This window comes from Hemiscyllium ocellatum, chromosome 39 (assembly GCF_020745735.1).
Source record: "Hemiscyllium ocellatum isolate sHemOce1 chromosome 39, sHemOce1.pat.X.cur, whole genome shotgun sequence".
In the NCBI taxonomy this organism is placed as follows: domain Eukaryota; kingdom Metazoa; phylum Chordata; class Chondrichthyes; order Orectolobiformes; family Hemiscylliidae; genus Hemiscyllium; species Hemiscyllium ocellatum.
In genome coordinates this window covers 9,022,461-9,148,137 of record NC_083439.1, presented here as the reverse complement: position 1 = coordinate 9,148,137, position 125,677 = coordinate 9,022,461, and the positions used below count along the sequence as shown (strand labels likewise).

The window sequence follows — 125,677 nt, the reverse complement described above, 5'->3', positions numbered from 1 at the left end:
TTGATTGAGACTGAACTGACAATGTTGGTGTAGAGCAGTCTGATCCAATTGCAGATTCCCTCCCCAAAGCCCATTTTGGAGAGAACACCTCTCATATACATGTGTGATATTCTGTCAAAGGCTTTCTCCTGGTCCAGGCTGATGAGGCAGGTGTCCAACCCTCTGTCCTGCACAGGAATCCCTTCAGTAATACCCACTATGATGATATCACACTGACCTGGTTAGAGCATAGCTCAGAATCTCGAATGAGTAACGTGTACCATTCGGGTTCTCCTCCTGGTCGCTGCAACAATGTCTGTCACATCAGAGTGACTGGCCCATGCAACAAACTATATCTTGTTGAAGACAAGCGCTTCTCCTCATTAGACCAGTGCCTCAACCTCACTCCGAGTCCTACCCTGAAAGAGGATGGTGGTAGCAAACCTTCCCCACGGTGAGCAATAGTACAGCGACCCTTAGGCAACCTGTGGATTAGCACTGATGATTATTCACTGACCAGAGTGAGGGATGGGGAGTACAGATGGGGAAGAGGGCGGAGGAGAAAATCTACTGAGAAAGAAGAGGAATTTAAAAATTCTATGAACTTATGAGTCTATTTAAATGGAAGAAACTCTACAGGATTCCTGTTCTGGTACACTTATAATTCATTCTCAAGATAATTGGCATCAATGGTAAAGCTAATATTTATTGCACATTCTTAGTTGGGCCTGGATAAAGTGATTGTGACCCATTTCTTTGAACTGCTCCAATCTGTCTTATCGAGGTGGTCCCACAGCACTGGGTTTAACAGACGTACAGTTGTCATTGGTTCCCTCATGACAAGTGACTGCTCTTCACATGAGAGAAGGACCATAAGACTGTCCTAATCAGCTAAAGCTGATCCTGTCCTCAGCTTGTATTCAAAGGTGAGTAAGTAAAATATTTGAATTTTATTAATAGCAGTTTGTTACAGATGTCAAACAATTAAATTGAGAGTCCACTCACAACACTCTATACTTTAATGATTTTTAATGTAGATTGTGACCTTTGAGGTCAGTTTTTTGGCCTGTAAATGGTTCCTTCAGGGGAAAACCCACCTAGTTGAGTGGTGGAAAGTCCATTGTTGATGAGCTGTAGGAATTTCCTGGGCTGTGCATCACTATAGTTTGGAGGCTAAATGACTTGCATGAACTCCATTTCTCGGCTGATTTAAACTTGTGTTATCATTGTAAGCATTTTAAAACAGCTTAACGTCACCATTAAGCTAAGTACAAGAGAATATAACAATATATATGAACCTAGTTTGTCCACTCATGCCTGCATTTTGTGAAATTGTGCTTTAATCATTTGAAGTTTTTATTAGACTGTTTTATTTCAATGTTGAAGAAAGCCTCAGAGTTGAGCTGTGATTGTATCAGCAGCCTGAGTCAGATCCTGCTCCTTATCTGGACCCAGATTTGGCAGAAAGATGCAAGGTAAACATGCATTGCAATCCCAATTGCTCTTAATTCTCCAAACCTTACAGAGTTGGCATGTGCTCTGAGGATATTGGATGTGAGGCAGCGGGGAAGGGACACTGAGAATTGTCCTCTCCAGTCCCTGACGGTGCAGTAAGGTCAAAGTGGTTGAAGCCACTATTGACTCTGACCTTTGCAGACAGCTTGATGTTTCAGTGAGTGACTGACAAAAGACAGGAGCTCAATGTTAAGTCACAATGAGTTCAAATGCATGGCGCACACCTTGAATACATCTAGTGTGCGCCCCACATGAAAATCACATCCAGAGCACAAAGACCATTTGACTGACTTGCTCATACCGTGTCTATGTTCTGCACAAGCCCTGTCCCACCTTCTTCATCTAACCCCATCAACATATCTTCCTATTCTTTTCTGCCCCATTCCCTTGCCAAGATTCCTTTTAAAAAATCCATGCGATTCACTTCATTTCATAATGAGTTCCACATTTTCACCTCTCTCATTGTTAAGATGATTCTCCTCAATGCCCTATTGGATTTATTAGTGATTCTCTTATAACCATAGCCCTTCATCTTTCAATCTCCCAGACCTGGAAACATCTTCTCTCTGTCCTACCTACCCCTTCATTGTTATCTCTCAACCTTCAACTTTCTAGAGAAAAAAATCTCAGTCTGTTCACTTTCTTGATTGTTGTACCCTCTCAGTTCTGATGTTATCCTCGTAAATCTCTTCTGCACTTTCTTCAATATTTTCATATCTTTATTAAAATGAATGCCTCAGCCAATCACAGCTGACATGACAACCATCCCCAGCCCCACACCTTTTCCAAGTGGTATACATTATACAGGAATGCAGGAGAAGCTCAGCAAATGTTGAGCATTCTGACCCAGTGCTAATCTCCTGCATTGGGTAAATGCCCAATTGTTCAACCTTTCTTCATAAGGTAACCCTTCATCAATAATAACTTCCTTGAAAGTTCTTCTCGCGTAATTATGTCCTTTTTCAGAAGTCACGTAGAGTCATAGAGATGTACAGCACAGAAACAGACCCTTCAGTCCAACTTGTCCATGCCGAACAGATATCCCAGCCCAATCTAGTCCCACCTGCCAGCACCCAGCCATGTCCCTCTAAATCCTTCCTATTCATATACCCAGATGCCTTCTAAATGTTGCAATTGTACTAGCCTCCACCACTTCCTCTGGCAGCTCGTTCCATACACGTACCACCCTCTGCACAAAAACGTTGCCCCTTCGGTCTCTTTTATATCTTTCCCTTCTCACCCTAAACCTATGCTCTCTAGTTCTGGACTCCCCCACCCCAGGGAAAAGACCTTGTCTATTTAGCCTATCCATGCCCCGATGATTTTGTAAACCTCTATAAGGTCACCCCTCAGCCATTGACACTCCAAGAAAAACAGCCCTTGCCTATTCAACCACTCCCTATAGCTCAAATCCTCCAACCCTGGCAACATTGTAAATCTTTTGTGAATCCTTTTAAGTTTCACAACATCTTTCATATAGGAAGGAGACCAGAATTGCATGCAAAATTCCAAAAATGGCCTTACCAATGTCCTGTACAGCTGCAACATGACCTCCCAACTCCTGTACTCAATACTCTGACCAGTAAAGGAAATAAATGACACCAGGTTATAGTCCAACAGATTTATTTAAAATCACAAGCTTTTGGAGCGCTTCCCCTTCATTACCTGACTGTAAATATAAGGTTTTGTTGTAGTTGTTAGGGCCTGTCTCTTCAATATGAAAGGGCCAATGTCCTCTTGAAGGCATAGAGAGAGAGAGAGAGTTAGTATCCATTGCATCAGCCAGTAATTCTTTCAGAGTCTCTAGGCTTTTCAGAAAAGGAATTGTTCCTATCAATCCAATGCTTCGTCTTGCAGAGTTCCACTAGCATCCCCTCGTCCACTATAATAACTTCTCAACGGTATCCAGGCCTTTCATTATTCCAAAAACCTTTACCTGATTAGCTATTAGTCCACACTGCTGTAGACTGAAGAGATTGAAGTCTGTGAACCCATCTATCTGAGTAGCTGATGTTGTTTAGTCGAGGAATCATTTTTATGTCTGTGTCCTGGGCCTTTTCTAGGGGTCACTATTTCACTAATAGTGTGGGATGTGGGTCTGTATGCTCAATATCCCCACATTCTGATGTGGTTTGAGTCAGTGTCTTGCTATGGAGTCCTTGATGTTAAGTTGGTTCCTCTTGGCCAATATAAGTGGGCACACATTTCATTGTGATGTTCTATTATGCGATGCGGACATTGCTGGCAAAGTCAGTATTCATTGCCCATCCCAAATTGCTCTTGAACCAAATGATTTGTCAGGCCTTGTCAGAGGGCAGCTATAGATATGGGTCTGGAGTTACATGTAGGTCTGATTGGGACAGCAGATCTCTTTCCCTAAAGAAGGTTTGTCAATGAGGACAAAATCAACACAACTGAGACTCGCGTTATATTCTCAGTTTATTAAATTTAAGTACCATGAGGAGTTCTGGTTGGACCGTAACCCATGTCCTCAGGGCCGTCTGGCTTAATAACTCAGTCACAACTCCAACACCATCTTTCCACTAAGGTTAGAGAGGGTGAGTATAGGATTAGTTGTGTTTGCAACACCAAGTAACTTTGCCAGAGATGACTTCCATATAGCAGCTTCTGGGTAAGATGCCAACAACATTTGCTCCCTTTCGGGGTGAAGGCAAAAGTCCATAAAAAAATTAAAATATGAAACAGATTGAAACATATCGAGATCAGAGTTCCACATGAGGGCAGTACAGCACTGGAAATGTGCTGACTAAATGAGTTCAAAGTGAAATGTTTCCTCCATATGAATAGGATCAGCAGATAAAATTAGATTAAGGGGTTCTTAAGGCAAAGTCTTAAAGGTAAAAAAGAATATTTGATCTCGAAGAGCGTCTTACTTATATTAATGAGAGCTCTGAGTATTTTCCTTCATTCTTAATACTTGTGTTCATAAAATCTAGATAATTACATTTTAATCCAGATTCTCTACTGAAATCCATGCCAAACTAATTCAAGGAGATAAGGCAAGAGCATTAACACAAAGAATTGTTTCCAAGTTGATAAATGCCTTTCTCTCAGCTTCTTTCTCAATCTTTGTGATGCCTGCGATGAGACTGATTGAGACCTCAGTTTCAATTTTACAATACTCTGAATGAACTGTTCTCAACCAATGGGCCATGGGGAATGATGCAGTTAACCTCAACTTCCCCTAATCAGTGAGGGGTAAAAGTTAGTTGAGGTCCCTATCCCTGATTAAATATTACTGAGTGACTGTATTGGGAAAGCGACACATTGGAATAGCAGGTGAGAATGGTGTTGTTCTCAATTGTAAATCACCTAGTCCCCTTAGTAAGACAACTTACTATTGAGGCTTAATCAATGAGAACGTGTAGTGAAAATCAACATCTTATTGAGAGCTGTTTTCAGGACAGACCCATACTACAAGGGATGTCACTTCGGGCAATATGTGTCCGTACTGGTAGATGGTGGCATAGAGATGATATCTGGACTGTACTTCACTAATCCAGATGGGTACAAATCGCACCATAGCTGCTGTTGAAATTTAGGTTTGATGATTAAATCTGAAATTGAAAGCCAGTCCCTAGAACTATTGATTGTTATAAAATTTCATTTCATCCTTAATGTTCTTTCGTGGAAGGGAATTGGCTGTCTTGACATGGTCGGGCCTACATAAAACTCCAGGTTTACCAGACTGTCCTCCCTCTGAAATAGCTGAGCAAGACCAGCTCATGAGGAATGAAGGCATAGGCAGCTATACCCATATTCCATGAAAGAATAAAGAAAAATATTGTAATAGCAGTGAAATTGGATAGGTTTATGGTTTTAAGGAGATAATGATGGTCATTAAGTCATAATTAAATTGGCTTCATTATTAGACAAATGCTCCTTGCATGTTTAAATTTTTTATGCACTGTCTGTTGTGGAACATTACATCTAAGGTGATTAAAAATTTGCCATTTTGAACAGTGTACATTGGGCATTGCTGGGTGAAGGGGAAAATCTCCCTTTCAGTCCCTCCATTTACATTCTGACTTTGGTTCCAATGCCTGCACTGGCTGTCTCATGGTCAATTTGTGAGAATTTATTTTAATTAAAAAGCTGATTTTCCTACCATCCTTGTTACATGCATCTGGTAGAATCTTACAGGGGCCTGAACAATGCGGGCTATGGTGACAATGTTACAGAATTGTGCTCATCATCGAATGGGAGGCATGTGGGCTTGTGGGGGTGGCGGTGGTACCTTGTCTCACTGCGTGACACTCAGAAAAGTCAGTCTGACTCCTAACTGCGGCAAACACATGGCACATTTATTCATCCAAATCACAAACTGGGTGGGAGCTTGTTCTCAATCCAGCCAAGAGGGAACTGCTGTCAGTCAGAGGCACAGTCCACATGTTGTCCAGGGCCTTTGTCACGGTCAGTCATCTGCTCCAGCCGCTCACAGGCTGGTCTGGCTACAGCCTGGGGAGTGGACAAGGATCAGTCCTGTCAACGAGTGGGCAGTGGTCAATCCTGGCGGAGTAGGAACTGTGGGGTCAGAGAGTTGCAAGGACAGTGGTCAGTCAAGGCCAGTGAAGATGTAGTTCCACTGCAGATTTCCAGGGGACAGGGGATCAGTAATGGAGAGAGGGACTTTAAGAGGGGGATGTTACACGCTATTAAACTCAGGAGGGAGGAATCCTAAATGGGGTACAAAACCCACTGTTTCCTCATCCAGTCAAAAAGAGGGTTAAGTGAATTCAATTGCCAAAATAACCAGGGCCAACACTGCACACAAGCCCAAATTCTGTTTTCACTCACCATTCACACACACACACACACACACACAGACATTGCCAATAGGGATGGTTGTACTGACACCGAGTGAGACCCCTGAATATTGCCTTCACTCACAGTGGGCACAAGAGGGACATCTGCTGATTTGACCTGGGTGGATTTAAACCTATGCCTTAAGCATATTCAAGGCCGATTATCGTATGAAAACTTAATGTGCTTATACTAAATCTTTTTTGCTTTTAAATGCTCATCAGTATATTTGGAAGACATAGACACTCAAGGTAAGTGTTTATGATAACGTGAAATGGTTTAATTTTACATAGAATTGCACACTATGTTCAGCAGTAAAATCAGCCTCAGGTCCAAGTCAATGTTTAACTCCCACATGGGCCTCCTTCCTTCATCAATGTATTCTTCGTTTCCTTTGTCCAAACACAGTTGCATATATATATATATATATATATATACACCTATATACTTCTCATGAATTCCCTTTTGATTTATTAGTGACTATCTTACATTTGTATTATATATATCTTCATTTCTGGCAAGTGGAAATATCCTTAATTCCTTACATATCTTAAAGACCTTGATCAGATTAACCCTCAACCTAATCCATTTTAGACAAAAAAAAGGTGCAGCCTGTTCAATCTTTCCTGATGGCTATCATCTCTCAGTTCTGCTACTGCTTTTGCAAGTTTTCGAATTACAACTTTTGTTTTTGCAACTAAGTGCTTTCCTTATATAAAAAAAGCACTCACCCTTTTGGCAGTAAAATAAATCCATAATTTGTTTTGACATGGTTTGCAGCTGATGAGATTACATATAACATGCCTCTTGTGCACATTGACTACTTATCCACTCTTGTGTCCTGTCCTGAGTGTTGAGGCTGTTTCTGTTTGACTTATCCCTGCAGCAACACTAGGTTGAAAGGAAAGTTGAAAGTGCAGGCAGCTGGAAGGTATACCCAGGCTCCTATTGCAGTGGGTAATGTCTTATTTATCTGGCAAGTGTGAGCAGGCTTCTATCCAGCTGCTTTTAGACTCAGCTGCATTCATTTTCAAAGAGCACTGAGGTTTGCTAGCCAGAGGACAAGAATTCCTTTCTCTTACATCTGTTCAGCTATTAGAGTAATTGAGGCAGCCTGCACATATTTGACATATTCTTTGAAAATGTATCTGATGGAAACTCCACTTTATTGTATTGCTGCACATATCCTATGTAATTGGAGATGTTTCTGCAATAGATATATAATTGGAAGTCCATTATTATGTTGTTGAATATATCGTGAATGTGCAAACAGCATGGAGGCTCCAAAACAGAGGTAAACCTTTATTGAAATCTTCATTTTGTTAGTTAAATAAAAAGGAATTTGTTTGTTAACACAGTGCATAATTAACAACCTCACAGATTCCAACATCCCCAATAAAATGCGAATTCACTGTGTGAGGTGAAAGAGAGTTAAGCATTGGAGGTGCGGTACAGTGGAAACTATAAGTCATGAAATAGTGTCACATACAAACTGTTCATTTGCCTCATCAACGATCAGCAATTTTACATTACCCATCTAGTCAAATCCTACTTCCTGTTTACTCTCAGAGTGAGAGTGACCGCTTTTCATATCAAGGCCGTTTTCGACCACGTGTGGCATCACAGAGCCCTAGCAAACTGGAATCACTGGGTGTCAGGGGGAAACTTTCCACTGGCTGGAGTCATACCTGACACATCGAGAGATGGTTGTGGTTGTTGGAGGTCAGTCATCTCAGCACCAGGACATCTCTGCAGGAGTTCCTCAGGGCAATGTCCTAGGGCCATCCATCTTCAGCTGCTTCATCAACCACTTTCCTTGCATCAAAGGTCAGAAGTGGGGAAGTTTGCAGATGATTGTGCAATGTTCAGCACCATTCGCGACTCCTCAGCTACTGAAGCAGTCCATGTTCGAATCTAACAAGATCTGGATAATATCCAGGCTTGGGCTGACAAGTAGCAAGGAACATTCAGGCCACACAAATGCCAAGCAATGACCATCTCCAGTAAGAGACTATCTAACCAGTGCCTCTTGACATTCAGTGGTTTTACCATGATGAGTCCATCACTGTAACCTTGGGGTTACCATTGATCAGGAACACAATTGCAGGTCACAACATAGAAATACCATGGTGAGTAACTCACCTGACTTCCTGAAGCCTATCCATCACCTACAAGGCACTAATCAGGAGTGTAATGGAATACTCCCCACTTGCCTGGATGGATGTAGCTCCAACAACACTCAAGAAGCCCAACACCATCCAGGACAAAGCAACAGCAACCCGCTTGAATGACTTCACATCCACAAATATCCCCTCCCTCCACCACCAATGCCCATTGGCAGCAGGATGTACCATCTCCAATTTACAGAAATTCATCCAAAGTCCTTAGACAGTACTTTCTAAAACCATGACCCCTTCCAACTAGAAGGACAATGGCAGCAGATACATTAGAATACCACTACCTGCAAGTTCCCTCCCAATCACTCACCATCCTGACTTGGAACTCTATTAGCATTCCTTCAATGTCACTGTGGCAAAATCCTGCAATTCCCTCCCCAAGGGCATTGTGGGTCTACCTACAGCACACGGACTGCAGCAGTTCAAGACGGCAGTTCAACACCATCTTCTCAAGGCCAACGAGGGACAGGCAATAAATGCTGGCCCAGCCAGTGACACCGATGTCTCACAAGTGAATAATAAAAAAAATACACTTTAGTATTCCCCTTCTTTCAGGATCCTATCTTATTTTGTTTGAAGCAAATGTTTTGCCTTTGCTTCAATGACAGTTTTTGTCACTGGCATTTTCCACAGTCGAGAAGAATATAATAAAGTTCTAGATAAACATATAAACGCCTTCCATCACCTCACAATGTCATAAAGGTGCTTTGAAGCCAAAAATCACACTTTTGCAGCACAGTAACTGTTGCTCTGTGGGAAATGTGGCCAGCAATTTACACACCAGCTCCCACAAAGAGCAATGTGAAAATGGCTGGATGATCTGATTTAATAGTGCAAATGGCAGGGATAGATATTGGTCCAGGCCTAGAGAGAACTCTTTGCTTCTCTTTGAGATGGTGCAGTGGAATCATTTTATATATCTACAGTAGGGGGCAGGCAAGTCTTCATTTGAAAGAAACAGCATATCGTCACAACTGCAATGCAGTGTCCACTTCAATGTTGCGGAGGTGCCGGTGTTGGACAGGGGTAGTCAAAGTTAAAAATATACTCCTCATCTATAACCTGCTGTTGTGTGATTTTTAACTTTGCAAAAGTGAGTACTGCAGATGCGGGAGATCAGAGTCAAGATTAGAGTGGTGCTGGAAAAGCACAGCAGGTCAGGCAGCATCCAAGGAGTAGGAAAATCGACGTTTCAGGCAAAAGCCCTTCACCAGAAATGACATTCCTGATGAAGGATTTTTGCCTGAGACGTCAATTTTCCTGCTCCTTGGATGCTCCCTGACCTGCTGAGCTTTTCCAGTACCACTCTAATCTTGATTTTTAACTTTGTCCACTTCAATGTTGTCCTCCACTTTCTCAAATGGACCTTATGCATATGACCTTTTGACTCCTTGCGATCCACTGAGCCATGGCTGAACACCGAAATGAAGACTCGAGAAACAAGCTCACTCCCCAAGAAGAACCTTCCTGTGATCAGGGAGCATTGATTCACACAGTATAGGAACTGCCAGTTCCTGCGGAGCTGTACCTCAGCATGAGCTAAACACCTCCAGGATGGCAAGCAAACAAGCGAGAAAGGAATCAGCTTGGGTTTTAAAAACTATAAGAAATTTAACACTTGGCTGGAGCACCAGAGCTTAGGAATCAATTTTCATGAATTCCTCCCACGCAAAAGCTTATCTTGATTATTGTTAACGTGAAGGATTTTGTTGGCTGATTTTTTATTAACACATTTGAAGATAGGGCCGAGACACGTAGAATGCTAGGATTGCAAATTTCTTCTCAATTTCTGCCATTGTTGCTCCTTCAAAAGTCATGAAATGAATTACCAATGAGCGCTCTCCCTGAAAGAGCAATGTTGACCTCTCAATGAAACATCATGAGAACAGATTATTTGGTCATTAACAGATGATGGTGGGAGCCTGTTGTGTCCAAATTGGCTGCTACATTTCCCGTGTTACAACAGTGGCTAGACTTCAACAGGTACTTCCCTGACTGTGAAGGATGTTTTTGGATATCCTGAGATTGCAGGAGGTGCTAGAGAAATGTAAGTTCCTGAAAGAAATTTCAATTCAAATTTTAATTTTAAAAAAAGGAGAAAGAATCACACAGGCTGAAAGAGAAACAGAAGCTGTTGTGAACATACAGTTTGTACCTGGAACTGGAAAGACAAAGCTTCCTGTTTTCAGAACTCAATTGTAATGCACAAGATTAAGGCCAAACCAGGGCTGCTTATCAAAACTGCTCTGTGTGAAAAACAAGTCAACAGAACAAACACAAATAAAATCTATGGGATGGTATTTGAGTCCTGAGGGGTGATTTTGAGTTTGTAGGGAGTGCTGTGTGGAACATGCTAAATATTTTGCATCATTATCCTACAAGAAAGGACAATGCATCTTTACTGAAGATACAGAGTAAAAGTTTGTTGGGGGGGTGGGAGGGGAGGTTTGCACTGGCAAAGAGTAAACTGGTTGAGGGATGTCAGCACCTAGGCTACAAAGATGAGCTCAGAATAGAATGAATTGCACAGCACAGATTTCCATAAGATATTGATATAGACAGATAACCTTAATGTTCATTGTTTTAGCTTCCACCATCTGTCAAATGCAGATACTTCTGTTTTATTATCAGCTTATACTAAACACATTAACACTGGAGAGTGTGATTAAAATATGCCCTTGACTGATGGTTAATTATATGAAAATATGATACAATTTAGCTTTAATGTTCTCATCACTTTAGATGCCTTTTCTTAATTAAACTAATTGAAAACACCTCAACCTCCAGCTGCACTTCACTCCCATGTTCCTGATCTTTAGTCATTGAGAGAGTGCGGGGAGTTTGAGAATCAGCTAATGGCTTTGCTCCTCGGCTTGATCATGGAGCCTATTCACAGGTTCATTGGGGATGAGCTTATTTAGCCCAAATATAGTATTTGCCTCTTCTCTGATACCACAGGCATGTTACTTTCACTCCCACACTTACAGCTTCTGTGATGGTTGGGCTCCACACGCACTAGAAGTGTTAGACAACAGGACCAACAAATGAAAACAAAATAGTATGGATGCCAAGAGTCAAGTGAAAATAGAAAACGTTGGAGAAACTCAGCAGGTCTGGCAGCACCTGTCGAGAGAGAAAGAGTCAGTTTTGAGTCCTGTATGACTTAGAGTTGAGAACATTTTCCTCAGAATTAGAGAAAAAATTAAGGGCACATTTTGCTTCAATTGAATAAGTTTCCACTTGTTTTCTGACCTGTGTTGTCATCCCTTTAAAAGAGACATTTTGTTCACTTATTTTGATGCCAATTATGTCAATCTAATTGTGATTTTATGAAAGATTTAGTTACACATCTGGATTACCAGAGATGCAAAACACTCATGTACAGAGATCCAGAAGAGGTCACAGATATTTAGCTGCTTGGCAATTAGCACTGTGGAGTTGAACATAACTCAATCCTTCATCAGTGATGCATAATAAAGTTGAACACAGCTGGTAAAGCAGATATTAAACATCAGCCTGCAAGCATGCTTACTTTTCCCATCACAAAGGATGGTCTGTTTTATTAAATTTAAATAAGTTTATTCTCCTTTCCCACAAACATTATACATTTGGTGTTAGTTGTCAACAATATAACAAAAATAGAAAATCTTAAACCTGTTACAGTCGCACATGTAGAATTCTCAACATTTAACGGCATTTGATAGCCGAGGGAACCACGAGAGTTCAATTTTAGTGCAGTTATCTTGATTGCAGCTTTAAGTAAAAACAGAATCAACTCTAAGAACACAAAATACATTCCACATAAATCCTAAATTACATATTTCAGACAATACCAAAAATACAAAATAGCTTTAAAGCTGGGCTGAATTGCTTTATAGAAATTTCTGACTAATCAAGATACTTGAAACACAGAAGTTACTTAATTCCATTTTTCTAAACTATTTAAAAGCCTAAGACTGTACTTAATCACAAGACAGCTTTGCACCTACAGTACATTTGTGGTGTGAAGCTCGATCTGACTTTTAAATGACCCAAGATAAAATGATTACAAATCATTCCACTATAATCCTAGATCCATACTCCAAATTCGTAGTGCAAGGCAAAACTGTTTCACTCCAACAGTATGGGTTTCATCTCACTACAATCTCCATGAACCAGGGTATTGTGTCACAGTGTGTGACAGTCCACAGCAATTCTTCTTTTCAAATTTACTTAATTTATTTCACTTAGCGCTAATTGAGATCTGGGCTGTTAGTGTTGCAGAGTGGAAGCCTGTTCATGTTAAAGCCATATTACCAGCATGCATCAATCCCAAGTCAAGCATCACCCAGGGAAAGATATGAAACGAAGCTCTTCTGCCCAACTGTTTCCAATATTAGAAGGTCACAGCAACCTTCATCAATGTAATTGGTTTCCATTCATGACATCACTGTGTCTTTTAACCCAAGTGAGATTGCCAAATTGGCATGGACCCTCTGGTTTCATGGTTCTGTCCTTCACTGTAACTGTGTTGGAGGTAGTTATCATATTTCACGTCACATTCTCCTTGCTCCACACCTTTAAGGCACAATTTCTCAAAACCAAAGGCCACAGAGGTGTTGAAATGACCTGCAACATTGGGTGGGTGTGCCTTTGTGCATACATTTTCTGATCACATTGATTTAGTTTTAATTACAAACCCCCAAATGAAAATATAAACATTTTAAAAAGATTTTGAACATCAACATTTTGCAAACGTAGATTGAAAAAAAAATTACTTCAGATAAAGGTTATGGCTTTAAATATAGACTGTCCATTTTCACAGCCCAGAATCCCCTTTGGATCCTCAGGCAGCTTTTTAATATTTGCTGGTGTACTGCCTCCAATTTCCATTGCCTGTAGCCCAAACTAATTACTTTGCACATCGTTATTAAATTAAAATATCTTAAATCTTCATGCACTCATGGATAGTGCTTTTACTTCTGAATCTGACCATGGGTTCAAGATACTAAACATGAATGCTTTACCATAGTACTGAGGGAGTGCTGCATAGTTAAACGAACTGTCTTACAGATCAAGCATTTCCTGAGGATAAATGTATAAGATCCCACTACACTACTGAAATGAAATTCAAGGGCATTCTCCCCACTGTCTGGTCAAAATATATCCCTCAATAACTATCAATAAAATGCCTGAGAACTTGCTGTGTATAATCTAGTGACTGCCTCTCCTACATTACAATATGCCATTTCAAAGTACTTCATTGGCTCTAAGGCATGTTAGGACATCCTGAGATTACAAAAGGCACTGAATAAATGCCACCTTTCTTTTCCTTCAATGCATCTATGCTATTCACATTAACTTCTCGAGACATTCCTCACCCTCATCCTGTCACGTGCATAGCGGGCTTCCCCTTAAATGGACATGTATGACTCCCCTCAATCAGTCCTCATGAAAATGAGTTCCACATTCCCACTACTCTGGGCAAAGACATTTCTCCTCAATTCCTCAACAGATTTATTGGCTACTCTCTTATATTTATGGACCTGAATTTTGAAGGCACAAAAAAAACTATATGTGAACCATTAAAAGTACACACATTGTATATTTTACAACAATCTATGTTACAGCTGTGCTTACACTAGTAATCTGGATCTTTTCAAAACAACTTTGAAAACCTCAGATTTACTCCAAGAACCTGTTTTACAACAAACAAAGGAACAATTTCTGGATTTAATAATTTGTTCTGTATCAGATTGGAGCACATACACAGATCTGTACTTCTGATATTGCTACACAAAGGGTGCTCCATTTGCAGTGTGGCACCTGTAAGGGTGTTTTGCACAGCTAGCTGACCCGATTTCAGTTGCTAGTTCAATGTGAACTTTCCCTAGCATGTACAAATCAGTGGCAAACTTATCTCAGTTGGGTTGATAACTTTCTAGGATTGTCTTGCAGCATTCAGAAATGAAGTGTTAATCTCATGGATTATGAGCAACACCCCTGAAAAAAATACAGATGGTCCAAAACTATTGTGTGGCTTTTATTTATGTTTTCTTTGAACACTTTTGCTTATTAGAAAAGGGAGAGAAAGGTCCTTTGACTGGTTGAGGGGGAAAGGCTATAATGTCAGGATCTAGCAAATCCAGATGCTGAGGCTAATGGTCTGTGGCAAGTGTTCAAATCTCACCAAGGCAACTGGTGGTATTTCAGTTCAGTTAATAGTGTTTAATGCCACAACAATAGGGTTTGCCACAGAGATAGTGTTTGTTCCCACTTTAGTCTGTAAGGTCCAGGCTACGTTCCCATCATGATCTGATAGGCATAGACATATATCATAAAAACCCAAATCTTCAGGAACAATTTCAGAGACAATGGAACCTGGCGAGATGACTGCCAATGCTTACCATCACATCTTTCGAGGCATAGGTATATAGATAATCAAGCCAATGGAATTTATTCCTATTAGTGGAAAGGTTAGTGACCAGGGGCATAAATTTAAGGTTAAGGGGCAGGAGGGTTAGAGACTATGTGAAAAAGACCTTTTTCACCCAGAGGGAGGTAAGAATCTGAAACTTGCTGCCTGTGAAGGTGGTGGAGGTAAAAAGCCTCTTAACATTTAAGAAGTATTTAGATGTACACAAGGCATACAAAACCATGAGCTAAGTGCTGGAAAATGGGATTAAAATAGTAAGGTGATTGCTTCTTACCTGCAGAGATTGATGGGCTAAAGGGCCTTCTTCTGTGTAGTAGAACTCTATGGCTATTTTAAAACCATCAGATATGTTTTCACATTGAATGATAACTCTATTTGGTAGTGCTCATGAGTCAGCAATTGTAATTTCCAAGCAATGGAGCATTGATGTACCAATGCAGTACCCAAGAACTCATCCTAAAGATGGGATTTTAAACCAATTCCTTATCAACTGGTTCTGAACTGCATTAAAGATCTCATGTAAGCGAGTCCTCCCAATGATCTGATCAACCTTCATCCTCAGCCAATACAGTAAAAACAGATCTGCCCCACGTTATTGATGATTGCTGGGTTTTGCTGTATGCTAAATTGATTCTGCATCTGTTTAAATGAGAGAGGATAAAGTACAAAATAAATCGCAGGCTACACATGAATGGTGTCAGCACGTTGCTTTGATTTCACCATTTTACAGAGCAGCTGGAAAAGGTGTGGCTTCCTGTGGGCCAGGCCACAAAATATCCCATATTTTGTGCCAAACTCAAAAGGCTCTGAGACCAATCTGTGTGTTCTACCTTCAGCTTTACTTTACAAAGTAGTGTAAAAAGATGCTAAAACATTTCCTGCCCAATCTTCTGACTTCCCACTCTGCCTCCCCACAAAAAAATTACTCCAGTTACTACTTCAATGACTTTTTAAACAATAAAACACTCTCTCCAATATTGTTGGGTGAAGGCTTTGGGCTTTCGTTTCTGTTTGTTCAGCAGAGTAATGGTTAATTAACTAAAAGCGACTGACTCAGGAGGTTTTAGAATCAAGCAAACTGAAATATCTACAGGCACTTCTCCCGAGATTACAGAACTGAGAAAGCACTCAAAAGCATTTTAATCTATTTGCTGTGTTTCTAATGAAAAAAAAACAGCTGCTTCAGAAGCCATTAATAGCGGCTGGTAAACCAGCTCTAGTTCTCATGATTAATCAATAATGTTTTAACCATAATTACATTTAAAACACCCCTTTATAATTGTATCCAATTGCTCTGACAAAACAGCACCAGGTCCTTTAGACCAGGCAACATATTAATAGCTGCAAAGTATTCTTTTCATAATATTTTGCAACCAAATGTGCTTTTTGTTGTTTTACTTTGTGCACACTGAATTGACTGTGAACATAATTTATGATTCTAGGACCAAGGGGCCAAAGATGTAGTTCTCATTCGAAGGGTTGGAGGTAGGTTGAGCAGAATGATTTTTCACCCAGAGAGTGATGGGTTCTGGAACTCTCTGCCTGAGAATGGTGGTCTCACATTTTAAGTAGCCCTGGACATGCACTTGAAGAGCTGCAAGGACAATAGACTTTGAGTTCGAAAGTGGGATTAAATTGGATAGCATTTACTTTTCAGGCACGGACAGGATGGGCTGAATGGCTGTGGAAATCTATGAAGTTGTCCCAGGGATACAACATTTTCTATTTAAGGCACCCAGGATAGAAACCTGACCAGAAAATGAGTGAAATCCAGATGTGACCAACCCTGGTATAAACACTGCCCGCAAAGCATCACAGTCAATGGAATCGTTATTGGATAGAGCCATATAACAGACAGCGAATCCAAAACTGCACAAAACAAATTCCTACTGCATTGTGTTCACTTCAGATACAGCACAGTGTAAGGGAGTTCACTGTCCCATTTTAACATGCCTCAAATCTCAAACACTGTCATGTGTGAGTGTAATAAACCTTACAAGGCCCGGGGGAACCCCTAAATAATCTCCCCATGGAGCTTGTAGAGTTCTCCTTGGTAACAGGCAATGGCAACTGGAACTAATCACATGAGCCCTTCAGAAAGCAGACGGAGGTTGAAAAGGGGTATTGTCCATCCTTCTGTGCCAGGAGACTCAGGTTCAATGTCCCACCTGCTCCAGAATCATAAAATCCCTACACCGTATGGAAGCAGGCTATTTTGTCCTTTAATTCCCCACACCAACCCTCCAAAGAGCATCCCAAGTACTACCCAAACCCTGCTTTTCCCATGGCCAATCCACCAAACATGCATGTATTTGCACAGTGGGAGGAAACTGAAGCACACAGAGGAAAACCATGCAGACTCTACTCAGACAGTTGCCCACAAATGGAATTGAACCAGTGTTCCTGGCATGGTTAGGCAGCAGTGCTAACCACTGAGCCATCAAGCCGCCCTGTGTGTAACAACATTGCTAAACAGGTTGAGTAGAAAATATCTCAGATTGATATCTGAGGATGGATCTACAGGGATGGATCTATAACAATGTCTGTCCTGGGCTGGGACAATGTGAATCATGTGTAGCGGCTCTATTTTGTTGTTTAGCAATAAATGATGTTCTTTTTCCGTTAGGCTTCCTGAGTTAATGCAGTAATTGTAACATTTCTCCTCTCATTTTTTGCACCAGCTATTGGATAGCTGATGGGAAGAAATCAGAGTTTTCGTGAGGTCAGGTACCAATTTAAATTAGGGGTGAAATGTTCCACAGTATATGGATTGCCCAACCTCAATTCAGGTCGAGCTCTTTAATTAAGGCGACTTTAATTACAATATTCTCAATAGAATTTGAATTCAAATTCAAGGTTAGCATCTAAAAACCTTTATAATAGATATATTCAAAACTTCCATTTTTTTACTGATGGGCAATCAGATATATATTACCATCACCATTCATACCTATATATTTCACCATTCATCTCATGGAGTTTCATACACCACTGATTCTGAAATTGTGCTCCTTGTGGGAAAATTATCTAATTTTCAATATAATCAATCATTGTACTAGACGTGTATTGTCTTTCAATTAATTGACTGTTCCAAGTATAATCAAATACTTCATTCTGTGAAAGTAAAGCATGACCTAAAAAAATTGCTTCTGGTTGTTTTAAAGACTTTTTTCTCACCTGTTAGCTAAGATCTGCGCTAATATTTCCTTTCAAGCACTTGTCTTATGGAGTATTCTGTTAAATATTGGTCCATGCTTGAGATGCAGGAAGGGATAGATAAATATTTGCCTTATTCAGTGAAGATTGGTTCACCATTCTTAACCTAGACCCTGGAATTCTGCTTAACACCACCAACAAATTATTAGAAATGAAATGAAATGCTAGAACTGTATCTTGACTTTGCTCAGAGTGTTGGATCTGGGCCCTTGACTTTCTAAGTCAGGTATTGCAATCAGTTGTGAGGTTCACTTTCTCCATGGGTAGACATCTATACATTGGCTATGGGAGTCACACCCACACAGTATTTCCTTATAGAGTTAAGTGCCAATATGTTAAATACACACATTCTCCTGAGTTCCAGTCTTTGGGTTATACTTCAGGAAACTGGGAATCTGCTCTGTAAAATTCTGTTCCTATTCAGATTACTTGACGTTCCCTATCATAGCCAATCAATTGCAGTGTTGGAATCCCAGATTTAAAAATGTGGAAAATATTGCATTTAGTTTCACTCCATCAACACTCTCAGATGCAGTTTGAAAACCCAATTAACATAGTTCCATTATAACATCACAGTAACATGAACAGATCTGGCTTTGAGCTGTAGTTCCTTGCATTATATTCTTAGCAATAGTCATTATACACTCTCTCCCAAATGAGGGTTTTATGCCAGAGATAAATTGCACAGGGGCGCTACATATCTCATGTCCAGTTTTAGCTTTTTGCCTCACAGGTCATCGAAAGTCAGACATTGTTGAAAAATTCAGAGAAAAATGTGTTGAAGGTTTCTAAACAAATATACTAATGATGATTTTCAAATAATCTCTATCCTCCTTATCAACCAAGTGGTTGACTCAACACTTTATGAACTCATTACAATGTTTCCAAATCCAATTTCATTCTCTTCCAGGATCTAAAGTCTATGGATCCTCTAATTCCATAAAAAATGTATGACCTTACAAAATCCTGTTTTCCTGAATCAATACACCTTTATCTAAAATAAAACAAGGACCTGCGGATTTGAAACACATAAAAACATGAATTGCTCGAGAAAGTCAGCAAGTCTGATTGCTTTGGTCGAGAGAGAAGCAGAGTTAATGTTAACTCTGTTTCTCTCTCCACTTATGCTGCCAGACCTGCTGAGTTTCTCCAGCAATTTCTGTTTTCAGTGCCTTGATCTATCTCATCATTTCTACTTTAAAAAAAAGTCTTTGCTGGTAAGCCGTGCTGTGATCTTCACTGATCACCTTACTCTCTATAAAAAACAATTATTTTGTTCTCTGATCAAATTTACCTTCTCAGGGCATTGGGTGAGGGGAAAAGGAGTGTAGGATTGAGGGAAGAGAGACGTTGATCAACTAAAAACATACTCTGACCCCTACTTTCACATTATTCGGGCAATTGAAGCATCAATGAGACCACAACGCTGAAGACATATCACCCTGACATAAAGCATGGTTTTGATTCCATAAACAAGACATTGAGATCAATATTATATAGACTTATATAGAGAGTGTTATGTAGTGCATCTATTCAGCCTAAGCAGCTTGTCCTGCATCTTTATCACTTGTAAAAGTAGTGGCCCTAATCCCATTAACTCATTTGGTTCCACTAGTCATTAATTCCATTGCCCTCAACCTTCTGTGGGATCCAGCCATAATGGTTGACACAGAGTTTATTTCAGTCAGTAGTGTACTGTGCATCTCTATGTAAGATAAAAATTTCTCCTGATCTCTCAAGACTAAATCATATATCTGTCTCCCCTCATTCCGAACCCCTCATCCATTGTAAATAGTCCATTTCTATTAACCCTGCATCATTAACTTAATGATCAATATTTTCAAAATGATGCATAGTAGTTTATGTATATATCAGCACACATGTAAAGATATCCAGGAATTCCTTTAAAAATTACATAAGGATTGCTATTTCCTGCAACTATATTAACAAGGAAGTCAGTCATTGAAGAATGATGGGTGCCTTGACTTTTCGCAATTGGACTTAACATTAAGGAATTGAAAATGCAAACTTCACTTCAGTGCTTTGAGAAAGAGAGCTATGTGGAGCTTATTCCACATGCACACGAGGCTGGCACAGATTCTGTGCCAACTTAACTTATACAAAACATATGACAAATCAATGGGCTGTGAAAATAAAATTGGCATCCTTCTCATAACAACCCTCTCACTTTGAAATAACAAAGCAATTTGGCATAAACATTTTAAAACTTCGGATGCTAATGTCCACAGCACAGCAAACACCACACAGCATAGTTGAAGCAAATGATACCACAGCATTTAAGGGAAAAACATGAGGGGAGAAAGGCATAGAAGGATACAGTAATGGAACTGGTTAAAGAACAGCATGGGAGGAGGCTCATAAGAAGCATAAACACTGTAAATGTTAGGTCAAACTATGAAATCGCTAACCTTTATTTCTAATAATATATTTAACTTCAAGCTCTATTTCCCACTTGGACTGGACCATTAATTGGGTTTGAAGTGATGAGGGTCCAGTTTACCACTTGGTCCAATTATAATTGCTCTCAATTATGAAGAGAACATCAGTTCAATGAAGTTGTACAGCGTGATATTACTTTCCCAAGGCTAAACATGTTTATGTCAAATACCTGTCCATTGAAACAAACCACTCAAAATGGATGGATTAGATTTTCTGCTAAAATAATTGTCACCCTCATATAATTACAAGTCCAATTATTTGCTTTGTTCTTGTTTTGGGTAAGATTGTTAAATGACTATTTCCTACATTGCACTAAGAACTCCATTGGCTGGAAAGTGCCCTGAGGGCTTCCTGAGTTTAAGTAGAAGTTGCAAAAAATGCAAATCTTATCTGACCAATTCCTTCCAACAGGACTACGTTGGAAGGCTTGGCTATTTATGATATTTTACCTTTTCCTAACGATGCTTCAGTTTTTCGACCAAGTTTGCACCTTCACAATCAATGAACTGAAAAAAAAGACATCATTTTTGAGCTTTCGTAATCCCTTAGCCTTCTCTTCTCTAATGAAAACCATCACAGCTCCTCTGAAAACAGGAGAACTTAATCCCTGGTATTATTCCAATAAATCTCCTCTTCATCCCCCTCCAAGGCCCACAGAAGGAACATGTGATGGGCAACATTTCTGAAACTTCAATCCTGGTCTGCAACATTCAAGCAAATGACACTAATTTGTTAGTCAATGGATTTCGTTCTGAGGTTGAAATGTAACCATATTGAAGGATTCTTAGAAAAAGAAGACTGGAAATGTTTTTGGAAGATGGGAGGGGAGCAGTCTTCTGTTCATTCTTCTGAGAAAAAAACAGAAATTTTCTTTCGTTTTAGAATCACTTCTTGTTAATTTCTCTCAAAGAGGTAAGTTTAGGAAGTCTTTGTCATGCAGCCAGCTCATAGCGATGAGAGGTTTCCTCCCACTGTTTTCAAGAAAGTTAGAAGCCACACAAGAAACCTTTTGGGAATGTTAAAATGAAAGATCTCTTTCCAGGCATTTCAAGAAAGGGCAGCAAGTATGTGAACCAATTTTCTAGAGACCACATTTAGATATTGATCTACAGGCTTAGATGCAGTGTCAAGTTTTAAAATTCTCTTTAAAAGTTCTTACCCTTGCCTTCAGACACCCTTTCCATGGTCTCTCTTCCTCACTTCTCTCCATCCTGGTAGCCTCCTGAATTCTATAACCCCTCCACAAATTGTGTTCTTCCAATTCCTGCCTCTAATGATAAACATCAATGGCCCAATTTACTTTGGCTGCTTTCACCCAGGTCCCTTTGACTTAAGCTCTGAAATTCCTCTCCAAACATATCAAACTCTCTCTCTCTCTCTCTCACCTGAAGCTATGTAGCTTGAACTTTGACCAAGCATTTGGATCGGTTCTAATATCTCCTTTTGTGACTAGATACAAAGGCTTGTTTGTTTACATTCGTGTGAAGCACTTTTCGATGGTTTTTGTTATAGTGCTATGTAAAAGTAAGGTGTTCTTGTAAAGCTTCCAACACTCCCACCTCAACAATGCTTTAATTTCCCATGGTCTGGTTTAGACTGGCAACACAGACCACCCGTACCCTCACAATTAGACCTCTAAACATGGCCATTGAGTAAATACAGAGGCCACAGAGGGTCACCTGGGCTCATGGTTTACATGTCACAGGTTATTCCCAGAAGGAGAAACCAGTAAAATGCTTGGAAACGCTCCGATATATGACATATTCAGGATGAGTCAGGCTACTCACATGTTTTACTGATTCCTCCTTCTAGGATTGTGTCAGCAATGGCACCACGATCCTGACCTTGAGCCATGTTCAGAGACTGGTCGAGGGCCAGAGTGGTCACCCACCTGCAAGCTGCTGATAGCCCGCTAGGGATAACAGAATGGAGTCACTTCTCCGCACTACCTGGGATTTCCAGTTAATGTGTGTAGCCAGCCCAGATCAGCCCAAAGTTTGTTCAGGCTGAGGTGGTGGAATCAAGGAGTGGTATGGTGGTAGATGGTGGGTAGGCTGCTGTGTGATCCCACGAGAAACTCCACTTCTATCCCCCCCCCACCATCTGCACCACTGGACTGCAGCTGCAATGTCTGGCAGCTTCCTTACAGGTTTGAGGGGCAGGGTGGGAGAGGTGGTGTAATTGCCCCTCTATGCTATGCTCACAGCCTGCAGCATTGGTCTGTTCTGATATGTATTTATATTTAAAAAAGATCCACATCTTTTCCCTTCTCTGACGCTCAACTCCCACCTTGGCCAATGGGACTGCCAATCTTGCAAAGGGCAGGAGGGCGTCCCAATAGCCCTCCACCCTCAGTAGCCCCCCTCCCCCACCCAGTTGGTGGGTAAGCCCATTCCCCTTGGCCTCTTATCAGTGGAAACTTTGAAGATAGTGTTGGAGATGTGAGAAATGACCCTCTCCTCAATGGAGTTACAGAGAAACACTGGGAAACCCAGCAGAAATGTTTAGTCATGTGATTGGTTGCCGTGCCTGATCTAGAGTCACAACTGGCACCAGATTGAGGTCACTGCAGCTTTTCTTTTCAAAATCATTCACAGGATGTTGGTATCCTTGTCTATGCCGGCATTTATTGACTATCCCTGAAAGGATGGACAATAAGATTACAGCTCTAATGGTGATGACATAGTTCAACACCTTACCTCTAAATCAAATGTCCCAGGTTCAAGTCCCACTTGCTTCAGAGATCTGTAATGAAATCTCTGAACAGGTCAATTCGGAAATATTTTTAAAGTAAGGTTAATAACTAATCCCTAATCAGCCCCATGACAGGGGTTCTCCAGTTAACTCAAAACTTGTCTATTCATCTTCCTAAAACTCTGAAATCCAGTCATCTGAGAACACAATCTACATCTAACCTAGAGGAAAGGTGCAATGATGCATTCCATGATGGAAGTGCTTATTGGGTACCAGTGATCAAACATGGGCTGCTGTAGTTGAACTGACCTTCCGCTAGCCCCAAGGGCCATCTTCTAACCACAGTAAATAAACACCCGCACTGTCTAATATAAATATCCACATCATCAGACACAAGCTTATTAAAGATTACTACGTACCATTAAAAGGCACAGCCCGTTATTTGGGAGACATATCCAATTTAAACAGGAATGTACTTCATTTCTTCCTACGTCACCATAGTGACAGCTGAAGGGTTAGTCTCATCGTTCTCACTCCTTCAAGACTCTCGGCCTCTTCACCAGCCGGGTCAAGGAGCGTGGCGTGACATCCTCATCCGTCTTGAACTTCTCATTCAAGTATTCATATCTCAGTTCAGGCAACTTTGGTGTCCAGTACAGAGCCAGGGAGAATAGTGCAATGATCAGGAGGTTCAACACAAGGGCAAAACCAAGGGCACCTATGGTGCCCATGAAAGAGGGCAATGGTGCATGAAGTGAGAGCCAAGAGTGGCGCAATGTCATGTCCATTATGATCGCCTCCATTTGGAAGTGAGTACCGATGATTGCACAGATGTGAAAGAGCTGGTGGCTATGACCTGGAAGGAATACATTGTGAATGGAGACGGTCATAAAGCTTGCAAACCTGAAACAATAGACTCAAAAACATATTATCAATGAAAAAAATGTTACAAGCAGATGCATTTGTGTTCTTACTTTCTCACACACTGTTAACTTACTACCTGTGGGTGGGGGGGGGAAGGAAAATGATCTCCCAGTGATTTGCCATAGAGGTACATCTTCCCACAATTCATTTCAACATAGAAAGTACTCTATTAAAGTTGTAACACCTCTGGGCATTTGAAAGTGAAAGTGAATGCTAATGGAATGGTTCAGAATATAAAGAAGGAACAGCCATAATTCTGTACGTGGAGAGATTCCAAACTCAAACGTGCCTTTACGGACTCATAGAATTTTATATCCATTGTGTAGATACCAGCTCCCAAAAGAGCTACCCAGCTTGTCCCTATCTTCATAGCTCTCTAACTTCATCCCTTTCAAACCTGGTGGAAGTTAAGCACTGCTTAAGCTCAGAAAGAAGCTTTAGGTGCAGGTCATTGAACCAAACACCTTTCAGGGTATTGGTACACACAATACAGGGGCAAAAACAGTATTGACAGAGTTTGTGGTTAGTTGGCCTAGATCATGTCTTATTCAAACCCTGACAAGGAGCCAACTTCAAGTCTCTTTGTTGATTCTCTCTGAATTGATCACCCTGATGCCCTGAGTAATATAATGAATATAATGTTACAAAGTAAAACAGCAACAGTGAACTTGTATAATTAACCAACATTTACTGTACTGTGGACTGCTTGAGACTCGAAAGGAGCTGACCTGGTCAGAATCCTGGGGAGACCAAATGCTCTGCAGGTTAGTGCTGTGTGGTCACATGAGCACCACTAGTGTCAAGAGGGAAAGGGACAAAAACCCAAACGAAAACATTATCTTACATTATCTGTTGTATGTCCTTTTCACAGCCAAAGCAGATGTTGCCAGCTTTTGCTGGCATTGGATTTACACATTGTTGGTCTTGATTCAACTTTGAAGAAGTTGTCTACACACTTCCACATTTAAAACTGGATGGCAATGGTCACACTTCTGAAACAACGCTGTGACGCAGAGCCATGGGTTATTGAGGTTAACCTGCAAACATCAGTTTCAAACCTGGTTCCATTTCATCCTACCCACAATTTTGGACACACTAAGGGGTTAATTCATGGGGTTGGCAATAATGGAATGAGTGAGTAACACAGAGGATCACTAAATTAAGGATAACATTGAGCTTATAGCACAGAGATTCCAACTTTTCCCAACTCCTTACCGATGTAGTCAAACCTCCCTGGAGCAAGGCGCTCTGGTAAGTGTGTCACAAACAGGAAGCAAGTCAGAAAGGCAAGTGCCACATGTCTGTAGTGGATAGGAACTGTTTCATTGTGAGTACAACCTTCCCCGGAGCAAAGGAACAACTGCACACAGAAGACAAATAAAACAGAAACTGATTCAGTTCATTTAACAACAAATAGCTAAAATCCCAAATTTTTTTAATAGAATCATTCTTAGGACATGGACGTCACTGGCTGGGCTGGTATTTGTTGCTAAGCCTTTAGTAATCTTGAGAGAAACTGTCTTCACACAGTTTTCAGACGTTCAACTTCAGGAGGAAATATTTTTTGATTTTGGAAATGTTTCACAAGCTTTACACCAATCCAAGGATGTTAATGAAATAGCTGCTGTTTCCTTTTCATTATGCAGCAGTGTGGAAATCATGGCAAAACAGAATCTGGTTTCAAAGCCGTGACAGAGTAGCCCAGATCCTGATAGAGCATGTGAAGCCCATCATCACACAGCGAGTGGAGCTGAGCTGAACAGCACAGATGCAGCTAAGTGCATGAGAGAGAAGGGGGAGATGCTGATCATGTTCAATGCATTAAGATGGGCAGAGCTTTGTGTGGAGCAGAAATACTGGCCTGGATCAGTGAGGGTGAAAGGGTTTTCTCAGTGCGGAAACCTGCCCTTCAAGCCACGCAGCAGCATGATTTGGAAATATAGTGTTGTTCCTTCGGTGTCGCTGGGTCAAAAATCCAGGAAACTGCCTGCCAGCAGCAACCAAGTCTACTGATCACTAGCGGAGTACAGAGGTTCAAGCCCACCACCCTCCCATGGGCAATAAGGGACAGCTAACAAAGTCAGGCTCAGCTAATGCCCATGAATGATCATGAAAGAAATCAAAATACAAACCTTGTTGCTACAGCTTTACACAATTCTATTTTTTGAAAATAACAAAGCCTCTAACATTTTCTTGTCTTTGTCTTTCGAGGATGGTTTGTTCATTGGTATGTTCATTTCATTTGTATTTGATTTATACACTTTACACGCCATTTACAGTCATAGATTTTTAAAAACCCAACAATAGTCTGACCCCAATATTTAAAAAGCTGGTTTTTCTCTGGCTTTAGCTGGTACTTATACCTGCCCGTAAGTAAGGCAAAGTTACCATAGTCCCCCATAGGGCATTAGAGACAACTGGTGGTGAGTTTAACCTAAAGGTCACCATGCCTCAGGTAAGATTGAGAAGTAGGGTACTTCGTAACTTAACTGGTGTAGGAAACGCAAGCTATTGGCAACAGAAACTAACCATCCAGCCAACTGAGCAAACCAACCCTCAAACCCCACTGCATCATTTATGCATGAACCTACAAGGGAGCGGAAATTGGTGACAAGTCCAATTTTTGGTAGTAAAATTAGCATGAGGAGGAACCCATTTTGGGTCACTATGACACCCTCCCAATTTCCTGTAGATATGTGTTATTGTTACATTGAAAACAGGCAAATTTCAAATGTGCCAGCTACCCACCTCAAATGTAGGCATCTTCGGTATGCAAGTCCCTGAAGACTCCTACTCAAAATTCTCATAAATCAGGAGAGTGGGGGGGTGAGTGGGAACAAATTCTACACCCTGTGTGTGTTTAATTTTTTCAGATCTTCCTTCTTATCAGCCCTGTGGGTGAGGGAGCTGTCCTCGATTGAGAGGCTACATAAACTGGGTCAATATTAAACTAGTTCAGTGCTTGTGTTTGAATGGTATAGAACTGAAGGCCTGAAGGGCCCATTTCTGATCATTGGACCTCAATGACTCTACATTCTCTAGAGTTTAGAAAGGTAAGCAGCCATCTCTGATAAGGGTGGAAGGAAATCCTGAGAGTTTCTGCTGTTCCTTCAGGGGGCACTGTATCAGGATAAGAAACAATCACTTAAGGATGTGATAACTAGAAGTTTTCTTATAGAGTCATACACCATGGAAACACCCTTCGGTCTAACTCATCCATGCTGACCATGCATCCCAATCTGACCTAGTCCCATTTGCCAGCATTTAGTCCCTATCCCTCCAAACCCTTCCTATTCATGTAGCCATCCAGATGCCTTTTAAATGTTGTAATTGTGCCAACCTCCACCACTTCCTCTGGCAGCTCATTCCATACATGCACCACCCTCTGTGTTACCCCTCAGGTCCTTTTTTAACCCTTCCCCGCTCACCCTAAACCTATGCCCTCTAGTTTCACCTTAGGAGAAAGATTTTATAAACCGATAAGGTCACCCCTCAGCCTCCAATGGTCTAAGGAGAACAGCCCTAGCCTATTCAACCTCTCCCTATCGTTCAAACCCTTCAGCCCTCGCAAATCCTTGGAATTCTTTCCTGCATCCTCAAATTTAACGACATCTTTCCTTTGGAAGGGTGACCAGAATTCTTCAAAGGGTTGAGAGTGTTTGGAATTCTCTGCTGCAAAGCCAGTCAATAATATAATCTCTGACTGTTGGAGGCGATCACCTCACCCTTGCCCTCACTGAGAGGGGGTCTCATTGAAATGTATAACAATTCTAACAGGGTTGGATCGACTAGTTATAGAGAGGATGCTTGGACAGTCTCGGACCAGGGGTCGCAGTCTCAGGATACAGAGATGAGGAAACATTTCTTCATTCAGAGGGCGTGGTATGTGCTACCGTGAGGAGGTCTGGTCACCGAGTACATTCCAGAAAGAGAATGATAAATTTTTAAGATATTGCAGGCGTCAAGGGGTACAGAGAGAAAGTGTGTGGTGATTGGAACGAGGTTGGCCTGGTGGATCTTGTAGGGTGAGTTCCCCAAATGGGGTTGTGAACCTGGGCCCATCATGGAATCCTGGCTGACAGATATAAACAGGAGTCACAGGGATTCTCCTCACTCTAGGGACTGACTCTGGTCAAAGTCCATATTCTGTGCACATGTAAATAAAGGGTGATTTGGTGAAGGAATTCTGGCCTCCGTGGGGAATATAGTCTTGAGGCAGAGGATCAGCCACGTTCGGACTGAACAGCAGAGCAAGCTCGAAGGGCCAAATGACCTACTCCTGTTCCTATTTTCTATTTCGGACCCAATTCACAGGAGGGCCATTGATTGGACAGGAGATCGGAGGCATATAAACACTGAGGCCTACTGACTACAGAACTGACATCTTAAGATGTTGCATCGATGCTGCTTTCTCACAGACCTACCCTGTAAAACAGTGGGATGTTGTCAAAGAAATATGGATAAGCAAAGGCCACAATCCGCAGCACTTTACTCAGGTTGGGATGATCCAGTTCCGGAGATCTGAAACAAGAGCAAGCATGAGGTGTGTAAAGTATTCTTCAGTATTTCCATAACCTGAATAACCTTCCCCCCACCGCCCCACCCCATTCCCACCGCCCCACCCCATCTCCTGAATTACAGTTGAATGTGGAAATGGCGGGAATTTGAGATTTGTTTCTGTCAGTCCAATGCAGGTTCAATTCCAACATGCACTCTGTTTGCTTATTGCAGCAATCCCAGGGGTTGAAGATGGAGTGAAGGAGGGAGGAGGTGGACGAGGCCCTCCCTTCCTTGTCCCATCCAAATGGCCACTTCTTGCATTGCCACTCGGGTGGTGAATACCAATAGGCTGATCCACCACAGGGGGTCATACACCCAAGCCAGATCCTGTTCTGTCTCCTCACACCATCCACCAGGAAAGCAGGATGTCAGCTGGGAGTGTAACTGCCCAAACCCCCTCATCCAACGACCCCTTCCCTTGAGCCCTCCTCCAGCTGCACAGCCGTCTTGTAATGATGCAGGCTGGAATTGACCAGGCTGATCTCGAAACTGGGATTTTGTCTTTGGTTTGCATGACTCAGCACCCACACCACACTGAAGAAAGAAAATAATGCAGTTCAAAACACACCGAACAAGGACAGAGGGTTACAGTTACAATCAACATAAACCAACAGAAGCAGCCAATCAAGAGCACTTCACCTTCACGCTGTACAAGGTTAGTCTAGTTCCCAAAGAAAAGTAGCCAAATTCAAGCAAAGCAAACATGACAAGGCAACTTTATTGAGGCCATGAACTCAAACACTCACACAATGATATTTTAGCATGGATATCTCGAGTTACCCACAAGATAATAGATGGGGCAGAGTGGTAGTGTTTGTGCTGAGGTGGGGGACAGGGATCAGAGCTCACCTTGCCACCGAATCTCCAAGGCCCTCTCAATCCTGCCACTGTCTTTCACTGAGGGCTCAATGGCAATTGAGACAGGGCCATGGTGAGGAAGTGCTCTACCTTACATAGCAACAACAGAGTCAAAGGAATGGTTTCTACCCGAGATGGGTAGGCCATGCAGCCATGTTTCTGAGTTTCACGGCTCCAAGAAGCGAGAATGGGGCTCACAACATGGAGTGTGTGTCTTGGGAGAAAGTCTAGGGGTGAGGTTGGAAATCGCAGGGAAACCTTCCCAGGATATTTCACTAGATGCTGTCACTATGATTGTGGGGCCCTCCATTTAGTGGAAAGGGGAGTAAAATTAGCTTGGCCTGCAAGGAGTTTTCAGTAGTTTCATTGGGAATTTAAAATAGTGGGAATGGAGAATGTTCCTCCTGCAGAATGTGGGAGGTAAGGGCCACCACTAGAGTGTCCCTGCTAACTACAACTGCAGGAAGCACAACCAACCCCTTGAAAATCACGTTAGGGAACTGGAGCTGGAACTGGATGAACTTCAGATCATTCGGGAGGCAGAGGGGGTTATTGAGAGGAGTCACAGAGAGGTAGTGACACCTCAGGTACAAGAAGAAGGTAGACAAGTTACTGTCAGGGGATGGAAAGGGAACCAGCAGACGGTGCAGGGATCCCCTGTGGCTGTCCCCCTCAACAACAAGTATAACATTGTGGATATTGTTGGGGGTGGACTTACCAGGGGTAAGTCATAGGGTACAGGTCTTTGGCAGAGTCTATCCCTGTTGCTCAGAAGGGAAGGGGGAAGAGGAGCAGAGTAGTAGTCATTGGGGACTCCATAGTTAGGGGGACAGACAGGAGGTTCTGTGGGAACGAGAGAGACTCACAGTTGGTGTGTTGTCTGCAAGGTGCCAGGGTTCGCGATGTATCTAATCATATTTTCGGGATCCTTGCAGGCGAGGGGGAGCAGCCCCAAGTCGTGATTCACATAGGCACCAACGACATAGGTAGGAAGAGAGATGGGGATTTAAGGCAGAAATTCAGGGAGCTAGGTTGGAAGCTTAGAGCTAGAACAAATAGAGTTGTTATCTCTGGTCTGTTGCCAGTGCCACGTACTAGCAAGGTCAGGGATAGGGAAAGAGTGGGATTGAACACATGGCCACAGGGATGGTGCAGGAGGGAGGGTTTGGATTCCTGGATAATTGGGGCTCTTTCTGGGGTAGGTTGTACACCTACAAACAGGATGGTCTCCACCTAAAGGAGAGGGGTGCCAATATCCTGGGGGGAAAATTTGTTAATGCTCTTTGGGGGGGAGGTTTAAACTAATTCAGCAGGGGGAACTTGTAGTTCCATTATACAAGAGGTGGAGAGTAGGGAGGTCAGAAATAAGATTTCAAGTTCGCCAGAGGGCACCGGCAAGCAAGAAGTTGGTTCGAAGTGCGTTTACTTCAACGCCAGGAGCATCCAGAATAAGATGGGGGAACTTGCAGCATGGGTTGGTACCTGGGACTTTGATGTTGTGGCCATTTCCGAGACATGGGTTGAGCAGGGACAGGAATGGTTATTGCAGGTTCTGGGATTTTGATGTTTCGGTAAGAACAGAGAAGATGGTAAAAGAGGGGGAGGTGTGGCATTGTTAACAAGGACAGCATTGTGGTGGCAGAAAGGATGTTTGAAGACTAGTCTATTGAGGTAGTATGGGCTGAGGTTAGGAGAAAGTGAGGACTGCAGATGCTGGAGATCAGAGCTGAAAACGTGTTGCTGGAAAAGTGCAGCAGTTCAGGCAGCATCCAAGGAGCAGGAGAATTGACATTTCGGGCATGAGCCTTTCCTGAAGAAGGGCTCATGCCCGAAACGTCGATTCTCCTGCTCCTTGGATGCTGCCTGACCTGCTGCACTTTTCCAGCAACATGTTTTCAGCTCTGGGCTGAGGTTAGAAACAGGAAAAGAGAGGTCACCCTGTTGGGATTTTTCTATAGGCCTCTGAATAATTTCAGAGATTTAGAGGAAAGGATAGCAACAATGATTCTCGATTGGAGTGACAGTGACAGGCTAATTGTTTTGGGGAACTTCAGCTTTCCAAATATTGACTGGGAATACTATAGTTCAAGTCCAGTGTGTCCAGTTCCTGACACAGTATGTAGATGAGAAGGTTCAGTTAGGACACTTGAGAGTTACAAGTTAGCCAGGAAAGACCTAACGAGAGAGCTAAGAAGAGCCAGGAGGGGACATGAGAAGTTGTTGGCAGATAGGATCAAGGAAAACCTTAACACTTTCTATCAGTATATATGGATTAAAAATTAAATAGTGTAGGTTAGATTAGGTTCAGATTCTTTTCACACGTTAACACAACATCTAGGGCCAAAGGGCCTATACTGCGCTGTAATGTTCTATGTTCTAAGAACAAAGTAAAATACTGAAGCTGCCGTAACCAAGCAGAATAAGGTGCAAAATAAAATGAATCACTACTGTTTCCACATTACAGTTTCATGTGTTCATTCTGCATGATTTGGCGTTATTTTAACACTGGTTATAACTTGTTTAACACAGTATTAAAATAGCACAAAGAGAAGTTGGAACAGGCATGTTAAACACCCACACAAGAAGCATGCTGATCATTTTTCAAATCTTATTGTCCTCTCGCTGTCATTTACCTCTCCACGATGCTGCGGTTATAATTGATGAAAGGCATGCCTAGCCTGTGCAGGAGTTACCAGAGCAGGGATGTGAAAGGAAGGAAATGGCAGGTGTTGGATTAGTAACCAAGGTATTAGAGATAGCAGTATTTTACATAATGTCTCACAGTAATGCAGTAGGGGCAGAGTAAACAAAAAGCTCAATAAGCCTGCATTGTCATCCAAACCAGGTCTCGATGAAGAGGTATTTGGCAAAACTTTCTTCATTTGTTCGTCAACAGGATGTCAATAATTTATCAGCCGTGCTTCGTAGGAACCTCTGTCGGAGGTTGCTATTTCAAACTTGACTCAGGCATGTAACTCACAATTGCATTTGCGTGGTTCTAAATGCTGCACCATCAAAGGGTATCTACACAGGGTAAGTAAACTATTTCCACTGGTTGGGGATTCTAGAACTAGCAGACATAGTCTGAGAATTAGATCCAGACCATTCAGGAAAGATGTTCAGAAGTATTTCTACACACAAGGGGTGGTAGGGAACTCTCTTCCACAAATGGCAAGGGATGCCAGATCAATTGTTCATTTTAAATCTGAGAAATGATTCTTTTCCCTTCAGCTATTGTTAAGCAGAGGTATTAAGGGATATGCGCCAAAGGCAGATATACAGAGTTAGGCCACAAATCAGCCATGAGCTCACTGAATGGTGGAACAGGCTCAAGGAGTTGAATGGCCTTCTTTTCTTCCTATGTTCTAGTGTTCCTAAGTCCTGTCGATCCCCTCAGGTGTTGGTAAAGATTCTATGAAGCTAATTCTACGAGTTGTGGAGTTATCCATGTGTTCTAGGGAGAACTTACCTGTCAGTCAACATTCAAAGCAGAAATCCAGATCAGTATTTCACTGACACTTCTGGGATCCTGCTGTGTGCAAATTTCCTGCAACGTTACCTACATTACAACAACGACTACAATTCAAAAAGCATTGCATTGGCTATGAAGTGTTCTGGGTCATGCCAAGAATGTAAAAGGAGATGTGTGAATGCAATAATCTAACCTTTACGATGGGGCAGTGTCAGTCATTTATAACCAGTAGAACCTGTCACATACACATGGTGGTGAAAGTGGGGACTGCAAATGCTGGAGATTAGAGTCATGATTAGAGTGGTGCTGGAACGATTCCTGATGAAGGGCTCCTGCCTGAAACGTCGATTTTCCTGCTCCTCAGATGCTGCCTGAGCAGCTGTGCTTTTCCAGCATCACTCTAATCTTGACATACACATGGTGCTCAGACAGCAGAAAAATGTCCCAGTGTGGAAAAACCCTGCTGATCTTTCTAATCAAGATCACAAACAAGTTTCAGCTACAGTAAAGAAAGACGAAATAAAAGTTCAAAAATCCGAAACATCACATGTTAAGAGAAAGTTCCAGCCTGAGAAAAAATTATTCTTTTCCCTTCAGCTATGTATTTTTAGTGCAGTCACATCACAGTAGCGATGCAGCTCAATAATAGAAATAAAATCTTCCCACTAATATGAGCTTATCTTTGAATCTGAAGTGTTTCTTTGAGAAAAAAAGACTACAGCTCAGTGTGAGGTAGCACTCAAACACTCTGAAATAACAAATCCGCTCTAAAGACTCGTATCAAAAAAATCCAACCTGTCATGAAAATAGAAGATGATGGATACACATAACAGGACTGTCAGCATCTGTGATGAGAAGTAATTAGTACAGAGCTGAAATGCTCTTTCTCTTAGCAGATATTGAAGGAAAAACTATGTATTTCCATCAGCTTCTGCTTTTAAATTAATTTCAAACACAGTGTAAACTTATTTCTAACACTCCCTTGCAATCCTGATGGAGTAATAGTTCCACAATCAGCCAGGAGATGGTGCAATTTCCTGCTAACTACAATTTTACAACGGGAAGATGCTGAAGGGATCCTGCCCGAAACGTCGATTTTCCTGCTCCTCGGATGCTCCCTGACCTGCTGTGCATTTCCAGCACCACTCTAATTTTGACTTTCAGCCCATCAAGTCTGCACTGACCTTCCGAAGAGCATCCCACTCTGACCTCATAAACATCATAGGTAACCCACCTAGTCTGCACACTACAGTGCAAGGTAGCACAGCTAATCCACCTAATCTGCACATCTTGGACCATGGGAGGAAACCAGAGCACCCAGAGGGGACCCACACAGACACAGGGAGAAAGTGCAAACTCCACACAGTCACCCAAGGATGGAATTGAACTCAGGTCCCTGGCCCTGTGAGGCAGCAGTGCTAACCACTGAGCCACCTTAACCCTTTGATAGGAGCGGTTAGAATGTGGACCTTGTTACCATGTGGAGTAATTGTATTAGATTAGATTCCCTTTGGCCCAACAAGTCCACACCGACCCGCCGAAGAGTAACCCACCCAGTCCCATTTCCCTCTGACTAATGTACCTGACACTATGGGCAATTTAGCATGGCCAATTCACCTGACATGCACATCTTTGGACTGTGGGAGGAAACCAGAGCACCCAGAGGAAACCCACACAGACACAGGGAGAATGTGCAAACTCCACACAGACGGTTGCCCGAGGCTGGAATTGAACTTGGGACCTTGGTACTGTGAGGCAACAGTGCTAACTACTGAGCCATTGTGCCACCACATTGTTTATGTTAGGGGAATTGAGATAAACATAAAAGAATAGAAGGATAAGGTAAGATGAAGGAAGCTGAGAATAAGGTTTGTGTACAGCATTAATAGCATAGACCAGATGGGCCAAATGTCGTTTCTGTTATAATATAGGAATATAGGAACTGAAGTAGGCCATTCAGCCCATTGGGTCTATCCCACCATTTAATGGTTGTCTGTGCTCTTACTCCATAAATCTGTTTTTAGCCCATTTCTCTTAACAGTTTTGCTTAACAAATCTGAGATTAAACAAATATTTAAGATTAACAACGGATCCAGCATCCAATGCTGTTTGTGGAACACAGTTCCAAACATCCACCACCCTTGTATGCAGAAGCGCTTCCTAACATCTGTCTCTAGTCCTTACTTTTAAGCTATGCCACCCCACTTTCAGAATCTCCAACCAGTGGAAATAGTTTATCTCTATCTACTCTGTCTTTTCCTATAGAATACTTATGTCCTGACTTTTATGAGAAAATATGACTCACAGAGAAAAAAAAACTATTCTTTCAACCAGTCACTCGGACATAGAGACCTTTTTGCCTTGTACTCATCAGGACTGATGCAGGAATGCCAAATTTCATAGGGAACAATTAAAACACATGAGGAGGAGGATACCAGTTAGTCAAATTTCGGAGCATTCCCAAAAGCTTGTGATTTCACATAAACCTGTTGGTCTATAACCTGGTGTGATGTGACTTTGGAATTTGTCCACCCCAGTCCAACACTGGCACTTTCACATCACGGTCAAAACGCCTTGCCATGGAGAATTAAAATGAGGTTTATCGTCATACATATTCAAGTTACAAAAGAACAGGAGTACAGTGAAAAGTGTACAATATTGCCAACACATGGCAACATCTTGGGTACAAAGTGCTTAGGTCGAAATCGTAGATACAAAAGAAAGAGAAAATCAAGAAAAAGGTTTACACTACATTACAGCTGTACAGAGTACATTAGGAAAATAAGAGAATGTACCAGGGATCAGTTATTCCCCAAGCATTTTGTTAAATGAAAAAAAAGCAAGTCAACTCCTTTTACTGTCTCCTTTCAAGTGACGTTTGAGTTTGGAGCTCTGATGAGTTCTCTCTTGGCGGGGGTGTGGGGAGGGAGCCTTTAAGTGATGATGTGATAATAACTGTCTCTAGTTCTTCTCCATTCTCTCTACTTTCCTCTGGGGTTGTTATGGGACCACTCAATCTCACAGGCCATCGTGTCTTACATCAATCTAACAACCAGGCAAAGATGTGATTTTCAGTTTGGATCACCGGACAGCCAGCAGAATGGAAATCCCAGCTGAAATACTTCCTTCTTTGGGGAAAACAATGTCTCCTGATACAATACATTTCAGCTAATCACAAAAATCAAAAACAAAAGTACGGCTTGCAGCATTGTTTCTGGGAGGGTAGGGACAGATAGAGATGTGAGTGTGATTACGGTGATTACAATGAGTCTGTTCAGAAAGCATATCAGCAACAAAAGCTGAAAACTGGGGCCATTGGAAAGCAGAGATCAGGACCACAAAACTGTTGGCACATTTCAAATGATTTAGATTAGTTTAATTTCAATGCAATTAAAAATTTAATACCGTATATACTCGAGTAATAGTCGACCTCATGTAAAAGTCAACAACCTATTTTTGGCTAAAAAAATGTGGAATTTTCCATAAATCTTGTGTAAACATCAGATATGTACAGCACAGAAACAGACCCTTCGGTACAGGTCGCCCATTCCAACCCAATCTCGTCCCACCTGCCAGCACCCAGCCCATATCCCTCCAAACCCTTCCCATTCATATACCCATCTAGAAAGTCGACCCATTTCTTCACAGATAACAAATCTCCATTTGTGGGTCAAGGTATTATCCAGTACGTAAATTTTATAATGAGGAAATGAGTTTTTTTAACGTGCTATTATGTGATTTGATGTACAATTCACACCAGTTCATCATAAAAGTTTAAGATGCTTCAGGTCAGAGCCAGGTGACAACCAACAATGTGGAATACTGTCATATACCTAGTTCAGGTTTTGAAATTTCTTCATCATTTTGTATAAAAATGTCCTCCAGAAAAAAACAAAAAAATGTACAGCAGCATTTAAGCTGAAAATTATTGAAGTTGCAGATAAGACAAAATACTGTGTAGCAACAAGAGAATTTTGTGTTTCAGAGAAAGTTGTGAGAGACTGGAGAAAGATAACGAACCAACTTCAGACAATGTTAAAATGAAAGTGTGCCAACTGAGGTAAACCCAACAAATGGCCACAGCCGGAGAAAAAAAGTTACTGAGTGGGTACTTGAAAATGGAAAATGTGTTAGTTGTGAAGCCACCTGAATCCATCCACGAAACTAATCAAAGAAGGATGGAATTTCAGATTTTAAGGCAACTGCTGGATAGTGTGCAAGGTTCATGCGAAGGCATGACTTAGCACTTTGGCAGAGAACCAAAATTGCACAAAAACTGCCTGGAAGATATTACAGTTTCACCAGTTTGTAATCAGAAATCAGCAGAAGGAAGGCTACAAGTTATCATGCATCAGAAACATGGATGAAACGCCCATTACTCTCGACATGCTGGTGAATCAAACTGTGAACCAAAAAGGAGAGAAAACAGTCTTGGTGAGAACCACTGGCCGTGAGAAAAGGAGGTTTACTCAAGTTAAAACCAACGCCTGTTTTTTTAGAGAAAAACTTTGCCCATGGAGATAACTCCAAGGAGAATTGTTGTCTATGTGCACCCACAAGGCTGGATGGAGGTAAATGTAGAAAATGGATAAAGGAACTTTGGAATTTATAACCTAATGGACCACATAATGAAAAGAGTTTGCTCATCTGGGACCAGTTTAGATCACATTGAGCGAAGAATGTTGTTGCTCACATCCCATCACATAACACTGACATAGCTGTGACTCCTGGCAGACTTACAAGTGTTTTGCAACCAATAGATGTTGATATCAATAAGCCATTTAAGGACATAATGAGAATGAAGTGGAATAAATGGAGAAAAAACATACACAAAAGGAGGCAATATATGGGCTCCATCACTGCCACTGATCTGTGAATGGATCATTGATTCATGGAAGGAAATAAAAGCTGACACTGTTTTCAAATCATTTAAGCAAATGTGGAATTTCAAATGCATTGGACGGAACAGCGGATGATTATCTGTGGGGTGACATAGATGAAGAAAAAGAAGTGGATGATGTGCTACCGCTAATGACAGACAGCGAGCATGAAGGGCATCCATACGGTGACATCATTCATCCTGGTGATTAAGAAGCTTTATTCGGTGCTGAAGTTGTTGAACAATGTGATTTTGCAGGATTTTAATGAACTTTTGAATTTGACATGTTTAAGATATATCATGTAATTGTGATTTTAAAGTCCTGTTATATTTCCACTTCACTTTTTGTATGTATAAATAAAAGCTTACTAATTATTTTCATTTTTATTGTCTGTATCCAGTAATTTCGGTAATTCATTTTGTTTTTTTCTCTTTATTCACTTAGAGATCAGTTGGGCTTCTGCTAATGATAGGGTATTTTGGACTGTAGCATGAATTCCAGCCCTCCAAAGCAGGATCCATGTAATAATTGACCCAATAAATTTAACCTTAAAAGTAGTCTAAAAATTTGACTTTTACACGAGTATATAGAGTAAGTAAATAAAGCTTTTGCAGCTAATAATTGAATGGAAGTAATCTTTTTGCAAAGTGTGCTTCATCTTAAGCTCAAAACAAATACAAAACATGCCACTGTTACTCTGCTGAAGCTGTTGGTGCCATTCAAGTTTTGTTAAAGTTTATCTTTGATAATGTTTATCTTTGTTAAGTCTGTGTTTGGACAAGGATAACAGTTTGTGGAGTTCATGTTTGACAGAGCTCATCTTTGGTACAATCCTTTATCAGGTACGGTTTATCATTGGTGTAGCTTATCTTCAGGTACGATTAATCTTCTGTGGATATTCTTTTTGGGTAGTACTCTTCCTTAGGGACATTCGTATTGGCTAGTGTCGATGTTTTGGTGTGTTTCAGGTTTTGGTGTTTTGCAGTCATGGTCATGTTTTGGTGCTGTGGGTGATCTTTGTGTTTGGATGCAGCTCACTGTTGTGTAAGGGGCTCATGTCTGCAAGTGATTTATGTTTGGGTAGGGATGATATTTGTGGGCTCTCAGCTTTTGGGTTGGGTTCAGTTTTCATTTCATGTTGTCGTTGGGATCATGTTTAGGCAGGTGGCAGTTTTAGGCATGGCGCCTGTTTATGTTCTTTCCTCTGACCCACACCACATCGTGGGGGAGTAGATTGGCAGCAATAAGTCGTGAAAATTATTGAGGTCATCCTAAATAATGAGACTATTTCGACTTGCATAGTAAATGTATGTGCTTGTTGCAGTGCAGTGGCAGTGTCTCTACCCTTGAGCCTGGGTACATGTCCCACCTGCTCCAGAGGTATGAGATAACGTCTCTGAATATCTAAAAAGTAAATGTGGTAATAATAAAGACAACAACTTGTATTTCCATGTGCCTTTAAAACTGCAAAATGCTTCACAGAAATATTATCAAATGGCCTGGCCATACAAGATACCCTCACAGTCCTCTTAGTGACTAACACCTGGGCTGTGCTGTGACACTAGAGAGACCCATGGAGAGGCCTCTGCACATGCACATGGTCAAGTCTGTGTTCATTTTGGTGTTTCCACCTGTCACAGATTACACTGAAAATAACCTTGCTTTACAAGAACAACCATGACAATGTGAGAGAGAGACAGAGAGAGGTAAATAGAGAGAGCGTGTGAGAGAAAGAAAGGGGGAGAGCAAGATAAGTAGAGAGAGAGAAAGAGAGTGCGAAAGAACGAGAGACTGTCTGAATAATCGGTACATATGAGCAAATAAAGAAGAATTTAGTCCTAGCCTTCTAATTACACCATCAACCACTAAATGAAACAGTTTGTGGAAATTAACTGAAGCCAGGGACTGCATTACTGTCTCGTAATCAACCACAGCCCAGCCATCTGGCTGATTTTCCTTCCTTTCACAATATGTTCCAAATAGAATTTTGAAATTACAGAAAGAAATTACAGTCATGGCTGCACTGCAGAGGCTGAGCTGTGTACATGCTTTGCCTGTGAAAAGGCTAGAATAATGTAATTACTAGACAGCAATCGTCTTATCTAATGCACTTAATAGAGGACTTAGTGCATGAGGGAGAAGGGAACAGAAGTGAAAGCTGGGGGAGTTAGGTCAAGTGGGAGGGGCTTAGGTGAAGTAGGGCGGGGCTCGTGTGGAAGGGTAAACATGAGTATAGGTTACGTGGACTGAATGGCTTGTTTTTGTTCTGCAGACTATGTACAATGTTGAACTGAGGCACCAGATTGAATAATCAGGGAGTGCTATGAAGTTACAAATCCAAAATAAAACACGCGAGACCTATGGGGAGCCTCTTTACACATGCACATGGCCAAGTCTATGTTCATTTTGTTGTTCCCACCCATGCTGCAGAACCCTGTCACAGATAACACTGAAAATAACCTTGCTTTATAAGAACAGCCATGAGAGAGAGATAAGGAGAGAGGGTGAGAAAGAGAGAAAGATAAAACAGGCGAGACCTTCTGGCACAAAAAACACAGACCCTTCAGTCCAGCTAGGCCATACTGGCTTAATGTTTCATTTGACCCACCTCCCTTTTTCCTTTCCTAAACATAACATTGTAATTAACTTCCTCTTTCTCCCCCAAATGCATATTCCCCCTAAATGCACCTATAATATTCACTTCAACTATCCCCTGTGGTAGTGGGCTCCATATTCTCACCTAGGAGAAGGTGAGTACTGCAGATGCTGGAGATTATAGTCAAGATTAGAGTGGAGCTGGAAAAGCACAGCAGGTCAGGCATCATCCGAGGAGCAGGAAAATCAACGTTTTCGGCAAATTCTGATGAAAAGCTTTTGCCCAAAACATTGACTGTCCTGCTCCTCAGATGCTGCCTGACCTACTGTGCTTTTCCAGCACCACTCTAATCTTGGACTCCATATTCTCATCACCCATTGGGTGACACAGTGCCTCCTGAGTTCCCTTTTGGATTTTTTGATAGCTCTCTCATATCAATGACCATTAGTTAGAATCGTCCTGAGAGAAACGGTCTCTCTGAATCCACTCTACCAAAACATTTCATAATATTAAAGATCTCTAGCAGGTCATCCTTCAGCCTTCTCTTTTCATAAGTTCAGGAGAAATTGCTTCACGATGAAATACCATTACACAATTCCAGAGAACCATCAACGCAAAATTATCTGAAATGGAAGTAAATGCATTGAGGAGAAATTATGTGAATTAGGAGGAGGAAGATTAAACCATGTATGGTTTGTGTAATAGAGACAGAGTGAGAAGCTGACTCTTGGACCAATAGACTCTGGCAGGTAGAATTTCAATGGAGGCTCTCCCCACTTCTTGATGTAACATTAGGGAAGGATTAGCATAAACCTCAGAGAAATGAATAACCGCCCACTAAGGCTAAGTCAAGCAATCAGGTGACCCTGCTTGGAGGCCTGATGGGTTGCACAGTCTGAACAAATGGAGATCAAACCAGATAAAGCCCACACATACAGGGTCATTAAAGCCTGAGGCGCCTTGAAAGTCGCATTTCTCAAACTCCTGCTCTTGACAATTTCCAAGAATTCTGGAAATGATTGCAGGAAACTGGGAATACTCCAGCAGCAATCCACCTCACATGATTGGGCCATGGTGAAACTGGGGGACAAAATGAAACCAGGGATCCATCAAGCAATTCTGGATCCAGCAATTACAGTCACGGTCCAACTAGAGGGCTGGCCTCAAGTTAGGAGAAGGTCACAGCTTCAGTTGAGCCCTAGAGTAATTTGGGGTCAGAGTTGTTAGGGGCACGGCAAGGCCAGGGTTAAAATCTAATTGGGCGAGGTTTCACCAGCAGGTGTCATGATATGTTCTGACCATTTTGATTCAGGCAATTGGCTCAAAACTCTTGTATCTAATTATATTGGTATCACATCAGTAAGCATTGTGAGGCTAGTCTAAAGAAGAAAAGAAATGATTTGAAGATGCCGGTGTTGGACTGGGGTGGACAAAGTTAAAAATCACACAACACCAGGTTATAGTCCAACAGGTTTAATTGATGAAGGAGCAGCGCTCCGAAAGCAAGTGCTTCCAATTAAACCTGTTGGACTACAACCTGGTGTTGACAGATTTTAACTTTGAACAAAAGAAACATTGTAATGGTTCCCTCATCTTGCATCATAACAAGGCCAAAGGAAGTGTGATGCTCTGGTAACCAGCCTTACCTGGAGTAGCATGACAGCGCAGTGCAAATGATGGTGTTAAAGACGGCGATGGTAACAAACCACTTGTGGAAGGGGGTATTGATCCATCTGTCTGGCATAATGTAGGCTGCGTAGACAGTAGCAGAGCCTATGAGGAAAGAGCAACACAGAATGTAAAGCATCACACTGTTTTCATCAGCATAACTGAAGATGAATTTCTTCAGAGCTTCTAGTCAGCGGTAACCCCGGTTTGTGCGCAGTTGGGACAACTTGTTGCCAAATTTCAGTCACAGTTAACATGGGAGAAGCAGTGAGGTTACCAGCTTCCCAAAGTCACACACTAGCTACACATTCATTTAGAATCAATGGAGTCATCTGTACCTAGACTATACAGGCTGAGAGCACCATAGTCAAAAAAGAAGCAAATGTGTCTGGCTCGGGTGGACATCGAGCTAAATGTATGGGCACAACTTGAGGTAAATGGGTAGATGCAACTCGACAGCATGTAAACAAGGAGAGGCCACGTGTAGGCTTCATTCCAAAAGTCCAGGGTGTAGGACAGAGCCAGAAGATTCCAGAGGAAATACCTGCAGAACAGAAGGAGACAATTTTAATTTAGTTTAATTTATTTAGATTCAGAATTCCTACAGTGTGGAAACAGACCCTTCGGCCCAACAAGTCCATACCGACCCTCCGAAGGGTATCCCACCAGACCCATTTTCCCATGTCACTCTACATTTACCTAATGAATTCACCTAACCTACACATCCCTAAACACTATGAACACTTTAGCATGGCAGATCCACCCTAAAGTGCATGTCTTTGGACTGTGGGAGGAAACTGCAGCATCCAGAGGAAACCTGCTCAGACACGGGGAGAATGTGCAAACTCCAGACAGACAGTCAGCCAAGGCTAGAATCGAACCCGGGTCCCTGGCGCTGTGAGGCAGTAGTGATAACCACGGTGCTGCCCTAAAGTGAAGTACAGACAAAAAAACCAAATATTCATTCAATTCAGCTTTGTGCTTGCTCACCCCACTTGCTACTTTATAACAATAAATACATTTCAAATGTAATAAACACATAGAACTGCGGATGCTGGAAATCAGAAGCAAAAACAGAAATTACTGGAGAAACTCAGTTTGTCTGGCAGCAACTATGGAGAGAAAGCAGAGTTAATGTTTCAGATCCAGCGACCCTTTCAGAATGTTATTTCTAATTTACTTTAACAGAGTTAATTTTATAATGATTACTGATAAGTGATTAATTAATTTTATTGCATCATTCTGACGAACAGTCATTGGATCCAAAATTTAACTGTTCTTTCTCTCCACTGATGCTGCCAGACCTGCTGAGTTTCTACTTTTGTGTTATGTTTCAAATGTTCTGAACGGGCTCTTTGAGATGTCCTGATGGCATTAAAGGATGTTTGTGATCTCCTGTCTCCTCTGACTGTACAGCTCCTATGGAGTCTATCCTGTTTTATAGAATCCTTTTAGATTCTGACTAAAATGAGTCATAGAGCTGTACAGCACAGAAACAGACCCTTCGGTCCAACCATCCATACCACACAGATATCCTAAATTAACCTAGTCCCAATCGCTAGCATTTGGCCCATATCCCTTTGAAAGCCTTCCTATTCATATACCCATCCAGATGCCTCTTAAATGCTGTAATTGTACCAGCCTTCACCTCTTCCTCTGGCAGCTCATTCCAGACATGCACCACTCTCTGAGTGAAAATGTTGCCCCTCAGGTCCCTTTTAAATCTTTCGCTGCCCTGATTTGCCTTTCCAAAAATGCAGCACCTCACAATCATCTGAATTAAACTCCATCTGCCACTCTTCAGCCCATGGGCCCAATAGATCAAGACCCCATTGTACTCTGAATTAACCTTCTTTGCTGTCCACTACACCTCCAATTTTGGTGTCATCAGCAACTTACTAACCATAGTCTGCACATTGAGTGCCTGGACTGCAATCAAGGCCATTCGACTTAGCTAGACCGTCCCTACTCAGAGTCTGCTGCATCTCTGTCTCTAACTTATCAAAGAGTGACTATTGTCTGAATCCCAGTAGGTCCTGTAAACTATTTACATTCTGAAATACTGATTACTGGCTACACTCTATTATACAACTCTTCCGTTCCTCTCCTAATATCTCATTAGAATGCGATTATTAGTGTCAGTGTTACATCACAATCAACATATTCTCATTACGTTAAAAGGGTTGCTATAGAAATGTAAGCCTTTATCTTCTTTCATTGAAAGAATTTTGGAATACAAATCACTTTATATTTGGCTTCTATGGAACAAAATTGATGAGAGTGTATGGGGTGTGTAGACATGAATGCATGTTTAATATCCCCAGTAGAGACACATAGAATATGAGCAGCAACACATCGTAAAATCAGTATAATTGATTATAATGCTTTTTATGCTGGATTATCAATGATTTTCTTCAGTGTATGTACCACGGTATATGTTGACAGGTGGACCTTAATTAAAATGTTTATACTTTTCAGATTCCAATTGCAGCTTTTTCTACAGAAAGGGCTAGAGGAACTCAGCAGGTCAGGCAGCATCTGTGGAGACAGAAACAGGGATAATAGGCTAGAAATTACATGCTGCCTAACAGAAATGTTTGCAGTGGCTGAGCATGTAATATGTAAGCAGACTCACATTATACTGGGGTGCAGGCCTTTGAAATTGGTTGCCCTCCTAACGTATGTAAATAAATAATTAAGGATCAACTGAGTTTGTTCAAAGTGTCATCGTGCAGTAGTGTGGGTAGGAGTAGAAAGGCTGCTTTTTAACAGAAACCTATGAAACAGCAAGAAAATGGGGGAGGGGTACTACATTTTCTTAACAAAGAACAGTATCAACATATAGCCTTTGTCTTCTCGTCTATCTGTGGATAAGTTATTTGTTATCAGTCTTTGATAGGAATCCAAAGGCAAAGTCATGTGAGTTTTCCACAGTGAATTCTACGGCTGGAAAAACAGTGGGCATCCCTGGGGAAACCTCAGCTGTGACCACTGGATAAGTCAATGTTTATTTTGCTGTAATTCATTCACAATGTATTTATAATTATGTGTTTTAATACAGCAGGAGCTAGAACAATGGAGAATGGATGGAAAGGATTTACACAAGGAATGCAAAGACTTATCAAGCAAGTCTGAAAAGGTACTGCCTTTTACCCCAAGGAAAGAGAAGATTGAAAGGTGACTTGATCAAGGTCTTTAAAATTATTATGGGGCAGATGTAGAGGAAGTGGTTAAATTTGCCTGTAGTTTGGCACATGTTGGAGCTACTAAACACAAAATAAACACTGATAAGTTCATCAAAGAATTCAAGAAAACCCTCTTTACCCAGGGAGCGGTTTGAACATGGAACTTGCATAGTTAAGGTGAATGTAAGGGCTAGGTGCTTGAAGGTGAAAGGAATAGAAGGATATGTTGATAGAGACACAAAGTAAAGGAGGTGTGCAGACTCCAAACAATGATAGAGGTCAGGAAGTGTTGGAGAAACTCAGCAAGTCTGAAGCACCTGTGGAGAGAGAAAAAAGGAGATAAATATTAATTCTATTATTTTCTTTGCAGAAGAGCCAGAGTTTCTCCAGTGTTTTCTATTTTTATTTTAGCTCTGCAGGGCTCTCTCTTTCTTATAATGGGGTAGGTCAGTTGGGATAAAGTCTATGTGTATCGACAAATCTTTGTTTATAAAAGCCCGCCCTGTAATGGTAGTTGGCTCCTTTACAGATGGTCACTATTTGCGTCCTGTTTATTCTTCCTGCATGAGTTTCCCCCAAATTATTTACAGTAAAGATGATTCTATGCTGTTTGTTGCCAGGTTGTTTTTGAAAAGTACTGAACTAGTCTGACTGTCACCAAAAGTAGCACTTTTGCAGCTACACCCTTGAACCAGCTTGAAACCACATGTTAGGATTATTCAGGGACTATTGCGTGGCTAACCTGGCATCCTGTCTGAAAACAGCACTTTCGTTCATAATGGAGAACCTCAACTGGGGGGAAAAAGGTATTCAGTTTTCTTTCTGAAGCTTATTTTCAAGAAACAAACCATGATTGCTCCACCCTGAGCCCCAAAGCCTTTGATTCATCGCCCTTGCAAACTCCCTGTGTGATCATGTCGGAGCCACGTTACATTTAACAAAGACGATTATGGAGCCCTTAGGCGCTGAAGTCTTTAGTATCTTTTATTGTTCATGTAGATTAACACAGCACAAGCACCACCTTCCCACCACTCACTGTGGTCAAAGCCCAGGCTGCAATATCCTGTATTTGATGTTAACAGGCTAGTGTAAGACATTTACTAAGTGACTCTGAGCAGCCATTAACCTTGGTGTATAATGCATGCTATTGCCAAGGGGATAATTAGCAAGACATTTATTGCCTGCATTTACCTGCTTGCTGGCTAATGCCGTACAATCAGGAAAATCTCTGGCTCCCTTCTGCTTTGTACCAAAGAGTTTTCTTGATTATACAGTGAAATGATTGAAAGCAAATTGATGTCGGAGGATGCACTGCAGTGAGACCCCAGGGCGAAATTGTGATAAGAAAGGCCTGATGTAATTTGGACTCGTTTCTGGTTTAGTACAGTACAGATGAAAGCAGTTGTGTGACAATTGCCCCCCACAATTGTCAGTTGTGACTATTCCAGGTGGGTAATCCCTCACAAACACCAGCAGAGATGGAATCCAGCACTAAAGCTGATCTGGCCCCCAGAGGAAGAATGTGCATTTATATAGCGCCTGTCACGCCATGGGATGTTTGAAAGAACCTCACAGTCATTGAAGTTTTACTGACGTACAGTTGCTGCTGGACAGTAGGAAATGGGGTGACCTTCACACAGCAAGATCCCACGAATGGCAAAGGGATATATGGACAGCACATCAGCTTAATTTGTTTGTTGGTTGAGGGGTGAATGCTGTTTCAGACAATGGGAAGAAAAAAACCCTTGCTCTTCTTCAGAATAGTTCCCAGTGCAGATGCCCCTTCTAGCTGATCTCTCTGGATGGTGTTGCTTTCTGTATGCTTTAAACCAACGCTGTCAGTAACACATTGAGATATTGGTCTGGAGTATTTTGGATTCTGGGTGAATAGTCCATGAGGTTACTTGCTCCCTCTGGCTAAGGCGGCTCTTGGAACTCCTTACGTGCTACAACATTTCTTTATTTACATTGACTTGTGCAAGTTTCATAGAATCCCTACAATGTAGCAGCAGATCATTCAACCCATTGAGCCTACACCAATGAAGAGCATCCCACCCAGACTCACACTATTGCCGTAATCCTGCATTTCCCTTGGCTAATATCAAATAAAGCTGTTCAGTATAGTATCTAAGACATCCCTTAGTATTTGCTCATCACAGAGTAGTGTCTCCTCTCCTCCTGATTACAACCATGTGATTAGTCACATCCTTGTGATTTGTATGAACCATATTATACTATAATGCTCAGAAACAGGAGGCCCAGGAGAACTTCCCACTTCACTAACCCAGGACTGTTATTCTGTCCCCATGCCAACAGGCCACACCAACTTTGTTTCTGTTCTACAAACTCTATGTAGCTCAGTCTATTGCGCGAGTGTGAGCATGAGATTTATTTCTTATTAGATTTTAATAGACACGACCTCTTCCATGTTCCCTTGCATGCAAGCATTGCTTCAGCTCCTCAACGAAATGAATATCATTTGAAATCCAGCCTTGGTTCAAACCCCAGCAAACACAAAGAAACAAATTACAGCATAAGATTGCTGCTTGTCCTGTGTGGACAAGGCACTATGCTATTGTTCTAATTGGTGCTGTTACCCTGTTAGGGATAGGTGACTTGAAACCTGCTTTAAAATAACACAAAGAGAAGTTTAGATCAAAAAGGTCCACACTGGGTCAGCATTGGTCAAAAATCTTCTCATGAGCAATATTACTCATAAAAACCAGAAGGCTGGCTAACTGGGAAATAAAAACACATTCCCAGTGGTTCTCAGTTACTCTGAGGTTAGCTGAGATCTGAAAGATACCACTCACCCCTAAGAAACAGAAAAGGTGTGGCTTAGGTAGCACGGGCCAAGTGCTGGAAATAATGGGATTAAAAGAGATGAATGCTTGATGACCAGGAGAGACATGATGGGCCGAAGGGTCTCTTCCTGTGCTGTATAACTGCAGCAACCCGGCAACGCAGGCACTTATTTCCCATTTCTAACTCTATGATTCCAAATCCCACTCCAAAGATTTGAGCACATACCCTAGGCTGACACCACAGTGCAGTACTGAGGGAGTGCTGCTGCACTGTCAGTGATACTGACTGTTGAACAAGATGTTAAATCAAAGTCCGATCTGCCCCCCCTCAGTTGGGGGAGAAAGATCCCATTGCACTATTTTGAAGAACAGAAGACAAGGTCCCCTGAGGTGTCCAGACAAATCCTTACCCCTCAACCAATGTTACAAAAGCGTGAGCTGGTTTTGGGAAATTTGCCAGCTGTGATTCCTACATTGAAACAGTTATTTCATTTGAATAATTTAGTGTTATTTCAAAAATATATATAAAATAGGCCTTATGCATTTGAGTAAAATCAATATACTGCAGATGCTTGAAATCTGAAACAATAATTAAAAAACAGAGTGCTGGAGAAACTCAGCTGGTCTCGCAGCTACTGTAGAGAGAGAAACGGATAATGTTTTATGCCCGGTCTGCCTCTTCTCTGGAAACTGCCGTGTGGTTGGGTGAGGTATTATGTAAATACAGGTCTTTTGTGAACATGCTGTGAAAGAATAAATTATGATGTTCACAATATGACCATTCTCACATTTTACTGGGACATTACAAACAGAACATTGTAACACTATAAATAATCTGATACTGGCTGCCAAATATTGACACAAAAAGTGTTCCAGTTTGCAACACTAACATCTGTTCCCATTCCCTGCCCAGTATCCCCTTACAATTAATAAAAAGATGCAAAGTAAGATGAAGATAAAAGGAACAAATATTCCATCGGGATCTCATTGTTCAGAAAAAGATCATGAACCTTTTTCACAAAGCATTCATTGATATTTTTCACTGCACAGATGATGCCAGACTTGCTGAGTTTCTCCATTGTCTTCTATATTTTACTTCAGATTTCCAGTCTTGGCAGTATCCTGCTTCTGCAAGCAATTCATTACCAGCTACCACTTAACAAATTAATCTTTAGGTAGGTAATCTATCTCAATGTAAATAATTGTAACCTCTGGTCAGATTAAATCCCTGTGTTCGCTCCTGGCTGTACTCTATTTATAAAATAAATGGACTGATAATCTCACAAGCATTAACCCTGTGACAAATACACCATTCTTTAGAGCAGGATGTCCTTGAGAATGGGAGATTTCCTTCCTCTTTCCTGGTATGTGGGCATCACTGGCTGGACCAGCATTCTCTACCTGTCCCTAGTTGCCCATTGAAAAGATGGTGGTGAGCTGCCTTCTTGAAACTCTGGAGTCCATTTGTTGTAGGTAAACCCACATGCTGCAAGAAGGGGGGGTCACAAGATTTTGACCCAAAGACACTGAAGGAATACTCATATATTTCCAAGTCAGGATGGTGAGTGGCTTAGAGGGAAGCTTGCAGTTGTGGAGATGCTCCCATGTGTCCTTCTAGATGGAAGGGATCATGCATTTGGAATGGCCTGTTTAAACAGCCTTGATGAATTGCTGTAGTGCATCTTGGAGATGGTTACACTGCTGCTACTGTGTGTTGGTGATGGAGGGAGTGAATGCTGAAGGTGGTGGAGGAGATGCTGAAGAAAGAGGGTTGCTTTGTTCTGGATGGTGTCAAGCTTCTTGAGTGTTGTTGGAGCTGCATTCATCCAGTCAAGTGGGGAGCATTCCATCACACTCCTGACTTGGACCTTGTAGATGGTGGACAGGGTTTGGGGAGTCAGGAGGTGAGTTACTCACTGTAGGATTCCTAGCCTCTGATGTGTTCTTGTCGCCACTGTATTTATATGACAAGCCCAGTTCAGTTTCTGGTCAATAGAAATGTTGATAATGAAGGCCAAGGGGTGAGGATCAGATTCTCTTCTGCTGGAGATAGTCACTATCCAACACTCGTCGGGTGAAAATGTTAACTTGCACTTCCCAGCCCAGATGTGGTCTTGCAGTGCTGAAGGAGTGCCGTACTAAGGGAGCACAGTACTGAGGGAATGCAGTGCTGAAGGAGGGCTGTACAGAGGGAGCACATTGTTGAAGGAGCACTGTACTGAGGGAGTGCAGTGCTGAAGGAGCACTTTACTGACGGAGAGCTGTACTGAGGGAACACAGTGCTGAGGAAGTGCTGTACTGAGCGAGCGCCCTGCTGAGAGAGAGTTTACTATGGGAGCACTGTACTAAGGGAGCACAGTGCTGAGGGAGGGCTGTACTGAGGCAGTGCAGTGCTGAGGGAGTGCTGTACTGAGGGAGCACAGTGCTGAGGTCTTTAAAAAGAAAGTGAGGGTTTCTTACTTAAAAAAAGGTTTTTCTGGTGCGCAATCCAACATTCATCCTTTTAACCAACACCAATGAAGCAAGGTAACAGGTCACAACCCATTGCCTTTGTAGGTCTTTACTGTGTCTAAATGGATTGCTGCATTTGCCTACAAAGTAACAGTGGCTTCACCACTGTGCTGTAAAGTGGGACGTAAATACATGCCCATTCTATGTTGTGTTATAAAGGTGTAGAAGTCCTGCACCTTTAAGAAAGTTGAAAAGCTAGTTCAGCCTGCTAGACACAGCACAAAGTGTTCTGAACAAGGTAACAATGTAACATATAGTCGAAACACCTAGCAGTAGATGGGTTGCCTTGAGACAAAAACAAATTCAAATTTGGCCAATCTGTTTAAATTATGCCCCAAGATACCAAAATCCAATCAAGTTTGAATTTAGTATTTTGATAATATTAAAACCAATGAAATGATCAAATGTTTTGGTATACAGACATTTTTGAACATTTGATGGAGAACTGCCAAAGGACCAACAAATGTAGGCTGCTTGATCAAGAGTTCTCTGAGAGGTACCTGCCTAGGGAAGGAGTTTGCACAGCAGAAAATCGAAACAGGCCCGGAGAAAATCTATAAAGGAAATTCAGCAACACTGACTGGTTTTGAAACATTATTAATATTTTTGTAAATCTTAATCTGGATTTTTTTATCAGACTAATATCGTAGAGTGGGCAGTAAAAGATAGGTTTAAGAGAAAGGAGTTCTGAATAGTTGATGATTTTAATATTTTCTGTTGGACTTAAATAATACAGTTTTTAGTTTTTACTTTAAATAGTGACCTCTGGGATAGCTCTTTGCTTCTCAAATTTTAAGAGATTATAGCAAGGGGTGAACCTTTTCTGCTGGTTTAAATTAGCAGAGGGGTTTACCCCGTGTCGTAACAGTTGCTCTAATGTCATATCAGCGAGCACTTACCAGGTTGGCAGGAAGTGGGTCCAGATATTCACAGTTTCATTTGTCAATTGGAAAAGGCTGAATAAACAATCAGTCGCTGTGCTCCTTGGGTGACGATATCCAAAAATGATGCTGTGTTCATGGAATACCTGTTACAGGTAATTAAAGCAGATCAGTAAGTGTCCTGTTCTCTGACTGAATTGCCTGAAATGAAGTGTTAGCATTTGCTGGGTTTTGACAGCCTACAGAGGGGAGACATCCACTAACTGCTGAATTCAATGCCCAAACAGACTGGTGAAGGTTAAAAGATCGCAAATTACATGACACTGTCCTAGCCAGGTGAACAAGAGACCTCACCTTGGGCACCAAATCCCTTGTTTAGCAACCCCCTGCTCATGATGTCCAGCAACAGACCACCACTTGGTGCAAGGAACAGCAACTTGCTGGTCAATGAGAAATTCCAAAAACATGTTGCTCAAATTGTCAACCCTCGATAATGTTCTGTCAGTAACAGCTGCATACAAAATGCTGACACATAAGAAGGGCCTACGTTACTTCAATGAACACAAAATCCATGGACAGAAGAAGAGTGGACCAATCCTGCCCCACACACCATGATTGCTGGAGCGGTTTTTATTAATTCTTGGGATGTGGGCTTCACTGGCTGGGGCCAACATTTCTTGCTCAGCACTAACTGCCCCTTGAGACGGTGGTGGTGTGCTGCCACCTTGAACACCTATAGTCCACATGCTGTTAAAGAGCGGGTTGCACGGTTTTGGCCCAGCGACAATGAAAAATGTTGTGTAGTTCCAAGTCAGAATGGTGTATGAGATTTGGATGGGAACTTTCAGATCGTGGTGCCCCATGTGCTCTTGTCCTTCGAGATGGTAGAAGTCACAGGTTTGGGGGGTGCTTTTGAAGGAGCATCAGTACGTTATTGGGGTGGATGGTACACACTGGTGCCACTATGCAACAGTTGTGGAGGGAGTGAGTGTTTAAAGTGGCAGGTGTGGTGCCAATTAAGCTGGCATCTTTGTTCGGGATGGCGTCAAGCTTCTTGAGTGTTAATTGGAACTGCACTTATCCAGGAAACTGAGGAGTATTCCATCTCACTCCTGACTTGAGCCTTCTAGGTGCTGGCTGTGCTTTGGGGAGTCAGGGTGTGATCTCCTTGGTGTAGAATTCCCAGCATTGAACAATACACTTACTACCCTCAATCCCTGTAAATGAGCTCAGACAAGCAAAAAGAAACCTGAAAAACTTTGGAATATTCTTTTCCAACTTCCTGTCTTCTCTACAAGACATTATCAACACCTACCAGAGGTGTAAGGATTATCAATTTTAGCTTCTAAAATATTTGGGGAGGGAAGTTGCATCGGCCCCACAGCTCCTTCTCTGATGGGCCCCTACCCTCACATCACACCCCTCCCCCTAACCCCTACAACCCACTCTTTCATTTCTCACTGAGAGGTCATGACAAGTTTCAAAGCTTGAAATGGGGCCATGGTGAGATGGTTTGGGAAGCACTGGTACGTGGATTCAGAGACCATGATGGTTTCACATTTTATACAGATAATGAAATTTTGGCGTGGAGATAAATGCATTCAGTTGGCAGCCCCAATAGACAGAACATTTTACCAGGTGAGAGAGTCAAACACACTGAAATTTGTGCTTTGTCCCAACTGTCCATGAACTACTAGGACCACTCAGCTGAGACACTCACCTCCAAATGGTTTGCTATAGGGAGACACTAAATAGGCTGGGGCTATTTTCCCTGCAGCATCAGAGACCTTTATAGGAGTTCGTAAAAAAGTCATGAGGGACATGGATAGGGTGAGCAGCCAAAGTCTTTTCCCCAAGGTAGGGGAGTCCAAAGCTGGAGGACATAGGTTTAAGTTGAGAGGAGAAAAATTTAAAAGGGACCTAGGGGCGACTTTTCATGCAGTGGGTGGTGTATGAATGGAATGAGCTGCCAGAGGAAGTGGTGGAGGCTGATATAATTATAACATTTAATAGACATCTGGGTGCGAATATAAATAGGATGGGTTTAGAGGGGTATGGGCCAAATGCTGGCAAATGGGACTAGATTTATCTAGGATATCTGGTCGGCATGGACAAGTTGGACCGAAGGGTCTGTTTCTATGCTGTACATCTCTATGACTCTAAATGTCTAGTTAACTGTCAATCACTGAGTTCAAGATCAGCTAAGGAAGGTTTTGCAAATATGTTTAAAAGTCAATGGCTTTCCTCCAATTTCTGTTCTGATTTCTCCAGATCTAAGGATGCTCTAACCCAATCCTATCGCTACACTGCGAACCACCTTGTGTTTGGTGAGAGGTCCAGGAATATCTCTGAAGCTAGTTTTCTCTGTAGTCACAGTGTCTTAGATAACAGTTCAGCTGTACCATTGCCAGCTCCAAGTGGACTTATCCCTGGAAGCTCTCACTTCCCAACTCGAACCATGTCACCTGATCAGAAAAGCCCCATGACCTTGTTTTTGTAAATACAGTTATGGAACTTCTCAATGAAGAGTTTTGAATGCCCTGACAGTGTTTCTCCTAGGTTGATTACAGCTGTGTGACCAGCAGATTAATTTTTAATACAGCAGTAGTTCTGGAAAGTGGACAGACCTATATCACAGTAGCTATGGGACTGAGTGAGTAACCCAGCGGGTATAAGCTGAGTGCCTCCCGTTGATGGGTATGGAATTTGACTTAAATGAAGTTTTTGTTGGCACCAGGATAAAACAAGCATTAAAAACTGTCAGAACATTGCAAAAAAAAACTGACTGATAGAAAAGGGAATGTGTTCTGTGTGCATAGGCCTTCCTGCCTGTGAAACTAGTCCACACTGGCTGAATTGTAATGCTCTCTGAATAGGTACACTCATTCCAGAGTCTCCAGAAATTAAAAATTAATCTTCAGCGCCCTGTTGGAGGAAAGATCATGAGGGCATTGAAAGTACATGCATTTTTCACCATTGCTGTTGTAAAAATACTGAAAATACAGAAGCTAGAGGGAGAGATGATAGGGCAGTTGATCGTTTTCTTTATTTACTTGTGGGATGTGGGTGTCGCTGACCATACCAGCATTTATTGCCTTAGTTGGCCCTTGAGAAGATAGTGGCTTTCTGGAACCCCAGGAGTACATGTTGTTATAGGTAGACCCATAATGCCCTCAGGAAGGAAGTTTCAGGAACTTGACCCAGCGACAGTAAAGGAACGCAATATGTTTCCAAGTCAGGATGGTGAGGTGGCAGGTGGGAGGGTTGCCATGTACCTGCTGCCCTTGACCTTCTAAGTGGATGTGGTTGTGTGCTTGGAAGGTGTTGTCTAAGGATCTTTGGCGAATTTCTGTAGTGCATCTTGCACTGCTGCTACTCAGAATCAGAGATGGAGGGACTGGATGTTTATGGCTGCAGTGCCAATCGAGTGGCTGTCTTGCCCTGGATGGTATTGAGCTTCTTGAGCGTTGTTGGAGATGCATCCATCCAGGCAAGTGGGGAGTACTCCATTACACTCCTGACTTGTGCCTTGTAGATGGAAGGTCATGTAATAAAATCTCCGGGAAGAGTAGCAAATCTCTGAAGTGAAACAAAAGCCATTATGCTGTACAAAGACCCAGCCCCTTCACTGGCCAAGTCATTTAGAATGGGGTGATAATGTGGGCTTGTTAGAATCCTGAAAAAAACTCTTCCATTAAAATAGACTTTCCTTCCCCTCTGATCAGGAGTTCCCAACTGTTCAACTTTTCACTGAGACAAGGACTGAAGCAGAACCCAGAGAGTACAGTAGCTACCCCCACTACCCCCAGCTAAATATCACTATTTTAAATTAATACACAATATGGAACAAAAACTGAACTTGTCATTTTTAGCGCCACTAAATAAGTATCACATTTGCAAGGATAAAATAACTGAACAACATTTCAATCATTCGCCCATACAAAATTGTAAGTAATGAATAAAATATTTTCTAGGCAGTGAGACTGACGCTATTTTTAGGATTTGTAACCCTGGATACAACAAGGGAAAAAAACCAAAAATACTGGTGGAAATAAATTCAGTGAGAAAACATGGAATCATCCAACACAATGGAGGTCATTTGATGTATCATTCTGTGCTACATTGGGGAAAGCAATACAACTCACAAAAGTAAAAAATTAGGAGTTGGAGTAGATCACTCGGCCCTCCACTTGGAGCTATATTTTCTTTACTTACTTCACTGTTGCTGGGTTGAAATCATGAAACACCCTCCTGAGCAGCATTGTGGGTATACCTGCACCATTTCACAGCACTTCAAGAAAGCAACACACTATCTCTTAGTCAACAGCAGTTAGGGACGGCTCCCTGTCTTTGGGCCACTCCATATATTCCTGGTACTCTTCGAGTAAAATCAGTTACACTAGAGTATTTTTGTTTGATTTATTAGTGACGATCTTAAGCTGATAGTGATTAGGAGCCCCTGCCCTACTCTCCTTCCCCTGTCTGGAGGTAATGTAGTCACTTGTATTAAGTCTAGGGACCGTGAGAGACAGAGATCAATGAGAACCTGAGTCAGGAGGGGACGTTTTGTTTTATTCATTCAAGGGACGAGGGCGCCACTGGCGAGGCCAGTATTTATCGCCCATCTCTAATTTACCCAGAGAGTCAGGCGTATTACTGTGGGTCTGGAGTCACATATAGGCCGGACCAGGTAAGGATGGCAGTTTCCTTCCTTAAAAGACATTAGTGAACTAGGTGAACTTTCCCAACAATCACTGCATAGTCATCATCAGACTCTTAATTCCAGATTTGTATTGAATTCAAATTCCACCATCTGCCATGGCAGGATTCAAGCTTGGGTCTCTGGAACATTACCTGGATTAACAGTGCCTCCTCTAGGCCTCCTCCACCAGCACTTCCTCACCACCCGATACCTGGAGGAAGAACGCCTCATCTTCCGCCTCGGAATAATTCAACCCCAGGACATCAATTTGGACTTCATCAGTTTCCTCATTTCCCCTCCCCCAGCGCCATCCTCATGACCTGTCCTTCCTGCCAATCTCCCTTTCCATCTATCCGCTCCACCCTCTTCTCTGACCTATCACCTCCATCCCCCTATTTTACTCTTCGCTACTTTCTCCGCAGCCCCACCCCCTCCCATTTATCTCTCCACCCCAGAGGCTCCCTGCCTCATTCCTGATGAAGGGTTTTTGCCCGTAACGTTGATTTTCCTGCTCCTTGGATGCTGCCTGACCTGCTGTGTTTTTCCAGCACCACTCTAATCTTGACCCTGTCACTGGATTAACAGTCCAGTGATAATACCACTAAAGGCTATCCTGATGCAATGTTCTGTAACTTGGTACAAGATGCGATTGTTTTCTGTAACGTGACCTTTGCTCAGGTGTAGATTTTTTTTTGCCCTACTTTTAAGGTCTCAAAGGGATAATGTACACATCAGTTCTTCCAGCAGCACAATGGGAATAAACACCCGTACTTCAATCCACATTGAAAACTATTTTCTGTTGTATTTTTCCAGAGGTCGGCAAGTTCAGATCACAACCCGAAGAGACAAAAAAACATGACCAAGTGACGTGGGTCCACGGAGTGCTGTCGCTAATTCAGGTAGGGCCCCAAGAGGCAGGGCCTGCTGCTCTCAGGATAGGAAGCTTCAAGCTTTAACACAAGGATTTAATTCTCCACAACCTCCAGAAGCTGCCTTGTTTATATCGATGTCACACACTTGCAATTAAGGTCCTAGAAAACAGGAGCCTATTGATGGCGAAGAGGAAAATAATGCGAATTGTTGCAGTGGCAAGCAATCCCACAAAGCACTTTACAGCTTTGTACAAATTGAATTTAGAATCGTAATGTGGTTGTGTACAAAAAAAACAGATGATAGGTTGTAAAATTCACCTACTTTTGGCACTTGATTGATGCTGAACAGACGAGGTAACTTTAAGCTCAGCATCCCTGAAGTTATTCTGCCCTCCTCGTGTAATGTGTCAGCTTCGTCTCAGACTGGACAAATGTTCACTGGCAACACCAGCCCCTTTGCAATCTCCCACCCTACCGCGGTGGCCTGACCTCCAGGATCTTTCACATCAGTTTCCTCTTCCACCCTTGACTGTGGCTGCAGCACATCTGGTCTAAGGAAACAACAGAAAGCATGTACATGTTATCATTGCTCTAGCAGCGCTGATATAAGCAAGTACTAAAACATTCTAACTTTTGACTGGAAAGCCACTCCTATATCAACTCATTGCAGCTAGATTTTTCTTTCACTCTCTTTCTCTTCCAGTATTCGTCTCAGTTTTTCCACAGTGCTTGCTTTGTAATGTCAGGATAGCTGGATCAGTGACTGGAGCAGAGAATGTAAATTAATCGTTCAACTCTTTCCCAGATAATAACTGGGGAGCCACACAAAGAGGATAGTTTACAGCCCACATGCAATTTATAACTGTCACGGATTAAGTTACCAGTGCATTTTCTAACAGTAGCTTAAATGGACACTGGTGATTCAGTTCTTGGCAATGAAGTTGGATTGAGGAATGCCTATAATCCTTCACTTTCAGTTCACACAATGGCCTAATGGGCAAGAGCATCACTAAATGTACAGACTCAACATTCCCAAACAGTACTCCTGGTCTGCACTGAGTCAGTTGGCTGATTTTCTTGGCACAAACTCAAAGCTGAGCCAGGGTGGGGATATAAATTGGGAAAATTAAGAGCCATTCAGCTCATCTAGCTCACTGCACTGTTCAGTCAAGCCCAGGACTGAAATGTCTCTCAGCTCCATTTATTCGGTTTTGCTTCCTATCCCTGATAAACATACCACACAAAGACGTAATGATAGAGTCAGATTGCAGCACAGAAAGAAGCTATTCTGACAATCGAGTGCATGCAAACTTTCAATTCAACAATCCAATCAGTCTCATTCCTCAGCCTGATTTCCACAGTCCTGCAAGTTTATTCCCCTCAAATTCCCTTCCGCTATCCTTTTGAAGTCATTAATTTAAACCAAATCTTAAAAACACAACTAACCCCAAAGTTCAAAATCTTTTTAGAGGAAACCTTTTTGGGTTTCTATCAGCCTCTGCATAATAAGGTGTTTTATGATTTCACTCCTGGCCCTATTTCAAAGGCAAACGATAGAATTTAATTCTTGGAGACAGTGAGGCCTGCAGATGCTGGAAAGTCAGCTGATAAAATGTGGTGCTGGAAAAAACACAACAGGTCAAGCTAGGGCAGCACGGTGGCTCAGTGGTTAGCGCTGCTGCCTCACAACGCCAGGGACCCAGGTTCGATTCCTGCCTCAGGTGACTGTCTGTGTGGACTTTGCACATTCTCCCCATGTCTGTGTGGGTTTGCTCTGGTTTCCTCCCACAATCCAAAAATGTGCAGGTCAGGTGAATTGGCCATGCTAAATTGCCCATTGTGTTAATCAGGGGTAAATATAGGGTAATGTGTCTGGGTGGGTTACTCTTCGGAGGGTTGGTGTGAATTTGTTGGGCCTGTTTCCATACAGTAGGGAATCTAATCTATGATTTTTCCAGCACCACATTTTATCAACCCAGAACTTAATTCCCCTGGTTCCCCTACCTCACCCACCATTTAGGGAGTTGGTGGGAGCCCCACATCACTTCCAACCAGGAGGCCTAATGCTCTCATGCTGTGACTGAAATAGTCATCTTTGGGCCTTTTATGTGATTAAAAAGCATCGAAAATAGGAGCAGCCCTTTGAGCCTTTTCCAACATTCAAAATGATCACGGCTGATCATCCAACTTTGTCCCCTGTTCCCACTGGCTCCCCATAGCCTTTAATGTCTTTAACCCTAAAACCCATATCCAACCATCTCTTGAAAACATTCAATCTCAACCTCCTATGGCAGAGGCCTTTCTGCACAGTTTTTTTTAATTCAGTCATGGGATGAGGGAGTCGCTGGCCAGGTCAGCATTTATTGTCCATCCCAGAGGACTGTTGAGAGTAAACCACATTGCTGTGGGTCTGGAGTGATGTGTAGGCCAGACCTGGCAAGGACGGCAGTTTCCTTCCCTAAAAGGACATTTGTGAACCAGACAGGTTTTTCCAACAACCAACAATTAATTCATGGTCATCATTAGGCTCTTAATCAGAGATTTTTATTGAATCCACCATTCAAAGTGGGTCCTTTAGAATATTCCCTGGGGTTTCTGGATGAACAGTTCAATGATAATATCATGAGGCCAATTCTCCCCCAACTACTGAGGATATTTGTTCCTGATTCCCACTGCCTTTATTTATATTTTGATGTCGCATTTGGTCAAATGCATCAAAAACAGTCAGTCAGTCAGTCTCAGTTCACCACTCACTCCCTCTAGGAATTCCTTCAGACCAAAGTACTATTAGAACAACATTGTCAATGAACATTTCTTGCAATTCTCAACATTTTAATCCATAAGCACTTCTATTTTTGACTACAAATTCTTCATATTTCTCTTCACACTAAAAATAAACACATTCAGAAGAGCTCTGGAACCAACATTTCCAGACTTTTATGTTCTTTTGGCTTGGTTTGGATTAACTGAGGGGAGCTTTCTAGATCCCAGTTTAACTTCTCTCTGCAGATGAGGATTTATCCTGTACTTTACTGATCTCTCTCTGTTTGCCAAGAAGTCTCCTGTCTCCCATTGAAAGATGATAGCTGCTATGGAACACAGTAATTCCTGTGTAGATGAGATTGTCACCTAGCCAAGTCACAGAATTGTTAGATTAGATTCCCTACAGTGTGGAAACAGGCCCTTCGGCCCAACCAGTCCACACTGACCCTCCGAAGAATAACCCACCCAGACCCATTTCCCTAATGCACCTAACACTATGGGCAATTGAGCATGACCAATTCACCTGACCTGCACATCTTTGGACTGCGGGAGGAAACCGGAGCACCCAGAGGAAACCCACGCAGACACGGGGAGAATGTGCAAACTCCAGACAGACAGTTGTCTGAGGCTGGAATCGAACCTGGGACCCTGGTGCTGTGAGGCAGCAGTGCTAACCACTGAGCCGTGCTGCCCCGAATTAATACAGTTGTAAGAAATGGATTTTCTCCTGTTATTAAGAATGAATTAAAAATAATGGTCATAGGTTTCTTGTTCTGTTTTAGCAGTGTCCCAGGTGAGAAAGGGCTGATTACATAAACTTCTCTTGTCTTTCCCGGAGTAAAGAAAACAGTGGGGTGTCCTAATCAACAACAACAACCTCCATTTATATAGCATCTTGAATATTGTAAAATCTCTGTTAATGTTCTTGTGAAGTCCTTTCAAAGAAAATTTGGCACACAACTGTGTAAGGTGGTATTAGGATAGATGACTAAAAGCTTGAACAAAAGAGTTAAGTTTTAAGAAACATCTTAAATGTCATCCTTTATCTTAATAAACACATCTCCATGGAAGTAATCCGAAAATTTGTCCCCAGATGGATGAAGTGGTGGAGTGAAGAAAATCTGTGCTTCATTGAGTTATTTTTGTAAAAGGTCAGATATAATTAATGAACTATTTTATAGAGTCACAGGGTCATAGAGGTATATGGCACACAAACAAACCCTTCGGTCCAACCTGTCCATGCCAACCACATATCCTAACCTAATCTAGTCCCACCTGTCAGCACCTGGCTCATATCCCTCCAAACCCTTCCTAATCATATACCCATCCACATGCCTTTTAAATATTGTAATTGTACCAGCCTCCACCACTTCCTCTGGCAGCTCATTCTATTCATGTATCACCCTCTGTGTGAAAAAATTGCCCCTTAAGTCTCTTTTATACCTATCCCCTCTCGCCCTAAAACTATGCCCTCTAGTTCTGGACTCCCCCACCCCAGGGAAGAGACTTTGCCTGTTTACCCTATCCATGCCCCTCATGATTTTATAAGCCTCTATAAGGTCACCCCTCATCCTCCGACGCTCCAGGGAAAACAGTCCCAGCCTCTTCAACCTCTCCCTTTGGTTAAATACTGGCAACATACTTGTAAATCTTTTCTGAACCCTTTCAGGTTTCACAACATCTTTCCGATAGGAAGGAGACCAGAATTGCACTCAATATTCCAACATTGGCCTAACCAATGTCCTGTACAGCCACAAAATGACCTCCCAACTCATGTACTCAATACTCTGACCAATAAAGGAAAGCATACCAAATGCCTTCTTCACTATCCTATCTACCTGCAACTCCACTTTCAAGGAGCTATAAACCCTCACTCCAAGGTCTCTGTTTCGCTGCACTCCCTAGGACCTTACCATTAAGTGTATAAGTCCTGCTAAGATCTGCTTTCCCAAAATGCAGCACCTCACATTTATCTAAATTAAACTCCATCTGCCACTCCTCAGCCCACTGGCCCATCTGATCAAGATCCCATTGCAATCTGAGGTAACCTTCTTCGCTGTCCACTACACCTCCAATTTTGGTGTCATCTGCAAACATACTAACCATACCTCTTATGCTCACATCCAAATCATTTATATAAATGATGAAATTCTGGTGTGATGGTCCAAAATAACGGGAATAATCTTAAAATTAGAGTCAGGAGTGAAATCAGCAAGGATGCCTTCATATGTTCGTCTCAAAATTATGGAATGTGACTCAGATATTTTCAGTCCATTTGTTCAGATATGATATGACACACTTCCAGGTCAAGTGGGACTTTGAACTGGCCTCATGGCTTAGAGATAGGGACACACTAGAAACATTGGCTGAGTTCAATGACTGACTGGCAATGTCGCTAGCCTGTAATTCAGAACACCAGGTTAATGTTCAGAAGACATGAGTTTGATCCCAACTTGGCAAATAGTGAAATTTACTTTCAATATCATAGAAACCCTACAGCATGGAAGAAGAATCCTTCTGAAGACGCCCCACTCCCTCCACCCACAACCTCTCCACCCCAGCTTAGTCCTGCAATCCTGCATTTCCCATGGCTAATCCACCTAACCTACACATCTTAGGACCATGGAAGGAAACTGGAATATCCAGGGGAAACTCATGCAGACACAGGAAGAAAGTGCAAATGCCACATAGTTACCTGAGGGTGGAATCGAACCTGTGTTCCTGGCGCTGAGGCAGCAGTGCTAACCACTGAGCCACCGTACCACCCCACATAAGATACAATGTAAACAGCTAGTCTAATAGTGACCATGTAACTACTGTCAATTATCATTAAAAAAATCATCTTGTCCTTTAGGGAAGGAAATCTGCCATCCTTACGTGGTCTGGCCTATATGTGATTCCAGGTCCACAGCAATGAGTTGACCCTTAATTGCCTGCTGGGCAACTAGGGATGGACAATAAATGCTTGCCTAACTAGTGATATTCACAACCCACAAAAGGAATTAAAAAAAACTTCATTTAATTAATTGAGTATGATTTATCATGGTTTAATTTATATATTTTGTGGGATACAGCTTGAATTTGTACATTTGGATAAAACAGGTGATAAATGCACTGTCAGCTTATTTTACATAACCCCAACAATTTAATTCCGTCAAGGTCACCTGCAGAAGTAGAAATCCACTTGTCAACTCACAATACATTTTTCTACACTGTTCCACACAGTCAAGATGCACTGTTGTTTTTGAGCAGATGATGTTGCTGAGTGATTCCTGCAATTAGGAGTAAGGCCATCAATTATGAATTGCCAATTTTTATACTTGATTTATGGAGAATTCCGAGGCAAGTGTAACATCTCTGGGCAAGTTCATTATCAAGATCCTCCACCTTCCTCGACCCTTTGGTGTTCTCATCGCTTAAAACACAACACTTTCCACTTGGCTGTCATTGACAACCCTATTTACCTAAAGTGAACTTGTGAATATAGGAATGAAGCTTAAAATCAGTGTTGTAATCATAATTTTTACAAAAGCAACTGGGTCTTAATATAACATCTGTAATACAGTAATAAAACTTCTAAGATGTGTTTGGAAGCAAAATTTGACAGAAGGAAACATTAGCGCAAATGATCAAAAACTTAATCAAGAAATAAGTTTTACAGAGTGTCTTGATGGGGAAAGAAGGGTTTGAATACCAAAGATTAAGCCTCAGGTTTGCAGAACACTGATGCAATCACATTTGGAGTACTGTGCATCATACAGATTACTTAAATAAGGGAGAATATAGATGTGTTGTTTACCAGATTAAGTCTTTGACACTCTCGTCACGAAAGGATGGTGGAAGAGAGTCCTTGAATATTTTGAAAGCAGTGGTTGATAGATTCTTATTTAGCAAGGACATTAAAATGTTATTGGTGGGAGGTGGGTGAGAATGTATATTTGAGGCTACAGTCAAACCAACTATGATCTTATTGAATGGCAGAGCAGGCTGGAGAGATGGATAGTCTACTCCTGCTCCTTGTTTGTAAGAGAGCTGGGAAGGCTCAGAGATGGAAGTTCAGAGTTCAGGGTCTAGGAAACTGAAGACACATCTGCTATACTTGCAGCAATTAAAATCAGAGATACTCAAGAGACCTAAATTGGAGAATTTCAGATCTGCTTTAATGAGTCTTGTCACCAAGCTTTTCTGATCTAGGAGTACAGTAGGAGAACATTGAGAAGAATTTTCCAATATGGCCACTGTCCTTGCAATGGTAACCCAATAAACTACAGCATCACGAGGATTGTAATTATAGCTAACTGCGAAATTGAATTGATCTGTTGCAGCATACTGTTCTTACAATCAGATTTTGTTATTCATCATTTATCTAGAGAACTTGATAATAATGTTACAGGCCTAAACCAAATTCTGTAACTGGGTCACATACTTTGTTTGTAATTTCCTCAGATTGAATTTCTGTAATGACGTTACTGCTCTCATTGTTAAATGTTGCTCCCAAATTATTGCTGCAAAGAGCTTACTGGATGTAGGTGAGTTTCAGGTATTTAATGACTGTGACCTGAGTTGAATGAATGATCAGAGGAAAACAGATTTGACACTTTAAGTGGCCAGTGCTGCAGAGATTGCTCTATCAGAGATTTTATCCATGCTGTACTTTATTTCTGAGGAAGATTAATTGTCCCCTCATGGCATAATTACATGTGTTCAGTTCTCCGCCAGACTTCCTTTGGACACTGCACTGCAATTGTAGCTTGAGTGAATAGTCACATGCCAATAAACATTACATTCCATCCACAAGCAGTTAGTGAAGTGCATTCTTTACGTATTTGTTCAACCCTTTCCCAATTAACACTTCATTATTTTTGAATCTAGTCAACAGTGTCAGCGGGCTATTCAACCATGGGAAGGTCTTGCCCCACCCCTAACTTTCAGACCTCACTTCTCAGCAGAGATGATTGAATAGAATGACATCAAAAGGTTCCTGGGAGATTTGTGTCCTACTTATCCAAGACCACTCAAGACCAATTGTAGCATCTTCATCACTCACACATTTCTTCAGTTTTGGGAAAGATTAATAATGAATATTATTACTAAAATTATTATTTCAAGTATCATCTGGATGATAATGTTTAGTCTCATCAGAGATACTTATTACAACAAGGGTTCTGGAGTACTGATTGGCACTGTTTAAAAAAAACAAAATGGCAATCAGTAAGCTGCATATCTGCATCACAGCATGTTAACTCAACATCATAACAAGGGCACAGCTTTTCCTTTACACTTGTCCCTGTCCTATTGATGATCTGACCCACAAAGCTGAGAAAAAATGTTTTATTTGAAGCTTCCAGCTCATTGAGGTGGCTCCAGAAGAATGCACATCCAACAACCTGCTCTTAAAACTCTGATCACATTTTGACAACTGTGACAAATTCCAACATTGCAACTGAGAAAATCCACAGCAGTCTAAAATAATTATCAGGAGTATAACTAAAATAGCCCAGAACATGTGCACACAAAAAAAATCAACTTGTCTTCTCTCTCAATGATAACGGAGTCTTTCATTGTGCCAAATCTCTGTACTAATTTTCATTCAAATCTGATCATTATTTTTGAGATATATTATTTACAGATAAACAGAGATGTAAACATTACTTTCTCTCCCCTTCAGTAATAGAGGTAATCAACATCACTGTCATTGGTTATCTGGTGACTACATCATTGCATCAATTAGCTGAAGGGTTAATCCAAATTCCAACAGTGGCTACTTGGAAAATAGTTCATTGACATTAAAGTGCTTTGGGATGTGAAAAGCATTAAATAGTTGCAAAAACAACCTGTTTTCCCTTGACACTGTCCAATTGGTAAGAGTCTCAATATGGTCCATCAAAATTTGACATCAAGCCACATGATGAAATGTTAATGAAGGAGACTGGGTCGGCCAAAGACGCAACTTTTAAGGAGCATCTGTAATAGAGATAGGGAAGTGGAATTCTACAATGGGCCTAAACATTTGAAATCCAAACGCTTTCTTTCTCAGTTATTTTTACACTGGTACATAACCGACTAGAATCACAGGGGACAGGGATCTGTGCTGTACCCTCTGATGGACTGGCTTGTGGATATGAGAGCAATGGAAAATGTGATCTGGGGGCACATTCTCCTGAAACCTTAAATAAACAAGCAGCTTATATGAACACACTCAACCAACCCAAAAAAATTGGCAAGCTGTCAGTATAACGCGTCTGTATCCTAGATCTCATTACATTTTTGGAGATGTGAGTGATATTGGCAAATTAATGCATACCACCCATACCCATCCGTCATGGTCCTTGCAAAAGGAGGTGGTGCCCTGACTTTGAGTGCCATTGCAGTCTGTACAGTGAGGAAACACCCTTCCTCTGCCTCCCCACTGCATGATGCACAATGGTGAATGACCTGGGACATTGGTCCAAGTCAGGATCATGCATGTCTGTCAGAGGGGAAAGCATGATTGTGTTCCCATGGGTCAGGCTTTACTTTGATTTCACTCACATGATGTGAGTGTCATTGGCTAAGCCAGCATTTATTGCTCATTGCTGTCAACCACATTGCTGTGGGTCTGCAGTCACATGCCGGCCAGACTGGGTATGGGTGATAGATTTCCTTCATTAAAGGGACTTAGTGAACCAGAAGGGCTTTTCCCGACAATAGTTTCATGATCATCAACAGACTCTTAATTCCAGATTCTTTATCATGTTCAAATTCCACCATCTGCCATGACAGGACTTGAACCTGGGTCCTCAAAACATTCACTAAGTTTCTGAATTAACAGATTAGTGATAATACCACTAGGCTATTACCTCCCCCTTTAGGGTGCTTTTTCTTTTTTCTTGTCTATTTAAGAAGGAAGAACGTGTGAGGTTTTGATGATGCGACAAGAGAATGGCACAAGTTAATGAGAGAGCAAGACCAGGCACAATGGGCTGAATGGCCTCCTTCTACACTGGAACAGTTGTGTGATTTGGTTATCGCTGCTGGATGGTGGTAATCACAGCTTTGGGAAACACAATTGATAAAGTTTCCAGATGTGAAGATTGTGGGTCAGGCTTGAAGATCAACTGGATTGTTTCTGCCTATTGTTTGTACACATTTGGATGTAACTGAGATAGGAGTAGAAAAGTCTTCACCTCAAGTGGCCATCTGAGCTGATTTGAATCAGACAGTCTGGTGTTAATGGAGCAATTTCCTGCTAATTTGGAAATAGAGCAGAATCCCAGCTTTCAGTGACCATACCCAAGCCATTTAGATATTATTGTCCCTGGATCTATATGCAATGTCATGTGAGCATGGATGGGCACTTCTGACCTGCAGGGCTATCTGGAAAGGGAGGTGATGGGCTGGGTCTTGCAGAAAACCAACAGAGTTGCTCCAATCGTTAAGTATGGCATCTTTCTAGTTTACCTTCAACTTGGCCTGCATTAACAAAATGGAATCCTGTGGTCTTGAGGATGTGATGAGAGCACTTTCTTCCCTCTATGCAGCTGAACTAAAAATCTTCCCGAGGTCTCCCCCTCTTGTATGCCTGCTTCTTAACCTATTCCCAACAATTTACCCAGACATTAAAAACTCTACGATATTGCTTGTAATTTCTGATTATAGTGGTTGCGAAACTGTAAAGGATCTCACTTTTTCACTTGAGTGGCTTTAAGGACCCTTTCATTAAGAGATGATTAAGTCCAAATCCAACGCAGAGTCACATTCCCAAATCAGCATACAATGTGCTTTACAGCTAAACCTGTGCCCAGATCATCCACTTAACACAGTCACTGGACCATCAAAATGCAATTCAATTACAAAACGCCATCTCAAAATCTGCATGAGCGCCCCAAAAGACAATTATAAAAGAGACAGCCCTTAAACTGGTACTGACTGGGAAGCAGAATCTCTGGAATAATAAACCAGTACAGACTGCTTCGCAGTTTTTTTTGTGATCCCACCCTCCCCTCCTGTCTTATCACCATACAAGTTAAGCTGCTAATGCCTCACAGCTCCCACAACCCCTCATTCTGCCAATGTGTTGTGTGATGACACATATCAGCAGACATTTGTCTGGCTGCATGTCAGGAGGGTACTGCAGTGTATCATTTAGTTTGAGATTCCTGGCTCCTGTAGATATCTCCATGTTACCTTTGTTTCCTGTGTGGCATCCAGGGGCAACTGTCCAAAAGGGTAAAATGGCCTACAGAGCAAATAAAGAGCACAAGTAGCCCGTATCCAATCAGCCCACCCCATGAGGATTGGTGTGGGGGACAGGGGCTGTCAAAAGCAGCCACTGTATTCAAACAGTAGGAAACACTTTATTGCTTGGTCCAACTGCTTGTCGAAAAAATTTAAGCCAAACAGCAGGCAATGACTTACAAATACAGAACTGACATTCATTGTCACTTTGCCATGATTAAAATGGAAGAGATTAATTTCTGAGTTCAGGAATGCCAATAATTGCTCTCCCTGTGTTCTCCCCACCTCTCCCGAAGGTACTGACTCAAGCTTGAGGCAGGGTTCAAAGAATACCATTGCACACCCAACGATTATTCTTCAATTAGGATTCTACATTGTTGGTTTATATTTTTCAGTTATATGCAAAGATAACACTAATTCCTATGGGTAACAAGTTTCATCACAATGCTTCAAAACTCTCTCCATCCTTCAGTTCTAGCCTGCAACTCTGACAACAACTTCCTTATTTGACCTACAGTTTTCTCACAGGCTTAATTAATCCAGCACATAGAGAATAGATCAGTTACCAAACTCATAATCAATCTATAACCAATTACAGAACTGTTGAACACTAATTAGGATAGACAGACTCTTTTTACTGCACAGTGTGGATCACTCAATAGTGAATTGAAAATTAATTCAGTGTAGCTATTTCATCTCAGATTAGAAACTACGAATCTGAATTTGTGTATCAATTGTGGTTCCAATATTCCATATTTATTTATTTACGTGTCTGACCACAAGGCTGAAGGGAGACATAGTTGAGGTCTTCAAAATTATGAAGGTCTTTGGCTGTAGATGTGAATAAGATGTTTCTACTTAACTAAAAGTGATACATGTATGATAATCATTTAGAAATCTGGTTCAAAATTCAGTTCAAACTTCATTCCGAGAGAACGGTCAGAAACTTGTTCTCACATGGAATACGGGAGCAATTTAAGGAAAAGTTAGCAAGCCACATGAGGGAGAAAGGAATACAAGCATAAGATGTTAGGGCTAGGTAAGGAGAGGGAATTATTTCCCTTCTTCTTAACTCCTCTACTGATCAGTTGCAACAAATATTTTGACTGTTTTTCTTAGCACGTGGCTATCAGACTTCAGATAAAATGTAATCGACAAGATCAAAGTGAAGGAACAAAATTACAAAGGTTTTCCTAAGTGAAAGAAAGAGGAATGTATTACCTACCATACTGAAACTAAATAAAATATACAACATCAAACACATGCACAGTATGTGTAACAGAAAGGGGAGGTGGGGTCTACTACAGGCAGGAGAAAGTGAGGACGGCAGATGCTGGAGACCAGAGTTCAAAAATGTGGTGCTGGAAAAACACATCAGGCCAGGCAGCATCCGAGGAGCAGGAGAATCGACGTTTCAGGTATAAGCCCTTCTTCAGGAACGAGGCAGGCAGGAAGGTAAAGGCAAGTGCAGTTTGAAGTTCCTAGGTTTCTTGAGTTTCAGTATGACCCAAGTCCCGAGTGTTGTTATTGTCTTGTGTCCATAACAATGGCGAGGGTTGTAGATATCTTTGTGTTCTCAGTGAATGGTTGGTGTTTAAAGTTGTGATTTTACTAGACACTGATTTCAAGGTTGAGAAAAAGAGACAAAGTACACTTCAGTTAATGCTCACAAATCCATTTTTCCATCTCTCTCCTCTGCTACTCAAAAGCTGCTGTTGGAATAGTTATTTGTGGGTTTTCCTGTCTGGCATCGTCATACTTTCAAACTGGATGGTCTGCAGGTGATTCTTATCCCAATGTATAACAGTCCGATGTGGTGGATCTGGTGGTGCAGTGGTAACATTCTTGATGTTAAGGTAAGAGGTCTGAGTTCAAGTCCCATTCATTCTAAAAGTGTGTAAAAGTATCTCTGAGCAAATTGATTAGAAAGAAATCCATGAAGCTATGAACCAAGAGACATAGGTCTGAGTTCCAGATCCTTTTTAACAATGCTAGTTTTTCCACAGACTGATCCTTGTTCACTGATGTTTTCATTTCCTTGTCTGAAACTGGGTGGGTGTTTCACAATAGTTATTTTAGGTTAGACTTTGTCCTTATTAAAAGTCATTTAGTCCATAAAATCTCAGGTGTTATGATCAAATGGAATTTGAATATCTATTGTCCATTTTTACGATCACGGTTAGATTGAGTAACAACACCATCTTGCATTTGTCTAACACCTCTAAGTAGTGAAGTGTCACAAAATGTGGTGCCAATGCTTTAAAGGGCCGATGACTAAAAGCTTGGTCAAAAGGGAGGAGACTTTGAGGAGATAAAGGAGGAGAGTGCAGCCGAGGGCTGGAGAAACATAGCTGGGGTTTATGGTTTTAGCTGCTGAACGCACACTGTAAATGCTGGAATGATTGAGATTGGATAAGTGGAAGAGGGCAGATTGGTGGAGCTCAGAGATGCACAGGGTTGGAGAGCTGCTGCACAGAAGGAGGTAAGAATCGTGCATCCTAGGTCCAGCTGCAAGTTGGGCATTGCACACTCTGATTGGCTGACTGTGTGCAGCTTTTTACCATTATAGTTGGGGTGCTAGAATCCACCAAAGCTCAGCATCTTTTCACAACTATCAGAGACCCCTCAAAGTCTTCACAGACAATAAATTACTGATAAAATCCAGTGGTGCAGAAAAACATGGCAATCAATATGCGCATAGCACAAACAGCAATAAAACTGTAACAATAGAAATCCTGACTCACTGGTGAATGACACGACATGCTCTTTTAGTTCTTCACTTTCCCCAAAATAGCTTTCACAAATGCTTTTTTTTCCCACCAACTCTATGCCTCTTTAAGGACGTGCGAGGGAACAAAACAGTTGGGAAGGAAGACTCACAGATGTTGATGGCATCAGTACTCTTCCTGACAGGCTTGGCTGTAGTTTTTAAGAAACGTATATTCAATTAACCCTCACTCATGTTTCTGTACTGGTTGCAACTCATGCTCCATACTTTGTTGTAAAACTGACTTCATGAGTCCAAATATAGCACAGTTACTTTTTCACTCCTTCTTTCTGTCCGTGAAGTCAGATTATTTCTGGAAGTTTCTTTTCCCTCTACCCTGGCCAGACATAAGCTTTTCAATCCAAATATTTAGTGACTCCATGAGCCAAAACAAATAAATGAGTCATTTTAACAATTGGAGCTTTCTTAAAGGGACATTAAGGTGCTGAAGTGCCTCATGGATCACAGAATCCCTAAAGTGAGGGAGTAGGCCTTTCGACCCATCCAATCCAACTGATCCTCTGAAGAGCATCCCAATCATACCCCTTACCCTATACCCTTACGTTTCCCATGGCTAATCCTCCAATGGGTAATTTACCCATATTATGGGTAATTTACCATGGCAATCCACCTAACCTGCAGATATTTGAATTGTAGGCGGAAACTGGAGCAGCTAGAGGAAACACACGCAGACACGGGCAGAATGTCTGTATGGAGTTTGTACAGTCACCCAGAACTGGAATCGAACCCAGGTCCTTGGCGCTGTGAGGGCAGCAGTGCTAACCACTGAGCCACCATGCCACCTCATGTCAATGATTGACTTTCACATCAGTTTTTAATATAAGCTTTGAATGGATGCTATATTATTGTGGACTGTGAGGTTTCTGTAGTGAATGTAACAAGGTCAGCCAGTTGGACCTCATAGTATAGGAGTTCCCTGATTCAGGCTGTTGACCTGTTCCAATTAGGGAGCCCTGGCTGACAGATAAGAACAGGAGTGTCAGAGGTTCTGTTCACTCTGAGAGCTGGCTCTGAGGGATCTGGACCAGTGTCAAGGAGTCTCTATGTGTAAATAAAAGGTGACTTGGTGACGGGATATGTATGTGGAGTTATTTCAGTTTCTACCTTTTTTTTTCAAAGAAAGTCTTGCATCATAAAGCAATACCACAACATTCATAAAAAGTGTATAATCACTTTAAAACAAGAATAAACATATCTCTCCCACTGAAAGTGGGTAAAAGCATCATTGGAATTTGATAGAAAAAGAACGTGAATATATTTTGTGGCAGCACGGTGGCTGTGGTTAGCACTGCTGCCTCACAGCACCAGGGTCCCAGGTTCGATTCTGGTCTCGGGTGACTAACTATATGGGTTTCCTCCGGGTGCTCCGGTTTCCTCCCATAGTCACAAAGATGTGCAGGTCAGGTGAATTGGCCATGCTAAATTGCCCGTAGTGTTAGGTGCTTTAAGGAAATGGAACTGGGTGGGTTACTCTTCGGAGGGTCGGTGTGGACTTGTTGGGCTGAAGGGCCTGTTTCCACACTGTAGGAAATCTAATCTAATCTATACAGCACTTTTCAAGACCTCATTGAGCTCCTTCCTTTTCATAATTGCCACAGATGGTATAATTGAGCAAATGATACAGGAAGCACCATCTCAATGTTATTTGCAGATGACATTGAACTGTGTGATCAGGACAATGAGATCATGACCAATTTGGTCAAGGAGAGCCCTGATAGATAAGGTATGACTATCAAGAGGCCAAAGGCCCACTTTATGGTCTGCCGGTTTGACCCTGGTGAAAAGCATCAGAGTGAAGGTATAAAGAGGAGGGCTGAGGACTTGGAGAAAGGGGGTAACTTCAAGTACCTGGGGTTAGTGATGGCAGAAGGTGGAAACATGGAACAATGGATTAGCTCTGATGGGAGTAGTTGCTTTTTCTCGGCATCTTCTCTGCATAGCAGGCAAAAAAAAACTTTTCACTGTTTCTCAGCATACTTGACAGTAATAAACCAAATCAAGTAATTGGAAGTAGTGTGGTGAAGTGTCATGTGATAGGAAAGTACTACAGAAATTGACAGGAAGACAGGTACGAGGCCAGTCTGTGGAAATGGGCAACGAAGGAACAATGATTGGATACTCACAAGAAGTGATCACTGAGGTGGAGTTGTAGATTGAGTAACTGAAAAAGATAAAATGGGACACCAACACTTTGGGGTGGGAAGTCAGTAAAGAGCAGACAAGAGGTAGAATGAAATAGCATGCTGTAAAGAGATAGAGAAGAGGAATGTAGTGAGCTGAGTGCTAGAGATGGGTCTGCCAGGAAAAAGCAGCAGAATGACCTAAATAGCAAACAAGGGCTAGTGGGAGAATTAAACTTGACAGGATTGGAAGAAGATTGAGTGACACACAGGAGGTGACGGAGAAGGGGATTGACCAGCATGGTGGTGGTGCTGTCATCAATAAAATGGTTGGATGGAAGAAGAAAGAGGAAGAGAAAAAATGAAGGGAAATGAAAAATGAAAAAAGGACACAAAGATGGAGGTTAAGGAAAACAAGAGGAAGAGAAAGGAGTTGAATGGTTCAAGGTGTGAGAAACTCCAATGAGGAACTGGAGTAATTGGGTCTGTTTTCCTTGGAGAGAAGGCTAAGATGAGATTGAGAGTCATAGATTCATATAGCATGGAAACAGACCCTTCAGCCCAACCCATCCATGCTGTACAGCTTTCCTAAACTGAACTAGTCCCATTTGTCTGTGTCTGGACCATATCCCTGTAAACCTTTTCTATTCATGTACCTGTCCAAATGTCTTTTAAATGTTGTACTTCGTCAAAGTTTTCAAAACCAGAAGGGATCTGGATAGAGTAGAAACTGTTCCTGCTTGTAAAAGGTTGAGAAGGAAAGGCCTCAGGTGTAAAGTAATTTATTAAAAAAGCAATTAGAAGTTAATACTGGATCACATAATAGGAGGAATACAACAAGGGAGGGAGAGGAGAGGGATTAGCCACAATACCAAATCTATTATTTCATCTCCAGTGAAAAGTTCAAGTCCACTGGTATTATTGGGTGCCAGTGGGATCTGTGAACATTTCTTACTGAGAGCCAGCCTTGTGGAGTGACCACAGAAACAAGCAAGCAATCAGCACCAGAGCAGAGGGGAAGCTTGGCGCGAGGGTGAAATCAAAGTCAGAATGACAATGCTGTGCATCTAAATCAGGCATACATACCCATTTTTTTACATTTCCGAGCTTCAGCTGTTGGCAATACGAATGTTAAAAAGCTGATAAAGCCCATTCTTTAAACATTGACACGGGCCTCCTACACGTCCAGACTTCAGAAAGACAGCTTTAAATCCAGATATTTCAAAATAACCGTCAATAGCAGGCAAGCAAACTAGAATACAAATCACCCCAAGCTGACCCTCAGGAAACATTCTGTTAAAGATTTGTGTGTTTTTTGCATCTTTTGTAAAACCCATTTATAGTGATGTTGGGATAGTTAGCAGCAGCGATGTCACAGCTTCATTGTGAGGTCATGAATATGCAACATGTCATTTGCATTTCTAATATCCTAGCTTCAGGCCGTAATGGCGATTGTGAGGTAGTACAGGTGCATTTGTCCATTCAGACCATAAGACTGGAAGATGCAGGAGCAGAATTAGGCCATCCAGCCCATCGAGTCTCCTCTGCTATTCAATGAGATCATGAGATCTGGATAATCCTCAACTCCACTTTCCCCATAACCCTCGATTCCTTTCCTGACTAAAAATCTGTCCATCTCAGCCTTTAATATATTTAGTGAGCCAGACTCAGCAGCGAATAATTCCACAGATTCGCTCCCCTTGGAAAGAAGAAATCCCTTCCCAACTTTGTCTTAAATGTAGGATCTCTTATTCTGAGATTATGTCCTCTATCCCACAAGGTGAAATAACCTTTCTACACCTACCCTGTCAAATCCCCTAAGAATCCTGTATCTTTCTATAAGTTTGCCTTTCTTTCTTATAAACTCCAATGAGTACAGGCCTAACCTAATCAACCGCTCCTCATCTGACAGTCTCGCCATTCCTAATGAAGCTTCTTTGAACTGCTGCCAATGTCAATGTATCTTTTCCTAAATAAGGGAGCCTTCAAACCATTTGATCACCTCCTCCACAAGTATAAACCCAGCTGAGTCCCAGCCTCAGGGACCACCCCTGCCAAATGTATTCTTTATTTCAGGAATGTACTTTACAAACAGAAAAATGGGCTACTTGGGAGAGGCTGAAGTGGGTTGGGCTCTCTATTTACATTCTTGGTGCAGTTGTACAAACACACATCTACGTAGAATTTTTCACAACATTGAGATGTCTGAAAAGAATTTCGCAAACAATGACGTGTTTCTGAAATGTAGTCACTCTTCAAGCAATGTTCCACAAATGATGGAAATAAGTGACCAGATAATCGATTTCAGTTGTTTTGATTGAGATGTAAATATTGTCCAGGAAACCACGGAGAAGTTGGGTAAAATAGTACCATGGAACCTTATAGGAGAAAATGGTTCACTCTTAAACTGGCTGCTCCAACAGTGCAGCACTCTACAGTACTGGAGTGGTTACCTGTGATGCAATGGTGTGGGACTTAACCCTTTTCGTACTATTCAGCACCACTAATTTCATTTAATCATCAGCAGCTGATCCTGGTCTTGATTCAACGTTTGCATTGCTAGCAGCAAGTGCACATGAGGTGCAGTGGTAGTGCCCTTAGCTCTGAGCCAGAAGTCTCAGGTTCAAATCCCACCTTGCTCCAGCTGTGTGTAATATCAGGTTGATCAGAAAATTTCTATATTTATAGCACTTCATTGGCTACAAAGTATTATGGAATGACCAGTCGTTGTGAAATACAAGTCTTCCTTTTGTTTTTTTTAAGAAAGCATATAATATTCCAAAACTTGCTGATTCAAGAACAGGTTGATTAAATTAGAAGAAAATAAGGTGAAATTCTTTCTTCAAAAAACAGGAAACAGGGAACTATAGGCCAGTTAGCAATGTTAGAAGCTAGTATCAAACAAAGTATAGGAAGCCATTTTAGTATGTTCTGGACAAAGAAGATGCATTGTGTGTAAATTTTCAATTAACATTTGTTAACCTGTCATATCATAAATTATGGGAGAAATCAAAAGATCATGGTGTCGAGGGTAACATATTGCATGGATAGAAGATTGGTTGTCCAAAATGAAGTGCATTGTTGGCATAACTGGGCCTTTTTCAGGTCAGAAAGATGTAATGAGTGATGTGTCACAGGGACCGATACTAGGTCCTCACTGCAAAGGAATGACTTAGCTAAAAGGACAGTGTGGAGCTTTTGTGGCACAGTGGCAGTGCCCTTGTCTCTGAGCTGGCAGGGCGAGGTTCAAACCCTACCTGCTCCAAAGGGATATAAATGCTAATTCTGAACATGTTGATTAAAAAGAATGTAACTGAAAGGATAAAAGGAATGTGCTGACAACACAAAGATGGATCGGAAAGTAAGTTGTGAAAAGGGCATAAAGACATAAACTGGTTAAGCAAGTATTGAGTGCAATATAGATGAATCTGTTCCTTTCGACATTATCTAAGTGGTGAAAAATTCTCAAACTCTGGGATGTAGAAGGATCTGGGTGTCCTCATGTATGGATCACAAAAGGGTAATATGTAGGTACAGCAAATCATAGGAAAGTTAGTAGAATGTTACAGTATAAAGGAGCAAGATTAGGCCATCCAGCCCCTGAAGTCTGCTCCACCATTTGACAGATCATGGCTAATCTCATCTTGGCCTCAACTCCACTTTAGCCCTTTAACCAATTACTAATTTAAAAAATCTATCTCCTCCATAAATTTATTATGTGTCTCAGTGCACACCACTCTTGGGAGTAGTGAATTCACTAGTCACTCGTCATTGAATTAACTGAGTACAAAAGCAGACAATGTACATTTTAGTTTTGACAATCATGAGGCAGAGTAGATAGGGAGAAACCGTCCCCGCTTGTAAAACAACATGAACCAGAAGACACAAATTTTAAGTGTTTTGGAAAAGAAGCAAATCTGAGGTGAGAAAGAACTTTTTCCACACAAAGAAAAATTAGGGTCTGGAATGCACTGTCTGCAAATGTGGTACAGTAAATTAAATTAAATTAAGAGGGCATTAGGTGTTCCCTCTTGCCCCTTTGTAAACTTCAAGCTTTTTCTTGGAGAAAGGTATGAAAGGATATGGGCCACAGGCAGATAAATAGATTTAGGTCATAGATCAGCCATAATCCTACGGGGAGGTGATGACCTTGTGGTATTATCACTGGACTGTTAATCCAGGCAATGTTTTGGGGACCTAGGTTTGAATCCTGCCATGTCAGATGTTGGAATTTGAATTAGATAAAAAGAATCTGGAATTAAAAATCAACTAAGATCCTTTCGGAAAGAATTCTGCCATCCTTACCTGGTCTGGCCTACATGTGACATTAGGCCCACAGCAAGGTGATTTACTCTGAACTGCCCTCTGGGAAATTCCTTGATATTAGTTAGCACATCAAGAGATTAGTTAATTAATTTGAAGACGCCGTCGAACTGAAACGTTAATCCATTCTCTCTCTCTACAGATGCTGCCTGATCTGCTCAGTATTACCAACATTTTCTGTTTTAATTCAAGCAAGTGCTTACAGGAAAGTGTTAGATCTTCAGGAACACAGAAGTTAACCTTCACCATGAGGCAGGGAGGTATGGTTGCCTCCTGAACTGGTACTTTATGAACACAGTTAATTCAATGTCGATACAAAGCCATTGTAAGCTCATCTCAGGAAAAGAATGTATGCAAAGATCACGTTTTGTTGCTCCAGCCAGTGCATTCCAAACTGGCCATTTCAACCACAGCACCTGCTTTTAAATGTGGCTGGTATGTTTTCTTCTGTTTGGGATGTAACTCTTCACGCTTAACCTCACAAGTTAAAAAACACTGAATTGTGAAGGTCAAGTGTGCTATTTCTAGTGATATGGAATTTTTGTTAATGGTTCACTGTTGGTTATAAATTAATATTTGTCATTGAGAAAATAACATTCTTATTATTCAACAGTAAACCCGTGGAGCTCATTTTTAAAGAGCCTTAATGCATCTCATCAATGGCACAGCTGATAAGCCCATTACTTAATTACACTGATTCCATAACACCTATTTTCATTTCGTAACTTTAGCATAGTTCCAATAAACCAATGCATTTCACTGAAGGTGAAACAGGTGGTCTAAGACGTAGGTTTTAAGAAGTTTCTTGGAAGGGCATAGAGGCAGAGCTTTAATGAGGAAATCATGGAGATTAGGGTCTGTAGAAGTACACATTAATGACAAATTGATTCAAATCAGGAATGTGCAGGAGGCCAGAGTTGGAGGAATTTTGACTTCTTCAAAGGAAATAGCACTGGATGGAGTTATAGAGGGGGAGGGGGAGGGGGAGGGTGGGTTGATGGGATTTGAAATTAAGGAAGAAACCAGAGCCAATGTAGGTTACCAGGCAGAGGGCAGGGGTTAGATAACAATCAAGTAGCTTAAATATCTCAGTAACTGGTGAATGCTGTACACCCGAAATATCGATCCCTGCTTTTCCCCTTGTGTTGGTCCATCTTTTCTACAATCATATGAAAACAAAAAAATCTACAACTTTACTTTAAGTAAATGGCATTATCTTTAGGTTTGGAGATGTCGGTATTGGACTGGGGTGTACAAAGTTAAACATCACACAACACCAGGTTATAGTCCAACAGGTTTAATTGGAAGCACTAGCTTTCGGAACGCTGCACCTGATGAGGGAGCAGCACTGTGAAAGCTAGTGCTTCCAATTAAACCTGTTGGACTATAACCTGGTGTTGTGTGATTTTTTTTAACATTATCTTTAGGAGCATTGATATACAAAAGGATCTTGGGGTCCAAGTCCATAAGCCTCTGAAAGTGGCAACACAAGTGGATAAGTTGGAAAGAAAGCGTGTGACATTGGTCAGGGTGTCGGGTGTAAAAATTGCAAAGTCATGCTACAGATGTATAAAACTTTACTGAGGCCACATTTGGAATATTGTATGCAGTTCTAGTCATCATATTATAGGAAAGATGTGGAGGCTTTGAAGAGGATGCAAAAAAGGTAACCAAGGTGTCACCTGGACTGGAGTGCAATAGCTATAAGGAGAGGTTGGACAAACTTGGATTGTTTTCGCTCCAGCGCTGGAGGCTGAGGGGGTGACCTGATAGAAATATATACGATTATAAGAAGCATGGATGGGGGAAGCGGGTCAGTCAGAGACTTTGTCCCAGGGTGGAAATGTCAAATACTGAGGGGCATGGGAGGGGAAAAGTTTAAACAAGATGTGTGAGGAAAGATTGTTACACATAGGGTAGTAGGTGTCTGAAATGCATTGCCTGGGGAGGTGATAAATGCTGCTAACATACCTGCTTCTAAGAGGCATTTAGGCAGACACATGAACAGGGAGAGAATAGAGGCAGATAGAATTAGTTGAGAATGGCATCATGGTTGGCACGACACGGTGGGCTGAAGGGCCTGCTCCTGTGCTGTACTGTTCTGTATTCTATGTTCATTAGCACCTAAAAGGTTAACTTGTCAGTTCTGCCACTCAACTTTATTGACTGAGTGTGAATTTATTTGACCTGAGTGTTTGTCGTGATTGATTTTATTTCTGAGCTGTACTTTCCATTAGCTGATCATTTACTGTTTTTTCAAGGTTGATATCAGCTCTGCTTATGTTTTTTCTAGGCCTTCAGAAAGTGTTTCATAAAGATAAATTAATCTGTTAAGATCAGGGATTTTTCGACTTTTAACCAATAAAATAGGTCAAAAAACTCTGACTCGGGATTTGATCTACCTTTCATTGAATGTATCCAAACGGATAATTTTCAGAGGACAGACTGACAGCAAGAACTCTCGACCATCAGGTGATTGCTGGTGTCCAAAGAGATCAACAGGCGCATCCTCAGATGGTTTGGGCTAATATATCTCTTGTTCACCGGGCTTGCTGTAGGTGGGCAGCAGGTTCAGTTGGCTACGCTCTTACCTCTGAATCTTAAAGGTTATGGGTTCAATTCCCACTCCCAAGGATCTATGTGCAAAGTCTAGACTGATACTCCCAGTTCAACTGTAAGAGCTGATGTCTTTTGGACAGGGTGTAAAACTAAAGCCCTTTCTGATCTATCTCATATGGATATAAGGGATTCCAATACAGTTTCAAGGAGAGTTCAGACATTTGACTAGATGTTCTGGTCAATATTTGACCCTCATCCAAAATCTAAAACAGATCACCTAGCCAAAGTAACATTGTTGTTCAGAAAAGCATTTCACAAATTGGTTATGAGACACCTTGAGATCATAAAAAAAAGTGGCATATAAATGCAAATCCTTTATTCACAAGTTTCAGCAGATTGGCTTAATATTACATCCCTCACTTGCTCATGTTTTAGTTTTTCAGCTTTAACCTTCCTCATGTGAGAATATTTACACTAGTGAGTCATCTTCCATAACTGTGTGCTTCTGAGGTTGTGCATAGTGTAGGGGGGTCACTAAACAGCATAAGAGGAGATGAAGCTCTGTCTCATTTTCCCTAATCTAGTCTTGAGTGCTAATGCCATTTCTAGTGCCCTTGTTTCACTGTTATTTATTCAGTACAATCAAAACAGTGCCCTTTTTGACTGCAGCCTGCCAAACAAGATCATGAGACCATGCTAGATCACTCTAGCACTTTGTCAGAGGTGCCAATACCTGAGTGAGATGATAAAATGACAAGCCCATATACCTGTTTCTGTGGCTCAGATCAATATTCACAATCCCACGTCGATGTGAAGGAAAGCATCTGGGTGGCATGGTGGCTCAGTGATGCCTCACAATGCCAGGGTCCCAGATTTGATTCCAGCCTCGAGCAACCGTCTGTGTGGAGTTTGCACATTCTCCCTGCATGTGCGTGGGTTTCGTCTGGGTGCTCTGGTTTCCTCCCACAGTCCAACGATGTGCAGGTTAGGTGGATTGGCTATGCTAAAATTGCCAATGTGTTCAAGGATGTGTAGATTAGATGCATTAAGTCAGGGACAAATATAGAGTAATGGGTTAGAGAATGGGTCTGGGTGGGTTACTGTCTGGAGGGTCAGTGTGGACTTGTTGGGCTGAATGGCCTATTTCCATGCTGTAGGGATTCTATGACTCCCCAATGCTTGTGTTTATGTGCCACCCCCAGGCAACATCAACTTTCATCCAGGGGCAGTTTATGGGATCTTTCTGTGTAGATACTGGCTTGAGTCTGCCCAATGAAGCAACAGTGTTTGCATTCAAAGTAATTTATTATGTAAGAAGAAATAGTGACACTTTTGAGAGATATTATACAATATCGTTATATATCATACAATATCAGAGAAACCTATGGCTGACTGTGTTTCTCATTGGGTACTTGGAGCTGGTGATAACAATGAGCATGCTCAAACAACCAAGGAGCCTGAGACGCCACTCACAAATGATTTCCTAGTAACAACAATGTCAAATTTTAATTAACATCTCAGCCTCATGAGACTATCATCAGTTGTTGTAAAAACCCATCTGGTTCACCAATCTCCTTGAAAGGAGGAAATCTGCCATCCTTACCTGTTCTGGCCTGCATGTGACTTCAGACCAATACAATGTGGTTAGCTCCAAACTACTCTCTGAATGGCCAAGCCAGCCACTAAATGCAACGACAAGTGCAACGGAATGTCCAATAAAGCTGGTCTGGCTCACACTGCACAAAAGGGTTTTTTTTAAACAAATCCTTTAAAACATCATCCAATGCCATTTTAGTGACTTTAGCTTCCATTTTGAAGGTCTTATATAAAGGTAAGCAGATGAACATTTGACAGTGAGGTGAAGGGTGGGATATGGAGATATTGGTACAGTTTCCCAAAGAGGTTCGCTTTGAAGAGTGTCTTACAGGCGGGCAGCATGGTAGAAAGGGGAGACATCTTGGGGAAGGAATTCCAGAGATTAGGACCCAAGCAGCTGAAAGCGTGGCCCCAAATATTAAGGGGATGGGAATAGGTGGTGCACAATAGGTGAATCGTCCAATTCTAAATACAAGGATGAATTTTCGAGCAACTCTCTTGATAGTCAATACTGTTATGTGCAAACTCATAATGGAAGATTTAAAATAATGAACTGGGTATGGACTAAAATTTTAAGGGGTTAATGGTTTATCTTTGTCAATTAAGCAAGCCAGTTGCAGAAGGATGACAGTAAAGGTATATTATTATTGACTTCCTTGCCTATGAGGTGTGAAATGGAAAATATCTTGCAGAGTTTTGCCCCAGATTTCTGCCTGAGCCCCAGGTGGATAGTTCCATTGACTTGAGCTGTGATTCCCTCATGGCCCAAAGTCTGCTGACACTCATACGCTGAGAAACGGCACTTTGTTGGGGGGGGGGGGCGGGGGTTGCGGAGAATGTATCGGAAGACGAATGTTCTAACTGTGAGTCCTGTGCTTTCAAAGGTAGAAAGGAGAAAATAGAGAGAGAGAGAAAAAAATCACATGAATATTTGTTTTGAGGTCAAAAGTAGATAAGAAAGTGTTTTTCATTAGCCAACTCCACCATCCCCAGACACAACAAGGCAAGTCTGTCTTTGGAAGGTCATGAACAACAGGTGCTCAGTATATTTGCCAACTCCATTTGGCTGCATTCCTGCATCACATGACCTTCTGAATCAAATCACCTAAAATCCCAGCAATTGTCTTTTCTCCAGCTGCACTATCATCTTCCAACAGGAAAGGGAAGAAATAATTCTGCCCAATTGGATTAATCTTGACTTCTAACACCCACACTCCCTGGCCCCTTTCCTCAATGTTTTCATAACTGATATAGAAGCATTCACAAAAGTGAGAACAAAAACTAATTTTCCTCAATGCTGAACAGACTTTTTTCTCTCTCTGGACCCTGGGGCAATCCTTGAGGGTTGGCAGTACTAGTGCACAAGTGGAGAATGTGTTGAGCAGCACAGACCCCAGAAATTGTGAACTAGAATCCTGATATTTTCTAATATTCAAAACTGCAATGACAATAAAGCAAAGGTTTTTGGTCAGTATTCACCTACCAAAGGTCCGACAGAATCCAACCAACAATCTCAAATACTCCACACCCACTCCTCTGGTCACGTGAAACAGAGTCATAGACATATACAGCACAGAAACAGACCCTTCGGTCTAACTCGTCCATGCCAATTATATCCTAAATTAATCTAGGCCCGTTTGCCAGCACTTGGCCCATATCCCTCTAAACCCTTCCTACTCATATACCCATCCAGATGCCTTTCAAATATTGTAATCGTATCAGCCTCCACCACTTCCTCCAGCTCATTCCATACACGTACGACCCTCTGCGTGAAAAAGTTGCCCCTTAAGTCTCTTTTATATCTTTCCTCTCTCACCCTAAACCTATGCCCTCTAGTTCTGGACTCTCCGACTCCAGAGAAAAGACCTTGTCTATTTATTCTATCCATACCCCTCCTGATTTTCTTTTACTTCCCCTGGGATGCCCTCTGTTTTGCAGCCTCTCCCAGGAGTTCAGCAGGCTGTGGAAATGAAGTGCTGGGAAAGCTAAAGTGAGGGTGCTGAATATTTTAAAAACTAACAAACTAAATATTCCTACATAACTGATCACCCAGAGATAATGTAAAGCAAGCAAAGAAATGTGTTTCCTAAACATTGAAATTTCTTTTAAGGCAATCATCCTGAGATAATATGTAACTGTGAAAGTAACTGCTTTGTTAATCTCCCATTATCTCAAAGTGAGCTTTCCTGCTCACACCTTGGCAAGATCATATCACGACGGCTGTCATGTGAAAGTAATTCAAGTCACATAATGCTTTTTCTCCCTTTTGTTCACGAGGATCCTGTCTGATTTAAGGCAATACAATAAAACTATTGTTGGTCTTTTCATATGAGAAAGAAATTTTAAGGGCAATTTTAAGGACGTGTTTTAAAATTAAGAAGCAACAGAAGAGATAAAAACAACCCATGATTGAAGAGATACAGGTTCAATGTTACATACGGGAAATCTCTATCGGAGAGTTTTGCAATGGTACTGCAGTACTTCTTAAACTAATGCTTGAAGTGGAGCCTTTGAGGCTAGATCAGATAGGAGGGTGAAGACTACAGGAATAAAATGATATAATACTATTGTTTGCCTGAAGGGTAAAGTTAACAAAAGCTGGCTGGATAGGATTGAGTGAGTCCAATCAGCTTTTGTTAGCTTTATCCTTCAGGCAAACAATAGTACTATATCATTTTATTCCTGTAGCTTTCACCCACCTATGTCATTCCATATTATCTTGATCTGTTTAACAAGTGACTGAAGTTTACACTATGTTTTCTGTCATAATTGTTGCTCTTTCAGGGAGTAACCTTACCCAATGCTTCAACATTGCCCAATCCACATGAAGGTGGAGCTGACTCCATGAGTGTATTTTTGCACTTAATAGTTGATCTGTTATCTCTTTCATCTCAAACAACAAATCTGCATTTGTTAGTATCTGTTCGGGGGATTTAAGCATTGCCTGCCTGGCACAGCATTTATTACCTGTCCCTAGTTGTCCTTGAGAAGGTGGTGGTTAGCTGCCTTCTTGAACTGCTGCAAGCATAGAGCTGCACAGCACAGAAACAGACCCTTCAGTCCAACTCATCCATGCCGACCAGATATCCCAGATTAATCTAGTCCCATTTGCCAACACTTAGCCTGTATTCCTCGAAACCCTTCATATTCATATACCCATCTTGATGCTTTTTAAATGTTGCGATTGTATCAACCTCCACCACTTTCTCTGGCATCTCATTCCATACATGCACTACCCTCTGTGTGAAAAAGTTATCCCTCGGGCTCCTCTTACATCTTTACCCTCTCACCTTAAACCTAGGCCCTCTAGATTTGGACTCCCCCACCAAACTATTAACAATGTCCAGGCTCCTCCAGGATTTATAAATCTCTGTAGGGTTACCTCTCAGCCTCTGATGCTCCAGGGAGAATAGTCCCAGCCTATTCAGCCTCTCCCTGCAACACAGCCCGTCCAACCCTGGCAGCATTCTTTTAAATCTTTTCTGAATCCTTTCAAATGTTACATCTTTCCTGTAGCAGGGAACCAGAATTGAACCACAGTGGCCTAACAAAGTCCAATACAGCTCCAACGTGACATCCCAACTCCTATAGTCAATGCACTAACCAATGAGAGCAAGCATACCAAATGCCTTCTTCACCTGCCTGTTTACCTGTGACTCCACATGCAAGAACTATGCACCTGCACTCCTAGGTCCCTTTGCTCAGCAACACCCCCCAGGACCCTACCGTTACGTGTATAAATCCTGCCCTGATATGGCTTTCTAAGATGCAGACCTTCACATTTATCTAAATTAAACTATATGTGCAACTCCTCGGCCCATCTGATTAAGGTTCTGTTGTACTCTGAGATAACCTTCTTTACTCTCTACCACACCTCCAATTTTGATGTCATCTGCAAACTTATTAACCATGCCTCCTTTATTCACATCCAAATCATTTATATAAATTATGAAAAGCACTGGACCCAGCACCAATCCTTGAGGCGCACCACCTCCTCTTCTATAATAAGACACTACAATTTATTTCTCCAAGTTCTCTTGCATTCATCTCCTTCTCCATAGTCCATGTGCTCTAGGTAGATCCACATAATCTGGTGTTGTGGATCTTGTGCTCCCTTAGGGAGGGAATTCCAAGAGTTGACCCAGTGACAATGGGGATATTGAATCAAGACGGGTTGGTGTGTGGATTGGAGGGGAACTTGCAATTTGTGGTACTCCCATGCATCTACAGCCCTGTCCTTCTAAATCAATGTTTCCCAAACCTTTTTCTGCTGTTACCTCATTTCACGTCTTGAAATTTATCATAACCCCTCAGTGAGAACTCTCTGAGTTGTGGTGGTCGAGGCTTAGACAGTAGGGGCCTGGTTGTAAGGGCAGCACGGTGGCACAGTGGTTAGCACTGCTGCCTCACAGCGCCTGAGACCCGGGTTCAATTCCCGACTCAGGCGACTGACTGTGTGGAGTTTGCACGTTCTCCCCGTGTCTGCGTGGGTTTCCTCCGGGTGCTCCGGTTTCCTCCCACAGTCCAAAGATGTGCGGGTCAGGTGAGTTGGCCATGTTAAATTGCCCGTAGTGTTAGGTAAGGGGTAAATGTAGGGGTATGGGTGGGTTGCGCTTCGGTGGGTTGGTGCGGACTTGTTGGGCCGAAGGGCCTGTTTCCACACTGTAAGTAATCTAATCTAATCTAATATGGCTATTATACTTCAGTTGAAACTCTATAGTAGCTGCTATCACTTGACAACTCATAACGCCAAAATGTCAGCTCCATTTGGGAAGCATTGTGCCCAGACTGTAGTTGTCTGGAAGATGTGGTGGTGAGTTGCTGCAGTGCATCTTGTGGATGGTACACAGTGTTGCTACTGCACATCAGTGTAGGAGGGAGTGGATGCTGATGATGGTAAATGACGTGCCCATCAAGCAGGATCCTATTTATGCTGCTTCTTTAACTTGCAAAATGTTCCATGCACTTCGCAGGAGCATAATCAATCAAAGTTTGACACTGTATCACAACTGGACTGACAGCCAAGAACCTGCTGAGAGAGAAAGATTTTGTGGAGCATTTAAGGAAGAGAGTGAGGGGGTAGCAACAAAATAGAGAAGTTTAGGGAAGGAATTCCAGAGCTTTGGACCAAAACAGCTGAAAGCACAATCACTAATGGTGGAGTGATTAACATCAATTCTAACTCCCTCAACTGAGTTAATTAAAGCAGAATGTTTCTAATGCTACAGTAAAGATACAAAAAGATTAAAAATGTACAATATTTAAGGTGGAGTGAGAGAACATTTTCATACACACAGACGTATGAGGCTGTGGAATACATTGGTGGTGATAGTGACTGAAGCAAGGGCCACTCCACCGAGGACATGCAGGTCCTTGGACTCCTCCACCGGCAGAACACAACTACACGACGGCTGGAGGAGGAGCGCCTCATCTTCCGCCTGGAAGACAGGCCGCTTACTTGCGGAACGCTTCAGAGAACACCTCTGGGCCGCCCGAACCAACCAACCCAATCACCCCGTGGCTCAACACTTTAACTCCCCCTCCCACTCCACCGAGGACATGCAGGTCCTTGGACTCCTCCACCGGCAGAACACAACTACACGACGGCTGGAGGAGGAGCGCCTCATCTTCCGCCTGGGAACCCTCCAACCACAAGGTATGAATTCAGATTTCTCCAGCTTCCTCATTTCCCCTCCCCCCACCTTGTCTCAGTCGGTTCCCTCAACTCAGCACCGCCCTCCTAACCTGCAATCCTCTTCCTGACCTCTCCGCCCCCACCCCACTCCGGCCTATCACCCTCGCCTTGACCTCCTTCCACCTATCCCACCTCCATCGCCCCTCCCCCTAGTCCCTCCTCCCTACCTTTTATCTCAGCCTGCTTGGCTCTCTCTCTCTTATTCCTGATGAAGGGCTCGTGCTCGAAACGTCGAATTCTCTATTCCTGAGATGCTGCCTAACCTGCTGTGCTTTGACCAGCAACACATTTGCAGCTGTGATCTCCAGCATCTGCAGACCTCATTTTTTACTCGAAGCAAGGGCCATGTCAACATTGAAAGGTAGGTTGAATAGGTATTTGAAGATAAACTGAGATAAGGATGTAGGAATAGGACAATAAGCTTGACAGTGGATGATAACAGCAACACAGATCTTTTCGGCTGTGACTATTAGCTATTTTTCTGAATAAATACTGTAATAGTTAGTCTCTGATTTGCTCACTATGCAATCACTTCTGCTGGGACAACGTTCTCCTGATGCGCTAACCAAAGTAATCCTCTCCTTCCAATACGATTATCGGCTTAAAGAAAACTGCATTTTGTCCTTGACACACCTGAGTCAAACCTTTGTTTGCAAATCAGTAAAGAAATAATAAAAAGATCTTGCATTTATATGACATCTTTCAATCCTTCAGGCTATCCTAAAACATTTGTACACTTACCTTTTGAAGTGTAGTCACTATTGTTCATTAGATTAGATTACTTACAGTGTGGAAACAGGCCCTTCGGCCCAACAAGTCCACACCGACCCGCCGAAACGCAACCCACCCATACCCCTACATATACCCCTTACCTAACACTACGGGCAATTTAGCATGGCCAATTCACCTGACCCGCACATCTTTGGACCGTGGGAGGAAACCGGAGCACCCGGAGGAAACCCACGCAGACACGGGGAGAACGTGCAAACTCCACACAGTCAGTCGCCTGAGGCGGGAATTGAACCCAGGTCCCTGGCGCTGTGAGGCAGCAGCGCTAACCACTGTGCCACCGTTCATGTCGAAACCTAGCAGCCAAATTGCACACAATAAGTAACATGCTAAGGACTGAATAATCTGTCACATTGGTTGAGAGGTAAGTATCTACCAGGATGCTGCAGGGAAAATTTTTCCAATAGATACATGGGATATTTTATTGAGTCCAAATAGGTACGTAAGGCCCTCTGTTTAATGACCCAACCAAAGAAAAGTGCCTCTGACAGTGTAGTATTCCCTCAGTATCCCTGCATGGGAGATTGCGGGCACAACACTGCTCACTCAGGGAACAGTGAGTTACCATTTCAGATCTGAACCCTTTGTCAGGTACCAGATTTCATGAATCAGAGGTTGAATCAACTAAAACAATAGGAGACGATTCTTATCTATGCCAGGTCTTTGAAAGTGCTATCTAATTAGACCCACATGCCCCTTGCTTTGTACCCCCTCCCCCAATAGACTTGTGCATCTTTCCTTTTTGAGGTTCATATATCAAATTTCCTTTCAAACATTGTGACAAAATCTGTTTCTACTGCTCTCTCAGGCAGCATGTTCCAAATTAAAATGGTTTCTTTTCCATCATCTTTCATTTCCCTTACAGATTTGCCTCCAGCTTTCTCTTGGTCCCTGTTTACCGTGATGTGGAGTTGCAGTGATGGTCTGGGGTGGATAAAGTTAAAAATCACACAACACCAGATTATAGTCCAACAGGTCTAATTGGAAGCACTAGCTTTCGGAGCGCAGTTCCTTCATCAGGTGGTTATAGACACCACAGACACTCACAACCACCTGATGAAGGAGCATCGCACAGAAAGCTAGTGCTTCCAAATAAACCTGTTGGACTATAACCTGGTGTTGTGTGATTTTTAAACTCTGTTTACCATGTTACGCAAGTTTATATCAAACAGCCAGACTTGGATCCTCCGCGCCTTTGGTCTGACAACTTTCCACCACCCTATGTCAAATTCTGAATAATCTCAGGTAATAGTAGAGTCCTATTATCTCTCCCTTGTGGTCCTCATTTTCAGGTTGAGAGGCATTTTTATGCACTAAGTGATTCCCTACCATAATTATGTAGTCTTATGTCATATTTTACACATGCCATTTAAATCAACATGTCTATGTTAGTGTTTCTATGCTGGTGTTTAAACTCCACACTACCCTCTATCCATCCTTCAACAATAATCCCATCAACAAGCTCTCCAATTCTGTTCTCCTCATGTGTTTAACTAATTCCACCAGGACTGGCAACAAGCTGATTCACCCAAACCTTTGCACAGGGATATCTGGTCAGCATGGATGGGTTGGACCGAAGGGTCTGTTTCAATGCTGCCCTTCTCTATGACGATGACACCTTCAATGAAGCCTCAGACTTTGCATTAAACTGAAGTTATCAACTGCAGAATTGAGGAGTCATTGATGGACTTTGAAATGCAGATAAAAAGAACATTTCTGAGGAAGGATCACCGAACCTGAAGCGTTAACTCTGATTTCTCTCCACAGATGCTGCCAGACCTGCTGAGCTTTTCCAGCAATTTCTGTTTTCGTTTCCGATTTCCAGCATCTGCAGTTCTTCCGGTTTTTAAAAAGAGAACTTCCCACTTTGTGATCATTCTGCCAAAGGAATGTTTGTTTAAAGGCAATGGTAATTTGGGGAATCTTGATTATTTTTACCCTCACTGGTGTCCAGAGAAGCACAAAGTCTGTGTTAAAGACCTTGGACTTTCTCGATCAGTACATGCTCAGTGCCAGCCCTGGCACTTTCAACTCCTGAATCATAAGGTTGAGGGTTCAACTTCCACTCCAAACACTTGAGTACTTTAGGGGAGGTGATGGCCATGTGGTATTATTGCTGGACTGTTATTCCAGAGATTCAGGGACCTGGGCTTGAATGCTTGAAGTTCAAATCCCGCCATGGCAGATTCAATAAAAATCCGAAATTAACATTCAAATGATGACCATTGTTGATTGTCAGGAAAAAACCCATCTGGTTCACTAATGCTCTTTAGCGAAGGAAATCTGTCATCCTCGTCTGGCCTACAAGTGACTCCAGACCCATAGCAATGTGGTTGACTCTTAACTGCCCTCTGAGCAATTACAGATGGGCAATAAATGCTGCCTTAGCATGAATGAATGAATAAATAATAAAAAATAACAGAATGTCAACTGATGCATCATTATATCCTATTGAGGAAGTGCAGAATAAGGTTGTCAAAACAATCAAAAGGGAGCACGGTTCACCTTCCAAATCCCTGACCTCTCCCATCTAGAAGAACAGGCGCAGTAAGTGAAAAAGGAGCATCACCACCAACAAATTCCCTTTTACACAGTACCCAACTTAGAATCTATCACCATTCCTTTATCACTGGTGGATCAAATCCTGGCTCCTTCCCTATTTGCAGGGCAGGGAGTTGGAAGCTGCTGTTGAAACTTCTTCAGTGCATTATTTTAGTGTTACAAATGGTACACACTCAGAGTTAAGAAGATGCTACCTTGGTGCAGGAAACAGTAAATTTAGGACACATCTAAGACTTCTCAAAAACACTCAGGGGTTGGGCAGGAAATGTTGGCCCAACCAGTGAGGTCCATATCCCATATATGAATTTTTCTTTAAAAATCAGCATATTATGTTTCTTCAAATGCAGAGGAATTAATGAACAATCAATGGATTCCTAGGTATATAAGGGGAACCACAATTCCAGACATTATTTAAGAGACTATTTGATATTTGCAAGAGTGGAGTTTACAATCTTTTGGACTGATAAGCTCAGCTTTTCTCATCTTTAATTATTTTCAGAACACTAGGCCCAGCAAAGTATCGTCTTCAACTCCTTACTGTTGACAAGAGGATTGCATGAGAAGGGACACTATGCAGAACTATACAGTGCTGGAAGGAAATGAGAAATCAAATCCTGCTTTCATTGGCATTAGAACACCAGAAACAGAATTTGAAAAAAAGGACACCAATTTAGCTCAGTTTACCTCAGATTATCTGGAAGGGGAAATTTCTCAAACATTTGAACAAAGGAAGCTGACTGTTTCATGCTGCTATTATACAGGTTGTTCTGCTATAATACATGTTTTATCAATGTGAATTCACTGCAGTGAGATTGACGAATTGGGAATGCTGTTTCTAAAGTGCGAACTTTTAAAAATTGTGATAACAAATATACCTGTTGGACTATAATCTGGTGTCATGTGACTTCTGACTACGTAGACAAAAGGAATTTATACATACATTGCGCCCTTTTCACGGACAAAACAAGATCATGGACACAAGATTCCTGATGAAGATCTTAAGCTCGAAACGTCGATTCTCCTCCTCCTCGGATGCTACCTGACTTGCTGTGCTTTTCCAGCACCACTCTCTCGACTCTGATCTCCAGCATCTGCAGTCCTCACTTTCTCTCAAGATCATGGAAACTGCCGATCTTTGCTGTGTTCCCATGGTAACACCCTGATCAATCAGAGTCAACCTACTTAAGGTCAGAGGATTAAGATTGACAGTGTCTGTTGTCATCTCCATGTTCGTGATGGCCCAACCAATCAGCACCCTCTTCTCACCTTCTATAAAAGGGTAAAAACCAAAAGAACTGTAGATGCTGTAAATCAGAAACAAGACGGAAATTGCTGGAAAAGCTTAGCAGGTCTGGCAGTATCTGTGAAGAAAAATCAAAGTTAATGTTTTGGGTCCTCAATTCCGAGGAAGGCTCACCAGACCCAAAACGTTAACCTTGATTTCTCTATAAAAGGGTGCCCCTATTTTCATGTCTACAGCGTGCATCCTAATTCTAACTACTGTAGCGTGATAAGCTTTGATATCTTGCCTTAAAGTTCTACGCTACTAAGTAATTATCTGCATATTGCTTTAAAGTTACAGCTAATCTAAGTACCAATTTAATCAGCTTCTACTTTTGATTACAAAAAGCTCTGAAAGCAGAATTAGTAAAACTCTAGGAAAAGATTCTTGCGTGCTTCCCTAAGGCACTGTATCTCTATGGAATGAGCATTCATTGAAACTGGTAATGACATGCCAATTAGTTGGACAAATATCAAAGTGTGAGTAAGCAGTTGAGATGAATACAGGTGGAGATGATCAAATGTAATGTAGTGTTGTTGTTTCACTTGTAGGGATGGTGTCTATGGAATGCAGCTAGTCAGGGTTGATGCAATGTTACACCAAATATTCAGGAAATTTAAAACCTGTAAGAGCCAAGTAAGATTCAAAGAATGTCTCTTCGTCGTAATGTTCCTTGCACTTACCTACCATCTCATTATTGTCTATATTATACATGTGGATAATTAGAAGATGTCCCTTGGAGTAAAAGATTTCTCTAGTGTAGTGCATCCATTTCTTCCATTTTCCTCTATTTCCACCACTGCCGCTGGGTAACATGAGTCTGCTTTTAAATCTGCACATTCCTAAATAATAGGCTTGGTCTCTGATTTTGGTGGCTTTGTAGCTGAAATTGCCATAAAGGGACATGTACCACATTAAACACACTTAATGACAACTGCCGTAAGAGATTAAAAAAAAGTATTTACTGGGACTGCTCGAGGTTGTATGAGAATATAGTCAGGGCATGATGCAACTTGATGTTACACAGATATTCATTTCTGCAATTATAGGAAATAAATTGAGTTTGGTATCTTGACCGCTCTGTATTCTGGTAATTGGATGTCAAGAATTTGGTGAAGCCGTGGAGATGCTGGTTTCATGTCACAGTCTTTGTATTTTGTGACGATATTTTGGTGAAGCAACAGGAATCCAAATATTTGTTGACTCCAGTTCAATCAATTCACTTCCCACTCTTCTCTGTCATACTGTCTCTCCCAGACAAGCCTGAACAGCTCCACCTATCCATTGCTGCCTCTATCCAAATTTCTCTCACGGCGGACTTGATTTGGAAACTGGTTCCAGATGCCAATCTGTTATAGAAGCTGGGAAATACAAATTCACTTTGGTTTGTTCCTCATTTTTCACTGGTAAGTGAATGCTATTTCAGTTGCAGCCCTTTAATTGATTTGCTTTCTAGGCCATCTTAAAGGGTAGTCAGGAGCCACCAACATAGCATCTACCTGGACAGAACTCCAAAGCTTAGGGCCAGGATAGCTGAAGGCACAGCCACAACGTTTGAGTGAGGGATGTGGGGCATGCAAAAGAGGCCACAGCAGGACAACCACAAAGCTCTTGAGGTGTTTTGGGGTAGGAATAGGTTACAGACCGAGAAGGGGAAGGATTTGAATCTAAGAGTTACATTTTAAAAACGAAGGCATTAATGGACAGGTGGCAAGGTTTAGTGAGCAGAGGAGTGATGAGTGAATATATGCTTTCCATGAATCTAATTACAGGCAGCAGAGATCCAGATAATTTCAATTTCTGGAGGACCGAAATCTTCATTCTATTACCCACAGGAGTTGAAGTCAATCAAAACACTGGTATGAACTCTAGGGGCTGAATGGCTTCCTGATGTGCGCTAATGAGTGTACAACTCTGAAACCATTTCAGAATAAAAGTCAGCTGATTTAGCCTTGACCATACACCAGAACAATTTGAAGCTGTTTGGTTTAATTTCACCTCATACAATGCTGATTAAGCCATCAGGGCAAGTTAGCCACACCTTCTACTCCTGTTATCATTTGAACCACAAAGTACGTGACACAAGGTTTCAAGCAGCTATGTCATTACATTAACAAAGAACTTATATTTTAACTTCACAAATAGAATCAATGCTGGAATGTTTCCAAATTAGGTGCTGATTGAAAGTTAATAAATGTTTGTTGACAAATTTATTAGCAACTAAGATATTGGTCGATACTCAAACTGTATCCACTCTCAAGTAATTGAACACTGAAAAGAATGCTTTGTAATATTTGATAATTATTTCACTTTATCAGCTGTGACTCAGTTGGTAGCACTGTTGCTTTTGAATCTTCAGTTTTGAGTTCAAAACTTTCTCTAGGGCTCAAGCACAAAATCAAACAAGGCTGACGTGCCAGTGCAATACTGAGGGAGCACTGCAATGTTGGAAAGTGCTGACTTTTGGATGAGGAGTTCACCTAAGGCCCCTACTACATGCTCATATAGATGGGAAATAACCCGTGATATTGTTTTGTTGTAGACCAGGGGAGTTATTCTCAGAATCCTTATCAATATCTATCCATCGATCAACAACACACAAACATAAAGCAGATTACCTGATCCTCTTCACATTGCTAACCATATCCACCAAAAAGAATTTTGATTCCCAAGAAGAACAATGTTTGAACTGAAGAATTGTGTGAACCACTCTCTGTGAATGCTTTGATCTGAACCTTCTACTCTTGGGATGCTCATTGATGAGGGACCCAAGCCAAAGGAGCTGGATTGCAAGGGGTTACCAAAAGCTCAGGGTGAACGAGATAAATTCTAAGGAGGAGAGAGAATCAGTGAGGTCAGAGAGGTCTACAACTTGTGTTTAAACATGGGGGACTATCATAAGGTGACATGGGGGTAATCCAACAACAAACAATACTATGTTAAAATGGGTTATGGAACACTTAGGCAGAGAGCTTGGTTTTGTTGAATGTGCTAACAGGGGTAAAGGGATGGAGAGGAGAGAAGTTTCTGGACGGAATTCCAAAGCTTAGGACCGGACCCCTGAAAGCAAAGCTGCCATTGGTTGAGTGAAGGAAATGGGGTATACAAAAGAGGAGAAAACTAACTAAACGTAAAGCCATCACTCTGGGAGAGATTCAACTGGTAGCGGGTTTAACTTGAGGATCACCACATGTCAGGCAATGGGCAATGCCAAGAAGGTGGGACCTTTCTGGTGACCTCAGCCAGTGCAGGATTTGAAACCAGGCTATTCGCATCAGATTGCAAACAAGCAGTCCAGCCAACTGAGCTAACCAACAATCATAACATTCTTGGTGTGTTTTAGGAGTATGGAGTTTATTCTGCGGTACTCTCAACCAAAAGCAAAATTTGTTAGTTTACTTGAATATAAGCTACAAGAAATATCCTTTTTAAAAATTTTTGCATGCGATATAGGCATCACTAGCAAGGCTGGTATTCATTGCCCTGAACTGATTGGTTCTGTAGGTGAGTCTGGAGTCATATGTAGTCCAGACCAGGCGAGGATGGCAGATTTCCTTCCCGAAAGGACATTCCTGAATCAGTGGGTGTTTATGACTATGGTTATTAGTGGACCAGCTTTTTAATTTCAATTTTACTGAATTCACCTCTGGTGAGGTTGGAATCCACATCACAAAACATTTGCCTGGAACCCTGGATTTCTTGTCCATTGACATTAACACCAACACTCTGTCTATGTGGAGTGGGTGTGCACATGGTGATGTTTGTGATGATGAGGCCTGTGCAGAAGGAAATAAAGTCAGTGGGAATGTTGGCTACCATTATGCTACTGCCTCCACATTAGCACATTGCTTGATGTCTAGTCTGATTCAGGCAATGTATCAAGTTTTAGTCACAATGCCAACAGGAATCATTCAATCCAATGGTGATAGTGCAGTGAAAAACCACGAGACTAATCCCTGGCATCAAAGGACTGTAATGAGGACAGCATGGAGAAACGTGGGGGTTGAAATTTAGATACCTCACGTACACACTAGAAAACACAGTTAACTAATAGGCTATTCTGAGGCTATTCCAGCAGCCAAGCATCTGAGAATGACAGTCTTGTCCTGGCTGCTTCTTCCCGGTATTCCATTGCTTCTTAATCAGCTTTCCCAGAGGCTAGGAGCTGTTAACTGAACTGTGATGAATTTTGTCTTAATTTCTCTTTTATTATTATGCATGACTTCAGTCATTAACATAGGCGCCATAGTAGGGTGGCTTATAACACTTTTCACTGTGTACAAGTACACGTGACAATTTATTTCTATTCTATTCTAGATGTGATGTGGAGGTGACGGTGTTGGACAGGGGTGGACAAGGTCAGAAAGGCACATGACATCAGGTTATAGACCAACAGGTTTATTTGAAATCACAAGCATTTAGAGTGCTGCTCCTTCATCAGCTGAAGTCCCTTCTATCTATACAACTTTACTTTTAATGAGGTATCTTTCAGTTGTCCAAACTCAGTGGATTCGGCCAAACAGCTTAGTGCCTATCTCACTTTTCCTCTCCGGTGACATCCCATGTTGAACCAATGCTCTTCACAGTCAGAAGTCACGTGACACCAGGTTATAGTCAAGATTGGAGTGATGCTGGAAATACACAGCAGGTCAGGCAGCATCCAAGGAGCAAGAAAATCGACATTTCAGGCAGAAGCCCTTCATCAAGAAACCAGGTTCCTGGTTGACACCAGGTTATTGACACCAGGTTATAGTCTAACAGATTTATTTGAAATCACGAGCTTTCGGAGCCCTGCCTCTTCATCAGGTGAAGTCTCGAAGCTCCGGCAGTTGTCACTGCACCTGACGAAGGAGCAGTGCTCTGAAAGCTTGTGATTTCAAATAAACTTGTTGGTCTTTAACTTGGTGTCGTGTGACTTGTGACCTTATTCTAGATGTGGAATACATTCTTTCAGCTCCTGATCTACAGCCAAAATTGGCACGAGTTTCTTTTGCTTATTTATATTTAAATTCACTTTGGAATCTGAAGTTGAGTAATGCCATATATACTGTAAGCAAATTCCTTGACAAGGTTATGTTTGTACTCTGAAAGGAGGGAGCAGTTCGCCTCTGACTTTTTATGCTAATTATCAAAATTGCTGCAATTGCATGACGGTATTTTCTCTGTGTAATCAGCTAATCATTAAACAGAAAACCTTTGTTCCAGTAAAAGATTCATGCAGTCTGTACCCACACCTGACACCACCTACTGTATATCAACAACTATCACTGATTGCTCTGAAAATCCAACTGATTCACTAATGTCCTTCAGGGAAGGAAATAGAATTGTACAGCACAGAAGCAGACCCTTCAGTCCAACTCGCAGAAAAAGTGAGGACTGCAGATGCTGCATAGTCAGAGTCGAAAAGTATAATGCTGGAAAAGCACGGCAGGTCAGGACAGACGATCTTGGGACTGCAAACCCAACAGTTCAAAGTGGAGAATATTTTTTCTTTTGCCATAAGAAGCACCTCCTGAAAACAGCGTGATCAACATGCACACACTCAAACCATCTAGAGCAAAGGACAGTACACAAGAGTAAACAATGTACCTGTGCATTTTTAATGATAATTGGTATTTGCAGGATTAGTTCAGGGCTAGATCACGGCATATTGTCTTCATTACCAAAAGGAGATGGCCCCAGCTACTGAGTGGTTAGTATGAGATTGTTTCCCTTTGCTTTGCATACAGTCAGGAGTTTCCCTTCCGCCTCCTGTGCCAGTTAGCTCTGCTCTGCTCCCCTGGCATCAGCTGTGGCACAACACTGATAGCACTATGGCCTCAGAGTCATGGGCTCAAGACCAACTCCAGAGCCACAGAAACAAGGCTGACACTCCTTGATTAAAGGAGAAAGTTAGGACTGCAGATGCTGGAGATCAGAGTCGAGAGAGCGTGGTGCTGGAAAAGCACAGCAGGTCAGGCAGCATCTGAGGAGGAGAATCGACGTTTCGGATGTAAGTCCTCCATTGGGAATTCCTTTGGGGGCACAGCAAATCTGATGGCACTCCCTCAGAGGAGTTTCCCTGGTGCCCTGGCCAATATTTACACCGCAACTAGCCCATGTTGCAAAGGTAATCTGTGCTTGTACTGCACTTCGGGATGGTTTGAAGTGATGGAAGGCTCTGTATAAGTACAAGGCCTTCTTTGCTGCCCTGGCAGCTTCTCAGGGAGGGAGAGGCAAATCCAGAACAAGCTGGGGTCTGTCCAACCCTGCCGCACATCACTCAGAGCTTTTCATTCAAATGCATCTTTGTCCCCAAACAAGTGCCACTGAAACTTGGGGTAAAAAATGAGGTCTGCAGATGCTGGAGATCACAGTTGAAAATGCGTTGCTGGTTAAAGCACAGCAGGTCAGGCAGCATCCAAGGAATAGGAAATTCGAAGTTTCGGGCATTCCTGATGAAGGGCTTATGCCCGAAACGTCGAATTTCCTATTCCTTGGATGCTGCCTGACCTGCTGTGCTTTAACCAGCAACGCATTTTCATCACTGAAACTTGGCCTTGCTAATTCTGCTGTTGAGGCAATGTGCTCTGGAGTTCACAGCATGTATATTATTGTGGCCTAGAGTCATTGAAACATACAGTACAGAAGAGGTCTTTTGGTCCATCCAGTTTGTAGCAGAAAAAAACCCTAATACCAACTTTAGTACCATTTTCCTCTACTAGGCCCACAGCCTTGAATGTTATGACATTACAAACATTCACCCAAATACTACTTTTTAATTCATTCACAGGATGAGGGCATCACTGGCTCAGCAGCATTTATTACCCATTCCTAATTATCCAGATGGCACATCAGAGTCAACCTCATTGCTGTGGGTCTCACATCACATGTAGGCCAGATCAGGGAAGGATGGCAGTTTCCATCCCTAAAGGGCAATGGATTCTGGCTCAACATTAGATTAATTCCCAGATTTCTACTGAATTTAAATTCCATCATCTGTCATAGCAGGATTCAAACCAGCATTCTCAGAACATTACCTGGGTCTCTGCAATAACATTCCACACTACTAGGCTATCACCTCCCTATATTTAAAGATTGTGAGGTTTTCTGTTTCAACTCCCCTGCTTGGCAATGCATTCCAGATTTCCACCACCCCCAGGTGAAAAAGGTTCTTAATCTGATCTCCTATAAACCTGCTGCCTTTCATCGTAACAGCTGACCATCCACTGCTCATCTGGTGGCTCATTTATCGAGAGCCTCTGAAGGGCTTATGCCTGAAACGTCGATTCTCCTGCTCCTGGGATGCTGCCTGACCTGCTGTGCTTTTCCAGCACCACACTCTCGACTCTGATTTCCAGCATCTGCAGTCCTCACTTTCTCCTCATTTGGTAAAGACTCTGCCAAACATAGTGCTCAACCACATGAAGAATGACTTGTGTTCATAAGATGCCTTTCATGACCTGAAGTATGGTAAGAATTTGTATTGGCAACAACAACTTGCAGCAAAAGCAGAAACTGCGAGAGAAACTCAGCAGGTCTGGCAGCATCTGTGGAGAGAAAGCAGAGTTAATGTTTCAAGTCATACAACACAGAAACAGAACCTGTGGCCCAACTCATCCACAACCAAGTTTCCTGAGCTGAACGTGTACAGTTTGCCTACATTTAGCCCAAGTCCCTCTAAATCTTTGCTATCCATGTACCTGTCCAAATATCTTTTAAAATGCTGTAATTATGCTCACCTCCACCACTTCCACTGGCAGCTCATTCCATGCACACACCACCCTCTGTGTGAAAAAAGCTGCCCCTCAGGTCCCTTTTAAATCTTTTCCCTCTCACCTTAAACCTCTGCCCTGTAGTTTTGGGCACCCCTAACCTGGAGAAACGACCTTGACTGTTCACTTTATCTCTGCCCCTCATGATTTTATAAATCTCTATAAGGTCACCCCTCAGCTTCAAGGAAAAAGGTCTTAAACTACCCAGCCTCTACTTATAACTCAAATCCTCCAGTCTCAGGTACATCCTTGTACACTTTTGTACTTCTTTCCAGTTTAATAACATTCTTCATGTATCTATAAACCAACTCTGGGAGGATGGGACTGAAGACCTTTACTGAAGAAATTCCAATACCCAGCCAAATGAGGAGATACTAGGATAGGTGAGGACACTTGGTGACATCACAAGTGGTCTTTAAGGAGATGAGAAAGATGGACAGGGTGCGACTAAGAGTCGAATGTGTTGTGCTGGAAAAACACAGCCGGTCAGGCAGCATCTGAGGAACAGGAGAATCGACAAAAGCCCTTCTTCAAGTGCAACTAAGAATCTAATTTCAGCAGCATGCAAAGAAACATTATTGGAGTAAGAATAATGAGGTTTAATTATCGTGAAGTGGCATGTTGGTACAGTAGTGAGCACTGCTGCCTCGCAGCACCAGGGACCTGGGTTCAATTCCAGCCTCAGGCGACTGTCTGTGTGGAGTTTGCACATTCTCCCCATGTCTGCGTGGGTTTCCTCTGAGTGCTTCTGTTTCCTCCCACAATTCAAAGACGTGCAGGTTGGGTGAATTGGCCATGCTAAATTGCCTATAGTGTTTAGGGACGTGTAGGTTAGTTGCATTAGTCAGGGGAAATATAGAATAATAGGGCAGGGGAATAGGTCTGGGTGAGTTACTTTTTGGAAGGGTCAATGTGAACTTGTTGGGCAGAAGGGCCTGTTTCCACAATGTTGGGATTCTATAATGTGGGTCTACTGTTACCTTTGTCAATGGTAGAGGCGCCTTATGTTTATTGCTCCACAAAAGAAATTTTAAGCAACTGCAAAACAAGAAAGCATATCTCTGTGAATGTGTCCTTACTGGTAGGGCCAGTTCTACAGCTATTTTGTTGAGTGGGCACAGGAATCCTGTTGCTACGAGTGACAAGAATGTAGGTTATTGAGACAAATCTGGCCTAACATTGAATCAAAGTCTGATCCAGTAAGACATTTCAGTTGTTTATAACAATCTGAGTATGTTTTACATTTAGACTTCTGGCTGATGCCTTTCTTCCTAATTTCAGTCATAACCATTAAAGTGATCCCATCCAAGTTAGACAAAACATATTTTCAATTCTAAACTTTCATTTCCCTTCCTTTCCTAAAAACATTCACTTTCTCCAGAAACCTTGTATACTAGCAGATCTTCTTTCACAGAATCACAACTGCCTAGAAGGAGGCCATTTGGCCCTTCGTATATGCACCAGTTCTATCCCTCAGTGCCAATCTCCTGCTCTCTCCTCACATCCTTCAATTCTATTTCTAACCAAATATTCATTGTCCTCTCCAATGTCTCAAATTGAATCTATTCCCATCATGTTCCCAGGCAGTGCATTCCAGATCCTGACTACTCACTGTGTGAAACAGTCATTTCTTACAGCACCAGTACTTCTTTTGCACATCACTTTTGACCTATGTCTTGTTCGTTTTTTTCCTTTTACGACTGGGACCAGCTCTCCCTATCTACGCCAACCAGGCTGTTCATGGATTTTGAAAGCCTTTATCAAACCTCCTCTTAGTCTTCTTCTCTGCAATGGGCACTTAAGGGACTTTTAGATAAGCACATGCAAGGATTGGAGGGATATGGACCAAGGGCAGGCAGAAGAAATTAGTTTCATTTGGCATCATATTCAGCACAACATCATGGGCTGAAGGGCCCATTCCTATATGCTGTACTGTTATAATGTTCTAAGGAGAATAGCCCCAATTTATTCAATCTATCCTCATAATCCCTTACAGTGGATGTTTCCTATGAGTGATCCCAGTGAGTAATTCCCCACTTTTCACCATTGGGTGAATTGGGATCAGGAGTGGGAAAGATTCTACAAAAACCTTCTATGATAATGCCTTAATAAATGCTTTCCAAATCTATGAGTGCACTGGATAGAGCAGAGAGCGAGAAGCTGTACCCACTCAAACACATCTCATTGCCCTGTCATAGAACATTCTGGATTTTAGTTTGAACCTGAAACAGACAGGATGGAATCGTTCAAAGAATCTGTTACACAGAAAATGCCAACAAATCATGTATCCAAAGAACCATTTCTGACAATCTTCAACCCATCTATCTAAATATCCATCCAATACCCTCTTGAATGCTTCCAAGTGAGCCTGCCTCCACCACTTTTCCAGACTGTACATTCTTTATCCGGAGATCCAAATACACCATGGTTGATCACATGTCATGGAAAACCAGGGGACATAAGGACAAGCTCATTAGATTCTAGCTTTATAACTGTGTAAGTCATAAGTCAATAATGATACATTTGATCATTACCATCCCCCATTCATTCACCCCCAAACCCCAACTGCCACCCCAACCAACACAAGTACAGAACAACCTTCCACGATAAATACAGCATGTATACTTTGAATAACTGCCTGTTGTTTTTCTGTATGTTTCCTGGGATGTGGATGCCACTGTATTGACACCTCTCCAATACACTTTTGCCCAAAGAGCAAACATGGGCCAACTATTTGACCCTAAGGTGCATCACTGCCTTCCCCAAACCTGACTCAGACAGCAATGCCTGCAGGAGCCATTCAATGGCAACCACAACTCGATTAACATGAATTTCTATCAATGATAGACATAACTTTAAACGTATTGCTGAAAACTCAATCACACTGCAGTGTGACAGTCCTTGAGTTCAGGTAAGCAAACTAATCTCTAGTGATCTCAAACATTGGACCCTTTAAGCACAATTTAGGGCTTGAGCTTGCCCTCAAGATCATAGAAATAGGAAGAGGCTGTTCAGCCCCTCAAACCTGTACAATGAGATCATGATTAATTAATACCTTTGCCCCACTTTCCTGCTTTGTTCCTATCTATGGTGCTAGCTGCTTGCATTATATATAGTGAAGGAGGTGTCCTATTGTGCTTGGTTCAGTTGGTAGCATTTGTATGTCAGGACATTGAGAACTCAAGTACCACGGAATTTGAGCATGTGGTCAAGGCTCTTATTTTAATGCAGGACTGAGAAAGCGCCATGTTGTCAGAGGTGCTTTGTATGGATTGTTACGAGACTGTAACGTACCCATCAGAGTCACCAACTTGAGGCAAGGACACGCCAAGGTATATCATAGACTTTTAAAAATGTTATTTGAAGAAATGTTCTGCAGGGTCTAATAAAAACAGCTCATCCACACCAAAGTGGAGGGAGGCGTGGGACACGGCTGTTACGAGTCTGTTACAAATCTCCTGCTGGAATATGCCTATGCAAAGGATGTCTAGAGGAAGATGCAGTGATTACTGTCAAGGATCGTCCTGAGCCACTCAATGATGCGAAACTCTGCGCTCCACGGCCTGTTCCCTGGATGTACATCGAGATAAATATTGATTGTGCCTGAAGGACCATCAAATCAGTGAAAGATGCTCTTTGGTCTGCCCAAAACCTGTCGGTCTTCCAGAATAAGGAGGTGAACTCGACCGAGTGTCGCAGACTGGCACGTTCCAAAGTCCAGGACTATGTGCTAAAGCTTGGTGCAGCTGTCGCCGAGGCACATTGGGGGAAAGACCACGATCTGAGGACATTCTGCTGAAGTTAAATGGGGGTCCATTCAGTTACTGCCCCTCCTGGTGTCTCAAATGCATGCAAATATAGTCTTGTGAAAATTAGCGATGCCTTTGGTTTTGTTTGCTGGATTGAAACAAATTCCAATGTTTGTTTGTTTGATACGCTACTGTACCTCTGAACTGCATTTGTGACTTTTTTTTGTGAATAAAGTATACTTTAGAAAAAACAATCTACTCTGATTGTAATGTTGGTAAAAACACAATATAACAAGGCCCCTTGCACCTGACAGGTGAGATTTAAAGACACCCAAGCAGTTTTTGAAGGGGGATTTTGCAATGTCCCAGTCACGACACTGCTACTTCATTGCCACTCATTCAAAAGGAAAACAAGTTAGCTGGCAGTGCATCTGTTGTTGGTTCGATCTTCCTGTGCAGCAGGTGGGCAAGTTAAGGTCAGGATGTTGGGGGGGTAGTTCATGAGCACTGAACAGGGAGCGACCTACTCTGAAGGGAACATCTATGACCTAAACCTTGGGAAGGCTTTCAAATTGGGTGTGAAACCGCAATCAGAGATAAAGATTTCAGGCCCAAATTCCTGGTGGCATTTTTCAACTGAAGCTAAGTTGAGCTATCACAGGGCTAAGAAAACCCCATAATCCCACCACCATCCCCGCCCCCCCTTGTTTCAGTTACCATGGTGATGACCCTGAAATTCAAGTGATATATCTTGTTGTGGAACTCTGATTTTTCACAGGGTCTTGCTGGTGAAGGGGAAAACAGATGGAATAATTTTGTTCAGCGTTGCCGTTCCTTTAGCTGTAGGATCATAATGAAAATCACTGAGACAGCTACTGTTAACGTCTGAGAAACATGTGGCCCTGAAATAATAGTACAGAGGTGGTCTTCTAGCCTCAGGCATACTCTCAGTAAGATACAGTACTTTAACTACAGACTTGGAAACAGAGAAAAAAATTCTGTTGGCAAACAGCGAGACAGATCAATATTAAACATCAAGACAACAAAAGATAGCATCTGCTAACAATTAACCCAAAAGAAAGCACCGTGTCTCCTGCAGCGGCAAAGATACAAAGTGCAACAAGTTGGTTTCTTAGTTACAGACTCAGACTCCTGTTTAAATTCTGTTTAAAAAAAAGGGTGAGACATACCTGCTCTTACTGTCTTGAGCCGCGTCTAAGGTGCACCTACCTGTGATATTCACAAGTAGGTGTGTGCATGTGCCTGTGTGTGTCACACTGTTATACTGCACTTACTTCCTGATCTGCCACCAACATTGCTGTTGGCTGGTCTGGTAAGCTTGGGAGGGGAGGGGAAGGGGTGGAGAAAGGACACAGCGAAGAGGTGGAGTAGTATGACAAGAGGGTGTGTGGGGGAGCAGACATAGAACGAGCAGACACAGGAAATCCTTTAACTCAATTGTTGGTTAAAATCCTCTCGTTACCAAAGATCTGGAAATAGGATTCGGTTTGGAGGCCCAGTGAAGTGTATGTAATAAGATTAATTATTATAACTTCAGTTTTGCCATTCTGCACAAATAAATGCAGAAAAGTAAGACGTTAATAATTAAAATATTTCCCCGCAATGACCCAGATGCTGAATTTGCAACAGTCTACTCAATGTCCCTAAGTACAACACATGTTAGAAACTAACAGCGGCCAAGTGTCTCAGCTGTGTAGAAAATGCCCTAAACTTTTCAGTCATTGTTTCTTCCTGTTTTAAATGAGGGAGGCCTCTGCTGGGATACAGCCTCACTGGGGATTCTGTGCTGGGATACAGCCTCACTGGGGGATTCCCTACTGGGATACAACCCCACAGGAGGATTCTCTGCAGAGAAACAGCTCCACTGGGGAATTCTGTGCTGGGATACTGCCCCTCAGGAGCATTCCCTGCTGACAAACAGCTCCACAGGGGGGATACCCTGTTGGGATACAGCCCCTCAGGAGGATTCCCTGCTGGGAAACAACCCCACAAGGGGATTCTGTACTGTGATACAGCCCATGGGGATTCCCTGCAGGGATGTAACACTACAGTGAGATTCTGTGCTGGGATACAGCCCCATAGGGAAATTTCTGTGCTGGGATACAGCACCATGGGGGATTCTGTCCTGCAATACACCTGACATGAGGATTCCCTGCTGGGATACAGCACCACGGGGGAATTCCCTGTTGGGGTACAGCCCCTCAGGGGGCTTACCTGTTGGGATACAGCCCCTCAGAGGGCTTCTGTGCTGTGATACAGTACCATGGGGAGAGTCCCTGCTGGGATACAGTCCCACAGGGCGATTGTGTGTTGGGATAATTCAGCAAGTAGGAGCCGCTGCTTCTTTCTTGCCTCATATCCTTTGTATGGTGCATCATGGGCCTCAAGCAAAGTAGAAGTTAAAAGGTTTCCTCCTGAGTCTGGTCCCTGTTAGATGCCCTCAATCACATGGGTATTATAAGAAATCTGGCTGGCCTTAGTGCTCCTGATCTACAGAAGGAAGAATTAAACAAACTGTCCAACTCAGAATTGTTGGGTAGTTTCTCTTGCTGGAATGGACACAGGTCACTCTTGGCTCCAGTGCTGTCCCTGCAGCTAAATTGCCATCCAAACATTGTATAGCTCACAGATGAGAATCACTAATTGAGGCAATGTGGTGGAGCATGCACACCACACACACACACAAACACACACATACTGACTCACATCTACACACACATACACTGACACACACACACACATACAGACGCTCACACACACAATCGCAGATGCACATGCACATGTACATATGCACAGAAATACATCCAAACATGTGCACACATACACAGACACGCACCTATACACTCAAACATACACGTGCACACACACTCACCCACATATACACAGGCACCCACACATACACACACACAGACACAGATACCCACACGTACACAGACACACAAGCACCTGTAAGCACGCGCGCACACACCATGGTCAGTCCGTTTATGACATTGTGAGCATTTTAAAATTGTGTAATTTTGTTCGCTATTGAAAGAGTTAATTTTGTTGCTGCCTGCTGAAGGTTGGGACTTTCTTAAGAACGCAAGGTCATGCAGGCTCCATGTAACTGTGCCACAGGCAAGTCCCACAGGGGAACCTCTCTAATACCTCTGGCACATGACAAACTGACTACAACTTTTATCTAAAATGAACATTTATAATTGTGTATACAGTAAACATTCTTCCTCAATCATTGATATTGCCCCAAAACATTTGGTTTGACACCTGGAATCATCAAACCTGCAGGTACTGGCCCCTCCTTCTGAACTCTCATTGTGTACTTCACATTTTCAAAGTCATACTGTCAACAAAGCTTATTATTCCTCAAACAGATTTCTCACAAGTTCCAAACTTCTCACACTGGTAATGATTAGTAAATCAGTATCAACAATTCCTAATATCTCTGCTCATACTCTAGTTTCATTGCACTTCATATAAGAATTGCTGAGTAAAATCGGTTGTGGTTAGGCTACTTTTAATCGCACCCATGACCTCATAGTCAAGTGATCCACCCTAAAATGACTTTGAACCCCCAAATAATCATTGCCTTTGATAAAGAGATTCCTCACTATCCTGAGTTCTGCTTTGTTGGTTGAAGATTGTAGGGGAGCAAAGTGATTCTCTTCTGAGCAGTGAGTCATTGGGGGAAGAGACCTCCAATTGGGCCATGATTTTGGGTGTGAGGTGCTAAGTTTTCTATTAATTTACTAAACTGTCTGACCATGACTGTTTCTGTCCCTACTTCATCCCACTGTGTTTTCACAACCAGAGGAAAGGAGTGAAGCCAGATAACCCGAGCTAAGTATGTAAGATCAAAGACTGCCTACACTAAGGATGTGCCTTAGCTCCTGATTACTGAGGCAAGGTAATGCATTTTGATTTAATATTAGTTTTTTGAAAGCACATCTGTGCCTATAATACTTGCACCTGATTTTCTGTTCCACTGCCTTTTATTATTAAAGTAAAGAGTCGATAAAGTGTAGCACTGGAAAAGCATAGCAGCTCAGTCAGCATCCGAGGAGCAGGAGAGTCAACGTTTCCAGCAGGACTCTTCATCAGGAATCCTGACGAAGGGCTTATGCCTGATATGTCAATTCTCCTGCTCCTCGGATGCTGCCTGAGCTGCTATGCTTTTCCAGTGCTACACTTTATCAACTCTGACTCTTGAGCATCTGCAGTCCTCACTATCTCCTCGTTAATAAAGTAAACATGATGGAATTAAGTTTAATGCAAAAGTACAAGATTTAACTGCTGCTCTTTTGCCAAACACTTGCTGTAACAAAATTTGTACAAATTACTCTGGCCCTTTTCTATTCAAACATTATTTGGCAACAGTTACAAAGTGTGGCATCAAAACTGTGATGTTTTGGAAATACATATTGACTTACATCATATAAAAGCATATGGTGGAGTCTTCCCAGCCAGTGAAGATTGCAGGCATTGGTAGGAAAGTTGGGAAAATCACTTGAAATTGGTAATAGGGGGATTCTCAATGTCAACCCAACCAAGTATTGAATGATGCAATGAAATTCTCAATAGTGAGTGATGATGGGTCTAATTGTATCTGTTCGCAGGCATTTACATTTTCTACTTAGTTAATCTCGCAGTTTCCATTCTGCCTTTGGCTGGATAGAAACAGGATAGCAACAATCCCCCAGCATGGAAGTCCAAGCAGGTACCTGTTGACCCCAGCTCACTGTTTGCACCTCCGGCCCTCCATCTTGGACACCAGTAAATAATATTTCACGGCACACCCCACAGGCAGTGACCACATGTAACACAACTCGCTCCCAAAATCTATCCACAGAAGTTGGCATCAGGATGTACCAGCCTATCTGAACCCTCATGCCTCATTCCAGTAATGCAATTCAGTACGTCAGGACTGTATTTTGGAATGCACAGGCACCTTTCATTGGAATGATGTGACCAAGGCACTCTGCACACAGTGACTGGCACCCAGCTCATGGGTTTGACCAGAATGCATAAAAGAGTTCATTACATACTCCATTAGCATTCACTGATTTTATGCCAAATGCAATGTTCAAAGTATCTCTGCCTTGATTTGCCTTGCCTTTCAGCACAGACACAAAGCTGAAAATGTGTTGCTGGTTAAAGCGCATTTCCTGATGAAAGGCTTGTGCCCGAAACGTCGAATTTCCTGTTCCTTGGATGCTGCCTGACCTGCTGTGCTTTAACCAGCAACACATTTTCAGCTCTGATCTCCAGCATCTGCAGACCTCACTTTTTACTCTAAGCACAGACACAAAGCCAGGCAATTCGTCATGATTTTCATCAGTTATCAGTCAAAGGGATGGACATGTTGGTTCATGACACTGTCTTCCCTCACCGTCACAGCTGCAAGATGTGCCAACAGCTTTTGCAGAAAAGAATATTGCAAGTAGTGCTTCAATTCAATGGCCATGTCTCAAAGTTAGATAGAAGTAATCCTCTCTCCAAGGCCCCAAGGGATCCTTCCATATCCGCCACAAATTCACCTGCACCTCCACACACATCATCTATTGCATCCGCTGCACCCGATGTGGCCTCCTCTATATTGGGGAGACGGGCCGCCTACTTGAGGAACGCTTCAGGGAACACCTCTGGGACGCCCGAACCAACCAACCCAACCACCCCGTGGCTCAACACTTTAACTCTCCCTCCCACTCCACCAAGGACATACAGGTCCTTGGACTCCTCCATCGCCAGAACATAACAACACGACAGCTGGAGGAGGAGCACCTCATCTTCCGCCTGGGAACCCTCCAACCACAAGGGATGAACTCAGATTTCTCCAGTTTCCTCATTTCCCCTCCCCCCACCTTGTCTCAGTCGATTCCTTCGAACTCAGCACCGCCCTCCTAACCTGCAATTTTCTTCCTGACCTCTCCGCCCTCACCCCACTCCAGCCTATCACCCTCACCTTGACCTCCTTCCACCTATCACATCTCCATCGCCCCTCCCCCAAGTCCCTCCTCCCTACCTTTTATCTTAACCTGTTGGACACATTTTCCTCATTCCTGATGAAGGGCTTTTGCCCGAAACGTCGAATTTCCTGTTCCTTGGATGCTGCCTGACCTGCTGTGCTTTAACCAGCAACACATTTTCAGCTCCTCAATCAAGTCAAGGAGCCAGCCTTCAGTCAGGGCATCTGGACACAGAGAGTCAAGGGCATTGTCTGCTGTCAGTCCGGGGCTTGGACATAGTCAGTTGGTCACATGGGACAGTCAGGGTCAGAGGGCGCCTCTCACTCCAGTCTGGAGAGTAGATCATGGCCACTCCTACAGGTGCAGTCATTCCAGTCTAGGGATTTGCATTTACAGACCAGTCAGAGTTCCAATCGCACATCAGTTGGGACTATGTATCATCAGAGGGTGGGCCAGGGTCAGTCATGGGAGTCAGATTAATAAATACCAAAGGGGGACCTGGTATTGGGAGGGAGGGGGGGGTCACTGTTTTGGAAGGGAAATGGGTGACCTCAGACGTGGGAATTGGGGGCAACACACTGGCATGCAGAGGGGCAGTATTTGTGAAGGGGGAGCTCAGCAAATAAGCAGGAGAGATGACAGACCATGGGATCACTGCGGGAGGGGTATCATCGATAGTCACAACCACTCTGGCTTCAACTGGGGGACTGTGCAACATGATGGGTGACTTTACCAAACTGCAGGGCCAGGGCTTGGGGTAACGTTGAGAGGTGAACTCAAAGAGGCCCATGGGAACGTCTGGTAGACTTGTCAGAGAGTGTGAGGAAGGAAGGAACACGGAAGTACTGGTGGGTCCCCTTCATTATCAGCTGAGCTGCACCTCATTGATCGAAGCATTATATACATTTCCTTCAATACTCATGTGACTTGTAAACGTGTATACGTGTGAGCAGAGTAAGTGTTTTCTTTCTGACTGAGTAGGCGAACTCAACTTGTGAGTGATCTGTGGCCTACTGCATTAATAAGGCACTTTCATAGTACAGGTCAAAGCCATCTATAATCATGCAGCGTCCAACTGTGTGGGATACAAACCCTGGTCACGATAATCTTCACTATGTCATCGGGTCATTACAGATTGAAGACAGTTATCTCTGTGGAGCAGAGGTAATCCCAGGTGACCGAAAAATAGCATCTGCGGGTCACAGTTCACAAAGACAACACAAGGTTGCAAATACATAAGCTGATTTCCTCTCAACTTCCAGATGAGATGTGAAAAGTCAAAGCCCAGTTCTCCGTTCAGCTTGATGTAAAAGATCCCCCTGTTGAACAAGAGCTCAAGTGTTCACCCCAGCGTCCTGAGCAATATTTCTCAATTAGGGATGCCAATAATAAATTGCCTCATCACCACCATCTCACTCCTGGGACATCCTTACTCTATCTGAATTACGCTGCAATGTTTCCTACATTACAACAGGGCTTTAAAGGTGTTGGGTATAAAATGCTTTCGGACATGTGGTGATTGTGAAAGGAATTACATAGGCACAAAACTTTGGTTTTATCTTTGAAATGAAAGGACACCCCAGCTTGGAGGTATGGGAAGGTCAGTCGGTCACTGTCATTCCTCCAGACCGCTCTAATGGCATGTTGAAGTGTGAGGTTTGGGTCAGACCATTCCAAGGGTCATAATTAAAGAACTGCCTCTAGGGCTAGCTCCTGGGGAATGTGCACGTGTTGAGCATAGGTGATCTCAGCAATAGGACTCACTGTGACAACCACAACCACACGACCGGGCAGTTTGCATTGTTTTGGAGTCACATGTCAAAAGGGGCTGGGGAGAGGCTAACAACCCAGGTCCCCTGACAAATCCTCGCTACCTCCATGTAGGAACAGGACAGAGCTGAAGGGAAACTTCAAATCAGCTTCCAATCAAAATAACCTGCAAAGCAGCACAATACCGGTCTGATTTATGCAACCAAAATGATCTAATTTTTCAGTGTTATCATTATGTGAGAGCGGAGTGAATATAAAAAGTCTGTATGGAGTAGTGTAATTATCATTAGTATTGGCTTACTGACAGAATTAATGTACCAGTACAGTAACATGATGGTGATCTAAACAATTGCTTTTGCAACGACACAAAAAAAACAATTAAACGCCACACTGCACTACATTAAAGGGATGGTTCCTGCATTCAGTTCCAATATTAGAACACGTTCAAGTAACTCGAATAGATAGCTGCACTTCAGAGCTAGCATGAAGACAGTCTCAGCAAGAGAATCTCTTCCAAGGCTGGAATTTCAATGGCACCTATTTCACAGGGAGGCAATGGTCCCAATTCCTGGCTGAAAATCCGGGAGTGGGGAGGGCGGTGTGCAGGATAGATGGAAGGTGCGGACTCTGCTACCGTAGGACAGGAAACCTGCAACCTGATTTATTAGCTGCCAGACTGATAAGCATCTCAGGTTGTGGCTTGCCTCCCTCTGTGGGTGAACGCTACCATACTTTCAGATACCACACCGCCAACCTCTGATGTACCTGGTTTCAGTATTTCACTGTCCACCACATCACTATTCTCTTGGGGTCTGGAGTCTGTCTAATGAATGGACCACTGGTGAGTCTAAACAGAAGAGACACTTGTCTTGGGTAACAAGGTATTTCTTGTATGATAGCAATAAGTACTGTTGACATTCATTTGCGAAACTTGCTTACTAAGGTTGTTGTGGTTCTGTTCGCCAAGCTGGAAGTTTTTGCTGCAAACGTTTCGTTCCCCGGCTAGGGAACATCATCAGTGCTATTGGAGCCTCCTGTGATGCAGCGGGAACGAAACGTTTGCAGCAAAAACTTCCAGCTCGGCGAACAGAACCACAACAATGGACACCCGAGCTACAAATCTTCAACCAGACTTTGCTTACTAAGGACTGTCAGAGGCTGTATCGAACACGCCTGCTCCATTCAGGTACTTGTGCAGAATTCACCCCTCTCCAACCGATGACTGTGTGATGCCATCAGAATGGGTGGAGCTCAATGTAACATGAACACAACCTCTTTCAGAACCGTTACCTTGTACAACAAATGCCCCTTCTCAGTCAATCAGATGACCAATAGCACCCCAACGGGGGGGGCGGAAACGATGGCCATTGCTGGGACTGCAGTCAGATCATGAAAAGTCAGACCGGAGTGCAGATTGTGAGGTCAGTTGGTCAGTTTCACCAGGGTCACTCAGGCAGATCCCAGTGGGGAGGTCTGTGCCAAGGTCCTGACCATAGTCATGACCACAGTTTTTGGAGGAGTGGAGAGTGGGAAAAAAGCAAGGATAGCAATTAACATGAGTGGAGACTTCCCTTTGGATTGGGGTCTTTGAAAAGGAGGGGCTCCACCTTAATCCACAGTCTCACCTTGGCTAGTGATGCAAATCCCTGTGGCAATGGGACAGGACCTTTCAGTCAAAACCGACACAGAAATTCCTGGAGAAACTCAGCAGATCCGGCAAAGTTAATGTATTCTGTCCAGTAACCCTTCATCAGAATGTCTCTTGCATGTTTCTGTCTGTCCTACATGAAGCATTGAGATGCTTTTTCTCCACTGGAAATCAATCCAATCAGAAAAGTAGAGGGAGTTTTGGACTGAAGCAGAGTGAGTTGGAATTCATAACAGCAGGTTGGTGGAGCACGGGGGCGAAGTTACATTTGAAACAAAAACCTGACAGGATCAGGAGCCAGGCTCTAGATCATGGAACATGTATTAGGAAAGAATACCAGATTATCCTGTAAAACGTGAGAACTAGCAAATGATACTGACAGGAATTGCACAATTCAGGGGAGAGGCAACCGGTCTCTACATCAGGCTAAAAAAATGTTAAAAGGAATGTTAACTAGGCAGTGAAAGGCTTTTCATGGACTGTCGAGAATGTGAATCCTACTTTCATTCAACCCTGAACTCTCCTTGACATCTTTTGCCTCACTATTGTTTTCTTGTTATTGAGACAATAGGTGAGGTACAGGATTGGACAATTAGGGGATGGAAAGGAAAGCTCATTGTAGAAGGGGTCAGATGTACTAAATCAGCTCTTTCTCTGCACCTTCTCTGTAGTTGTAACCCTAGATTCTGCATTCTGATTCTTTACCCTGAAGTATTTATGTAAGATATGATTTGAGCTGAAAGTGTGTTGCTGGAAATGTGCAGCAGGTCAGGCAGCATCCAAGGAGCAGGAGAATCAACGTTTCGGGCATGAACCTTTCTTCAGGCTTCAGGCTTATGCCTGAAACGTCGATTCTCCTGCTCCTTGGATGCTGTCTGACCTGCTGTGCTTTTCCAGCAACACATTTTCAGCCCTGATCTCCAGCATCTGCAGTCCTCACTTTCTCCTGTAAGGTATGATTTGTCTGGTTAGCACACCAAACAATACTTTTCACTGTATCTCGCTACATGTAACAATAATATATCAAATCAAAATCAAATCATATTTCCTTTCATTCAGGATGGCATGATGACTCAGTGGGCAGCACGGCTGCCTCACAGCACCAGGGACCCAAATTCAATTCCAGCCTCGGGCGACTGTGTGGAGTTTGCACATTCTCACTGCGTCTGTGTGGGTTTCTCCTGGGTGCTTTGGTTTCCTCCCACTGTCTAAAGATGTGCAGGTAGAGGGATTGGCCGTACTAAATTGCCCGTAGTATTCAGGGATGTGTAGACTAGGTGCATTAGCCATAGGAAATGCAGGATGATAAGATGTGTCTGGATGGAATGCTCTTTGGAGGGTTATTGTGGATTTGATGGGCTAAATGGCCTGCTTCCACACAGTAGGGATTCTAAGATTCTTCAATGCAAGTCAATATTGGCAGATTCAATCTACTTGCACATGTAGAACATTGGTGGAGATTATTATTCAAAAGAATGGCACAATTAGAATCATACAATCCCTAGAGTGCAGAAAGTAGCTACTCAGCCCATCGAGTCTGCACCAACTCTCTGAAGAGCATTCCTCTTCAACCTGTAACACTATATTTTCCATGGCTAACCCACCTAGTCTGCACATCCCTAGACACTATGGGCAATTTCACATGGCCAATCCACTTATTCTGCACATCTTTTGGACTGTGGGAAGAAACTAGAACACCCAGAGGAAACCCACTAAAGACATGGAGAGGATGTGCAAACTCCACACGGTGAGTCACCCAAGAATTAAACTCAGATCCCTGCCGTTGTGAGGCAGCATTACTAACCACTGTGCATCTGTGCCAAATGGTTACCCAAAGAAAACAACTCATGAGGATCTAATAGTTTAGATCCAAGATTCCTAAGGGAACCTCGGGCCAAAGCAGCACGGGATCTGAATATTCCAAAACCGGGGATAGGAAAATGGTCCTGTTATGTGTTTCGCCTCTTCAAAATAACAGAGGTTGAAGACAGTAAGTTGGAGGCCAGCTAATCATACCTCAGTATATAGTAGAGGCTAAAACATGTGATGAAATTATTACTGTTTGCAGGACGTTGAATTAATGAGGGCTACTCAGTACAATTTTCAACCTTGTTCAAATTTCTACCACTTAGAGTCATAGAGTCATAAAGCTGTACAGCAAGGGACCAGACCCTTTTGTCCAACTTGACCAGATATCCTAAATTACTCTAGTTTTATCTGCTAACATTTGGCTTATATCTCTCCAAAATCTTTCTATTCACGTACCAACTTTTGTTACTTCTTTCATTTTTTTCCACACTACAAAGAGGTGTCTTTATGTCTTGCACTGGATTTGTAATTATTAGCAGTCGAGACTTCTATGTGAATCTTGCATCATTTCTTCCAAACACAGAAATATATTTATCATACATAATCTTGTAAAAGTAGAATTTTTTAGTCTATTTTCAAGGTTAAAATTTTTGATGTCAACTATTACATGGATATTACTTTTGAGGGGCTGAAATTCATGCTAGTGGTTTTCACCAATGCTATTTTTTCCTCCTGTATGGTTTACAGTTTGACTCTCCAATGTGTTGAGAGTAACAGGTGTTTCGTCCATGTTTCCAATGCACGATACCTTGTAGCTTTCCTTCTGTCAATTTCTGATTCCAAACTGGCGAAACTGTAATATCTTATCTTTGAGTTCAGCAGGCAGCTTTTGTGCAATCTTAGTTCTCTGCCAAAATATTAAATAATGCTTTGTCATGAACCGTGTACACCATCCAGCAGTTGCCTTCAGATCCGAAATTCCATCCTTCTTTGATTTGTTTCGTGGATGGGTTCCGATGGCTTCACGACTAACACATTTTCCATTTTGGTGATTTTCAAGTACCCACTCAGCAGCCTTTTTCTCCAGTTGTGGCCTTTACCTCAGTTGGCACACTTTCATTTTAGCATTGTCTGAAGTTGGTTCGTTATCTTTCTCCAGTCTCTCACATGTTTCTCTGAAACACAAAATTCTCTTGCTGCTACACACTAATTTGTTTTCTCTGCAACTTCAAACACTTACAACTTAATCGCTGCTGTACATTTTTGTTTTTTTCTCTGGAGGGCATTTTTATGCAAAATGATGAAGAAATTTCAAAACCTCAATTAGGGATAACACGGTGGCTCAGTGGTTAGCACTGCTGCCTCACAGCAACAGGGACCCAGGTTCAATTCCTGTCTTGGGCAACCGTCTATGTGGAGTTTGCACATTCTCCCTGTGTCTGCGTGGGTTTCCTCCGGGTGCTCCAGTTTCCTCCGACAGTCCAAAGATGTGCAGGTCAGGTGAATTGGCCATGCTAAACTGCCCATAGTGTTAGGTGCATTAGTCAGAGGGAAATGGGACTGGGTGGGTTACTCTTCGGAGGGTCGGTGTGGACTTGTTGGGCCAAAGGGCCTGTTTCCACACTGTAGTTAAACTAAACTAAACTAAACTAATCTAGGTATATGACTGTCTTCCCCGGGTGCTACAGGGGACCGAACTCAGCTGAGCTGCGCACAAAGGGAGATTGTCACCTGACTCTGACATGTATCTTAAACTCACGCAAATCAATTCACAAATTGATGTGAATTGTACATCAAAACACATAAAGCATGAAAATAAAATTCATTTCCTCATCATAACATTTATGTACAGGATAATACCTTGACTCACAAATGTTGATCTGTTAGCTGTGAAGAACTTTTATATGAGATATATGGAAATTCTTCTGGTGTAAAATAGGAGTTGACTTTTACATAAAATCAACTTTTACTCTAGTATATACGGTATATGCAGAAATCACATGGGACATTTATTTAGCGTAGTGCACCTACTCAATAGCGAATCTTTTATCTCCCTCCATCTGCAGAGTCAAGCACTGGTTTAGTTTTGGAGGCATCAGTTCCCCTGTGGACTGAGCTGGACAGTGTGTATTAACACATTGCAAGGTGGCTATAGGTCAACCTCATTGTGCCTTTGCCTGGCTTCAGGATCCATACATTTTTATCAGGACAGCAACCAAGAGAGGGGACTCTAGCTCACATTTCACTTCCTCAGTTCTGGCAGCAAACTGTTATCCTGGATGTTTGGGGACACATATAAACTAACCACAATTCACACTGAGTAAAAGTGACAATAAAGGCTATTCTATTTTAAAGACTATTCCAAAGAGATTTATACTGGCTGGCATGCCCTAATCACAATACCTTTGCCTCTGCTGTTCACATTTTTATTTTAATGTATGTCGGCCACTAAAATACATTGCATGAAACATCATTTTGTAAACATGAAACTAAGATTGTGAGAATTTTCAGAGCTGTGAAAGAGCTGGTTATTTAAAAGAAATGACAAGGAAGAAATAAAATAACAGCCTGAACTTTGAAGGCTTGGGTGAGTCTGAATGCTTGGAATTCCATTCTGCTATAGAAATTAAAAGAAATGTGAGATAGAATTGGAATTTATTTTCCACTCTCAATTCAAAGCTACGAAATAGCTGCAGAATGGAATGAATCACTGAATAAATAATATTATCAACCCATTATCAGTGCTGAGCAAAGAGTTCTACCTGAACATCGTCTTTCCCATCTATCCGCTCCACCCTCCTCTCTGACCTATCACCTTCCCCTCCACCTTCATCTACCTATCGCATTCCCAGCTACCTTGCCCCCAGCGCCACTCCCCCTCCCATTTACCTCTCAGCCCCCTGACCCATAAGCCTCATTCCTGATGAAACGTCGATTCTCCTGCTGCTCGGATGTTGCCTGACCAGTTGTGCTTTTCCAGCACCACACTCTTCAACTCTGATTTCCAGCATCTGCAGTCCTCACCTTCTCCAAAGAGTTATACAAGTTCTATTGCACCTTAGATCTCAATGAGGGGTTGAAAAATCAGATGGGTTATTTTGAAAACTTTGTAGATGTACTTTTTAAATGTTAATTTTGAAGAGTATCTATGATGTGGAGGAGTTGTTGTTGGACTGGGGTGGACAAAGTCAGAAGTCTCACAACACCAGATTAGAGTCCAACAGGCTTATTTGAAATCACAAGCTTTCGGAGCGCTGCTCCTTTGTCGGGTGAACAGGCGGCTAAAGTGGACAAATTGTTTTGTTGCTGTTAAAATGATGCAGAAGGAGAGCATCAAGTGAATGTGAAACATCAGGTAGGCACTCATGCTTCGGGCCACATCACAACCCTTTGCAAGGTGGCTCAAGATGGTGACCCCAAAACTGAAACCCTCAAAGGTAAGGTTGAGGCTGTATGATGGTACGGCATGGGAATAAATTATACCAGGAATTTCTGGAAAAGCTCAGCAGGTCTGGCAGCATCTGTGGAGAGAAATCAAGGTTAATGTTTCAGGTCCAGTGACCCTCAGCATTAAGATTGTTCAGACTAATTAGGCAAGAATCTTTCTCGATCATTCATGAATCCAGAACGATCACTGGCCCTGAAACATTAAGGTCTGATTTCTCTCCATAGATGCTGCCAGACCTGCTGAGCTTTTCCAACAACTTCTGTTTTTGTCTCTGATTTCCAGCATTCGCAGCTCTATTGGTTTTTAAATTTTACCAGGAGCCTCACACAATGAGAGCCATAAAGATCTGCAGTTCTACAGCTACTAAGCCACCATTGACTGTCATACAAATCCTGGAAGATTATAAAGATGCTCTTACAAGGTCTTGAATGTCTTCCTGGTAAACATCATCTCAAGTGAATAGATGTGTGGAACCAACCCAACATCCTCCATGAAGGATTGCAGCTACCCCTAAGTCAAGCCTGAATGATGAGATAGAGCAACCAACACCCCCAATAGTGCATGTGATCTTAAAAACTGGGATAGAAGATCAGGCAAGGTAAGAAGACCGAGATATTGCCTTAGAGGAACTGTCAGCTGACACCAAGCAAGTGATATCGGAAGAGGCTGTCATCACAAAACAGCAGATGACAAAGTGTGATAAGGGCAACCAGAGATGGTCAATAAATGCTGGCCCAGTCAGCGGTGCCCACGTCCCATGGGTAAACCAAAAAAAAAAATGGAGCAACGAGAAAATGCAATTCCAGGTGCTTGACGTTAAACCTCTAGGTCACGTAAAAGTGACTTTGTTGGGATTTTGACAAGGTGAGAGATTTGGCAGAGATTCAACAAGCAACAGGTGTGAAGGCAGTGCAATGATTCATTGCATTCATGAACTTTCAAGAAAAATTCTTGACTAATTTGTCATCAAAGTCTGAATAATCTTACTGCTGAGGATGTACAGTGGCTTTGGGGCACACAACAGGAGGTAACTTTTACTCAAATCAGAAAACTAGCAATAATTCCTAGAACTAACAACTAGTGGACACACTCTGAAAGTCATCAATCCAGCAGAGACATTGAATCTGAAAGACAAATATCTCGCTCGGATCAAACTCTCACCAGGGGAATGATACTTTTCAGGAAAACACCATTATGATAGGAACAAGCAGACACCATAGAAACTGACAATAACTTGCGAATCATTAAAAGGCCTGAGCACTGTAGACATAATGGATGAAATGTATGCGCAGAGACTGATGAAAGTGAGACAGACTAGAATTACTACAGTTTTGTTCATGAATGATAACTTTTCTTTGTTGATCATGTAACTTGAAAGTACAAATCAAATGCCATGCAATTTTTAAAAATGAATTTGGGATTGTTTGTACATTATATACATGTAGGCACGCCTTGTCTCTTAGCCTCTACCTCTGCTGTAAATGCTTTCATTTTATTTTGTGGCGACCATTACAACACATTGTGTGAAACACTGGATGAGCTTTAGATAACTCAACACAGGGCCCCAGGAGATCAAACCTAGTTCTTTTCTGACTGCGTTCCACAGTTAGCAATGAGCAGTACTTTTTGCCAATTCAGCCACTGGGGAAAGTCCAATGGAACATTTGAGGTGCCACAACATACATTTAATATTTTTTATTGGTGTTCAATAAAAAAAACACTCTATCTTAATGGGCCTTGGTAGCACTAAATAACGTGCGCGGGTGTCAGGGTGATAGCCTCTGAGGAAGTTGCAATTTCTGTCAGCTTCGCATAATTTAACAGTTGAGCAACAATTGCTTAAAGACAGAACAGGAGATGGGCAATTATTGATGTGAGTGATCATGGCTGTTGCAGCTTAATTAATTTTGCGGCTTCTTCCAGTTTATGTCCTACTTACAGGATTTCAATTAAACCTTCAATAAAAAGCAATAAATCAATTAAAAGCAATCAACTTGATAAGACATTAGTGTTTATTATTATGATTTTGAAATATTTCATGCAATGAGTGTATGGTACTGTAACATTGTGCAGCAATGAAGGGCGTTGGGTTTAAAGACTGAAAGTTTTGGTTCTATACATTAAGTACGCCTTATGGAAAATTAATTTAAAAAATGATCATACAACAGTGAGGGCCGAAGGGCCTGTACTGTGCTGCATTGTTCTATATTCTATGAAACTTTCCTCTCATCCAATCCCAAGTTCCTCTGATGATTTGGCCAGTAACTAGAGTACACTACTATATTCAGTTCTGCTCATCAGACTTTAGGAAGGATGTGAGGTATCCTTAACAGATTACAGAGGGGATTCTGGATCAGTGATGCTGGAAGAGTACAACAGTTCAGGCAGCATCCAAGGAGCAGCGAAATCGGCGTGTCGGGCAAAAGCCCTTCATCAGGAATAAAGGCAGTGAGCCTGAAGCGTGGAGAGACAAGCTAGGCGAGGGTGGGGGTGGGGATAAAGTAGCATAGAGTACAATGGGTGAGTGGGGGAGGGGATGAAGGTGATATGTCAGGGAGGAGAGGGTGGAGTGGATAGGTGGAAAAGGAGATAGGCAGGTAGGACAAGTCCGGACAAGTCATGGGGACAGTACTGAGCTAGAAGTTTGGAACTAGGGTGAGGTGGGGGAAGGGGAAATGAGGAAACTGTTGAAGTCCACATTGATGCCCTGGGGTTGAAATGTTAGATTAGATTAGATTACTTACAGTGTGGAAACAGCCCCTTCGGCCCAACAAGTCCACACCGACCCGCCGAAGCGCAACCCACCCATACCCCTACATTTACCCCTTACCTAACACTACGGGCAATTTAGCATGGCCAATTCACCTGACCCGCACATCTATGTGACTGTGGGAGGAAACCAGAGCACCCGGAGGAAACCCACGCAGACACGGGGAGAATGTGCAAACTCCACACAGTCAGTCGCCTGAGTCAGGAATTGAACCAGGGTCTCAGGCGCTGTGAGGCAGCAGTGCTAACCACTGTGCCACCGTGCTGCCCACTCTCATGTTCCGAGATGGAAGATGAGACGTTCTTCCTCCAGGCGTCTGGTGGTGAGGGAGCGGCGGTGAAGGAGGCCCAGGACCTCCATGTCCTTGGCAGAGTGGGAGGGGGAGTTGAAATGTTGGGCCACGGGGCAGTGTGGTTGATTGGTGCGGCTGTCCCGAGATGATCCCTAAAGCGCTCTGCTAGGAGGCGCCCAGTCTCCCCAAGGAGACGGCATCGGGAGCAACGGATACAATAAATGATATTAGTGGATGTGCAGGTAAAACTTTGATGGATGTGGAAGGCTCCTTTAGGGCCTTGGATAGAGGTGAGGAAGGAGGTGTGGGCGTAGGTTTTACAGTTCCTGCGGTGGCAGGGGAAGGTGCCAGGATGGGAGGGTGGGTTGTAGGGGGGCGTGGACCTGACCAGATAGTCACAGAGGGAACGGTCTTTGCGGAAGGCAGAAAGGGGTGGGGAGGGAAATATATCCCAGATGGTGGGGTCTTTTTGGAGGTGGCAGAAATGTCGGCGGATGATTTGGTTTATGCGAAGGTTTGTAGGGTGGAAGGTGAGCACCAGGGGCGTTCTGTCCTTGTTACGGTTGGAGGGGTGGGGTCTGAGGGCGGAGGTGCAGGATGTGGACGAGATGCATTGGAGGGCATCTTTAACCACGTGGGAAGGGAAATTGCGGTCTCTAAAGAAGGAGGCCATCTGGTGTGTTCTGTGGTGGAACTGGTCCTCCTGGGAGCGGATACGGCGGAGGCGGAGGAATTGGGAATACGGAATGGCATTTTTGCAGGAGGTAGGGTGGGAAGAGGTGTAATCCAGGTAGCTGTGGGAGTCAGTGGGTTTGTAAATAAGGTCAGTGTCAAGTCGGTCGTCATTAATGGAGATGGAGAGGTCCAGGAAGGGGAGGGAGGTGTCAGAGATGGTCCAGGTAAATTTAAGGTCAGGGTGGAATGTGTTGGTGAAGTTGATGAATTGCTCAACCTCCTCGCGGGAGCATGAGATGGCGCCAATGCAGTCATCAATGTAGCGGAGGAAGAGGTGGGAGTGGTGCCGGTGTAATTACGGAAGTTCAACTGTTCTATGTAGCCAACAAAGAGACAGGCATAGCTGGGGCCCATACATGTGCCCGTGGCTACCGTTTTGGTCTGGAGGAAGTGGGAGGATTCGAAGGAGAAATTGTTAAGGGTGAGGACCAGTTCGCCCAAAGGAATGAGTGTGTCGGTGGAAGGGTACTGTTGGGGACGTCTGGAGAGGAAAAAAATGGAGGGCTTGGAGGCCCTTGTCATGGCGGATGGAGGTGTAGAGGGTTTGGATATCCATGGTGAAGATGAGGCGTTGGGGGCTGGGGAAAGGGAAGTCTTAGAGGAGGTGGAGGGCGTGGGTGGTGTCTCGAACGTATGTGGGGAGTTCCTGGACTAGGGGGGAATAGGACAGTGTCGAGGTAGTTAGAGATGAGTTCAGTGGGGCAGGGGATTTGCTAAGATGTTTCAAGGACGTGACATTTTAGGGAAAGGTTAGGCTGGAAAAGTTGGGGTTTTCTCATTGCAACACAGTGGAAAGTTGGTAGAGATATATAAGATTAAGAATAGTTCTGGTCTCATTGAAACATGTTGGATTCTTAAGGGGCTTGGCAGTTTCAATGCTGAGAGGATATTTCCCCTCAAAGGAGAGTCTAGGACCAGAGTAAAGGGAAGCCAATTTAAGACTGAGATGAGGAGGAATTTCTCCTCTCAAAGGGTTGAGAGTCTTTGGAACTCCTTGTCACAGAGAGCTGTGGGGTAGAGACCTTGTGTATATTTAAGGTTGAGAGAGATAGATTCTTGATCAGTCAGGGAATCAAGGGTTATGGGGAAAATACAGGAAAGTGGATGTGAGGAAGTTTGGTTCAGCCGGGATCCTATTGAATGGCAGAGCAGGCTCAAGGGGCGGGTGGGAAATTGGGAAACAGCCTACATCTGTTCTGAAAGGTCTTAGATAAGATGTGGAGATACCGGTGTTGGGTTGGGTTGGCCAGAGTTAAAAATCATACAACACCAGGTTATATTCCAGCAGGATTATCTGGAAGTACAAGCGTTCAGAGCACTGCTCCTTTGTCAGGTAGCTACTGAAAGCTTGTACTTTCAAACAAACCTGTTGGAATATAACCTGGTGCTGTGTGAGTCGTAGATAAAGGAGGCAAAGAAAAGTTGTCTGCGATTATCTCAATGATCAAGAATGAGGACAGTTTTAAAGTTTAAGGAAAGGGTTGGGGTAAATTTTCACACATTGGGAGGTAATGACTTGGATCCCTGTGCTTACAAGAACGCTGAAAGTGATGATGATGAAGAATGAAGACTTCCTCTCCTCAATTTGTATCATTACATCAATTAGTAATCAGGTTTTGTTTTTTTTCTGACCCTCTACTGAAGTTTTCTATCACTTTCTTTCAAATTCCTTCTTCTGGGCTTTGAGTTCAATGTGTTAAACACTATAATTGACTGATCCTTTTTCTAATATTTTCCAGGCAGCAATGATTACAAAGCATGTAAAAACGACAGGCCGGGAGTCCCAGGTTAATGATAGCCGGAACATCCTGACTAGATGCTTTCCACAACAAACCCCTCTGCACTCCGCGCCCATCGCAAGTACAGTTACCTTGCAAACACAAATCCCTTTGCCCCCTTTTCTGTCCAACTCCCAGGACAAAGCATAGGACAAGTTCGGGGAAAAGACTCTGGAAAATTCTTCCCTTGTACCATCCACCACCCAACACACAGACCGAAAAATGTGTAAACTAAACAATTGGACTTGGAAATGAATGTACTGGGTGAACTGGAGCACTTTTCGGAGGTGTACGAAACAAGGGGATGCAGAATATGTCATACGCAAGGTTGACTGGGTTCTCCTTCTAGGCAGTGAGAATGAGTTCAGAAGATTACATGAGACTGGATTACATTCCATGGTAATCTGCTTATTGAAGGTCCATTGTGTTCAAGGCCCACCTGCTCCAAAGGTGTGTGTCATCGCATCTTGAACAGATTGCTTGGGAATATCTAGAATGAAAGAAAATCTTTTGCCTTCCATGACCTCAGATTGACTCAAAGCATTTTTCAGTCAATGAAGAGTTTTCAAAAGGATTGTTCAATGAGTCCATTCCTCACCGGTATGTGGATGGCTCCTGCTCCTGAATCCAAGATATCATTCTCTGGAAATGAACATAACAGTCAAGGCTAGCATTTATTGCCCACCCATAACTGTGAGGTGTTGAATGCCCAATATATTGGCTTAGACCAGGGCCTGGGCTAATGGGGGGGCCCCTGTGCTCAGGTTAGGGGTAGTGCAAGGACCATGTGCTATCATCCTCCTACATCTCACATACTACAACACCAGTATGCTTAAAAAGAGAGAGATAAATCACAAGATAGTTATTAGATGCTGATAAGTGTTAAAATCTTGTAGGTTGTATTTCTTGTTGAGTTACAAACCATTGCAATCATCTCGATACTGTTGTAACAGTGTTTTAAAGGCGAGCATTTTTCATGGGTGCTTTTTATGGCATTGCTGCTGGTGGCATTATGTTTGAATTTTTAACTGCAATGTAATTGAGCTGTTAGATCTGTGCTGGGTTTTACTGTATTATAGATTCCCGCAGCAAACCAAAACCTGCAGGCTGCTTTTGCAAACATCTTGAGCCTGAAAATACTGACATTGAATTGATTGACCTTGGTACAGAACTGGGTTGGACTCCAAACATTTATGAACAGCAAGACTATAAACTGCTCATTAAGTATGAAGTGACAGCAATGTGAAAGGATATTAACATGTTTGTCTTCCTATAAAACTACTGCTCATCAAAATGAGTAAAAAGCAGCATTGACAACACCAACAGCTTGAATCATGTATGATCCTGAGGACACTTGACAGGGAGGATGCTGCAAATATGTTTTCCCTTGTGGGAGAAAACTAGAGCTGGGGGACACAGCTTTAAGATAACAGTCTTCCATTGAAAACGGAGATGAAGAGAATTTTTCACTCTCAAGAGGGTTGAGAGTTTGTGGATTTCTCTTCCACAGACTGCGGTGGAGACAGGGTTATTGAATATTTGTAAGGCAGAGTTTGACAGTTTCTTGATGAAGGTGGAGTTAAACTGTGTAAGGAATAGGCAGGAATGTGCATTTGAGGTCACAATCAGATTAGGCGTGATGTTATTGAATGGTGCAGTAGGCATGAGAGACTGAATGGTATTCTTCTTGTACATTTGTACTATTCATATAGTGCCCTTAACACAATAAGACAGCCCAGGATGCTTCACAGGGATGTCATAAAGCAAAATATGATAAAATATTTAACTTAATTTAACTTAATTTAGTTCCGCTGTTCCAGGAGGTAGCTCACCATCACCTTCTCAAGGGCATGAAAGCCTGTACTGTGTAACTTTATCACACTTGTAGATGGGCAACAAGTCCTGGCCTTGCTATTGATGCTCCCATCCCATAAAGAATAACAAAGAAGACATTAGGTCAAATGATCTACAGCTTAGCTGCTTTTTAAGGAAGGTTCTATTGGTGGAAAGTAAAGGAGAGGATGGTTTCAGATTACAGTCTGATATTGATTGG

At 42.4% G+C, this 125,677-nt stretch overlaps 1 protein-coding gene across 4 annotated transcripts; it reads right to left on the bottom strand.

Annotated features, from left to right (window-relative positions):
- Positions 1-12,056: 12,056 nt before the first annotated feature.
- Positions 12,057-104,703, bottom strand: LOC132834374 (membrane progestin receptor gamma-B-like). 4 transcript variants are annotated; one of them, XR_009647179.1, is made up of 11 exons: positions 104,581-104,703; positions 57,516-57,744; positions 51,638-51,765; positions 42,577-42,782; positions 42,217-42,343; positions 32,256-32,300; positions 28,629-28,725; positions 25,420-25,564; positions 23,700-24,136; positions 21,036-21,092; positions 12,057-12,272 (listed from the first exon to the last, which is right to left on the bottom strand). XR_009647179.1 is itself a non-coding variant. In XM_060853216.1 (9 exons), the coding sequence occupies exons 2-9, from the start codon at positions 57,564-57,566 to the stop codon at positions 23,811-23,813; spliced, it is 1,125 nt and encodes a 374-aa protein (XP_060709199.1). In that variant the 5' UTR covers positions 57,567-57,744; positions 104,581-104,703; the 3' UTR covers positions 12,057-23,810. The 4 variants fall into 4 exon arrangements, 2 of the variants coding, with proteins under 2 accessions (XP_060709199.1, XP_060709200.1); XR_009647178.1 differs by having other exon boundaries at positions 12,057-21,092; XM_060853216.1 differs by having other exon boundaries at positions 12,057-24,136.
- Between the last annotated feature and the right edge of the window lie 20,974 nt (positions 104,704-125,677).

Bases quoted from the DNA above. Each gene is read 5' to 3' on its own strand.
- LOC132834374 (XM_060853216.1), bottom strand. From the start codon at position 57,566: ATGCTGAGCTTAAAGTTACCTCGTCTGTTCAGCATCAATCAAGTGCCA. The intron at 42,783-51,637 runs GTAAGTGCTCGC...TCTGTTCTGCAG, and splicing joins ACCCACTTCCTGCCAACCTG to GTATTTCCTCTGGAATCTTC. The intron at 42,344-42,576 runs GTACAGATGACT...CTTTCCTCATAG, and splicing joins TCTCAGCCTGTATAGTCTAG to GCTCTGCTACTGTCTACGCA.